Source organism: Malus sylvestris, chromosome 3, assembly GCF_916048215.2.
Source record: "Malus sylvestris chromosome 3, drMalSylv7.2, whole genome shotgun sequence".
Lineage (NCBI taxonomy): Eukaryota > Viridiplantae > Streptophyta > Magnoliopsida > Rosales > Rosaceae > Malus > Malus sylvestris.
This window is the reverse complement of record NC_062262.1, coordinates 29,785,789-29,929,967: the sequence shown is the minus strand read 5'-3', so window position 1 is coordinate 29,929,967 and position 144,179 is coordinate 29,785,789. Positions and strand designations below refer to the sequence as shown.

At 36.8% G+C, this 144,179-nt stretch overlaps 8 protein-coding genes, 2 long non-coding RNA genes and 3 pseudogenes across 17 annotated transcripts; 7 read left to right on the top strand and 6 right to left on the bottom strand.

Annotated features, from left to right (window-relative positions):
• Positions 1–836: 836 nt before the first annotated feature.
• Positions 837–1,505, top strand: LOC126615694 (protein GRIM REAPER). The gene has a single exon (XM_050283566.1). It carries the CDS (start codon positions 883–885, stop codon positions 1,333–1,335), a length of 453 nt encoding a protein of 150 aa, XP_050139523.1. The 5' UTR covers positions 837–882; the 3' UTR covers positions 1,336–1,505.
• A 9,285-nt stretch (positions 1,506–10,790) lies between these two features.
• On the top strand, positions 10,791–12,758 carry LOC126615689 (cytochrome P450 CYP72A219-like; annotated as a pseudogene).
• Positions 12,759–40,123: 27,365 nt separating this feature from the next.
• On the bottom strand, positions 40,124–45,128 carry LOC126615695 (proton pump-interactor 1-like). Its single transcript, XM_050283568.1, has 8 exons — positions 44,894–45,128; positions 43,869–44,272; positions 43,002–43,190; positions 42,721–42,888; positions 42,395–42,589; positions 41,336–41,434; positions 40,712–41,242; positions 40,124–40,637 (listed from the first exon to the last, which is right to left on the bottom strand). Exons 2-8 carry the CDS (start codon positions 44,232–44,234, stop codon positions 40,332–40,334), a joined length of 1,854 nt encoding a protein of 617 aa, XP_050139525.1. The 5' UTR covers positions 44,235–44,272; positions 44,894–45,128; the 3' UTR covers positions 40,124–40,331.
• Positions 45,129–54,669: 9,541 nt separating this feature from the next.
• Positions 54,670–58,170, top strand: LOC126615687 (beta-glucuronosyltransferase GlcAT14B-like). Of its 4 annotated transcripts, none has more exons than XM_050283561.1 (6): positions 54,670–55,040; positions 55,354–55,419; positions 55,704–56,432; positions 56,519–56,594; positions 56,678–56,793; positions 57,389–58,170. In XM_050283561.1, the coding sequence occupies exons 3-6, from the start codon at positions 55,862–55,864 to the stop codon at positions 57,886–57,888; spliced, it is 1,263 nt and encodes a 420-aa protein (XP_050139518.1). In that variant the 5' UTR covers positions 54,670–55,040; positions 55,354–55,419; positions 55,704–55,861; the 3' UTR covers positions 57,889–58,170. The 4 variants fall into 4 exon arrangements, with proteins under 4 accessions (XP_050139518.1, XP_050139517.1, XP_050139520.1 ...); XM_050283562.1 differs by lacking the exon at positions 54,670–55,040 and adding an exon at positions 55,050–55,163; XM_050283560.1 differs by lacking the exon at positions 55,354–55,419.
• Positions 58,171–60,044: 1,874 nt separating this feature from the next.
• On the bottom strand, positions 60,045–65,900 carry LOC126615683 (protein SPA1-RELATED 3-like). Of its 2 annotated transcripts, XM_050283554.1 has the most exons (8): positions 65,592–65,896; positions 64,227–65,285; positions 63,909–64,066; positions 62,290–63,229; positions 62,066–62,212; positions 61,623–61,934; positions 61,023–61,082; positions 60,045–60,556 (listed from the first exon to the last, which is right to left on the bottom strand). In XM_050283554.1, exons 2-8 carry the CDS (start codon positions 65,118–65,120, stop codon positions 60,368–60,370), a joined length of 2,700 nt encoding a protein of 899 aa, XP_050139511.1. In that variant the 5' UTR covers positions 65,121–65,285; positions 65,592–65,896; the 3' UTR covers positions 60,045–60,367. The 2 variants fall into 2 exon arrangements, with proteins under 2 accessions (XP_050139511.1, XP_050139512.1); XM_050283555.1 differs by lacking the exons at positions 60,045–60,556; positions 61,023–61,082 and having other exon boundaries at positions 61,772–61,934; positions 62,020–62,212; positions 65,592–65,900.
• Positions 65,901–74,067: 8,167 nt separating this feature from the next.
• LOC126615693 (L-type lectin-domain containing receptor kinase VII.1-like) lies at positions 74,068–75,239 on the bottom strand. Its single transcript, XM_050283565.1, has one exon. It carries the CDS (start codon positions 75,064–75,066, stop codon positions 74,278–74,280), a length of 789 nt encoding a protein of 262 aa, XP_050139522.1. The 5' UTR covers positions 75,067–75,239; the 3' UTR covers positions 74,068–74,277.
• Positions 75,240–75,700: 461 nt separating this feature from the next.
• LOC126615685 (probable serine/threonine-protein kinase At1g54610) lies at positions 75,701–82,802 on the bottom strand. Its single transcript, XM_050283557.1, has 9 exons — positions 82,499–82,802; positions 81,649–82,119; positions 80,478–80,762; positions 79,937–80,254; positions 79,021–79,248; positions 78,397–78,497; positions 77,593–77,704; positions 76,564–77,019; positions 75,701–76,360 (listed from the first exon to the last, which is right to left on the bottom strand). The coding sequence occupies exons 2-9, from the start codon at positions 82,054–82,056 to the stop codon at positions 76,154–76,156; spliced, it is 2,115 nt and encodes a 704-aa protein (XP_050139514.1). The 5' UTR covers positions 82,057–82,119; positions 82,499–82,802; the 3' UTR covers positions 75,701–76,153.
• Positions 82,803–92,786: 9,984 nt separating this feature from the next.
• LOC126614893 (probable hexosyltransferase MUCI70) lies at positions 92,787–97,937 on the top strand. The gene is made up of 10 exons (XM_050282586.1): positions 92,787–92,940; positions 93,048–93,844; positions 94,273–94,518; positions 94,736–94,949; positions 95,080–95,189; positions 95,281–95,480; positions 96,149–96,252; positions 96,511–96,698; positions 96,841–97,040; positions 97,530–97,937. The coding sequence occupies exons 2-10, from the start codon at positions 93,580–93,582 to the stop codon at positions 97,728–97,730; spliced, it is 1,728 nt and encodes a 575-aa protein (XP_050138543.1). The 5' UTR covers positions 92,787–92,940; positions 93,048–93,579; the 3' UTR covers positions 97,731–97,937.
• A 1,564-nt stretch (positions 97,938–99,501) lies between these two features.
• On the top strand, positions 99,502–100,941 carry LOC126614894 (uncharacterized). The gene has a single exon (XM_050282587.1). It carries the CDS (start codon positions 100,121–100,123, stop codon positions 100,553–100,555), a length of 435 nt encoding a protein of 144 aa, XP_050138544.1. The 5' UTR covers positions 99,502–100,120; the 3' UTR covers positions 100,556–100,941.
• Positions 100,942–103,539: 2,598 nt separating this feature from the next.
• LOC126614895 (metallothionein-like protein 3A) lies at positions 103,540–104,807 on the bottom strand (annotated as a pseudogene).
• Positions 104,808–107,342: 2,535 nt separating this feature from the next.
• On the top strand, positions 107,343–111,717 carry LOC126614899 (uncharacterized). Of its 4 annotated transcripts, none has more exons than XR_007620563.1 (4): positions 107,343–107,477; positions 109,914–110,068; positions 110,532–110,598; positions 111,546–111,717. It is a non-coding gene; the product is annotated as an uncharacterized LOC126614899 (long non-coding RNA). The 4 variants fall into 4 exon arrangements; XR_007620562.1 differs by lacking the exon at positions 107,343–107,477 and adding an exon at positions 108,517–108,651; XR_007620561.1 differs by lacking the exon at positions 107,343–107,477 and adding an exon at positions 109,635–109,831 and having other exon boundaries at positions 110,517–110,598.
• Positions 111,718–119,006: 7,289 nt separating this feature from the next.
• On the top strand, positions 119,007–120,413 carry LOC126614898 (uncharacterized). Its single transcript, XR_007620559.1, has 2 exons — positions 119,007–119,228; positions 119,896–120,413. It is a non-coding gene; the product is annotated as an uncharacterized LOC126614898 (long non-coding RNA).
• A 628-nt stretch (positions 120,414–121,041) lies between these two features.
• On the bottom strand, positions 121,042–127,401 carry LOC126614896 (metallothionein-like protein 3A; annotated as a pseudogene).
• Positions 127,402–144,179: the final 16,778 nt, after the last annotated feature.

Below are 144,179 nucleotides of genomic sequence, written 5' to 3'. Positions count from 1 at the left end.
TGTTATCATCATGTTAGACAATGCAATGAATATAAGAATTTTTTTAGTAACTCTTACAAATATTTTCTTATGTTATTTTTTATAAATGATAATTTTTAGTAACTTTTACAAATATTTTCTTATGTTATTTTTTATAAATGATATAGAAATATTCACAAATATTACATAAAATAAACTCAAAACAAATTACGACACTACAATAAAACAAACCACAATTAACTTATTAGTAAATTCACCACAAATACACACACACACACACACATACATGTATACACACAATCCTCATTCAAACAAGGTGGAGATCACAAGTAGCACTAGACCAAAGACTATTGGTTATACATATTTATTTGTTTATTAAGTGATTCTTATATATGCTCTAATTTCAACTCTTGTTACTTAATTTGAAAATTATTTTTCTGAAAATCCATTATTAAATAAATAAAAGTCTTAGTTGACAACTTAATACATGTACAAAAGTCACACACACAAATGTTTTCTTCTTCTTTTATATGTATAGGTGACTATACTTATGTGAAGGGTTGCCAATGTGACAACGAATCTAAGGCTCTTCCAAGGGCGGAGAATTAGGAAGCCAACTTCTTTGATCTCATGTGCTTTAGCCGAATATAATGCACTAATCAATGAATTAATCTTAACTCATTAGTTGCGCCTAATTGATTTATTCTCCTTGTTTATCAATTGCAAAGTAGACTTTCCTTGAAACTCAACTTTTAAGTTTTTAATAAAATAGAGAGAGAAAATAAAAACTCAACTTTATAAATGTTTAATTTTATATTTAAACAAACAACCTACAGTATAAATATCCACATCCTCCCTTTCTTTACACTCTTGTGGCCAACGAACCCCCTATTTTTTGAGACAATGGCCAACCTCCTCAAGCTCACCACCATTTTCTTCCTCATGTTACATTCATTCCTAGCTCTGCATTTTCAAATGGCCTTCTCATCGTCGGAGCTCGAAGACAATGACGAAGTGTACGTAATCGACTCCCCGAATCCCAACTTCAGATCAAGAAGCAGGTTCTTGGCCAGCATCATCAAAAAAGGTGCACAATGTAACCCAATCAAGAACATTTGCAATGGGATTTCTGCAAACAAAGGGACCGGCATTCTCTATTGCTGCAAGAAACATTGCCGAAATGTTCTTAGCGATAAGAACAATTGTGGAAAATGTGGGAATAAATGCAAGTTTGGAATGCGTTGTTGCAATGGAACTTGCATGAATACTACTTCGGATGCCAACAACTGTGGCAAGTGTGGTAAAAAATGCAAGTATGGGGTTAAATGTGAGTATGGATACTGTGGGTATGCTTAGAAATATATGTTCATTGTTAATAATAAATATGATGTGGTGGACAAGTTGAGTCGAACATTAATTGTGAATGTAGAGAAATACGTGTTCTATCACTGGAGCTAGAAGCCCCAGTTTTGTATTTCATTATTGCGTTTATACGTCACAATGAACGATATAACTACTTTTAATAAGGTGGCTTGGGTGTTCATCTTGTTTTAATTATCATGTTCTTCGCAATTTAGTAGCTAAGCTAGGTTTGTAATCTGTTTAAACAGCTGCTTCTTTTCCAATTTTCTTCAAAAGCAAGTCCTCCTTAATTTTCGCTCAAAGCCTGTAAAGGTTGTTTGTTTTGCTTTCCAAATGCGATTGAGAGTTTGGAAAACTTGCTGAAATATAATTTACAAATTTAAATTACTGAAATGATTATTTTTTGGGATTTGATCTATGTCGTCAATGCATCATTTTCTTTAGGCGAAATTAATGTTAGTGGTTTTATTAGCATTTTAAGAAAAAGGACAACTTCAAATAGGACGTCCTGGGTTAAATTTATGGATCCTCAAACAAAAAACAAGGCCAACTTGCCAATCTAATAGCCACTATATCAGGGAATTTTTGTGTGTGAAAAACATGAGAACACATCCAGCACTCCAAAGCCAAAAGAACTTCAATCCCGGCAACTAAAATTTCAATCATTTCATAATCCACCTCATGGGAGACTCTGCACACAAAATTTCCAACAAAACTAGTAAGAGAACACTCCTTTGCATATATACAAGCAACACTAACTCTAAAGAAAAATGGCAAAAGAAACAAATAGTGATCACGACAATATGGACTATGCACACAGAACCACCAATGATGCTATTGGTTAATCAGGATAAACCGCATCAACGACACCACGAGACATGAACAAAATAGAGCTAAACTTCGATGCAGCGTATGCCTGAACTTTTGAAGAGAACCTCAGGCTTTTAGGCTACAAAAAATGCCAACTCAAGACTCCTTTAGATCCATGAGCAGTTATATAACATGTAACAAGTGCTCGCAACTTTGATAAAACCAATTGGTGTTACATTCGATCAAACCAATTGGTGTCCAGGCATTGCGAATGTTCGGGAGAGCGTCTGCCCTATTGGGCTTAGTTCAGCCCTCTCTGTACCAACATAAATCTTCGATTAAAAAATTAGTAGTAAAGGTGCACACAAATTAATCGAGAATATGTTGAATATATCAATGACATAATGACATTAGAAAAAGAAAAAAAGATATGAGAGATTTGAGTGAGTTTAAATTGGAATTACTGTAATATCGTTAATTTAAAAGTAATTATTAAGACTCTTTATTAAAATAAGGGATGCTGGCTAAAATGATTTAACATCAAATTTCAATTTTTGAATTGAACAAAATTAAATCGACAACATATGGATGAGATGTCAACGATATAGCGAGGAGATATCAACTACATATTTAAACATTTATCATTTGAGCAATCAGAGACTGAAATTAGATCGTCTCAGCCAAAAGCCTTAAAAAAAAATGAAATATAGGAAAAAAATGACATCCTATTATCCTAAATTCCTAATTTGTTTTAACAACCCTAGGAAGGATTTTGGTTTTTTTTTTTTTTGAGCAAAGGATATTCACTAAGGGTGCGTTTGTTGCACCGGACTGTCTCGGACTGGACTAGCTTCAGGGACTAAGCTGGACTAACTTAGTGAAGCATTTGGTGCAGTGTCGGATTAAGAAGCAAAATAATTAACAAACTTTAAAATTATATTATTTAATCCCTATCTTTTTTAATATGTTTTTATAAATTATCAAATTATAATATTATACTATTTAATCTATATGTTTTTTAATACTTTATTTTTTTTTCATTTTTTTTTCTTTTTCTAGAATTCTCTTGTCTCCTTCCCCAAATCTCTCTACTTTCCCGTCCATCTCCCTCTCAATCTCTCTCCCTCTCTCTCTCTCTATTTTCTCCATCATCAACAATTCCATTCTTTTCACACATTCTCAGAAAGTCGGGTGAGGAAGTCGACAAGTATCCGACGAGTGAGGAAGTCGGGTAAAAAACCTACCTCACATTCAATTCGATTACTAATCAGTCGGGTGAGGAAGTCGACAAATATCCGACGAGCAAGAGAGAAGGCAGTTTGGTAATTACTGGACAGCCATGGCGGCAGATCCTGTATCAAACAACAAACCACTGTCATCTTCCAAGGCCCCAGATCCAGCCAACCCAAACTCTTCTCCGAGGTGGAGCCCAGCGATTTGAGACCTGTTGGGAAAGTTGGCGAGCGAAGCAAACGAACGAAGAAGACAAGCAAAGCTGACGAACAAAGCCGGTCTTAGTAGTCCTGTTGTTTTCGGGGGGGGGGGGGGTCTCGGTAAGACCACCTAAGGAGGTTGCTAGTCGAGGCGAGTCCCTCGTAGTACCATTAAAAGTAGTATGTGTTCCAAACAAACACTGGACTATACTCCAATCCAGTCCAGTGAGACTTACAGAAGCCAAACAAACGGGCCCTAAGGGGTTGAGAGCGGGTTAAGCCTCACAATGGGCAACAATAATATTGTTCAAATTCGCATTTGGCGAGAATCGAACCTAAAACCTCTAACGTACAAGTGAAGATGAAGGATTTTGGTTTATTAGTTAGTATCCGTACACGGTTTTTTTTGTTGAAACATACACTTAGCACTCCTATGCTCTCTTTTTTTTTGAGAACCTTGAGGGGGGACATAGGACCAAACCCCTCCAAAATAAAACCTAAAAGGTAAGAACATGCAAGAAAAGCTGCAAAACAAAAAAGATTATCCAAAAGGATTAGGTAAAAAATAAAATGACACATCAACAAGAACAAATAAAATTGTAGGTCCTGCCTATGAAATCTAATTGCAGAAAAGGAAGAATCTCAAGAGGAGGATCGACATGCCAAACAAGAGAAGATGAGAGAAGCTCAAAATTGGATAATTTGTGAGCAACTGCATTCCCCTCTCAAAATGTATGAGCATAACGAAAAACCATATGTTGCAACCAAGAAATACAGTTTCTCCAATGAGTCTAGAGCAACCAAGGAGGAAAAGGAAAACCAGAAGCAAAGTAAGATACTGCACCATGCACGACTTAAAATTTTCTATTCTATTTCCACATTTTATTTGTAAGATGCTTTATATATATAGGGCCAAGTTTTGGGGACACACAATTTGACACATGTTCTTGTAGAACTCACTCCGTAATGTATTTCAACTATTTGAACCATTTATCTTTTAGGTCTTCCCTCAAAGATCATGTCTACCAAAACCCCAATCCAAAACCATATGACCGTTAGGTTAAACTTAGTCTTTGTTTGTAGAATCGTATTTGTTCATTTCTTCACTACAGATGAATGCCTTAATGATTTCAAATTTGTCTAATTTTTTTTAAGGATGATCTATTTAGGATGTTCAGATTGTTGATATACATTACAAAGTGGGTGCTACAAAACGGGTGTCAAAATGTGTGTCAAGGTGTTTTTTGCTGTGCACAACGCTAGTATACCAATCAAATAAAAATGTCTAAATAAAATAAAAATTTGAAAGTCACGCCTAGAGCACATGATTAAAAGCTCTAAGTCATATACGTAGTGTGTCTGAGTGCTTGTGGAGAGATTATTTTTCAGTTTTATAAGAAAAAAAAATTGTGGACTATATGTTGCATTTTCGGATCTAAATCAAGTCTTTGAAAAACAAAAAATTGTGGCTAAAGAAGAAGGACTTGAATACGACAGTTGCATTGTGGCCACGGTTCATCGGAGTGGCACACAATGCACTTGACCCCATCGGTATGAGAGTGATCATTGATCAACCGCACTGCGGTCGCCTCCCGATCATATATTTTTCTCCTTTTTTTCTCTATACCTTTCTATAAAAAAAAATTCCACACATCAACTTCAAGAGTGGTTAGTTGTCTTCCAAAAATGGTCTCTCTACTTCATATATGCTCTTTACTTCTCTTCCAAAAATGGAAGTTGTTCATGTATTTCAAACTCTTATTCATATAGATGCTTTTGCTTGCAAGGTTAAAAAACGTCACCCCGTATGTCTTGATAATCGCTACCACTTGCTAGTTAAGAATAAGATGGGTACAGCGACTAGTGAGTAGTGACTGGATCTCCGAGGATTATTACATACGTACGTACGCCCAATGCGAAAGCAATTTAATGTTAGCGGGATTGTGAAACGAAATGGCAACACATTATATATAAAGAAACATCATCAGGCATAAATGATAATATAGTTCAGGTAATTAAAAAGTTACGTATGAAGAACGGTCATGTAGTTCAAGTGATTAAGAATGTTTCTATGCACGCGTCAAGCTCCCGTGTTTGATTTTCTCTCTTCCCTCACAAAGTTAAACACGAAGGCAGGAGATTCCGACGACAGAAAAAGCACTACTGGATTTGTGTTCTTCATGGGAGACACTGCATTCACATGGATGTCAAAGAAGCAACCGATTGTCACTCTCTCTACCTGCGAAGCTGAATACGTAGCTACTACCTCATGTGTCTGTCATGCAATCTGGCTAAGAAACTTGCTGAAAGAATTAAGCATGCCACAAGAAGACCCAACAGAGATCTATGTCGACAACAAGTCTGCAATAGCTCTAGCAAAGAATCCAATATTCCATGACAGGAGCAAACACATAGATACCCGCTATCATTACATAAGAGAGTGCATTGCAAGAAAGGATGTGCAAGTGGAATATGTGAAGTCTCAAGACCAAGTCGCCGACATATTCACCAAACCACTCAAGCAAGAAGACTTCGTCAGATTGAGGAACACAATTGGCGTCACAAGACAAGACTAAGGGGGGATATTGAAACATAATCTTGTTCTTGGCCCAAGAAGATGATCTAGCCCATAGAAAACTCATGAAATGTGCTAGAAAATTCTAGCAAAAGGTTGTCGGTGCATTAGGCATGCATACTAAAAAAATCTAGAGAGTTCTTGCAATATTTAAGTAGGCTTGCAAGTAGAAATATCTAGAACCACAAAACTTGTGGCTAGAAGGAATTTAGTCTAACTCCGCCGACTTGGTGAGTCGGTTAATCAAGGCTATAAATAGAGATTGTGTTGCTATGTAAGTAGCAAGAAGAAGTGAGAGCAAGTAAGAGAGCAAGAAGTGTGAGAGTGTGAGAGTGTTTGAGTGTTTCCTCTTATACTAAGTTTGTGAGTGAATGAAAATCTTGTGTAATACATTGAGTGTTCTTTCTTTCTCTTGCCTATTAATTCCGCTGCATTACATTCTTCTTTGTGAGATAAACGTCTCCAAAGTAGTGAAGTCTTTTTAAGCCCCAACAAAGTGGTACCAGAGCTATGGCTAGCAACGTTATGGCAGCCTTCCAAGTTCCAGTTCTCGACAACAACAACTTCGATAATTGGAGTATCAAAATGAAAGCCCTTTTGGGAGTACATGATGTATGGGAAGTCGTGGAGAAAGGCTACACTGAGCCAGAAGATGAAGCTACTCTGTCTCAACCCCAGAAGGATGAGTTTGAAAGATTCAAGAAAGAGAGACAAGAAGGCTCTCTACCTCATCTACCAAGCATTAGATGACAATGGCTTTGAGAAGGTCTCGAGTGCAACCTCTGCCAAGCAAGCATGGGAGAAGCTTCAAACCTCTTACAAATGAGCCGAACAAGTGAAAAAGGTTAGTCTTCAAGTACTAAGAGGTGAGTTCGAATCTCTACAAATGAAAGGGTCTGAATCAATCTCTGATTGTTTTTCAAGAGTCTTAGTCATTTCCAATCAATTAAAAAGAAATGGAGAAAAGTTAGAAGATGTTAGAATTATGGAGAAGATACTACGCTCGTTGGACCCTAAGTTCGAGCACATTGTCGTGACGATTGAAGAAACAAAAAACTTGGAAGAAATTAGTATAGAGCAATTAATGGGTTCGCTACAAGCATATGAAGAGAAACATAAGAAAAGGCAAGGGAATGATGAGCAGCTCCTCAAGACGCATGTCCAACCAAAAAAGAAAGAAGAAAGCTTGGACAACGAGAGAAGCCAGTATGAAAGAAGTCGAGGTCGCGGACGTGGACATGGACGTGGATGTGGTTGGAACTTCAACAACCATAGCAACTACGAAAAAGGAGGAATATGAACAAAAGGTCGTGGAAGAGAGCGCTCAAACTTGAGGTATGAAAAATCTCAAGTTCAATGCTACAACTGTCAAAAGTTTGGGCATTATGCTTGGGAATGTAAAGCTCCAAGCAATAGGCCTGATGAGAAGGTCAATTATGTGAAAGAAGAGAAAGAAGATAATGGCATTGTGTTATTAGCATGCAAGAACAATGATGGAGACCAAGACTATACATGGTACCTTGACACCGGCACTAGCAACCACATGTGCGAAAGAAGAAGCATGTTCGTAGAGCTCAATGAATCGGTGAGTGGCAACGTTTCTTTTGGAGACGAATCCAAAATACCCGTCAAAGGAAAAGGTAACATCCTTATTCCCCTAACAAATGGCGGTCACCAATTAATTTCAAATGTCTACTACGTGCCCAATATAAAAAGCAACATTTTGAGCTTGGGACAACTCTTAGAAAAAGGTTATGATATTCACATGAAAAATTATAGCCTTTTTCTTAGAGATGACAAAGGAAGATTAATTGCCAAGGTGAAAATGTCAAAGAATAAGATGTTTCCCATGAACATTCAAAACGATGTTGCAAAGTGTCTCAAGATATGTTACAAAGACACATCTTGGCTTTGGCATCTTCGTTTTGGGCATCTTAACTTTGGGGGACTGGAGTTATTATCCAAGAAGGAGATGGTGAGAGGCTTACTGTGCATCAGTCACCCTGATCAAGCTTGCAAAGGATGTTTACTTAGGAAACAGTTCAGGAAAAGCTTTCCAAATGAGTCGACCACAAGAGCCCAGAAGCCACTTGAGCTCATTCACACCGATGTGTGTGGTCAAATAAAACCAAGGTCTTTGGGTAAAAAATAATTATTTCATTCTCTTCATTGATGAATTTTCAAGAAAAACCTGGGTGTATTTCTTAAAGTAGAAATTAGAGGCATTTGGAGCATTCAAGAAGTTCAAAGCTGCTGTAGAGAAAGACAGTGGTTGCAAGATCAAAGCCATGAGATCTGATCGAGAAGGAGAATTCACTTTAAAGGAATTTCAAGAATTCTGTGAAGCCAATGGAATTCGTCGACCTTTGACAGTTCCAAGATCCCCTCAACAAAATGGTGTGGCAGAAAGAAAAAATCGAACCATCCTCAACATGGCTCGAAGCATGCTAAAAAACAAGAGATTGCCTAAGGAGTTGTGGGCATAAGCGGTAGCATGTGATGTCTACCTATCCAATCGGTCTCCAACAAGAAGTGTGTAGGGAAAGACTCCGCAAGAAGCATGGAGTGGAAGAAAACCAGGTATCTCTCATCTAAGAATTTTTGGAAGCATAGCCCATGTACATGTACCAGACGAGAGGAGAACCAAACTCGACGACAAAAGTGAGAAGTTCATCTTTATCGGCTATGACTCAAATTCAAAAGGCTATAAGCTGTATAATCCAAACAATGGAAAGATGGTGATCAGTCGAGACGTGATGTTCGATGAAGAAGGAGAATAAGATTTTTGCTCTCATGCAGGTGATCTTCACTTCTTTCCTCAGTTTGAAAAAGAGAATGAACAAGGGATGATAGAGCAAGCAAGAGAGGTTCAACAAGAGTCCACTACTCCACCTGCTTCACCAACATCAACCAATCATGGTAATTCACCAGCATCAACATTATCAAGTGGGAGTCTAAATGAAAGAGAAGTACCACGCACAAGAAGTCTATGAGATCTTTATGAGGTAACTGAAAGACTTGATAATCCTACACTTTTCTGTCTTTTTGCTGATTGTGAACCAGTTGACTTCCAAGAAGCAGTGCAAGATACTAAGTGGAGGAAAGCAATGGATGAAGAAATTGAAGCAATCCAAAAGAGCGATATATGGGAACTCGCTATTCTTCCGAAAGGACACAAAGCCATTGGAGTCAAGTGGGTGTATAAGACAAAGAAGAATGCCAACGGAGAGGTTGAAAGATACAAGGCGAGACTAGTGGCGAAGGGCTATAGTCAAAGAGCCGGAATCAACTATGATGAGGTATTTGCACTCGTTGCTCGGTTGGAAACTACACGATTACTAATTTCTTTGGCATCTCAAAACAAATGGAAGATTTAACAAATAGATGTGAAGTCCGCTTTCCTAAATGGAGTCATTGAAGAAGAAATCTACATTCAGCAACCGCGAGGCTATGAAATCAAAGGGCATGAAGACAAAGTTTTGAAGCTGAAGAAAGCCCTTTATGGGTTAAAACAAGCTCCACGAGTATGGAATAGTCGCATTGACAAGTACTTCCAAGAAAACAACTTCACCAAGTGCCCTCATGAACATGCTCTCTACGTCAAAGTCAAAGATGGAGATATTCTAATTGTGTGCTTATATGTGGACGATCTAATCTTCATCGGAAGTAATCCAAGCATGTATGAAGAGTTCAAAAGAGTGATAACCAAAGAATTCGAGATGATCGACATCGGGATGATGGCATACTACCTAGGCATTGAAGTCAAGCAGAACGAAGAAGGCATTTTCATCTCCCAAGAAAGCTACACAAAGGAAATACTGAAAAAGTTCAAAATGGACAACTGTAAGCCCATAAGCACGCCAATGGAGTGTGGAGTCAAACTAACCAAGCATGACGAAAGAGAAAGTGTAGATCCAACATTTTTCAAGAGTTTAGTTGGAAGTTTGCGCTACTTAACTTGCACAAGACCATATATTCTATACCGTCGGATTAGTCAGTCGCTACATGGAGAATCCCACAACTACACATTTGAAAACCGCCAAAAGAATTCTTCGATACCTTAAAGGTACTGTTAACTTTGGCTTGTTCTAGTCAAGTTCTAGTAACTACAAACTTGTTGGATATAACGACAGTGATTAGGCAAGAGATTCCGACGATAGAAAAAGCAGTACTGGATTTGTGTTCTTCATGGGAGACACTGCATTCACATGGATGTCAAAGAAGCAACCGATTGTCACTCTCTCTACCTGCAAAGCTGAATACGTAGCTGCTACCTCATGTGTTTGTCATGCAATCTGGCTAAGAAACTTGCTGAAAGAATTAAGCATGCCACAAGAAGATCCAACAGAGATCTATGTCGACAACAAGTCTGCAATAGCTCTAGCAAAGAATCCAGTATTCCATGACAGGAGCAAACACATAGATACCCGCTATCATTACATAAGATAGTGCATTGCAAGAAAGGATGTGCAAGTGGAATATGTGAAGTCTCAAGACCAAGTCGCCGACATATTCACCAAACCACTCAGGCAAGAAGACTTTGTCAGATTGAGGAACACAATTGGCGTCACAAGACAAGATTAAGGGGGGATGTTGAAACATAATCTTGTTCTTGGCCCAAGAAGGTGATCCAGCCCATAGAAAACTCATGAAATGTGCTAGAAAATTCTAGCAAAAGGTTGTCGGTGCATTAGGCATGCATACTAAAAAAATCTAGAGAGTTCTTGCAATATTTAAGTAGGCTTGCAAGTAGAAATATCTAGAACCACAAAACTTGTGGCTAGAAGGAATTTAGTCCAATTCCGCCGACTTGGTGAGTTGGTTAATCAAGGCTATAAATAGAGATTGTGTTGCTATGTAAGTAGCAAGAAGAAGTGAGAGCAAGTAAGAGAGCAAGAAGTCTGAGAGTGTGAGAGTGTTTGAGTGTTTCCTTTTGTACTAAGTTTGTGAGTGAATAAAAATCTTGTGTAATACATTGAGTGTTCTTTCTTTCTCTTGCCTATTAATTAATTCCGCTGCATTACATTTTTCTTTGTGAGATAAACGTCTCCAAAGTAGTGAAGTCTTTTTAAGCCCCAACACACCGCAGTGTCTGTTACCGACATTTCACCAAAGCTGTAGAGAAATGATTGATACATGGGAAAGTTTGGTGGCCGAAGAGGGTTCATGTGAGTTAGATATGTGTGGTCTTCGCTTGAGAGTTTGACAAGCGATGTGATTTCTCGAGCTGCATTTGGAAGTAGCGATGGGGAGGGAAGGAAAATATTCCAACTTCTAAAAGAGCAAACGAAAATTTTCGCAATAAGTTTAAGAAGTGTTTATATCACAGGATGGAGGTAAAATTTAAATATATATATATATATATATATTTTTTTTTATGGAAAAAGAAGAAAAAAATGTTACAACCATTGAAGAAAGTGCTTCAATTTGTGCAGTTTTCTACCAACCAAGATGAACAAGAGGATGAAGGGCATTAACAAGGAACTAAGACGGTTACTCAAGGGTATCATAAACAAAAGAGAAGAAGCGATTAAGACAGGTGAAGCCTCAAAAGATGATTTATTACGTATACTTTTGGTGTCCAACTCCAAAGAAACCAAGGAACATGGCGGGAACAACAAAAATGCTGGAATGAGTATTGAAGATGTGATCGATGAATGTAAGCTATTTTACTTTGCCGGGCAAGATACCACTTCAGTGTTGCTCGTTTGGACAATGATTTTACTAAGTCAAAACCAGAATTGGCAAGATCGAGCGAGGGGGGAAGTTTTTCAAGTCTTTGGAAGTAACACAACACCAACCTTTGATACCCTAAGTCGCCTACAAGTTGTAAGTATACATTAATACTAATACATTAGCGTGAGGAGATGCGCAAGTATTATCCGTTGCAACATACAATAAAGGAAAGTTTGGGCTTATGATTTTCACGTAACACTTTTCTTCGAGACCTAATGTGGATCTCCTCTCCTCCTAAACTTTAATTTGAATGTCATGAAACACATTTCAGAGTATGAATTTTTATATATGTGTAAATACAATAAACCTTTACTGTAGGTATAAAATTACCCTGCAGGTGACCATGATTTTATAAGAAGTTTTGAGATTATATCCACCAGGCGTTGCGCTGTCTCGAATCACTGACAAGAAAACACAACTTGGGAAGTTATCGTTACCAGCTGGAGTGGAAGTCTCCTTACCCACACTGCTACTTCATCATGACAAAGAATTGTGGGGTGATGATGCCGATGAATTCAAGCCTGAGAGGTTTTCGGAAGGCATTTCTAAGGCAACAAACAACCGATTCACATATTTCCCCTTCGGCGCCGGTCCACGGATTTGCATTGGACAAAACTTTGCTATGATGGAAGCAAAAATGGCCTTATCATTGATTTTACTGCACTTTAACTTTGAGCTTTCTCCATCCTATGTTCATGCTCCTTCTGTAATTATAACCCTTCAACCACAATTTGGTGCTCATATTATATTACGTAAACATTGTTAATTAGTTTGTTTGTAACCATGAATACGCAGTATATGCATTTTTTTCTTATGAAAGTGCAGATGAAATATTATAAGGTAAATAAAGTTTCATTCCGCGACTCTTATTAATTGTGGAAGAAATGTTGTGCCCCTCTAAAGGATGGGAGTCTTGGAGTGAGGAATTTTCAAGCTCTTAATCAGGCATTTGTTTTGAAAATTGTTTGGATTTTTTGACTACTTCTTCAATGGCTGCTAGTTTTTTTGTGCATGACTTTTTACTAGTAGTCGATCCGGTGTGCTCTTATTATAAACAATCTTTTATTCGGCCTGGTTTGGGCCTTTATTTGTAGATATTAGTCAGAACTCCAAATAGTTGGTGGACAATGGTGCTTCTATTAACTTTTGGCATGCAAATTAGATTGGTGATTCAATTGTTAAAATGTTGGGTATTCCGTAATCTCTTGGTAAACTTTTGTTTGCGCCTATTTCAGACTTCATTCATAATGGGAATCGGTTTTGCCCTATTAATATAACTAGTTCCGCCCTTTCTAGTATATGGTCTGAAACTTTGACAATTAAGCATTCCTTGTCGATATTGGAAAATAAACTAATTTGGTTGACTACTTAGATGGTGTACTATCTTTATCTTTGGCTTATGATTTTAAGCGTAGTAAGTAAACAATTGTTTCTTGGAATAGATGGGTTTGGTGTAGATGTTTTCGACCACATAATTCAATTTTATTATTGCGTATACTTCACGGTAAGCTTTTAACTGATGATTTATAGCTTCATCGGGAATTCCCTTTTGCATCGATGTGCTCTTTGTGTTGTAAGGCTACTGAGACTTGTCAACATTTATTTTTCAAGTGCTCATTTGCTTTTGAAATTTAGCGTAGGGTTTTAGCCTTATTTCAGGTTTCTACATTATTCTCCGATATCACATCATTTTTTTCTTATCCTTTGCGGCATAGTTTTGGTACTCAACTTCAATTATTGTGTGAAATCCTGTCTCCATATTTCATTACTTAATTTTTGTATATTGTATTTATGCGAATTTATTTTATTTTCATTAACCTTATAATTTTAGTTGACTAATTACAAAGTTTGATTTGCGATAATTACTCAGTAAAAATTTGTAGGCTTTTTGGGGTCACTATTAATTTTTTCGAATAGAGTTCAATTCAATGAATTATTGGGGTGTGAATTTTATGTTAACCTCAGTTGATGAGCTTTGCATTCTTAGAGTGCTTGGAGTGTATGGAAGGCCATCAAAGGCACCTAGAATTCATGAGGTTATTTGAATTTCTCCTTGTGCTTTTAAAGTTAAAAGTTAAAACTGACGGTGCAGTTCGTGATTCTCCGGGTATGGCTAGTTTTGGTGGTATTTTCCATGATGACTTGGAAATTGTCTTGGATGCTTTGCATGATCTTTTGGTATTGCTACTGCTTTGGAGGCGGAATTTAAAACTATTATTCATGATGTTTAGATGGCTTTGGAGAATGGTTGACATTCTTTTTGGATTGAGAATGATTCTTGTTTAGCAGTGCATTTTCTTTCGAATGGATCTTCTCAAGTGCCTTGGCATTTATTAGTTGATTGGTTAAATTGTTGTACCATCTTTTGTTCCATACATGTTTGGTTTTCTCACATTTATCGCGAAGGAATCAGGTGGTAGATTGTTTGGCAGACCATGGTGTTGATCATGTTGAGGTTCATTGGTGGGGTTCTTGTCTGCGTTTTTTTATAAATGATAGCATTAGTAGGTTAATTTATTCGTTGTTAGAGACGACAAAAATCGGTGGGATCAAGCTCACACCAAAGTGAATAAACATCATTGTTTTGCACCTGATGAGTCAAAATTAGATTATATATTTCATCATATTCTTAGTATAATTTGATAATTATTTTGGTAGAATTTTGATACTTTGCTTTATATTTTCAACATAAGACATTCGACTTCATCTGGAGCAAAACGTGACCAATCAAACGAATTTTGGAGTGATTCAAATTAGAGGACGTTCGTGTGTTCCTTAGCTTGTTTGTGTCAAAATCTCAGCAATTCTACCAAGCAGTTATTTTCTGGAGATTAAATGAAGGATCAGTGCGCGTTGCTGGAAAGTGACGTTTCTGAGCTTAAACTGCATTTTTTGAGCCCAATATGACTTCGGATGGGTTCGTGGCCTTCTGGAGAAGTGTTCAAAATAGTCAAAACTTTAAATCATGCTTTTTGGGCAAGTTTTGGAGCTGATTTGGGTCCAAAACGTGGCTGTGCAGATTTTTGGGCGTATTTACCAAATCAATTTAGAATTATGTTTCCTAATTTATTTCAATTTATTTAGTTTCCTAGTCTTGTTCTAAGACCTTTTATTAGGAGGATTTTATTTAGATGTAGTATAAATAAGCATTTTGGCAGATCTAGGGTTTTTTTAGAGAACGCATGCAATTTTTGGAGAGAAGATTTTGGGCAAAGCTTAGAGATTTGAAGACTTTTACTTTCAAGGTGTTTTCACTCTTTTTCTATTTCAATAAAGACTTTATGATTTTTATTATGAATATGTGTAACTAATTTTCTTGTGCTAAGGTAAGGCCATGATCCTTAGCAAGAATATGTAGTCTCTTTTTAATTTTCTTATGAATTTATGCATGCAAGTTTTGAATTGTTAATCACTGTGCTTTAAACTATCTATTTATTTGAGTGATTCGCAATCATTATGATATTTAGAAAAGTAATTTGATGCAATTTTGAGAGAGGGTTGTCCCTAAAATTGACTAAGGCTTCTTGTGGTTAGTATGTGTAACCTCTTATGATGGACGACACGTTTTAAAGGTTATATAGTTTTTCAAAGGGTTTTCACAAAACTTAATGAGTGTTGCTTATTCACATTTGATCTTGACACCATGGACGGGTTGCATGTTAGATATACGTTCTATGTTGGAGGTTCCAGGTATGATATACTCTAGGAAAACCTAACCTTCAAAATATGCATGTATGGTTCATAAGTAATTAGAAGAGTTACATAGGATTGTTAGGGTGACGGCGGAACCCAAGTACTTTCTCACTTTGAATTCTAAAAATTGTTTATTTCTCCTTCTTTAAAATTGTAGTTTTTAAGTAATCTTTTTAATTAAATTCGTTTTTCTTAATTTAGGTCATTAAATCACCATTTTCCAAAATTTTGTTCTAAATAATTAGTTGAGAATTGATTTGGCGTTAATCTATTTAAATTAATCCTTGTGGAGAATGACCTTGCTTGAGCCAACTATACTACAACAATCTTGTTTCTCTTACAAGTATTTTAGGTGTTTTTAACCCTTTTTGCGCAAGTGGTAAAAATCCCTATCAGCGCCACTAAGCAAAGTGCCATTTGTGTTTTGTCTTCATTATGTCTTTTATATTTTTAATAAAGGATTATTTAAGTGTTGTTCATTTTGCTTTTGTTTTTTTTTCTTGGATTTAATTTGTCAAAAGTTTTGTAAGTGTTGTTTTATATTTATTTTATTTCTCTTATTAATTTGTTTTCTCTTTGTCATAAGTTTGAATATATGCCTGAGTTCTTGGAGTTATTTTCGATGATTGTGTTATTTGGCTTTACAATTGCAAAGGTGATGAAGGCTAATGCAATACAGAATATGATATCGACACACTCCTTTTTATTGCTCATACATTTTTTTAATTTTTGTCTTTCAGATTAGATGAATTAAAGAAGATCAACGGACATAAATTAACAAAGGGTGTGTGAGAAGTAAAAAATGGTATGTAGATAGCACATCCCATACAATATATATGTTGACCTTCAAGCATGTGGCTCTTTCTTTTTCTATCTCGAAGTTTTGTCCTAGGTGCTTTTATTTGGATTTTTTTTTTACTGAGGCCCACATCACCAACGTACTTCTTCCAACTTGCTATTTTCTTTTTGGAAGACGATGTATCTTTATCCTTATTAGAGCATTTCCACCGGAGGTGGAATAGCCCAGCACCCAGTCAAAAAATCAGGCTGGGACTCTATCAATCCCCTCTAGCCCTCAAGCTGGTCTATAGGCCAGCCCAAATTTAACTGACCATGGAACCGGCCTATTTGCCTGAAGCGTGGCTTTCACACGGTCGTGGGCGCGAGTAGCCGACAGCCATTCAGAAGCTGGGCCCACGGCGCAGGCACACCCACATCCCACCTCGTGTAGGCGACTTGGCCCACTGTCTGCCGTTGGATTTCCAACGGTAAAAAAAATTTGAATTTCACTTTTGATCTGGACTGTCTGATTACAGATCAACGGTCCATGTTTTTCCCTAAAATTTTTTTTAAAAAAAAAGGCCCAACGGTCAAAATTATGACCGTTGGCCACGTGGTAGCTTATAGGTTGTTGGATTTGAATATTTTTCAAATCCAATGGTCTAGATTAATTAACTAAATTAAATTATATTAAAAATTATGAAAAAAATACAAAAAAAAATTATTATTTTTTCTATAAGTACCTAACTCTCATCTTCCACCTTACACCACATTTCAATATTTTCTACACTTTCTACATTTCAATATTTTCTACACTTTGAGAGAAAAAAATGTCTTCGTGGAAGCTCATTGAAGATCTTACATTGTGGGAATGTTGGGTTCACACAACTCATGACCCGTTTACGGGTAATGAGATGGATAAGCGAGAAATGTGGAGTAAAATTATGAAAGCGTTTTGCAATGTATATGGAAAAGACGCCAGAAGTAGTCAAGGTCTTCAAGGTCGTTGGAAAAAACTCAACGCATCATTTACTTGTTGGAAAAACGCCATCTCTCATGCTTTCGGTAATGTATGTAATGGGACAAGTTAAGTGGATCGGGTGACAATATTTTTATTTATTTATATGTATTCCACTCGCAACTCCGCCGTGTAAGTTTATCTTACATTGCCGGTCCCAAGCCCGGATAAAGGAGGAGGGGGAGGGCGTCAGGTAGTCGACAGCCGGCACTCCATGATCATGTCGAATCCTTATGAAAATGAATCCAGAACGAAATTGCGCTAAAGCTAGGGCGTCACCCGTAAGTGGCGCGCTGTGTGGCCCGAGCACAGTGATAAGTGAGCAAGGGTCGCTGTATCTCCATCGGCACCCGGATGCAGTGTTAAATGAGCAAGGGGGCTATAGAAACTTCTTTTCGAACGACTCCACTCAAAGTTGTTTGGGAGCATATGCTCCTATCAACTTTACACGGGACACACAAAAGAAGTACTTTGATCCTATTAGACGGGGAAGGGTGAAGAAGCTAGGACAGAAGGGTAAAGTTCAAGAGAGCAAAATGCGTTTAGGAACGTGGAATATAGGAACCTTGACGGGAAAATCTATGGAAGTAGTAGAAGTTATGGTGAGGAGAAGGATAAATATTATGTGCCTACAAGAAACTAAGTGGGTTGGTCGTAAGGCAAAGGATCTAGAAAACTCAGGGTTTAAACTATGGTATTCGGGCACAAATAGAACGAGAAACGGTGTTGGCATCATCGTGGACAAGACCTTGACACAAGATGTTGTAGATGTCAAGAGGGTATGAGATAGAATCATGGCAATCAAGATTGTAATAGGACAAGAACTTATCAATGTGATTAGTGCGTACGCACCTCAAGTAGGGTTGGATACGAGTTCGAAGGAGAAATTTTGGGAAGACCTTGGAGACTTGGTGCAAGGAATTGCTCAGACGGAGAAGTTATTTATAGGATGAGATTTAACTGGACACGTGGGCAGGGAGACAGGCAACTATGGAGGTTTTCATGGTGGCCATGGTTTTGGGGAGAGAAACGAGGATGGGGAAGCTATCTTGGATTTTGCAATGGCATATGATCTCTTCTTAGCCTACACCTTCTTTAAGAAGAGAGAAGAACATGTGATCACCTACAAGAGTGGGTCGTCAAAAACACAAATAGATTTTCTTCTAATGAGGAAAGGGGATCGTATAACTTGTAAGGATTGCAAAGTTATACCAGGAGAGAGCGTGGCTAATCAACATCGCTTGTTGGTGATGGATGTACATATCAAAAGAGTGAGAAAAAAGAACAAGACTTGGAAGTGCCCAAGGACTAGATGGTGGAATCTAAAAGCAGAAAAACAAGCCATTTTCAAAGAGAAAGTAATCACCCAGTGTGTTTGGGATAGAGAGGGGGAAGCTAACCAAATGTGGGATTCCATGGCTAGTTGTATCCGAAAAGTAGCAAAAGAGGTATTAGGAGAGTCCAAGGGCTTTGCCCCACACCAAAAGGAATCTTGGTGGTGGAATGAGGAGGTACAAACAAAGGTGAAGGCTAAGAAGGAATGTTGTAAAGCCTTATACAAGGATAGGACCGATGAAAATGGTGAAAGGTGTAGAAAAGCGAAGCAAGAGGCGAAGAAAGCTGTGAGAGAAGCTAAGTTAGCGGCTTATGACGATATGTATAAGCGACTAGATACCAAAGAAGGAGAGTTGGATATCTATAAACTAGCTAGAGCAAGGGAAAAGAAGACAAGGGACCTAAACCAAGTGAGGTGCATCAAGGATGAGGATGGAAAGGTTCTTGATACAGAGAACGCGGTTAAAGACAGATGGAAAGGTTATTTTCATAATCTTTTCAATGAAGGACATGAAAGGAGTGCTTCTTTAGGGGAGTTGAGTAACTCAGAATAGTGTAGAAACTACTTTTTTTATCGTAGAATCCGGAAGGAAGAAGTGGTTGTAGCTTTGAAGAATATGAAGCATAGAAAAGCAGTAGGCCCAGACGATATACCAATCGAAGTGTGGAAAGTTTTGAGAGAGACAGGTATAACATGGCTCACTGACCTTTTCAATAGGATTTTGAAAACGAAGAAGATGCCAAATGAGTGGCGAATGAGCACTTTGGTGCCTATCTACAAGAATAAGGGCGATGTACAAAATTGCATGAACTATAGGGGTATTAAGCTAATGAGTCATACAATGAAGCTTTGGGAGAGAGTCATTGAGCATAGATTGAGGCAAGAGACACGGGTTTCGGACAACCAATTCGGGTTCATGCCAGGGCGCTCAACCATGGAGGCAATCTATCTCTTACGAAGATTGATGGAAAGATATAGAGATGGGAAAAAGAATTTACACATGGTCTTTATAGATTTGGAAAAAGCGTATGATAGGGTCCCAAGAGACATTCTTTGGAAGATTTTAGAGAAGAAATGAGTACGAGTAGCATATATCCAAGCTATAAAGGATATGTATGAAGGAGCAAAGACTGCCGTAAGAACTCATGAAGGACAAACCGAAAGCTTTCCCATAACTGTAGGATTACATCAAGGCTCATCCTTAAGTCCTTACCTTTTTGTGTTGGTAATGGATGAGTTAACATGACATATTCAAGATGATATTCCTTGGTGTATGCTTTTCGCAGACGATATTGTGTTGATAGATGAAACTCAGGAAGGGGTAAATGCAAAGCTTAACCTTTGGAGAGAAGTGTTGGAATCTAAAGGTCTTCGCCTAAGCCGATCAAAGACAGAATATATAGAGTGCAAGTTCAGTGCAAATGGAGGCCAAAACGAGTTAGGGGTGAGGATCGGAGATCAAGAAATACCAAAGAGCGACCGTTTTCGTTACCTAGGATCTATCTTGCAAAAGAACGGAGAATTAGATGGAGATCTCAACCATAGAATACAAGCTGGATGGATGAAGTGGAAGAGTGCATCCGGCGTGTTGTGTGACCGCCGTATGCCACTGAAGCTCAAGGGAAAATTTTATAGGACGGCAATAAGGCCGGCGATGCTGTATGGCACAGAATGTTGGGCGGTGAAGCATCAACACGTACACAAAATGGGTGTAGCGGAGATGAGGATGCTTCGTTGGATGTGTGGGCACACGAGAAAGGATAAGATTAGGAATGCGGATATCCGGGGTAAAGTAGGAGTAGCCGAAATTGAAGGAAAGATGAGAGAAAATCGGTTACGGTGGTTTGGACATGTGCAAAGAAGACCTACTGACGCTCCGATTAGAAGATGCGACTATAGGACAAAGGTTCAGGGCCGAAGGAGTAGAGGAAGACCTAGGAAAACTTTGGAAGAGACCCTAAGAAAAGACTTAGAGTACTTGGATCTAACGGAGGACATGACACAGGACAGAACACAATGGCGTTCTAAGATTCATATAGCCGATCCCACTCAGTGACTTGGATTTTCCAAGTCTTAAACCGAGAAGTTTTCCTCACTCGGGAAATTAAGGGAACACTACCTCAACCTACATGCTCCACTCACAAAGCTTCAACATACAAGCTTCAACAAAAGAAAATTCAAAGAACTTAGCGAAGAAGGCTTTGGTGTATTTAACACAATACGTTGAAATGAAGGAAAGCTTATTTATTGATATCCCCGATAAGTTACAAATATGTACATATACTTGAGTCAAAATAAACAAACAAGAGGGAGCCTTCACAAAGGTTGCTTAGGAGAAGTCTCAGCAGTCGGTAGAGCCCCAGAAAGAGAAGGCACCGGAGGGGGATCATTCGGAGCCTCAGTACTGGACAAAACCCTAGAAGGAAGAGGCATCAGAGGTTGATCATTTGGAGCTTCATTACGCGGTACAGCCCCAGAAAACGAAGGCAATAAATGCCTTTGGAACAAACCCACAAATCTCTGATGATCAAGTAAAACCTGACCATCAGATTCCTTCATCTGGTCAAGCTTCCTCTTCATGTTTGTAGCATAGTCATGTGCGAGCCGGTGCAACTGTTTATTCTCATGCTTGAGCCCTCTAATCTCCTGTTTGAGACTCATCATTTCAGCCGCCAATGATTCAACTTGGCGGGTTCGAGCAAATGGGCGTTGGGCCATATTAGACACAGAACCTGCACACTGAACACTGAGAGCCAGAGAATCCTTAACAGCCAACTCATCAGACCGTTTGGAAAGTAGTCTGTTATCTCTAGGAGTGAGAAGGTTCCTGGCCACTACCGCAGCGGTCATATCATTCTTCATCACGGAATCCCCAACGGTAAGAGAACCAGCAGGGGAGACGAAGGATGGGCGCCATATGTTGTCTGGAGAAGGCGGGGCTGCCTCTTCAACAAGGTTCAAGTCAAAACGACGGTCGAAGGGGCCAGACATTTTCAAAAGTGTTGAAGAGAGAAGAGGTCGGACAAATCAAGATCTTAGAAGTGCAAGAATGGAGCTTCTACTGGTGGATATTCAAGTGTGCTTTGGAACTTAATGTCAGCCCCTATAAAAATCTGCACTCGACGAAGCTTCAGAAATCGAAGAGGCGTTTGCTTTCTCAAAAGCTGGGCTGCTCAGAGACCACGAGGGTCGATCTCAGAAATAGAAGAGGCGTTTGCTTTCTCAAAAGTTGGGCTGCTCAAAGACCACGAAGGCCGATCTCAGAAATCGAAGAGGTTTGCTTTCTCAAAAGCTGGGCTACTAAGAGACCACGAGGGCCGATCTCAGAAATCGAAGAGGCACCTACTTTTCCAGCCTTGTCAGCACCTGTCACACGCACACTCAGCTTTGCGAAAATTATGGGCATTCTGTCGAAGATTTCTGGCGAAGTAGAAAGCACATGAATCGTACTGTTCAATCACCCACTTCCCACACGCAACAGTAACTCATGGGTACCACAGATAACTTTGCCAAAGTTCTCTGACAAAGTTGAGACACGTGAAGCTTGTAGCTCCCGCTACATCGCTCTGACCAAGAAGGGTAAAAGAATTGCAAAGAAACAACACTAACAAAGTTTAGACACATAAATTTTGAAGGTCTAGCTACCATATTATTACCCACAAGGGTAAAGGAACAGTACCACTGCTGGATAATTGGAATGTCCCGGTGTGTCAACCTCTGTGCTTCGTGGCAAGGTAGACTAGCAAACATGCCCAACATTTACTCACATTCGAGAAAACACTCCCAACAGGATTGCTTGCTCCAAAACCGAAGAGGCACCGCCCTCCGAATCTCGAGAGCCAGACTCCCAACATGATTACTTTCTCAAAAATCGAAGAGAGGGTAAAGGAACAGTACCACTGCTGGATAATTGGAAAGTCCATGTGTGTCAACCTTTGTGCTTCGTGGCAAGGTAGACTAGCAAACATGCCCAACCTTTACTCACATTCGAGAAAACACTCCCAACAAGATTGCTTGCTCCAAAATCGAAGAGGCACCGCCCTCCGAATCTCGAGAGCCAGACTCCCAACATGATTACTTTCTCAAAAATCGAAGAGATGGTAAGGAACAGTACCACTGCTGGATAATTGGAAAGTCCTTGTGTGTCAACCTCTGTGCTTCGTGGCAAGGTAGACTAGCAAACATGCCCAACCTTTACTCACATTCGAGAAAACACTCCCAACAAGATTGCTTGCTCCAAAATCGAAGAGGCACCGCCCTCCAAATCTCCAGAGCCAGACTCCCAACAGGATTACTTTCTCAAAAATTGAAGAGACATCGCTCTCCGAATCTCGAGAGCCAGACCCCCAGCAGGATTGCTTTCTCAAAAATCGAAGAGGCATCGTTCTCTGAATCTCGAGAGCCAAATCCCCGACAGGATTGCTTGTTCGAAAACCGAAGAGGCACCACTTTCCCAACTTCAAGAGCTGGATCTCCTTGGATAAAGCTTGTCTGTAATCTTCACACGCAACATCAGCTTTCCAGATACCACATATCACTTTTTCAAAGTGCTCTGACAGAGTTAAAACATGTGAAGCTGGCAGCTCCCACTACCGTGCTATGACCAAGCAGGGTAAAGGAATAACATTATTACTTGATGTTAGGGAGACTCCTATATATGTCGACCTCCATCCCTAACGGACAGGCAGACCTACAAAAATGCTCAACCCTTTCTCTTATCTGAGAGGGCACTTCCAACGAAGCCTTTCGAAATATTCAGCTTTCTTTCCCCCCGATAATACCTCTGTAAACAAGCTATACTAGAGCAAGAATATCTCATATCATCAGGGTTAAAAGCAAGAGTATCCCATATCATGCTTTTTCCCTGTCTTTTCCTTTGGCCTTGTTCTTACCTGCAAGACAAGGAGAAAGAGAGCAATCAGTCAGCACTTAGAATCAAACTTCCAGCCAGGAACTGATTGCCTGGAACCCCTTACCTGATTAATTACCTGGCATTGCTCTCGAGTACTCATCTTCAACATCTTATGCTTCCAGGGAAGATACCGCATCTGCCTGAGGAACAGATAGGGCAAGTGAGAAGGATACAAGGAAGCATGTGGAGACAAGCGTAACAGCACACGTGCCGATACATCCACTACTCTGTCAAAAGAAAAAGTATCTCATATCAGCAGGGTCGAACGTACTCTAGATTTGATGGACTTGTTTTGACCCTCAAATTCTTCAGTCGGCCTTATACTCTGGAGGAAACCAGAAAACCCTCCAGCCCGGTTCAAGAATAAGCCTGTGGAAAGTTACTTCTTCAAAAGCAAAAGTATCTCATATCATCTCTTCTCATTTTTCTTCTCTTTATCCTTCATGCTGCCTGCAAGATAGGGAGAATGTGAACAATTAGCCGGAGCTCTGATTGTTTACCTTGTCTGTCACCTCTTTCAGCAGATCCCTTAGCCCGGCGACTTAGGGGACTCCTCCTACATGGTTTGTATCGCGCTTGACCAAGCCTGAAACTACAAGTAAGCTTCAAGTGAAATTGATACATTACCTTGTGCATCTCCACCAGTTACAGATACCACCCCTGGATGGAGGAAGAGTACTTCCAGAGAAGATGCCACATCTACCTATGAGACAGATAAGGCAAGTCAAGACGATACCACACTCCGGTACTTAGAAGTTTCGTGGTTACGAGATCATTCTCCCACAATATTTCCTATTGTCATTTGTACTAAATCATTCACTTGTACTCACTAAAGGAGAGCTTGAACCTATGTACTTGTGTAAACCCTTCACAATTAATGAGAACTCCTCTATTCCGTGGACGTAGCCAATCTGGGTGAACCACGTACATCTTGTGTTTGCTTTCCTATCTCTATCCATTTATATACTTATCCACACTAATGACCGGAGCAATCTAGCGAAGATCACAAAAAGTGACCGTTTTCGCTACCTAGGATCTATCTTGCAAGAGAACGGAGAATTAGATGGAGATCTCAACCATAGAATACAAGCTGGATGGATGAAGTGTAAGAGTGCATCCGACGTGTTGTGTGACCGTCGTAGGCCACTGAAGCTCAAGGGAAAATTTTATAGGACGGCAATAAGGCCAGCGATGTTGTATGACACAGAATGTTGGGCGGTGAAGCATCAACACATACACAAAATGGGTGTAGCGGAGATGAGGATGCTTCGTGGGATGTATGGGCACACGATAAAGGATAAGATTGGGAATGAGGATATCCGAGGTAAAGTAGGAGTAGCCAAAATTGAAGGAAATATGAGAGAAAATCAGTTCCGGTGGTTTGGACATGTGCAAAGAAGGCCTACTGACGCTTCGGTTCGAAAATGTGACTACGGGACAGAAGTTCAGGGCCGAAGGGGTAGAGGAAGACCTAGGAAAACTTTGGAAGAGACCCTAAGAAAAGACTTGAGTACTTTGATCTAACGGAGGACATGACACAAAACTGAGCGCAATGGCGTTCTAGGATTCATATAGCCGACCCCACTTAGTGGGAAGAGGCTTTGTTGTTGTTGTTGTTGTATATGTATTCCACTCGCATCAATATTTTAATTTATTTATTTGTGTTACACGCACATTTTTTATAATACTGTCTTATCCCACATTTATAGACACTACAAGCACAAACTTTCTATAATGTGAAGAACCACAACAAATCATTCAACAAATGGGAATGTTGGCAAATTGTCAAAGATTGCCCCAGATACAAAATTATGTCAACCGGTCCAGAAGTTGTCATGCATGGCATGGGTCTACATAGTTCGCCAGAACCAGACACGGCCGAACAAGAAGGCGACACATTTGAAGACAAGGAAGGGACGCCTAAAGAAGTGCCGGAGACCCAATCGACTCGTTAGTCCCTCAGGCCTCAAGGTAAAAAGGCATCAAAGAAAAAGGTAGTTCTTCAAAAAATGACTACACTAAATATATGGAGGAACTTGCTCGCCAAGGTGAACTAAACATAGCGTGGGAAGCGGCTAGAGATGAGGAAAAAGCTGCTGCTATAGGAGCAATAATAGCAGCTACTGAGGCCCGTGACGCAGCGATTGAGAGACAAAGAGAAATAGTTAATCAAGAGAACGAGATGATTAAAGAAGCACATAATCGAGAAAATGAGATGCTTAGAGAAGAAATGATAGCTCAAGCAGATCGTGACATTATGAACAAGTCTCTAGTAGGACTGTTTCCGAATTCAAAATACTTTTGGACATCGGAAAAAAGAGATGTCGTGCGAATGAGGCGTGAAAGAGATGTGGAAACAAGTCAATGGGGTTATAGCTACACAAATCCTAGCAACGAAGATCCTAGCACCACATATCCTAACTCCAGAGACTTTGTATAATTTCGTATTTATTTGTAGTACTTTATTTAATTTCTTGTGTAATTTCTTATTTATTATTAGTACTTTATGTAATTTCTTATTTATTTTTGTTTATAGATGTAATTTCTTATTTATTATTAGTACTTTATGTAATTTCTTATTTATTTTTAGAACTTTATGCAATTTCAAAAAAAAAATTAATTTATTTAAACCCATCAAATAAGATTACATAACATTACCAAATAAACTTAAAAAAAAAAACACACACACCAAATAAAATTACATAAACTAAAAAAAAAAATACTTTATTCTTCAACCACAAACTCATTTTAATTATCTTCACCTTCTTGCAATCCCCATTGGTGCTCAATCAAGTCATTTTGGCGGGTTACGTGCTAGTATGGCTCTTGCACATCAGTGTACCGTTGAATGATCAATTCATTGTAATGTCCATCCCGTTCCAACGGCTCGTGTTACACGGGATCTTCGGTCTGGTCATAAGCACAGTAGATACGTGTTCTTGAGTTGTTCATCAGATCCGGCTCATATTCATCGACGACATCATAATCATACTCATCTTCCACAATCATGTTGTGGAGAATAATACACGTCGTAATGATGGATCGAAGAGCCTCGACATCAAACAGTCTAGCAGAAGACTTGACAATCGCCCAATGAGCTTGCAAGATACCAAAACAACGCTCCACATCCTTCCTACACCCCTCTTGACATTTTACGAAGTGTTTTTCTTTTTCAGTCTATGGATGTGGCACTGTTTTGACAAACGTAGACCATCTTGGGTAAATGCCGTCTGTAAGGTAGTATGGTCCGTCGTATTTAGTGCCATTAACATAATATGTGCATTTCGGTGATTTTCCTTGTAGTAGATCGTCGAACATTAGGATTGAGCAAGGACATTTAGGTCATTTTGAGCTCCTGGAACACCAAAAAAAGTATGCCAAATCCATTTATCAAATGAAGCCATCGCTTCTAAAATGATACTTTTGGCTCATTTTCTGTTGCCATAAGCTCCTTGCCACGTACTTGGACAATTTTTCCAAGTCCAGTGCATGCAGTGGTTGTAGCTTTGAAGAAGATGAAGCATAGAAAAGCAGTAGGCCCAGACGATATACCAATCGAAGTGTGGAAAGTTTGGGAGAGACAGGTATAACATGGCTCACTGACCTTTTCAATAGGATTTTGAAAACAAAGAAGATGTCAAATGAGTGGCGAACGAGCACTTTGGTGCCTATCTACAAGAATAAGGACGACGTATAAAATTGCATGAACTATAGGAGTATTAAGCTAATGAGTCATACAATGAAGCTCTGGGAGAGAGTCATTGAGCATAGATTGAGGCAAGAGACACGAGTTTCGGACAACCAATTCGGGTTCATGCCAGGGCGCTCAACCATGGAGGCAATCTATCTCTTACGAAGATTGATGAAAAGATATAGAGATGGGAAAAAGGATTTACACATGGTCTTTATAGATTCGGAAAAAGCGTATGATAGGGTCCCAAGAGATATTCTTTTGAGGATTTTAGAGAAGAAAAGAGTACGAGTAGCATATATCCAAGCTATAAAGGATATGTATGAAGGAGCAAAGACTGACGTAAGAACTCATGAAGAACAAACCGAAAGCTTTCCCATAACTGTAGGATTACATCAAGGCTCATCCTTAAGTCCTTACCTTTTTGCGTTGGTAATGGATGAGTTAATAGGACATATTCAAGATGATATTCCTTGGTGTATGCTTTTCGCAGACGATATAGTGTTGATAGATGAAACTCAGGAAGGGGTAAATGCAAAGCTTAACCTTTGGAGAGAAGTGTTGGAATCTAAAGGTCTTCACCTAAGCCGATCAAAGACAGAATATATGGAGTGCAAGTTCAATGCAAATGGAGGCCAAAACGAGTTAGGGGTGAGGATCGGAGATCAAGAAATACCAAAGAGCGACCGTTTTCGTTACCTAGGATCTATCTTGCAAAAGAACGGAGAATTAGATGGAAATCTCAACCATAGAATACAAGCTGGATGGATGAAGTAGAATAGTGCATCCGGCGTGTTGTGTGACCGCCGTATGCCACTGAAGCTCAAGGGAAAATTTTATAGGACGACAATAAGGCCTGCGATGCTGTATGGCACAGAATGTTGGGCGGTGAAGCATCAACACGTACACAAAATAGGTGTAGCGGAGATGAGGATGCTTCGTTGGATATGTGGGCACATGAGAAAGGATAAGATTATGAATGAGGATATCCGGGGTAAAGTAGGAGTAGCTGAAATTGAAGGAAAGATGAGAGAAAATCGGTTACGATGGTTTGGACATGTGCAAAGAAGGCCTACTGACGCTCCGATTAGAAGATGTGACTATGGGACAGAGGTTCAGGGCCGAAGGGGTAGAGGAAGACCTAGGAAAACTTTGGAAGAGACCCTAAGAAAAGACTTAGAGTACTTGGATCTAACGGAGGACATGACACAGGACAGAACACAATGGCGTTCTAAGATTCATATAGCCGATCCCACTCAGTGACTTGGATTTTCCAAGTCTTCAACCGAGAAGTTTTCCTCACTCGGGAAATTAAGGGAACACTACCTCAACCTACATGCTCCACTCATAAAGCTTCAATATACAAGCTTCAACAAAAGAAAATTCAAAGAACTTAGCGAAGAATGCTTTGGTGTATTTAACACAATATGTTGAAATGAAGGAAAACTTATTTATTGATAGCCCTGATAAGTTACAAATATGTACATATACATGAGTCAAAATAAACAAACAAGAGGGAGCCTTCACAAAGGTTGTTTAGGAGAAGTCTCAGCAGTCGGTAGAGCCCCAGAAAAAGAAGGCACCGGAGGGGGATCATTCGGAGACTCAGTACAGGACAGAACCCTAGAAGGATGAGACATCAGAGGTTGATCATTTGGAGCTTCATTACGCGGAACAGCCCCAGAAGACGAATGCAATAAATGCCTTTGGAACAAACCCACAAATCTCTGATGATCAAGTAAAACCTGACCATCAGATTCCTTAATCTGGTCAAGCTTCCTCTTCATGTTTGTAGCATAGTCATGTGCGAGCCGATGCAACTGTTTATTCTCATGCTTGAGCCCTCTAATCTCCTGTTTGAGACTCATCACTTCAGCCGCCAATGATTCAACTTGGCGGGTTCGAGCGAATAGGCGTTGGGTCATATTAGACACAGAACCTGCACACTGAACACTGAGAGCCAGAGAATCCTTAACAGCCAACTCATCAGACCGTTTGGAAAATAGTCTGTTATCTTTGGGAGTGAGAAGGTTCCTGGCCACTACCGCAGCGGTCATATCATTCTTCATCACGGATGAGTTTTTGTATATTATGTGGAATGTTTGATGTATAATATTTGTATATTTTGGCACTATATGTCTTGTTAATTTTTTTTATTAACGTTTGTTTTGGCCAAAACTTGAAATTTATTAATTTGGTTATACAATTTTTTTAGTACCAATTAATTGAAAATGATGCATATTTACGTTTTTTAATTAATATTAACAATGGTAGTGTCGGTTAAGACCGTTACTATTTTGAATATTTTATTTATGTAATGGTTTTCTTACGTCGGTTTAGGAATATTTTATTTATTTAATTTTATTACAATGTCGGTTAGAACCGACAGTATGGTTGATATATATTATAATTAAATTGCTAAGTTTGAATATTTTATTTATTTAATTGTTATCTAACGTCGGTTTAGTATATTTTATTTATTTAATTGTATCACAATGTCGGTTAGAACCGACAGTATGGTGGATATATATTATAATTAAATTGCTAAATTTGAATATTTTATTTATTTAATTTTATGGGAATGTCGGTTAGAAGCGACAGTAGGGTGGATATATTATAATTAATGTTCAAATGTACGTCGCTTTAAACTGACGCTAAGGTCAGTGTCGCTTTTAAACGACGTTGTATAGTGGCGGATTAAGCGAACAAACCGACACTGAAGGCCTTTTGTGACGCAAGCATTAGTGTCGCTATTGAAATGCGACATTACATTGTTTTATGTCGGATTTTTGTCAAATTTCCGACAGAAATTGGGTTTCTTGTCGGTTTTTGCTTCGCCGGTGATAGCCTATATTGTAGTAGTGTATGTGGCTCTATGTATTTAAGCCTCCAAAGACACATCTCTTCATCTTCAAGTAATTAACAGTGCAAAAATGTATATAGTGTGAGCTTACATTCATCTGAACTTCATAATTCTCTCTTAAGGAAGGTAATACAAGTTGCGAAGTACCATCTCGAGAACACGCTTTCCTAAATATGAATCAAGAAAGAGTAATCCACATAATAAACAGCATATCATCAGATACAAAAATAAAACAAAAGTAAAAAATAAAAAATTAGTTTGATAATATTTCGTTTTTATTGTTGTCTAGAAATCGAGGGGAAATACATGAGGGAAATGTATAGAGATAGGTGCACATTAAGAACACTTGAAATTGAAACGTAAACTGTTGTAAGTTATTTTCACGTTCAAGATTTTGTTTTAAAGACAGGCCAAAGTTAAGTAACTCTTGACAATGTGACTAAGTCTAGTTTAATACATTTAATACATGAAAAAATGATTAACCCATCACACATTCAATTTATCCAACTTTCTAAGTCTTGTACTGTACTTGCACAGGCCGAGAGGAAGTTTTAAAGACATGATTGAAATCAGATACAATGATAGCGAATATATAATAAGTTTCTACTCACATAGATGCTATAAAAAAAAATTTACTAATCGGCTTTCATATCCGACTTACACCATGGCAAAACTTGAACAATATACAACTATATTGGATATTATTTGGACACACAAAACTGATTCTTTTTAACACTCTTCAATATAGGTGAGACCCATGTACAATGGTAGAGCTTATATGTAATAGAAAGTGTGTCAACAAGTATGTTAATTTTGTATCTAAAGAGTTTTATTGTACTATTATATATTGGAACAATCCTTACATGGTGATGAAAAAAAGAAAGAATAAAAACTGAAAGAGTCATACTATTCGGATACACAAAATCAACCCATCTATTGACACACTCTTTAATACAGGTGAGGTCCACATACAGTTGTAAGACTTACTTCTGTTAGAGAATGTCTCGCCAAGTGTGTTAATTTTGTATATCCAAATAATTTTATTAAAAATAAAAAATATCTAATAAAAAATAGAATCTAGTCCCTAAGCCTTCTTTCATCCTGGCCATGCACAGTGCAATTTACATAGAGAGAATCTTGTACCATATCAAGGAACCGAAAATAAGTGTACCTTAATGTCTTCTTAGAAATAAAGAACCACAAACTCCCCAAAATCCGACAATGAAACCTAGGGCTGCAAAAATATAGAACCAAGGAAGCTCATCGTGTTCATTGTCTGCATCTTGGTCAACGTTGTTCTTATTATCTGTATCAATTTCTCTGCACTCATTTGGAAGTAGAGCATCACAAAGTTTAGGGTTCCCCTCAAATCCAGAAGTGTTGAAGCTCTGGAGTTGCGTGCCCGTCGGTATTTTTCCTTGAAGATTATTGTACAAGACATTAAAATCTTTCAAGAAATTAAGGCTCGTCATTGACCAGGAAATTTTTCCAAACAAATGATTCCTGGAGAGGTCCAAAACCTCTAAATATTTTAGGTTGGGAATGTCGCCCGAGAAGTTATTACTGTTGATTATTGACTCAAACATGTAGTCAAAGTCCAAATCTTTGGGCTACTTTTGTGGTCAAAATTGTTGGATGGCATGCTACATGTGGGAAACCAAAATTGGATGCACTTATGCCTAATTCTTTTTTACTTGATGTTAGGCCTTTGGCCATTGATGTCTTTGAGAAGCTTTTCTTTGGCTATAAAAGGAGAGCAAGGTGCATCTCATAAGTATGGAGAAGTAGAAAAGAACAAGGAAGAGAGAAAAATAGCAAGAAGCCATTTGGCATAGAGAAGAATTTTCTCAAATTGTCTTGCTTTGTATTTTTGGTTTTCTCTTCCTATTGTAAGTGTGAGAGCTTGGGGTTATTTGGATCTTTGGGAAATTGAGTGATAAACACTATTGTATGTTCTCATTGATTATAGTGGAATACTCCGTCGTCTCCAAACTGGATGTAGGCATTGCCGAACCAGTATAAATCTTGGTGTTCTTGTTGGTGTTGGTTTTATTCTATTCTGTTTTACTATTCACTTACAGTCGAACGCCGCTTCCGCACAACAAGTGGTATCAGAGCCGAGTTTCGTGAATAGTGTTGGCGCTACAGTTCAGTGAACAGTGAACTGCTATAATATCTGTGAACAGTATTATACCTGTGAACAGTACCGTATTTGTGAATAGTGCTGAGTAGATGGCTGGAGATAAAGATGAATTTGTAAGGAATGAGTCAGCATCGTCTTCGTCTACATCCAATAGACATCCAACCACTACTACAAGGTTAGAGGTTGATAAATTCAATGGCTCTAATAATTTTGGTATGTGGCAATGTGAAGTTATGGATGTGTTGTATCAACAAGAGTTGGATATGGTTCTGGAAGATAAACCAGAAGATATTGATGACAAGCAGTGGACGCGAATTAATCTTCATGCTTGTGCTGCTATTCGATCATTCCTTGATAAGGAGTTGAAATACCCGTATATGAAGGAAACTTCTGCTAAGGAGTTATGGACGAAATTGGAGGAGAAGTATATGACCAAGAGCGCAGAAAATCGTCTCTTCTTGAAGAAGCGACTCTTCCGATTTCAGTATCGTCCAGGTATCTCTATGCACGAACACCTAAATGATTATAATAAAATACTTGCTGATTTAGCAAACCTTGATGTGAAAATTCCTGACGAGGACAAGGCACTATGTTTGTTAAATTCATTGCCTGATGATTATGATCATTTGACAACTACTCTGTTGTATGGAAAATCCGAGGTGAAACTTGATGAGGTGTCTGCGGTATTGGTGAATCATGAGTGTCGTAAGAAGGAATTGAAGACTCACAATTCACAAACTGAGGCATTTGTTGCAAGGGGTCGAACAGAGGAAAGAAAATCTGGGAAGCGGGGAAAATCTCGTTCAAAGTCACGAGGGAAGTTTCCTGCTAAAGATGAATGTGCTTTTTGTCGCCAAAAGGGGCATTGGAAGAAAGACTGCCCCAAATTGAAGAACAAAGAGAAGGAGAAAGCGGGTTCTGAAGCAAATATTGCAAAATCTGGAGATGATGATGATTTCGAGTTTGCTTTGGCTAGTTCATATGCTGATGGTCACTCAAATGAGTGGATTTTGGATTCAGGTTGCACCTATCATATGTGTCCCATTCGGGAATGGTTTTCTAATTTCGAGGAGCTGGATGGTGGAGTAGTTTTGATGGGTAATAATAATGCCTGCAAAACACAAGGGATAGGCAAAATCTGTTTGAAGATGCATGATGGAACAGTCAGAGAATTAAGTGATGTTCGGTATGTACCGGATATGAAGAAAAATCTTATCTCACTGGGTGCATTGGAATCCAAGGGTCTCAAGATCACCATGGAGGGTGGAGTTCTTAAAGCTGTGTATGGGGCACTGGTGGTGATGAAAGGTACAAGACGAAATAACTTGTATTTCTTGCAGGGGAGTACAGTTATTGGTGGAGCAGCTGTCACCGAAGCTGCTGACGCAGATAGCACAGACACCACGAGGTTATGGCATATGCGTCTTGGGCATGCTGGTGAAAAAGCGTTGCAAGGATTGGTGAAGCAAGGCTTATTGAAAGGTGCAAAGGCATGCAAATTGGAATTCTGTGAGCATTGTGTGTTGGGTAAGCAAACTAGAGTAAAATTTGGCACTGCTATTCACCACACTAAAGGCATTCTTGATTATGTTCACACTGATGTTTGGGGACCTTCCAAGAATGCATCTTGGGGAGGTAGCCATTATTTTGTCTCCTTTGTTGATGACTTCTCTAGAAGAATATGGGTGTACACCATGAAGCGTAAAGATGAAGTCTTGAAGATATTCCTGAAGTGGAAAAAGATTATTGAAACGCAAAGCGGTCGAAAGATCAAGACTCTTAGATCAGACAATGGGGGTGAATATAAGTCTGATCCTTTCTTGAAAGTTTGTCAAGATGAGGGTATTGTGAGGCACTTCACGGTTAGGGAGACACCGCAACAGAATGGGGTGGCGGAGCGCATGAACCGTACTTTGCTTGAGAAAGTTCGGTGTATGTTGTCTAATGCTGGATTAGGCAAGGCATTTTGGGCTGAGGCACTCACTTATGCAAGCCATCTCATTAATCGATTGCCAGCTGCTGCAAACGAGGGCAAAACGCCCATGGAGGTATGGTCTGGTAAACCTTGTACTGATTACAAGTTTTTACACATATTTGGTTGTTCTGCTTACTATTATGTCAGAGAAAGCAAGTTGGATCCAAGAGCAAAGAAAGCTCTATTTATGGGCTTTAGCACTGGCGTGAAGGGATACCGACTCTGGTGTCCAGATGAGAAGAAATTTGTTGTAAGCAGAGATGTGACTTTTGATGAGGCTGCTATGGTTAATCAGAACAAGCATGAAGGTGAAACTAAAGCGACCGAGACCATGAGTAGCTCAAAGCAGGTGGAGTTACTGAAGACTCCAGTTGTTCCAGTAAGGTCTGATGTTTCAAACACTAGTCCTACAGTTAATTCTGATGAAGATGACGAGGATGATGAAGAGGAGGCACCTACCCAAGAGCCTCCACAGCAACAAGACTATATTGCAACCAGAAGATCGAGAAGGGAAATCCGAAAGCCTGCTCGATTTACTGATATTGTGGCATATGCACTTCCTGTTATTGAAGATGATATTCCATCCGCCTACAAAGAAGCTGTCATGAGTTCAGAGTGCGAGTTGTGGAAGAAATCTATGGATGAGGAGATGAAATCTCTTCATAAAAATGAGACTTGGAAGTTGGTTCAGTTACCAAAGGGGAAGAAAGCAATTGGTTGTAAATGGGTGTATGCCAAAAAGATGGAATCTTTGGGAAAAGACAATGTAAGATTCAAAGCCAGATTGGTAACTAAAGGCTACGCTCAGAAGGAAGGCATTGACTACAATGAGGTATTTTCTCCTGTAGTAAAACATTCTTCTATTCGTATTCTGTTGGCTTTGGTTGTGCAGTTTGACCTTGAGTTGGCCCAACTTGATGTCAAGACTGCATTCTTACATGGTGATTTGGAGGAGGAGATTTATATGTCTCAACCAGAAGGTTTTAAGGTTGCTGGAAAGGAAAATTGGGTTTGCAAATTGGAAAAATCATTGTATGGCTTGAAGCAGTCTCCAAGACAATGGTACAAGCGATTTGATGGATTTATGATCGGGCAAAAGTACACAAGAAGTCACTATGACCATTGTGTATACTTTCGCAAACTACAAGATGGAACCTTCATTTATCTGCTTTTATATGTTGATGATATGCTTATAGCATGTAAGAGCAAAGTGGAGATTGAAAGGTTGAAGACTCAACTAAGTAATGAATTTGAGATGAAGGACTTGGGAGAAGCTCGGAAGATACTAGGTATGGAAATTGAAAGAGATAGAGCGAAGGGCAAGATTAGTCTGTGTCAGAAGCAGTATTTGAAGAAGGTACTACAACGTTTCAGGATGAATGAAAATTCAAAACCGGTTAGTACACCTCTTGCCTCTCATTTCAAACTTAGCGCTTCTATGTCTCCTAAAACTGTTGAAGAGAGTCAGTACATGGCTCAAATTCCTTATGCAAATGTTGTTGGTAGTTTGATGTATGCTATGGTGTGTACTAGGCCTGATATTTCACAAGCTGTTAGCATTGTCAGTAGATATATGCATAATCCAGGAAAAGGGCATTGGCAAGCTGTGAAATGGATTCTACGGTATATTCTGGGTACTGTGGATGTTGGTTTATTGTTCCAACAGGATAAAGTTACTGGTAAATGTGTTGTTGGATATGTGGATTCTGATTACGCATGTGATTTGGACAAGCGTAGGTCCACTACTGGTTTTGTATTCTCTATTGCTGGAGGTCCAGTAAGTTGGAGGTCGATTCTGCAATCTACAGTTGCTTTGTCGACTACTGAGGCAGAATACATGGCTGTAACAGAAGCTATAAAGGAAGCCATCTGGCTTCAAGGGTTGCTTGATGACTTAGGGGTTCAACAAGACCATGTGGATGTTCATTGCGACAGTCAGAGTGCTATTCATTTAGCAAAGAATCAAGTTCATCATGCACGTACGAAACACATTGATGTGAGGTTCCATTTTGTTCGTAAGATTATTGACGAGGGAGATATTCTTCTTCAGAAGATTGGGACCGCTGACAATCCTGCTGATATGTTAACAAAGCCAGTTTCGTTGCACAAGTTTAAGCACTGCTTAGACTTGATTGGCATTTGTAAAATTTGTTGATTGCCCCATGGGGGATTGGGAGACGACTATTTGGAGTTCTACTTAGAGGGTTTGAGTCAAGGTGGAGATTGTTGATTATTGACTCAAACATGTAGTCAAAGTCCAAATCTTTGGGCTACTTTTGTGGTCAAAATTGTTGGATGGCATGCTACATGTGGGAAACCAAAATTGGATGCACTTATGCCTAATTCTTTTTTACTTGATGTTAGGCCTTTGGCCATTGATGTCTTTGAGAAGCTTTTCTTTGGCTATAAAAGGAGAGCAAGGTGCATCTCATAAGTATGGAGAAGTAGAAAAGAACAACGAAGAGAGAAAAATAGCAAGAAGCCATTTGGCATAGAGAAGAATTTTCTCAAATTGTCTTGCTTTGTATTTTTGGTTTTCTCTTCCTATTGTAAGTGTGAGAGCTTGGGGTTATTTGGGTCTTTGGGAAATTGAGTGATAAACACTATTGTATGTTCTCATTGATTATAGTGGAATACTCCGTCGTCTCCAAACTGGATGTAGGCATTGCCGAACCAGTATAAATCTTGGTGTTCTTGTTGGTGTTGGTTTTATTCTATTCTGTTTTACTATTCACTTACAGTCGAACGCCGCTTCCGCACAACAATTACCGTCAAGATGCAACTTACGAAGAAGCTGCAATTGGCCGATCTCAGTAGGTATACTACCACTAATATTATTGAAGGCTAGAATTATTGCTCCAGGAATGTTAGACAATGTATGAGAGAAAAGTTTTTTATTTTTTATTGGGCCGCTGAAGAGGGAAGTTCAAATTTATAATCGTCTACTCAAGATTCATTCCCCATTAACATTAGCAATCTACAAAGTTGTTTTGGAAATTCACATGAAATTTGGTTGAATGATAACCTCACAAAAAAGAGTTTTGGAAGAGTATCTAACCAACTTGGAATCGACCCTGTGATTTGATTATCACCCAAATGCAACTTCTTTAGATTCTTTAAGCTTGATAACCATCCAAGTATTTGACCAGTGAGCCTATTGTTGGACAAACTCAAGAAACAAATATTTTAGAATCCATGAAAATCAACCATGTCATCATCAATTGGCATTACCTCGCCGTAAAACTGTCAAGGAGGAGTGTGTGAAGGCTTTTGCAACGCACTAATATCTTCATTGCCCATGTGATATTGGTCAATCGTACATAAGCAAGTGAGAGGAAGGACAAGGATTTCAAGAAAGAATCTCAGGATGTATTTTCCCTTCTAGAAAAGGACTTTACTCAATCAAATTGCATTTAGGGACCTGCATAAGTAAAGGCTTATCGGCAAGATACCAATGAAGTGATTCCCGCCTAGGTCAAGTTTACTAAGGTGGTTGGGTTTGGAGAAATTAGGCTTGGTGAGATTTCATTCCAAGTAGTTTAATCTCAAATATAGTTCTACGAGGTTTGTGCAATTCATCAAAGACGAGGGCAAATTACCTTGTAAGCTGTTGAAATCAAGATTCGTGATTTTCAACTTGAAGAGCTTCCCAACATAATATGCCATTTGGAACACACCCCCCCCCCCTCCCCCCGAGCCCACGAAAAATGTTGCCACTAAATTCATTGGTCCAATACTCTTATGGAAGGAGACGGTTAGAGACAAATAGGTGATGGTATATGCCCAGAGAATGAGTTGTTGCTGACATTGAAACTAATCAAATTCCAAGCTTGTTGGAAGAAAGAAGATGGAATTGCACCATGAAAGTGATTGCTTGACAAATATATATACTGAATATTTTTGGGTGGTAAAGAAAACGGTATCTCTCCAGAAAGAATGTTATAACTCAAATCAAGAATCTCAAGGCAATTCAAGGACAAGAAGAATTTTTTTCAAGTGCCCCATAAAGTGAATTGTGGGAAAAGTTCAAGTGGGTGAGACGTGTGAAATTTAGAAGTGACGAGACAAATATACCTCCTTTGAGCCCTTTGGAGGGTAAGAGCAAATGGATGACCCAACCCTCTTGATTACAAATGATGCCATTCCAACGGTAAAAATCATCAGAACTATTCCAATTTACGAGAAAAGAAGATAGACTGCAAAAGAAGAGGAGGAGAGAGATGTGTTCAGTTTGGTTGCATGCATAAATATTTGTTGTAGATATAATGCAAGAAAATAAGAAGAGGAGGAGGAAATCATGAGCCATTTTTTAATTTAGATATTGCTTACAATATATATATATATATATATTTATTGGGAGAAACCAAAGGATTTGCATGGTATGAAAAAAAAAAAAAAAGCAAAAAGCAAAGACCTAAGTAGCTCACATGACTCATTTTCGCAGTTCCACTACTGGAAGCAAAATGAAAAAAGACCTTGTTTTTAGAGTAAACAACACTTTGACTAATTTCCATTGCAAATGGCAAATGCCACTATAACGCCATGTTTCCCTACATTTCATCCAAAGGTTGTTTTGGGCATTCTATCAAGCAGTGACATGTATGAAGGCAACTTCAACCCTTAAAAGGAGCAGCATCCAAGCCATCCAAGGACCAACCAGAATTATTTTGTTCAAATTCGTCTTTGGTGAGAAGTGAATTTAAAACCTCTTACTTATAAGTAAAAATAAATACCAATATCTAGTATTAAAGGCCCATTTGGTATTGCATTTTTCACCACATGTTTTAACAACATCATTACTAGCCTATTGTGAGACTAAGCCCACCATCTTCCTTTTATTGTGAATAATATCATTTATTCAAAAATAAAAATTTAATGACCTCTAGAAGGCAACTTTTAAGACCAATTAGGTGACCCAACCCTCTTAATTATATGTGATGACATTCCAACAACAATAAATAGAACTACTCTAATTTACAGAGGAGAAGATAGAATGAGGGCGAAGGCCAGGAGACCATCCTGCTTGGTTGCATGCATGAATATTTCTTGTAGATATAATGCCAGGAACAAGAAGACAAGGGGAAGCTATGAACCATTTTTCAACTTAGATATTGCTTGTAGGTCTGGATATCTAATATATCTGTATATGTATAGATTCTTCAAGCAAAGAGAATTTTATTTTTTTCTTAATAGGGATTAGTTGTGAGACTCTTCATATCAAACTTCAACAATCAGAATTGTGTATTTTATAAGTCTCCGTTCATAGATTGGTCGTACCCAGTGCACAAGGCTCCCGCTTTACGCAGGGTCTGGGAGAGGTGAATGTCGGCTAGCCTTACCCCCATTTATGGAGAGGCTGCTTCCAAGTCTCGAACCCGAGACCTACCGCTCATGGGCGAAGACACTTGCCATCGCACCAAGTGCGACCTCTTCTCCGTTCATAGATTATTTTTATAAAAATTCAATTCAGTTAATTCTTTTCTAACAGCAACTCATTTCTTCCATTCCAAACTTCCCCACCAGCCAGAGAAAAACAATAGTATACAGGAGGTAAAACAGCAACGGTTATTAAACAAAAAATGATTTTCCATTAGGGTTCAAAACAGAGGAACGCAAGAGGTAAAACAGGGAGTGTAAAAATCAATCACTCTGCTAAACGAAATGGTTATCCAACGGTCCCAAAGGATTACAGATGACATTCAAACTCAGGAATCGGATTGCTGGAAATTTAACAGAACCAAGATATTCTCTATTCTAATAAGATAACATCCATATCAAAAGGGGACAAAGTTCGAAATTTGAAATGACAAAGAAAAGTAAATGTGTGTTTCTTCTTCTCCATTGAAAGATAGTTTTGTCTACCACCAACATTATGAGTTTTGAGTCCACCCCGAAAAAGGATGTAAAGAACAGAAATAACTTAGTTTAACTAAACAGATAGACCTAGTCAGTATCGCACGCTTATCAAGCAGAAAATTGTAGTTCTCCACTCTTCTCTACCTCGGGATGTTCCAGCTTACCTTCCTCAAAGAAGATAGTAGTAGCCAAGTGCGAGAAACAACACAACTAACAAAGCAGCAGGAGCGGCCCATAGCCAATAGTTAGTACTCGACTTCTTCCTCTTCATGATGGCTTTTGGTAGTGCATCTGAACCTCTTGCTCGACCTCTGTTCCTCAGACTGTTATCCTTTTGCACCTTCGCCTTTGCCGGGACAGGAACTTCAACCTTTTCAATTAACTTTTCTGGTTCTGCAACCTCGGCAACAGGTTCTATCGGTTCCTCAGGATTGTTCTCAGGTGCAGAGGATTTCTTCTTTGACTTCTTTTCACGCTCCTGAAGCAAGTCAAATTGATAACTTCTGTCAGTTTCTAATTCCAACAAGATTAAATCGAGCAAACTACTACAAAAAAATAAATAAATAAATAGATAATTTCCTTCAGCTTCTTCTCGGCTTCCTTCTGAGCTCTAATAGCTGCTTTAGCTGCATCTTTCTCTGCCTTCTTCTTCTTCCTCTCCAAGGCCAGCTTATTTTTTTCAATCTCCTCTACTCTTTTCATCTCCTTCAACTTGGCAGGATCAATTTTATTTTCTTTTAGGGTTTCCTTTTCAGAAACAAATATTTCCTCGTCTGCCACGTCAATATCCTCTGAAGTAGATTTTGGAGCAGTTGCTTTATTTTTGGCTTCTTTCTGAACCTTCCGCACAGGCGAAGTATCTGATGGAGCAGATCTGGTATCTTCCTTAACTTGTTTTGCATTAGCTTTTGGTGCTGTCTCTACTACAGGTGCTTCCACAACCACCAACGGCTTCTCATCTGGGTTTCTTATACGTCCATCCCTACTCATGTTCCGACTGTCGAGAGATGGCAAAATTTTTTTCTCATAATCATCCCTAAAATCCTTGTTAGTGTTCCAGAGGGACATAAATTTCTCGACCTAAAGAAAAAATACCAATATTTAGAATGCAGTTTTTATACTTTATATGGAGGAGTTAACTTTTTATAAACAATGCAAAGTCATATAACAAACCTCTTCATGTGAAAGTGCTTCAAGTGCTTTAACATCGTTCTTAGCAGCAAGATTTCTCGCTTTGGTCATGACACCACGGCTATGGTAAAAGCCAGCATTCTGAAAATCAGAACAATGTAATAAAGGGGTGATAATATCACACATACAATACAACCATTACATGCACTCCTTCATGTCAGAAGGATAACTGTTAATCTTGAGGGCTCGTTACAATAATTAGACGACAGCAACCCCAATCACCCCCCCCCCCAAAAAAAAAAAAAAATATATATATATATATATATATAACACCTATTTGCACGATTTACAGTTTCGTATTGCAAAATGGTCCAAATAAGAGGCTACATACCAACCGAAATTACTCAACTCTAATAAAGCAAAAAAATTAGAACTGAACTAAATTTCACACCTTGTTTCCAATATATTTCTTCAAAATGTGCCTTTTCATCTTTTTAAGATCACTCGATTTTTAAAAAGGAAAAGGACTGATGGAAAAGTGTTGCCGAAAGTTAATGAACAAAGAGAACACTTAATATAAGAAACAATAAACAATGTCCAAATGAAAAAATAAACAGAAAGCTAAGGTAATTCTAGTTACAACTACTTATATATACTCAACCCTTCACCAAATATACTGGTTTCCCTGCTAAAAATATCATCCTTCAGCATAACAGACTGACAATGTTTGTTTAATTAAACTGCATCTCAAGAAAGAGATACGGTTTCATCCTGATTGTTAAAAGTCAGATACAACAGCACCTACAGCTATTCTGAAAATAAATTTTTGCAGAGCAGATTCAACCCAATAATTCATCTAGTACAAATATGCCCACATATTTACAGTGAAAACACCAGGATCCCTGGCTTGCTAAATTGATGGAATTAAAATCACAGTCAACACTTTGAGATTTTGAGTACCCCAAATTAAATAATTGATACAGAAGCATAAAAAGAGAGGAGGGAAGGAAAAGAAAAGAGGGGGGGGGGGGGGGGGGAGAGAGAGAGAGAGAGAGAAAGAGAGAGTAACTGAAAATGTTGCCAAAACAATTCAAGACTTACCGCCTGATCAATCTGTAACCTAAGTTGACGAATATTTTCGAATGCTTTATCCCTCTTCTCAGTTGCAATGTTCAGCTCTTCCTGCAATGATGCAATTGCCTTGTCAATCACCTTCACTGCATCATCAAGGTGCTTAATTTTGGACCTAACACCATCTTGCTCCTTTTTTACTTCCTTTAAGTCACCATCCATAAGCTACATTAACAAGATTTTGCAAATGATTAGTACACATTAGAAAATGATGCAAATCTGCAACACAAAATTTCAGGAATTCAATGAAGCATTAAAGACCCAAAGAGATACAAGTACAAACAGAATCCCCTTACTTTAACTTGGTCCTTGAGGGCCTCTTTAGGAAGCAGTTTAGCTAGCTCAGCCTCACGTGCAATAACTTGTCCCCTTGTGTTCTCAAGAGCTTTCATCTCTTTAAGTATTTTCTTTTCCTCGGACAATGGAATGCTCTCATGCTGTATATAATACTGCAACCCTTGGATCTGTTTCCAACAATATGTAATGAGTGAAAAAACCAATAGGTCATAGGAGTAGGAAAAGATAGGGGAAAAAATGATGAATTTGGAGATGCACAAAGTTTGGAAAAGAAACATACACGACTGTTAAGCTCTTCCTCGGATGAACATAAACCACCATTGCGACTAGCAGTGTCTGCACTGCGCAGCTCTCCAAGAGCATGTCGCAGAGGCTGTAAATCCTTAAACTTCTCATCCACAATTGACCTAATTTGCCTGTTGTCATTCCTCAGAGCCTTAATCTTCTCAATCAATTCTGATCTTTCAATCTGCATAAATAAAAAGAGGAGCCAATAACATATTCAAATCAGTCATTTTTCTAAAATCGAAAATAAACAGAAGTACATTGATCCACAAATTTCCAATTTGCATTCAGAAAGATACTAATTAGATCCTTTTAAAAAAAAATAGATAAAGCAGAATTTTAATAGCACAACTTAAACAAGTACGACCCCCTTGAATGTATAAGATATTTTCACATGTAAAACTTTCATATACTTCCTTAAAATCAGAATGTAATTTTCTTTTTCTATCATCATATAATACAAACCAACTGGAAATAATATCTTGCACATACCGGTAGAACTGGTTTTGGCGGGAGGATGGGGGATCAGTTCCCACTAAGACACCAACTAACATAATTAATAACCTTGAAATAAACATGTGAGCTATACCCATCCCCCGCCCAAACCACATTGTCTCCAACAGGACGTCGCAGCCTAATTTCTCCAGTTGGCCACACAAAAGAGGGTCCATTCTAGTTCTTGCAAAATAACAACTTAGGCAATCGTGGATGTCTATTAGCATCTATTCTATTGTCATATATCGTAAACAATTGCTACAACAAGGAATCAACAATCTAAACAAACATATAAACAATTACGTTATGTTTACAGCAACGCTCAAACAAATGAGAATCACTAATAAGGTCAGAAGATTTGACTAACCCTTTTTGCTCTTAGTTCTTCAATGATGTCTTGACGGGCTTTATTCCTCTCATTCACCTCTTTAGAAGCATGATCAATCCTGGCTTTTATTTTTGGATCGTCAATTGTTCTGTGCCTCACAAAATAGAAATAATGGATCTGCTTGGGGGCAGGCCACTCATCAACTGCATCCTTTGGGAAGTTTGAAACCGAAACCTCATTCACTTCCTTTTTGTCTGATTCATCACCATGAGATCCAAACTGTATGGGCTCATTCCCGCCCGGACCTTGATCCAATTTTCCATTTTCCTTGGCAGAATTCCCTCCTTCGGTGACATCCCCCACTGGTCCTTGAATCGGCTCAAATCCCACAACTTCAACACCCATGCTTTCAACCAAACAAGAGCCTTACAAAACTGAAATTCCTGATGTAGAAGGCAAATATCATGTTACATCACGAAAATAACGAAAGCAAATCCAAAACTAGATTCTTTTTACCAGGGTTCAAGTTAAATCACAGGGTTAACCAACACATTCTTCAAGAAATCACATTTGAGTCAATCATAGGAATACCTAACTGATCACAAAATAAAATCTGAAAAATTACAGATTTAAAAACACACCCTTGAATTCAAATCGTCAAAAGAAACAAATCTTAAAAAATTGGATCGAAACCCAGCTGAAATATGCAGTGCATGGCCATCTAAACGCTTCACAGATCATTCAAACACCAAAAGAAGATAAACCCATATCATAGAATTAACGATACAAAATTATCCGACAACCAAAATCACAAGACGAATATAGCCATTAGACGTACACAATTAACGACTTGAAAGAAAAACGCATCGAATTACGGAATCAATTCATGCAAAAAAGATTGGGACTTTACATCGAACAAGCAACAAAATCCAATCAAATCAACCCAACATACACGATCCAAATACAATTCTTTGACAAGAATAATCGAGACCAATCGGATCGAACCCATTAACCAGAATTTACCCAGAAACAAAAAATTGAAAAAAAAAAGGGGAGATTCTTACCAGGAACAGAAACAAACGGAAGCAGTAAAAGAGAGAGAAAGACAAGGAATATCCTTTTGGGAAAAGAAAAAGGGCCCCAAAGCCAAGTATAGGAAAAACCCAGAAAACGGAAAAAATGGAAAATGGTCAAGATCTCCTCCAATTTCTCTCTCTTTCTAAATCCTATTTCCAAGAGAGAGAGAGAGAGGTGAAAAGGAGAATTACAAGGAGAAGGCGGTGTTTATTTGTAGAGAAACGTTTCTGGTGAGGCAACACCATTTGGGGTGTCTTTTGTTTTTACTTCTGCATCCAGTAATTGTTGGACTTAGGGGTGGTTTGCGACAGAGGACTTAAAAAAAAAAACATCCATGAAAAAAAACTGTGAGGATTTTAGGTGTTTGGTAAATTGAAAAAAAAAAAAACTTATTTTGGAAGCTACTATAAGAATAAGCTGAAATCAAAGAAAAAAGCTGAAGCTGCTATTTGCAGCTTTGGAAAACTGGCTTTTTTTCAAAGCACACAGAGCTAGAGTGCTCCTTTAATGAAAAGATCCACTATCAGACTGTTTTTTTTTTTTCCAAAAGCACTTTTACAAAAAGGTTTACCAAACACTCTGCTGATTTATTTCACAGCCGCTTATTCTCACAGAACAGCTGCTTATTCTCACAGCAACTTTTTTTCAAAGCACTGCAATATCAAACCAGCGCTTAATAGAGAAGCGTTTTTCCTCTCCCACCCCCTTCAAATATAAATTCAATTGGGCCCCTATTTTTTCGGTTTCTCATTGGTAAGAAAAGTGAATACCAAGAGGAGGAGGATTCACTCCCCACTCCTTTTTTCTCATGATCCAGGAAATTATTTCTCAAAGTATGGACTCACTAAACTTCGGAAAGTCAACACTTTTTCATTTCTAAGCTCTCTTTCTTGCATACCAAAATTTGGCCTAAGGACGAGGAAGAATATCAAAATATTTTTTTTTAATAGAGCCGGATTCATTGTACCCTTTTTTACGTAACTTTTACGTACTTTTACGTAGAATTTATGCCATAATATACTTCAACGTCTATCTTATCTCTATTAATTATTAAAACATTCATTCTTAACGAAAATCGTATGAAATTACCAATTTAACTCTCTAATTAAAATAAGAAATATAAGGTAAAAATGTAATTTCACACAACCAAATTTTACTTTTTTTTTTCAAAACCTCACATACATGTAATCCTAATACATCCCTAATTAAAAAAAATTAAAAAACTTCTCACTCTCACATTCTCTATCACTTTCTTCCTCTTTCTTTCTATTTCAAAAACAAAAATAAAAAAATTTTCTCACGTACTTTGTGTGTACTCATATGCTACATAATTAATAAACCAAAGAAAAAAATCGAAATTACGGAAGTACCAATAAAACTCGTTAGATCTCCCGAACCGACGCGGATTTGGAAAGGGACTTGACGTCATCGATGGTAAGTACATACACGTGTCGTTCGCACGCGCTTGGCTACGCCACTTTTGGCAGCGCGTCAAGGGGAAGCGCATAGAAAAATCAGATTATACATGGACGAAAATACCCATCTTGAATGGTCTACCAAAAGGGTACTTTGTACACGTGTAGTATTAAAAGTCAAACTATATTGGGTGGTTGGTTTAGAATCTTGATTCTTGATGATGATTCGCTATTTATGGTATTCGTGGATTTATTGCTTTTTTAGGGACTAATTTGCATTAGGTTTTATTTAATTTTTATCTTTGGTTGAGTGGACTTACGAACCAAAAAAAAAAATATTACGGTCGTTTGCAAGTTGTATATAAGTAAAATTTAGTCAATACATATTGTTTTATATCAAGTGCACTCTATTTCTATTAGAATAAACCAAAAGTATTCCTTATATAAATAGAACACTACTTCACAGCCACTGCTGAAAGAATAGCAATTGTTGTTGCTGAACTCCCGATCATATATGGACATGTGTCCAATCATAGTTTTCAGTTTCAATTATTTGGATTCATCTGTGATTAGTTTTCAGTAGCAGCTACTGTTATTCTTTTAGCAGGGTGTTCATGTAATATATCAAATAAAATCATACATATTCTCACTAATTCGTGAATAAAATTAAGTTAAAAATCAAACTTTGCAAAACGAAAAATTGAACGAGTTTATCAAATTTGCATGTTTTTGGAACACCCAAGTTGCAATTGGGCCTTATTATCGCGTATAAAGCTGCACAAGAAACGGGCCGTGACCAAAAAAATAGACGGTCCATGCTCTACACTTTATATCTAGGTCAGGTTGGGCAGCACTCACTAGTGGACCAATATGCACCAAATTCAAAATATATATTTCAGAATTTGGAAGTATAATTTGATTTGCTAAAGTTGGAAATTTTGAATTGGAGTCGGAATTTCCAATCCAACTTGTATCTCTAATGTTAAAGGTGTTGCATATTAAAACTTAGTATTTTCGTGCAAGGGGTTTGTAACCTTGATCGTTTTTGGAAGCAGTGTTCTTGTACTTTGATGAAGGAAATTAGTTTTTGTGCACTCTCTTCGTAGTTGTCTTTCGAGGTGGTTGTCAATGAGTGACAAGAGGTACACCACTAATATCTACCACCCGACATTCTCTATCGACCTCACATAGAGTGACAAAAGCCTTGATCTCTGCGTGCAAGATGTCGCCGGGCAACACCGAAGTGTTGGTCGCACATGAATTGTGAGGCCGGATCTCCGCCACACTTGAATCTTCTAGTCCCTTTGGTGAAGCCTTTGGCTTAGACCATCCTTCTAACCTTCCTTGGCCAACCCAATGTGATTTTGGCATCAACACTTCTCTCTTTCAATATCGCTAACCATGTTCACGTATACAACACATATAGTATATACCAAATGTATTACTTAGGTTAGTGGTGGTAATATGTGGATTATCTCCCCTAATTTTCGGATAGACAAATCATCAAAAAATGGAAAATCAATTGGAAATTTTGTTTCTTGTAAGTATTAAACACAATCTATATTGGGTTAGCTGATATAATTTATATGCATATATGTCAATACTCGAATGAAATATTTGCGTGACACTACTTTTATGCTGTTTAAGTAGTACTGAGTATATGGTATATAACTGAAAATTTTAATATTTAAACATAATCAAGATAAATAGTTTTTTATTTGAAGGAAATGTAGATATGATATTATTGAAGAAAATTTATCAATCCAATGAAAAGAAGAAACCTTGAAGCAAACAGCAACTGGTAAGATATGAAGGATTGGGTGGGCGTAACTACATATAAAACTTGGCCATCGGACTCTCATCCCACACCAAGCACAAATGTATTGTACTTGTAAGTTTCACACTAATAGAATATTTGACAGAAGTTAAATCGTATGACGACATCGATGTCCTTAATCAAATTCAAGGGCGACGTGTTATCAATTGTTTCACAGACCAAAATGAACATTTGTGACAAAAATTTTAAAAAAAAATGAATAAAAGAATTTCAGAACAAACATAAAGTTGTCACACTAATAATTGTAAAAGAGAATAATTTTGCTCATTACCCTATAGGAAATTTTATGAGGTGTGATATCCACACACCCCATTTTACTTCTCACACACCTTTTTAATTTTCGGCTTTCGGATCGGATGAATTAAAGAAAATCAACAGACATAAATTATCAAGGGGTGTGTGAGGAGTAAAATGGGGTGTATGAATAGCACACCCCAATTTTATTTGAACCCAAATATTATCTCACAACACCCAACTTAAAAGTTTTGTCTCATGAACTTCCTATTTTACCCTAAAAAGTAACTTCAAATATATAGACAAAGAAACTCACTGAGCACGTTAGCAGCAACTGCCGTTGACGGTGAATTTGGGTTTGATGATGAAGGAGAGTGGAAAAATAGAAAATTTGGGTGGGGGTGGCAACGGTGAATTTGAGTATGCACCGTACCTTTTTCTATTAGGGTTTATGGTTACAACGAGAGACCAAAATTGAGAGAGAGAGTGGTGACCCTCTACTCGACGACAGCTAACGAGGAGGAGGTGGAGCCTGTTGTTGTCTGCAACATCATAACTGCTCTCTTTTCTCTTACAAATCTAATCAAACTCTGGCAACATTCCTCCTATTCCAGCAACCAAACTGCACGATCCCTCTTGATTTCCGGCGACCCACCCATTTGCCGGTTGTTAATTCAATCATTTTTTCTCTACACCCATTTTTTATTTAGGGCAAAATTGGAATATAATTTTTTTCAAAAAAACAATGGGTGTAGAAATAAGATTGCAGGGTTCAAATAAAATTTCTCTTACCCTATTTATAACTGTATAAACACAACCTTCAAAATTTAACACATTCAACAGTAATAAATAAGATGACGGATGTTTGTACTATACTTAGAGCCTCCGTATTTAGACTTCGTATAAATATTCGAGGGACTCAAATGTAATTATGTAATAAATGGAGGGGCAAATATGTAATAAGTGAGGAGCCCTTATTCTATAAAAGGATCTCTCACCCTCACAATTAAGAGAGGCCAACTCTTAGGCCTGAAGCCCCCTCACCCTCTCACATCCCCTCTCACATTACAGAGGTTCTCTCCCTTACAATCCTCTCAGAGAAATACAATATCAGTGTGGACGTAGCCCAAACATTGGGGTGAACCACGATACATCTTGTGTTATTTACTTTATTACAGATTCACGGTCGGATTTACGTTGTTTCAAGATCTCACCGATTTATGCATCAACAACGAACAATACCACCAGTGGAAGGTTTGAGCAAAATGCACTCACCAGAAGATGTAAGATTTCAACTTGAGGCCTATTTAAATTCCATACCAACGCTCATTTTCTTACTTGGTATTAAATATTTCTATTGAATTTTCCAACATGTTATTATAGTTTATCTTCCAGAAGAACATCAAAAAAATGTTTAAAATACTTTTCCTTCCTCATTTGGTCCGCTGATCGAACGGCCAGAAAGTTTTGTGCCGTTCTGGCGCAAACGTAATGATTGGATAGTTGATTAACGTGACAACCACGTGGAATCTTTTGGCCATTCACTGCAAAGAATGTTCATTGCGTTAAACGCGGTCCATGTTTACACGCAATAACATATTTTTTTCCCACGGCTTGAAATGTTTTATTTTTGCCAATTTACTCGAGTACTTGCTTCTGTAACAAATTAAGTTAAAAAAAATGTTATATTACTACATACAATTCTAATATCTTTTTAATAGAGATGAAACACACATAGGTTGGTGGGTCCAAGTTTTATTAAAGAGATAATACAAATATGACACGTAGTCATATAGTCTCTTTAACATTTTTCAAAAAAACATAAAAGACTAGTGTGTGTGCATTTGCAAAATTAGGACTGAAACAATAACGTACCATGTACTTGGTGTTTTTATGTCTTCCGCTTCAGTACTTTGTCTCTCTATGTCGGTTTTGTTTTTGTTTTTCGTTTTATGTTAACGAATAGAGGTATGGAGAAGAGACAGATAGAGAAAGGTGAACGATGGTCATGCACCTAAAATTTTAGGTTCGATTTCTCCTTCAAGGTTGTCGTTTGTATCGAAAACAAAAATTCAACAATAGTCCACAAAGTTTGTTACTGCATTAAATTCAATGCGTTGCACTTGACGTTGAATCTAATCAGAATTGGAACAGCCTCCACTATAAACGCAAGTAATTGAGAGCATACGTTTTCGATCTCTCTATATATAGACCACCATAAAAGCTCTTTAAGAAGGTTTGGTTCTTGTTAAACCATCATAATTGATGTCCATGAGAGGACAATGCATGTGTAACATATTAGTTGATGGAGTTCAGATGAAATGTTGTCGGGTCCACGGTGAATCCTTGTAATTAAATATAAATTCGGGCCTTTTGGCGATTCTTCCACTTTGAGCTCCAAATTTTTTAGAGTCTATTGTTGGTTTTATATATAGATAACGAGCGATATAAAGTTAAAAGAGGAAAGAAATATTTTGAATTCAGGACGTGGTGAATTATAGAAAAATATTTTATAATTAGGATAATTTACCATTTACATAAACGTCTTTAAATATTTAAGGGAGTTGTTATTGTCATTAAAAAAAATCTCATGTTGCACTCTTAATTTTTTTATAATTAAAAAGAAAAATACACTTGTGAGAAGTGTATAATGAGATTTTTGGAGCGCTCATAACACTTCTCTATTTTGAATGTAATTAATAAGGACAATAATGATGTCAGTTGTAAACGATGACACGCAAGAATAAAACAATTTAGCCACTTTTTGTTTTTTGGGTGAAAAAGGAGACGATAACATTACTTGCAAGAGGACATCCAAGATAACATCAGAAGGAGCCTCTTTCCACAATGTTACCAATTGAAAGTGCCCACTTGGCTAGCCGATGACATTACTCATCTTCTTTTAAAATGTCTGATTGAGGGCATTTTGGTCAAATTAGAGGTGTCATCAAAATGATGTGGCAACTTTTGAAATGAATAATATTATCCACATTAAGGGTGGAATAGTGGGTTAAGCTTCATAATGGGTTAACAATAATATGGTTCAAATTCACTTTTGACGAGAACCGAACTTAAGATCTCTCATTTACTAATAAAGATGAATATCACTAGACTGTAGTATTAAGTGGCAAAATAAGTTCATGTTAAACAGACTTTAAAATGTTTAAGAACAAACTTGGAACGAAAAATAGTGGAAGGACCGAAGTGAAAAAGTCTAAAACTTAGGGGACAAATTCGCATATAGGTCAAGCATTATGGTAGGTATTGATTCAAAAAAGTTGCGGTCCTACTTTTATATGTCATATTTGAGGCAAAAAAAAAAAAAAGAAAAGAAAAAGAAAAGAAATTCATAAATCAAATAAGTAGAAAGTCAATGAAGAGTTAGCAATATCCCACTGCCTGATTAGTTGTCTTGTTCATTTTCTTAAAAATAAAATTTCATTGGTTATTTGATTTATTTGTCAAATTTTAGAGTTTAATCCTTCATAATATTATTAGCAGCATACTTTTCCACTCCAAAATCTGACTTTATATGTAACATCCCACATCGCTCAAGAAAGCGATCCTTAAATGTATATTCACATCCCTACCTAACACGAGGCATTTTGGGAGCTCACTGGCTTCGGGTTTCGTCGGAACTCCGAAGTTAAGCGAGAAGGTGGTCAGAGTACTCCCATGATGGGTGACCCACTAGGAAGTTGCTCGTGAGTTCCCAGAAACAAAACCGTGAGGGCATGGTCGGGGCCCAAAACGGACAATATCGTGCTACGGTGGTGGAGCGGGCTCAGGAAATGGTCCGCCCCGGGCCGGGATGTGACAAATGGTATCAGAGCCAATCCCTAGCCGGAAGTGTGCCGACGAGGACGTCGAGCCCCTAAGGGAGGTGGATTGTAACATCCCACATCGCCCAGAGGAGTGATCCTTAAATGTATATTCTCATCCCTACCTAGCACAAGACTCTTTGGGAGCTCACTAGCTTTGGGTTCCGTCGAAACTCTGAAGTTAAGCGAGAAGGTGGCCAGAACACTCCCATGATGGGTGACCCACTGGGAAGTTACTCGTGAGTTCCCAGAAACAAAACCGTGAGGGCGTGGTCAGGGCCCAAAATGAACAATATCGTGCTACGATGGTGGAGCGGGCCTGAAAAGTGGTCCACCTCGAACCGGGATGTGACATTATATGCAATTTTACCAAACTTCATAAATCATTGCATAAACTTTGCTCCTAGTGGCAGATATTGGAAAACCACCAAACAAAATATTTCTATCATTTTCTCTTTTTTTTTCTGAACAAATATTTCTATCATTGGATATAAACAAATAGGTAAACTAATTTGGGTTTAAAATGGCTCAAAACAATCAATAGTATGAACACTATCTATTTCTATACAAAGTATATATCGTTAACAACTTATCCTAATTTTTTCCAGCATAATATAGAAGAGCTTAGAGTCACATAAAGAATTAAATATGACATTGCATTTAATTCTGTGAATCATATTTGACCCTGAGTTATATATGACTACAAATGTTCTGATGCATTGCAGAGAAGTTGAGTTAAATTTGAAGTCAAAAGTTATATTGACTCTTTAACTTTAGAGATACCCCAATATTTCTTCATTAAATCCCTTAGATTGAAGCCAAACCTTCTAAATGCACCCTGGTACCTTCAGGACTAGAGGTTTTATATGTCAACCAAAAAAAATTTTTTTTTTTCCAGAAGTGCTTGAATTTCTAGTTAAATTTCGTCATGTTTATAGTAAAAACACTTATAAATTTTTGTTCACCCCTCATTGATTGCCATTAGATTAATATAATGTGGGTGCAAATTTCTTCCTCCTTACTCTTGGACAAAATTGCACCTACAAAACAAATAACACCTTAGGTCAAGGTCATGAGCCTCACTCACCCACGATGAATCTTTGGCCAAAAAACCTCCGATGTCAAAGTTAGAATTTTGAGGGGAAATGTTTGGAGAATTTAGAGAGTTTAGCAAGAGAATTGAAATTGAGTTTTGGAGAAAATGAGGGTGTTTATATAGGGGTGTGGCCGGCCCCTTTGAGAGGAGATGGACCGGCCACTTGAATGGTTTTTTGGGTGAGATTCATGATTTGTAGCTAATAAATCAATTAATTAGCTAATTAATATAATTTGAAAGGAAAGATTTGGGGATTTCCTTGTGGAGAAGATATGATGAGGATGGATGAAATAAGTTTTAAATAAATATCTATTTTGGGCACTTTTGACTTGATTGAGAGATGATTGTCCACTGCTCGCGCGTAGGAGTTCCAGTGTTCCTCGAGGGTAATTTTGTCATTTTAACCCAAAAATCCACGAGTCGCCTCCATATTTTTCTTGATTATTTTTTGCTCCACATATAAATCTCAAAATTCGTGTCTTAAATTAATTAACCAAACTAATCTAATGGTAACCAAGAGGAAAGGTCAGCAAAGATGCACTCGCTACAAATGTAGCGCAAACAGGTTAATAGGAGATTAAAGATTTTAGTTTGATCGAACAAATTAGAGTATTTCCAAATGAGACGTTGAAGTGTCCAAATCAGCAGTAATAGTAAAAACAAGGCAACAACAATATTTTTCAATAGAAACGCCAAATCGGATGTGGCTTGATATGGATTGGTAACTCTCACCATTGCTATCAAAATTGACATCAGCTTCAATTTTTTTAAATTGGTTATTAAATACATTTTTATTGGTTATTATTATTTTTTTGTTTTAAAACATTAATTAGAATAGTTTAATGTAATAAAATAATAATTTAATATAACATATCAAATGAATATCAAAACTTTAAAAGATATCAAAATATTATATAGACGGTCAACTCTAAATTTTATATTTAAATTTTAACATCTCCATTAAAGATGCTTGTACCTTGAATTCTCCTTAAATGGGTCATTATTTGTAACTGCCTTCTTTCATCATTAATGATATTGGTTTGACCAAATAAACAATCATTTATCCTCCTTAATTCTACCATATGAAAGATAGATGAAATTTATGGCAAATATAACAAATTAAATCCAACACTCAATTCATGACAAACGACAGCCCTTGATCAGCATTACTTTCCCCCACATGGAATCACCACACTAATTAGCAATTACAACTTAAAATTACAAATTGATGAGAAAAATATTGAAACAAAAAACTGATTTTCGTTGGTTTGATGAACCTCCCGATATTATATGTGACGTTATTCACAAAGATTGTAGTTGTTCTTAGCAATCTAATAAAAACGCTACCGTTTCTCCAAAAAAAAAAAAAAAAACAGCAAAACAGCAAAGGGAGAGCAGAATGAAACCGCAGAGATTGTAACTGAGAAACAAAAACAACAGCAGATAAAATAAGAGATGGAAAGCAGTTGAAATCAGTTGCCGTGTTGGTGAATCCCAGATACAGGAGACCCAGCAAAACCGAAGCCCCTGAGTCTCCGAGCCCAGGGGAGAGAGAAAGACATTCATTCCCTATAAAATACAATCAATCTCCCCACTTCCCCACTCTCTCTCTCCTCTCGCATGATTTTGTCTCTCTCTCTCTCTCCAAATCTTGTTTTTGTTTTTCCATTTATTTATTCCTCAACGTGCACGGACGCTCTTCATCTTCTCCACCAGAAAAAGAATCAACAGGTTCCACTCCTTCTCTCACATCCCTCTCTCTCACTAAAGTTTACATCTTTGTATCGAAACGCATACCAACTTTTCTGGGTTTTATTTATTTTCTATTTTTGAGCTCACGATTCAGCTGCCCTGGTATGTGACATCTGATTCTCTGTTTTGGTTGGATTACACAGAACTGCAATATTCTGATCTGGGGTTTCTTTGTTTTGCATGACTGAATCAATAGGGTTGTGTTTTTCTTTGACTCTCCGCCGATATTGCATTCTGTTATTTGGGATACAAAATTAGGAATTTTCTTCTGATTAGACACAGTTTTTTGCAGCTGATTGTGTCATTGTCAACGCACATATCTGATGGTTTTTTTTGGTATTGACTCATTGGAAACAAGGTTACAAGCAATTCTTTAATTATATATTTCTGATTTTGTTTGCTTGAATCCTCTGTTGTTCCTTTGCCGATTTTCTTATGCTTCAATTGTGTCTCTTCTGCTATTGCTTTTTGCTTGCTTGATTATAATTTTATAAAATAAGTGTTGTTTTGGCAGTTTTTAGCACTAATTCTTCTGCTAAATTGATACGGCAAAGCTCCAATATTCTTTGTTTTACCAGAGTTATAAGCTACAACTTATGAATCAAATGCATACGTTTTAATATTTGGTGTTTGATTCAACAGCCGTTTCAAAAGTCTGGATTTTGGAATATTATTGAGAAAGGAGTCTCAATCTGCATCTCATCGGCGTTGTTTAAATCCGCGAGCGTGCTTGGTCAGTTGAGCAAAATGATTATGTAGCAATAGTTTTTGATTGGAACAACCCATCTTAAGGTCTGCTAATGGGGTCCGCAATGGAGAAGAAATGGCTATTCCCTCTTCTCATAAGTTCTGTCATATGCATATTCCTTCTAGCCACCTCCATGAACTTGGGTCTCGTATCTTCACGACAAGCAATCAATTCGATCTTTTCCTTTTTACCATCTAGGGTGGTAACAAACCAATCTAGTCCAGCTTTTGCTGAGACTATAGTTTCACAAGGTCCACCCCCTCCTCCAGTGCCATCGATTCCCCGCTTTGCTTATCTAATTTCCGGGTCAAAGGGGGATTTGGAAAAGCTTTGGAGAACTCTCAAAGCGCTTTACCATCCATTGAATCAATATGTTCTTCATTTAGACCTTGAGTCGCCGTTAGCAGAAAGATTGGAGCTTGCTTCGCGAGTGGACAACGAGACTCTCTTTAATACAGTTGGGAATGTTTTCATGATCAAGAAAGCTAATATGGTAACTTACAGAGGACCAACAATGGTTGCTAATACTCTTCATGCCTGCGCAATTCTTCTCAGGAGGAGTAAGGATTGGGATTGGTTTATCAATCTCAGCGCCTCAGATTATCCGCTTGTTACTCAAGATGGTAAGTCCATATCAATTACAGTTGTAAACTTTTCTTAAAATGTGAGCTTTTGTGCTAAAAGAAACTGTTTGATTTGTTTTTTGCAGATCTTATTAACACTTTTTCAACTTTAAACCGAAATCTGAATTTCATTGAGCACACAAGCCAACTTGGCTGGAAGGAGTGAGTTCTCTCTCTGTGGACATATACAGAATGTTTACATATTTATTACTATCACTAATGCTATTTTAACTTTTGTCTTCCAGGGATAAACGAGCAATGCCTTTGATTTTAGACCCTGGTCTCTACTCATCGAAAAAACAAGATGTATTTTGGGTTACACCGCGGCGAACATTGCCCACTTCGTTTAAATTGTTTACTGGTGAGTATTTTAATTAGTTTTCTGGTCACTCACAAAATTTTTAACCTGGCAAATTCAAAATCTTCATGTAGAGAAGCCTTAACTGATGAATCTGAACATGGGAAATTCAGTGAACTGTATGTTTTGATTAATGATATTGTATGTTGTTGCCTAGTTTGTTCTTTCTTCTGCTGAGAAGAAATAGCCTGGTTGCTGGAATACTTAGTGAACCGTTTGGGGGATTTACGTAAGCATGCAACTTGCTGCAATAATCTCATTGTTTGTAACCTTTTTTGTAACTTGTAACTGCGTTTGTCCAAGGCAAAGGTTTACTGGAAAGCCTAGGGGTTATTTTCAGGGGATGAAATTTTGTAATTTTGATATTTCACATTGGATCAGCGAACCAATTTGAAAACTAGATATTTTTACTTCGAACAATTTTAGTGAGCAGACTAAATTAGCTGATCCGTAGCTCTCCTATTGATATAGAGTTGTTTGTTTTCTCTCCGGATAAAACCGATAGTGTTGGCTGTAACTTCGGATATATTATTTCATCCTGCATTGCCAGTTTTGGTCTTTGTTTTGGACAATCAATTAACATGCACCTCTGTTGCAGGTTCGGCATGGATGGTCTTATCACGCTGGTTCGTTGAGTACTGCGTTTGGGGTTGGGACAATCTTCCGAGGACCCTTCTCATGTACTACACAAACTTTGTTTCTTCGCCAGAAGGCTACTTTCACACTGTTTTATGCAATGAGCCGGAGTTTGCTAAAACTGCCGTCAACCATGATTTGCACTACATTTCTTGGGACATTCCTCCCAAGCAGCATCCTCATACCCTCAACATTAATGACACAAACAAGATGATTGCAAGTGGTGCTGCCTTTGCTCGAAAATTCAGGCACGACGACCCCGTCCTGGACAGGATCGACAAGGAATTACTTCACCGAAGAAAAGAGAGCTTCACTCCCGGCGGTTGGTGTGCTGGCAAACCGAAATGCTCCAGGGTTGGTAACCCGAACAAGATCAAACCAAGTCCAGGCGCCGACAGGCTTCGCCACCTCGTGGGTAGGCTTACCTTGACAGCCAAGTTTGGTCAAAACCAGTGTAAATAGATTGTGTTGACATTCTTGGAAATTGAATTAGTGAACGAAAAAGAAGAGAGTCATACTTGTATCAACAGTATAAGACAGCAGTTGGGAATTTAAAGCGATCGTCCATTTTTTATGCTTAAGTTTGATGGAATTAAGGTTGATGAGGAAGATTAAGATTAGTGTCCCCTTGAGCGTATCCATAGGTTGCCGCATTGTTGAAAGCAAACAGGTGTTTGGTCGTTGTCATTGTTTCTGTAGGTTGATCTATATCTGCAACTTTACAATCATACATTATTATATGTTCTCCACAACTTTGATGTTCTTTGTGGTGATTACCTCCTCCGTCGTTATTTTTTTTACTCCCTTGTGTTGCTCGAACACCTGTCGAGTGGTTCAAATTCTCGAAGTTTTAGGTAAGTCGTTTTGAATATAGGAGGTGTATGTCACCACATATAAATGACATATTAATTTCTTTCGTCATGCAACTTCAGTAACGCGTGAGGTAATATCGTCTTTCGGTCTCCTAGTTAAACACTACCCCAAAGCAGACTCAAAAAGTAATAAATGACATACGAATTCCAAACTTTTACTCGCTTTCACAAGACCGACTCCTTCTGCTTGACCTAAAATGTCATTGACGTATCTGAAATTTACCTAACTTTTGTTGGGCAATGAAAATGAGAAATTGACAAAAGCAATTTAAGCATTAGTAGTGAATAGTGATGAATGATAGTGACATAGTGACATAGTGCTGACTAGACTCTAAGGTAGGTGAGGATAATCTTCTATTGTTAACCAAATCTTAAAATAATTATTATACCTTTAATTGTGGTGTTTACATCAAATTGGGTGGCAGAAGATATCGACGGTTTTGACCGACCCTTCCAGAATCCAGATTAAAAGAAATCAAGAACAAATCAGTTTTAATTAAGAAATGGGTGGCCGGACTTCCATCATTGAGCCTCCATTTTAAAAATGTAAATGTTGTAGTGAATTAGGTTTGTTAATCGATCTATTGCGTTCAAATTTGATTTTTCTCTTTCCCTAGTTTGGAGGTGTTTTTAAAATGACTAAAAACGTTTTTGGTGAAATACTTTTGAAACCAATTCTCAGTAAAAATTGAAGAGGATCCTGAGAAAGTATTTTAAAGTGTTTCATGCTTTATGCTTCTTTCAAAAAACACTTAAAATGTTTTCAGAACCCAAAATCAATTTCACAAAAAGCAATTTTAATCATTTTAAAAGCATGTCCAAACAAAACAATAATCTCGTAAGAAAAGAGAAATGATTTTTATACACTTCTGTTCTTCTTATGCACACTTATGTTTGTTCTTTGTTCCCCAGTTGATTTATTAAATTTAATAACCAAGAATAAACATAGATATGTAAAAAAAAATTATAAATCATAAAAAATAAAACTTTCATTTGAATAATTTTTTACTAAATTTAAAACAAAATCAAATTTTAAAAGGACAGAACTGGTAATAAAAACATGAATATGCATGACCAAAACCTCATTAACCGAAATGAAAAAGAATTGGTCCATTTGGGAGAATCTTTTTCTTTCTGTTTTTTTCTGAACAAATGGAGAGTAAATTGCTTACTGCTTTAAATTGGTCTAAATACATAATTATTATTACACTAAAGGTAGGTAATTTGCATTAATTCACACAATAAGTTAACTATGATACAAGAATTTTGTTGAACTGCATAATTTAAGAATTTTTTTTTGGGGGGGGGGGGTTGGACTTAAGTCACACAACATAATTTACTTCGAATTTGCCATTACCGAACATTAAACCTATGAAAGTAAAGTGGTATACCACTAAATTGTATAACTAGTATAAGAGAAAACTTCTTGTTTATTTGTATTGAATATTTTAATTTTTGGTATAAGAGAAAGAAGTATGAACATAAACATAAAAATTGTATTGCCGATCATTTTTTTAATAACATGATTTGTATTGGATGCTGTCATTTTTTGTTAGGGTTTGATTATTGGGTGTGGATTTATTGATAAACCTTATTTTTATTGTTAATTGTATCTTGTACTTGTTGGTTATCATGCAATATAATTATATAAACATAGAGGTTATATAAGTTCAAATAAATTCGCTTACAAATACCAAATGGTGCCTTTGATCACCATTTTAGAAGACAAACAACGAAAGAGAAGAATTCGAAAACTCTTATAGTATATAAATTGATTTGAATTGTGTTACGAATTATACAGAAATACCAATTTTTGTACCTTCCTACTTCCCTTAAATTTCTATCTACACATTGCATTTCAACAAGAACATTCTCACATTTCACATTAACCACTTATCCCGCCATCATCTAATACCAAAATTTGCAATCTTGCTTGCAAACATTGAATTCCTATCACCTTCTAAAGCCCCTATGAGCTAACAAGCTTCTCTGGCATAACATTCTTTTACCTCATTTTCTTCTCAACACCCCATATATCCTGCCAGATTCAAGAATTTCCTTGGAGACCATCAAACCATCTCCAAAATTTTGATATTCCCGGTCGAATTTGCAGCAATTAAAGTGGAGGTTTGGCCTCGCCAACAAACGGAAGAGATAAACTGTGCAGCGTCATCTGTGTCCTGGCCGGAAAGTGGGTCTGTGTTCTGAAACTTGTACGACAATGCTGGCATTGGAAAAGCCTTGTGGTAGATGAAAACCTGATGAATCAAAGCACATAATCATTGTTCATTAAATATGAATAAAAACAGATTGCATTGTCTGTTCAAAATTCGTATGACAGTTTTTGTACGAGACATTTGATTACTAAACGGATAGGTAAGATCCTTCTTAGGCTTGCATAGGTAACTTCTGCAATTTACCTTATCTTTTCAACCACCACATCACATTCTTTTTAAACGAGTCACTACTCACTAGAACAGTGACACCAAAGAAAACTACGTAGCTAGCTGATTTGCTATTCTCAAAGCATGTTTCTTCCTAATTTTTACAACTATAAGAGGTCATTTTTCTTAAATTTTTAGAACAAAGCTTTGGAAACCTCTAACAATACATTTTTCGGTGAATGTAAGAAATTGAAATTTGGGTTCACTGGTCGTAGCATGATAGAAGCAAGATGTGAACAACCTGCGCATGGGGTAAAGTAAAGATGTTTGTCTAAATTACCTCATTAGTCTCTGAGCCTGTAGCAATATAACCATCAGAAACTGACAACCCCACAAAGTTCTGCATCAAGGAAAACACATCTAAGCTATAAATCATAGACCACTACGGCCATATTAAACTTGCATCTAATAGACAAAAATAATGCATCAGGGCTAAAAATAACATTGTGTAGATGCAAATGACTAACTTCGAAAAACTGTATAAAAGAATTTACTCGTTTACAGACGATGCTCTTTAGCCGTTTTCCTTCATAAATATCCATAACAATGAAGATTGGAATTGAATGAGAAGCTTATGCAGTTAAAGAACTCGTGGCGGAAAACTTTGGTCATCCGAAAGGGTCCAAAAGTTTTAAATTAGTATATTGGTCAATGGAGAACAATATATCATTGTTCACCACACGGGTTATGTTATAGAATCAGCCTATCTTGGAGGGTTTGAAACATTGACACGAAAACATTTGATGCAAATGTTATCATGTATTTAAGCTTCTGAAATATTTTGCATATAGTAGAACACAAAATTATCATATACTAATCTCACATCAATCTCATAAAGTATGCCTAGAATTGCTATGATATAATAAATGAGTGGCAGTACCTTCACATTCGTGTGGCCGGTGAATGATAGAACTGGAGTGTCAATGACCCGAGATGAGGACATTGACAAATCCCAAAGCTTCAAAGTATTGTCAGTGGATGCAGAAACGAGATTTGTCCCATCTACAAACTTGACATAACTCACGGTTTTATTATGTCCGGTCAATGTGCACAGAGGAACCATTGAGTTACGAAGATCATAGTAGTAAATTTTATGATCCGCTGAACCAAAGGCAAGGGAACGACTAGAGTCCAATGGAAACTGTACACAGCAGACATTCGCCTTTGTTTTAATTGTACCAATACTTACTCCCTGCAGAAGCAACCCACAAAAAGAATCAGCTAATCAGACATCCAGAATTAGACATACACATCATGCATATAGATCAATGCAGTACGTTTAGTTTCAAAGCTGACATCCACCAAGTGCAAAAGTAGAATTGCCTGATTGATACTCCATAGCTTTACAGAACCATCATCGCTCCCGCTGGCCAACATTGTTGGGTCTGCTGATGAAAAGTCAATGGACCATACACGCCTTTCATGTTCTCTCATCTCCGTAAGAACTTGACTTCTCGTAACATCCCATACCTGAACATGTTAAGCAATTTAGTTAAAACAAGCTAATAAAAGGTCGTAACTTGAATCACAAGTAAGGCTTAACTTACCTGCACCACACCTTCAAAGTTACTTGAAGCAATCTGGCTTTTAATATAACTATTCCAACATATACTGCTTAGCTTTGACCTGCTAGCCATTTCAACCACGGGATAGTGGATATCACGATCCTCATTTATTATTGTGTCACATTCAAATACTTTAATTTTCTTATTAACACCGGCTGTAGCAAAAAATTCTCCATCACGATCAAAACTAAGTGAGCATACTAGATTTGAAGCATTTAAAAGATCCCCTTGCTTCAAATCTGCCTTGACTTTTAATTTAGAGAAAGACAGATACTTGCACAACCCCTCAAGAAATGGATCTATCCAACCACTTCGTCTACCCTCACTATGTTCTTTTGATTGCAAATTATTGACCGAACTTCTTTCAGTTACAACAGAACTGCTTATTGGTGAATGTCTAGCCGGTTTGGCTGACTGCTTTACGGGCCTCCATCTCGTTAAAAAATATGCCGCCTCGAGCTTTTTAAAGTTCTTCATCAATCTAGAACTTCTCAAGAGAACACCTTCTTTATTTTCAGTATCTGTCTTCTGACCTTCCAAATTATCATCGCTTTCATCTACGTTGTGAATCCGGGTGCCTGGTCTGGACCTTTTTCTGGACCCACTAGCAGAATCATCATCGTCAAAAATATTCATAGATGGGAAACTTGATGTCGAATCATCTTCCTTCACCAGTTGTGGGATTGAACTGCCCTTTTTCTTAGAAGTTATTTGGTGCTTCATAACTTCGTCAATATCACAACACAGAAACGAAAGAGTATTTTGCAACTTATCTGCAACTTCCTGTTTCCTTTGTTGTATAAGCAACAAGAATTCCAGTAATAATTCCTGCTCCTCTATTTTCTCTCTAAGCTCTATTGCTGCTTCGCGTTCTTCTAAATCATCTCGTGGTTCATTCAGAAGTTCACTTTGTTGCAACTCACTGAAACAAATGACAAAGTAGATTTAGAAATTGTGACCTCGCTGGAGGTATAGTGCATAACACGAAAGAAACAGGTGAGAGTTATTTTACAAGTCAATAGAAGAGGAAAAGATGCAGAACAAAGCGAAAGATACAAGGGGATATATGAACTACAAGTCCAAATTATAAAAAGTGGCATAAATGGAGTATATCATGACGTAATGAATTGCAGAAACATGTTATGGAGTTTAAATATACAGCAACTACTGCATGAAACTCGTGGGACAGAATTCCTATTGCACCATACAAGATAAACCTGCATATGTAAGGAGTTGCTAACTAGATATCCTACGTTGCGAGAAAATTTGAAGCATCAAGTTAACCAACCAACTTCTCAGTGAAGTTGAAAAATGTACATCCAGTTATATAGACACACTAATCTAGTGGCTTCTTCTCATAATGCTTCTAATCCTTTATTTGCCAACACCAATCGAATATGTCAATTTCACTCGTTGGAAAATCTCCGGAAACCTTCCTACTGACCTAACCTAAGTTTGACATGCACGGGCTTCTTTGGGCATGGAATTCCACTCTCAAGATATATTGGCACTTATGCACAGTATTTTTAGGCTGAATATATAACTTTTGAAAAGAAAAATCAAAGTCTGAGATAGAAGCCCATTTTGTAAGAAGTATTCACCCCATTTTTAGGCGGCTATTTGGCTCCGGGTGCAGTAGACATAAACAAAACGAAGCCACTTTCGGCCATTTCAGCAGCAATTGAGGAGGAAGAACTCGATGTCTAAGACTAGACATTGTCCTGCTTTTTTCTTCTCTTGAGCTGAAAGGACAGAATAACTGGTCACAAGCACAACCACGTTAGTCCACAAAAACAAAAACAAAACAACTCCGAACAAAATCATCTTTTACCATTTATATAAAACGATAATTGAATGCATCTGAAGATCTTATTTAACTTATACTACAGATAAACAATTGAAAGCTTTTATTTACGAACCTCAAAAAGAAGAACCCCTAATCGGTAAATGTCTGAAGCACATGAACTTGATCCACCAGAAACCTCTTCGGGACTATTATACCAACTGGTCTCCATAAGCAATATCTGTTTCATTGGAAATGGTTGTCTCGTATCTTCTAGTTCAACATTTCGGTCTCTGATTCTATTTTCACTCTCTTGTACCAACGATTCGCGTGCTGCATAGATTGAACTTGACTGCATGCAACTCGTTTCCGACAAGGCATTTGGAGTTGTCATAGACTGAAAATTTTCTCTTCCTAAGTTCCGTCTTTGCTGATGCAAATTACGACGCAAGAAAGAGGGAAAATCCTTAATTTCTTCAGTTGGGCTGTTTACCCCATCCTCGGGAGAATCAGTGCCAGAATCCGAACAAGAGGCAGACTCGATAAAGGAGACGTGGTTGAAAGATGACATAACGTAACATGAAGGTCGCACATTATGAACAACAATCCCTTGGGAATGTGCTGCATTAACAATTTCCACTATTTGCCTAAATATATGCACGCATTCAAATACATCAACAGATCGATCCGGTTTATCCAACCACTGCCTCAAGCTAACATCGCCCCATTCACTAGCTCCGACAAAACGGTCAACCGCCACCTCATCCTCACAAACCCCTGATAACCCACCCTGGTTTGTAAGGTCATCATTGTGTGCCACCACAACTCTATCTCTATCCTTTCGTAAGTCCAAATCCTGAGATGCCTCACCCGACAAGCCAAACCTTCCAGCACGATGAAGCCTTGGATTCCGGTTTGAAACTCCGGAAGTATTCAATCCTCTAGAACTATCAGAATTCTGCCAAGCAGACTCAGATGAGCCTTCCATTGTTATCCTCCTATAGCAGCATGAAAGCCAAAACACACACATCCAATAAACGGAGGAGTTCTCCGACTTGTATTGCACTCTCTCACTTCCACCATTACCATCTTGAATCAGAAGCTCATTTCCGCAGCGCAAACAGATAAGCGAAAATCGAGTCTCTCATCAGGCACAGCAAGTTCTTAACTTCACAAACAAATGATAGATTCCCAGCTGCCCACAATTACGAAACTAATTAATTACCTTAACTATGCAAATTTGAACACAGAAAACATGAAAAGGTTTTCCACCACCAACACAATAACAACGATCTGACAAAAAGTAAGAACAGTTTTACAAAACCTAATTCATAATCATATACACAGTCACATACATGAAATTTCTCCGAACAAACAATCTCAAACCACCATCACCAACAAAAACCCACAAAGAAAAAACTCTTACCCAACACTCAAAACACAGAGACAATTCAATATATTGCATGAGAGAGAAAGAGAGAGGAGAGAGAGAGAGAGTTACCATCACAATGAAAACGGAGTTCCGTGTTCTGCTAGGTTATTAACCTGAAGAGAAACAGAACTTTTAGCAGCAGCACTGCTCAAACGAAACGTCCACAGCCTTATAAATTCCCCAATAATTCTCAACAAGAAAACATACAAAATCTCCCCAGAAAAAACACAGACCGTTTGAAAATTAGAAACCCAGAAAAATAAATAAAAAAAAGATTATATATTTCTATAATTTTTGTCCAAGTTCCCTATTACATTACTTTTTTGTGCGTGCTGAGAGCTATAAGAGAGGCCACTCTTTCAACTTTCTGCATTACCATCTTTATCTTCCCGCTTTATTCCAAACTACCAACGTGGCTCAACAAAGACCTCTTCCTATCAGAGATCAGAACAGTAATATATATAGGGGTGTGATATCCACACACCTCATTTTACTTCTCACACATCTTTTTAATTTTCAACTGTCGGATCAGATGAATTAAAGAAGATCAACAAACATAAATTATCAAGAAGTGTGTGAGAAGTAAAATATAATGTGTGGATAGCACATCCTGTAAACCTTTGCGGGCCATGATGGAATTATATAACAACTTATAAACTTGGAAACAGAAGAAAAATATTATATTATCTTTTTAGTGCATTTTTGTTGAATCCGGATCCTCGCCGAATCCTCTTTGTGAGAATTCTGAAGATCCGTGAATCATATTCGTTCATCGTACATCGTGCAGTCAGAAATTATTTTTAATATTTTATTTAAAATTAAATATAAACATTATTTACAAAAACTGATCACACAATATACAATTTACAGATTCCAAAACTCTGACCAAAAATATCCGGAGAGGATCCTGTTGGATTTTTGTTCAACACGCTTGGTGATATTTTTCACCGCCCTAGTCCCTAGGTATCCAACGGTTATAAATAGTAATGAGTATTACCGAGTTTTGTTTAAATTATTTATTGAATGGGGAAGAAAAATTAAAAACGGTTGCTACTCACTCCGTCATCGGTGGAGGATACTTTATCATAAACTGCAATCATCTACCTAAAACTATGCTGCAAACTCAGTACTTGTCTTTACTAATTAATCAAATTCCCTTTGTCAATAAAAAATAGTGAAAAAAAAAATTAGTATTCATCATACAAAAAATAATAATGAGCAAAAAAAAATAATAATAATGAGCAATAATGTAATTTTACAGGTCCAAATTTTACAATTTTTAATGAAGCCTCACGTAATATTAAAATACCTCCAATATTTATAATAAAAAAAAGAAAAAAAAACTAAAAACAAAAACCACTTACTCCCTCTCTCCCTCTTTCCCTCTCTCCTACTCATTTTCTAGAACACGTGTTCATACACACAAAATGTGTAAGTAAATGCTAGTTACATATTGATATAACCCTGATTATCAACTAAAATTTCATAAAATTATCATTCTAACCCTCTAATCAAAACTTAATAAAAATCAATATTATGGGTTGTTTTTTACATGAACCGGTATAGTTGGGGGCGATGAGAAGAGAAGTGGGGATGATCAGTTTGTGCACTGCCTTTTTTTTTTTTTTTCTCTCTCTCTTTTTTTGTTTTTTTTGTTTTTTGTTTTTTTTCAATTGTCATCCCTCCTACTCATGATAAGTTGCAGTAAAATAAAAAACATACTTAGTTGCACATGCAGAAATAGTGTGCTGATTGCCAGTATCTTCTAATGAGGTCAGAGTACGGAATATCCAGTATAATTATATCTTGCACGTCTAAATATTTTAAAAAATAAGCGAATTCGTTCATTTTGAATTCTTTAATTAGGAATTAATTAAATCTCTCCAAATAGAATCTGAAGTTAGAACATACAGCATAAAAATATTTGGAATTTATTGGTGATCCCGATAAATTTCACTTATGTATGTGAGATCTACTTGTATTCAAGAGGTGATCGTAAAAAATAGCAGTAAGTAGAGTCCAAATAATAGCACCCTATGAGTACGTGTTTCTCATATTTTACATGATAAAATAATGATCTTGTTTGGGAGTGTTTTTTAAATGATTGAAAGCGTATTCTTAAATGAAATGCTTCAAGTACTTTTGAATTTTTGATACCAAAGAGTTTTTTTTTTAAAAGCGATTTCAGTCATTTTAAAAAACCTTTTAAACGAATCCAATGTTTGAAATTCACTCAAATTATCTCATTATCTTTTGAATAAACGTTATTATCTATACTAAGAGGATGGGTGGAGTGGGCTAAGCCTCACAATAGGCTAACAATAATGTGGTTCAAATTCACCTTGGCCAGAATCGAGCCTAAAACCTCTCACTTACAAGTAAGGAGGAATACCACTAGACCATACTCCTAAATAGGCACAAAGCGATCCTTAACGGTCAAAAGAAGCCTTGTTCGGTCGTTCAGAGATATAGGGGTTGCCGGTCCTTAGTTCATCTCTCGGTAGAACGGCAATGATCTCGTTATCATTTCTTGTAAAAAAAAACTCAAATGATCAGAATTCGTAATATTGGTCACAATAATTTTTAATTGCTTTCATTAATAGAGTTAATTTTGATTAATTTACCAAGAAACGGCTAATCGTTGGCCCAAAATCGAAAAACGAACGTTTTCTTTCCCAAAGGAGAAAGTTGTAAGCAAAGCAATAAACAATGGGTTTATAAACTAATAAACAAATGAAAGAAAGTGACAAGACTAATAAACAAATGAAAGAAAGGGACAAGATTAAGTAGTTTATAAATAAACAAATGATTACTTAGATCTCACTATAAAAACTCAACACAATTTTTTTTTTTTTAACCAAAGGCAGAAAACTCAACACAATTGATCTAATCTAATTGGAAAAGCCACATTTTATATAGGAGTAGTTGGCCTGTCAATCAATCTTATGGAGTGTGTTTTATGAGGATGCCATCTGTATACCTAACCCTAATCTTCCCCGTAAACCCTAATAATTTAAAGATTAAAGTAGAAAAAATCAATCTTATGGACCATGTTTTATGAACTAGGAATCTTTTTTCTTCTCTTTCTATCTCCTTCTATCCCCTCATTTTACATTTTTTATTTTGTCTTTCTCTTTTTATAAAAAATTATAATAGATATGGATTAACTATGACCGTTCAAATATGAGGAGAAGATATAAAGGAAGAAAAAAAAGATACGAGAGAATCATACTCCTTGTTTAATGAGGGTGCCATCTGCGTACCTAACCCTAATCTGCCCCATAAACCCTAATAATTTAAAGATTAAAGTAGAAACTATAACACAATCCCTAACCTCAAATCAAAAGGGACATATCTCCCAAAAGCTACACACCATCCCACCACCCAAAATCCCAGAAAACCCTAACCCTTCCGTTCTCACTTATCCATGCTCGAATTGTAAATATAATAATAAATCAACACACCTAACTCTTAGATATTAGACCATCTCTCCAACCGAATGGGCCAAAGAGGCAGATGGTCGAAAATAGTCCAAAAATCGTCTCCAACTGAGGGCTATGCCAGGGGGCTGTGGAATCTTAGAGGGCCCCACAGAATCGAAGAGGGCTGGACGGCTGGCCAGAAAAATCATCTTTCCTGTCGGTTATAACCGACAAGAATGCTTAAGAAAAAAATTCAAATGCAACGGCTAGCTGACATCAGCTAGCCGTTGCATTTGATTTTTTTTTTTACAGTTTTATTATTATTTTTTATTTACAAAATTTTTCCTATAACTTCTATTTTTCATATTTTTTTTAAATTCTATTTTTTTCCTAAAACTTTTATTTTACAAAATTTGTTTCATATTTTTTTTAAATTCCATTTTTTCCTATAACTTCTATTTCACAAAATTTGTTTTATTTTATTTTAAATTCTATTTTTTTCTATAACTTCTATTTCACAAAATTTGTTTCATATTTTTTTAAATTATATTTTTTTTCCTATAACTTCTATTTTACAAAATTTGTTTCATATTGTTTTTAAATTATATTTTTTTCCTATAACTTCCTAATCCATTATACAACATTAAATTAAATTAAGTAACATGAAACAACATTAAACAATATGAAACAACATTAAATAACATTAACCAACATACAAATTATAGAACATAAAAAAACATTTAACAATATAAAACTTAAACACCTACTCCATGCTTCTTTTGGCACAAAGATATGCAACAAGATCCTGTTGTAGGTACTTGTTTATGGCACGAGAACGTATCATTCTATAGCGCTTCATGTACTCATTTATAGAGATACTACCAGTTCTTGGATTGAAAGACAAATTAGGCACATCATATATTTTTGCACGAGCCCTTCTTGACTTATTTGGATCTTCTTGGTCATCATCGGACTCTTCATCAATACACTCATCTCGCTCATCCTTCACTATCATATTGTGTAATATGATGCAAGACATCATGATGGAGTCCAAATTTTCTCGACTCCACCCTCTTGCCGGTTCGCTGATGATCTTCCACTGTGCTTGTAGAATACCGAAAGCTCTCTCAACATCTTTCCGGTATGCCTCTTGGTGTAAGGTAAACAACTTTTCTACGTCATTCCTAGGGTTTGGAATTGCTTGGACAAGTGTTGCCCACCATGATGCCACTTAGCCGTTGGATTTGAATTTAAGTTTTTGTAGTTTTTAAATTCAAGTTAATGTTGTTTTTAAATTTTATTTGTAGTTTTTAAATTTAATTTGTAGTTTTTAAATTTAATTTGTCGTTTTTTAATTTAAGTTGTAGTTTTTAAATATAAGTTGTAGTTTTTGAATTTAAGTTGTTGTAGTTTTTAAATTTAAATAATAAATTATGTTTGGCCCTTTGGCCTTCGGTTGGAGACGATTTTTTGTGACAAAGCTAAAACGAGCCATATGGCCCTTTGGCCCTCAGTTGGAGACAAAGGCAAATATGGCCATGTACTGTTCATTAAAATATTAATATCTTGGAGGGCCAGAGGGCGAAAACGAGCCCTCTGGCCAATCCTCAGTTGGAGATGGCCTTACTATTCCTAAAGACCATAACCACCACAAAACTCAACATGTTCACAACTAATACAACTAAATATAAGATTGGGACGTCCACACATGCATGAGTTAATTTTGACTGTTGATGCATTTAAGGTTCATAATGCATTTTGGACCCCCCTGACGGAAATGTTGAGTATTGTTAGCATTCTTCAATGAATATCTAATACATGTTTCAAATCTGTATACTTGATTAATACTTTCGTTTGTTCTTCACTCTAGATATTTATGCTTGCATTTGTAGAAGTTGAATTTGAAGTTATGGGCTTTATTTTTGGTAATGAAGATATAAATTGTGTGGTGGAATCAAAGTAGCAAGTTTTTTATCATCACTGAAGTTTTCTGTGCTGTGTTACTTGTCATTAATTGAAGCCTCTCTTCATATATGTGAGATATTATCTTAAAGTACATGCTTTTTGGAGAAAGTTATGCTGTGACAAATTGTAAAAGCACTTGAATGAGAAATACTTGTTTCTTTTAAGTTGGCTGAGACTGAGAGTTGTGGCCCTTTTTGCATCGGTAGTAATTGCATATTGTCATCTTCCCATATTCATGCATATATCAAACATTGCAGATTCCTTGGTTTTAGTAGGAAATTCATGATATATTGTCATTACCATATTTTCGTACTTGTAGTCTCAACCCTTTATGATAATTAGCTTAGACTATGGCTTGAGCTACTCTTTCTTTAATGATGACGTGACATCATTTTATCGTATAAACGTTATAATTAAAATTGTTCATTATCTTTATTAGCATATCATCTTTAGAAGATTCATTCAATTTAGAGACCATGTAGTCATCCATGTGTCCAACAAATCGACGATTATGTTAACAAGTAACATTCTCAAGATGAACCGTCACTTGTGATATATTGAAATTTGATTATAATGTTTGTACGATGAAAGAATGTCACACCGTCATTAAAAGAGAAATGACCAAACGATGTCCATATTTAATCACTCTCACTTTTGGAATGAAAATGTTAATTATAAGCATATAAGTGGGAGATCTTAAACTCTACTTTTAGGAATGACGAGTTTAAACCAAATTATTATAGATAGTCATTCTGTATTTTCATACTCTTACTCCTTAATATAAAGATACACATAATTATTGTATTAAAAAATTATAAAGCATATGTGTGTCCATATTTTATTTAAGCACTCTTACACTATGCAAACCGCAACGGAAATATCACGATTATAAAAGCATGCATGTGTGTGATTTATCTTTAGGAAAAATTATACCTTAATGAAACCATTTCGTTTTCAATTTTTACATTTAAAAAAATAAAAAACCGAAATATTATTTTAATAGCTACTTTTGGTTATTAAAAATAAAAAAATAAAAATAAAAAAACTAAAAACTACTCTCTTGGATTTTCAAAATTTGTACTTGAGTTTTCAAGAGTTGGTTTTCAATTTTTTTTTAAAGCTAAAAATAATTATCAAATGAGATTTCATAAATAATTTACAAAAATATAAAAACTGAAAAAACATTTTGTCCCACCACAGAGCCTCTCTTCAAAGGTACCCAACATTTAACAGGTTTGGCACATGTACATGTCCTCAAATTCTAGATACCTACTAGAACGGATAATGTAGATAATTTGATTAGATTTAGAGCTCAGTAGTCAGTAATCCATCCATTTAACTGTTTGTTGTTTAAGCATCAAATTTGAACTTCCAACCTAAAAAAAATAAATCATATTCTAACTCAGGTCTCATAGAGATTATTAAAGTTACCCAAATTTGGGATTATTAAAGGAAGAAGTGTATCGAAAAAAGATATGCTAGCAATTTTTTCACTCGAACATTCTCATTGTATGTTTTCGACTTTCTTTTTATCTTGCAATGCTATTGATGATTAAAACTCTTTAATTTCTAGATCACCCTATAATTTCGTTAGCAAAAAAAAGGGCAAAGAAAACACAAGAGAAGTTTTTCATTGAAATACAAGGAAATAAGGTCGGTTATGTGGGAACTGAAGCATACAAGTCAACATATAACCCTCGCGGTCGGTCAAATGCATCTCAAACGAGTCTCCTCTAGCATTGAAGCCTAACCCTTTAAGAATTAACTTTGCAAAAAATAATAATAATAAAACCTAATTAGAAATCATTTAACTGTTTGAACAATGTTTTCAATATTTAAGTGATAAATGGATCGTCTATTTATTGGGATAACTGCTAAGTGAGTAAACAATTTTGGTTTCAATTAAGTTTTGAAGAGATGATGTTTAAAGAGGTGACCAAGAAAATGAACAGTTCGAATCATCGTATATCATTGCATGTTGAGAAGATAGAATGAGAAGTTTGATTGCATTCTACGATAAAAAAATGTTTAACCCGTAAACCTATAAGGGTAATGCTAGGGAGACCAAAGTTTTATACCAAATTTTGTAAACCAAATGATGTGATTGTTGATGATTAGATTATTATTTAAGTGTTGATTAACGTGCTTATTTCTTATTAGTGACACATTATTTGGTTTGTAAATTTGGTTTAAAAATTTGGTCTACCTAACATTATCCAACCTATAATAATGTTTGGGATATAAGCATAAAATTAGCACCAAAAGGAATTTGTTAATGATCCTATCCCATATAATAATATTCTCTAATCATATCGTGTGACATGTTATGTGATCGATTGTTGATTTAAGATCAACCGTGACAACATTATTTCATTTAATCAGTCAAATTTAATGCAAAAATATTAGTATGTAGATCAAAAATAGGATTTAAGGTTGGGACTTTGGTCTTACAGTTAGGTCTTTTTTCAGTTCATTTTAGGTCTTTTTATTTCTCCTATTTATTTATTTTGAATGAAAGGTCTTTTGGTAGGGACTTCTGTGTGTGTACATTATTGATCAAATTGATGAACAAAATTGTAGGTGGGTGGTGGACATACATGTTTGCCCTACTACACACGTTTGAATTATATGTGGTGGACATGTATGCCCTAGTTGGACACATAAACATTCAAATCTTCTGTTTTGTGGCCTTTGGGCCATATGCAACAAATGCTTCTTTGGAATATGGCAGACATAACAAATCTGAATTTGTACAGTTTGACTAACGTAGTGCGATCACATCTTCTTGCACCGAATTTTATTTTTTTTTTTTTTTTTTTTTTTTTTTTTTTTTTGTAAATGGGAACGGTTATTAGCACTCTAAAAATTTCATTTTACACTCTTTATAAGTGTATTTTTCTTTATAATTATAAAAAGTATGGACTACCAAATGAGATTTTTGGAATGCTAATAACAATTCGCTAATAAATTAGAATAATTTATAATAGTATATAGTCTTTAATAAGAAAATGTCAAATATAAAGTCACAAAATCATTCACAAAAGGAACTGAGAAATATAATCGTCTTACAATACCATCAACTTTACTTAATCAAAATCAAAACAAGAAACAAATATTTCTTGCCTCCATTAAGCCAACTTGATGAGGCATGTCATGAACCTTATTTATGAAGGTACAAATCTTCCAACCCACAAATTCATGATAAACATTGATTGTAACGGTAGGAAATACAACAGCAGAGAGATAATTGGCTATTTTTGTTATAGTTCGAGTCGCAATTATTCTTAAAAACAGTCAAGGGGAAAATCGAAAGTGACCAACAAGTTCAGGGAGTATATCGACGAACTACTCTCAAAATTATACTAGCTTCAATTATTGAAGTTCCAGCTCAAAATTTTATGATCTTCAATGAGTTGGCCAGTTGATGCAGTGAAACCAACATACATTTCATCAAGATAAACTTCAGAGAGATCAAGAGGAGCCCTAATCAAAGGTTGCTCAGGCTTCTTCACATTTTCAGGAGCCAATGTTATTCTGAGCTCGTAATTCCAGTACTCAATCCAAGCTTGATAGTTGTCTCCACTATTCAGCTTTATTTCCTTGAAAGACAAGTTAGTGTCGTTACTGCCCTCACCAAGCCAGTATCCAGCTTTGTAAGAAGCCAGAGAAGTTAGAGAATTGACGTTAACGCCTACGTGATTATCATTGATATCACCGAATTCTTCGTTTTGGAACACATCAAATTCGACGCCAAAAGCATGGTTGTTGGGGTTACCGTCATTGGCTTTATTCAAGAAGCCGAGATGTTGGGATGGAGAGGCGGATTGGATGCCGGGAGAGGGAACGAAAACAAGGACGAACCCATGGCCGGGGAGAGAGTCCTTGTATGGGGTTATGGAAAAGGTGAAGGAGGTTGTGAAAGGCAGAAGGTTTAAGGAGTTTGGATACCTTGTGGGGACTTTGGCGTTGTAGAGAGCTCTGCCAATGGAAAATGTGGTGTTGGTTGTGAGAGAAAGAACACCAGAATCTGTTGTTGCATTTCCAAAGAGCAAGATATCAGATGAGTTGAAACCAGTGAAGGAGAAATCAACTGCAAAACTCGATTGGAGAAGAAAGAGGTTCGTTAGGAATAGTACAAGTAATTGAAGGGACTCCATTGAATTCTATGGCACCTGCACCAAGCTTTGAGTTTTCTGCATCATCCTGCAGTCAATATTTACAACTTGCCTTGCCTTCCAAAAGCAACAAAATTAAATTAAACCCAACTTGTTCAAGTCAACATTTGTGTGGTAAAACACGGGAGTGAACAAACATAGAGACTTAGAGAATTGATTTCCGCACATTTCTTTACACACTCCAATTCATTTATGATCTTTAGATTAAAAAATCGAAGGAGAATCAAGGTACAAAAAATGTTGTGCGGAAATCATTTCCTTATAAAGTTTAGTCTTTCAATGTCTACAATAAGAGTAGACCTGAACGTAACCAAGTTGGCTAGAGTAATATGCTTCTCATTTCCCACTGAAGTTCAAAATTTTCCCTTCCCGTACTTTAGATTAGATTAGAATAACGTTTAAAGGAAAATGCAAACGCCTAGTCAAACACAACCAGATAAATTTTCAACCTTAAAGTGCCAATCTCCCCAACAATTTAGGCAACTCTTAGTCTTGACGTACTCATCAGGGTAGTCTCAAGATCAAATATTATTTAAAATCAAAGGAGGACTAGGAAATTCTGCAGCAACTGTTATTGATGCATATAGCACTCAAGTCAAGCCGTACGAAATGGGAGTAATCATAATTACATGTGGAAGTGACAAATCTGAACTCAAAAGAGTAAACAGATTCATCCTTTCCCCTCTTTTTTTCTTCAAAAAAGTAAACAAATAAAGGGAAAGGTGTTTTAACAGTACAAGGAAAATTACGCTTTTACATCACAAAACACAATTTTCATATTTCCCACATACTCTACAGCTTATGGCTTATAACAAGCTCTGCATGAATGGGCTATGTTTTTCAGTAGCAAGGGGGGGACAATGATAACGATACAGGTGAGAGAGTAAGCGAGCGTGTGTTCTAAGCTATAAACTTAGTTAAAAATGGGCACCAGCTATTCTTCCATGGGTGCCCCTCCTATACAGAAAAAGAAAAGCACCCCCACCTTTGTATGACTCATATTTCACAAGAGAAAACCAGCAATTTTATCTGCTGCTGATGCTCTGCTTTCAGTTCTACTTATGCCACCTCAACGACCAGAAACAAATAATGAATTGGTGGATATTTGGTTCGCCTCAGCGTGGAATTTTCTGACCTTTGCCTTGTCTAGGCGTGCTCGTCTAACAGCTTCTTGGACCTGGAGATCGTGGTCCTTCAGCATCTGATCCGTGTTGCCAGAGGGTACTAGCAACGGACCTGAGTAGTGCATTTTGTGACCCTTAGATCCGTAACCAACCTAAAATAACCAGAAATAAGGAATGCTGTATTAGGCAATAAGAGTAAACAAAAATAAAAAAGAAACATAAACCAAAAAGAATAGCTTCTGAACCACAAATCACAATCAAAACAGTAGGCACACCCTTAAGGTTATTTGTAGAAAATTATAAATCAATGAGGAATCCCCATCATAGGGGAAAAGGCATGAGTTCAACTACTCACAATAATTGGATCTTTGTTGCTTCTAATATCTTCTTTTTGACGAGAACCTGCATTGGCCTGCTTTTGATTGTGTTGTAAGGGATCTGATGCCTCCTTGAAGGAGCCTGGAAACCTGCCTATTGCTTTTGGAACTTCCATTTGAGAAGAACTAGACCTTTTTCTGCGTTCCTCAGATAACATACTCCTCCTTGCGACCACTAAACCTGACATTGCTGACAAGTCAACCCCAGTTGAAACCTTTGGAGGATCATCTGGGTTCTTAGTAGACTTGGCCCATGTAGCCCGGTGAGCCAATGGCCCTGAATGAGAAGCTCGATTATGATTATGTCCATGATGTGCTACACTTGCGTCTACGGCTTGTGATGGCCTAGGTGGATCAATTGGAAAGCCAGAAGCAACTTCTTCTGGATGAGGGTTAAACTTCTCACTCCGGCTCTTAGAACTGTCTTGTCTTTTCTGTAACATGCAACGTAGACCACGCAAGATTATAAGTGAAAGAAATTATTTCACAGCTGACTGGAAAAATACATTATTCCATAGTTGAAGAAAAGCAAGTCTGTAATTAACAAGACCATCAATGTTATGTGGAGTTATTGTATTGGTAGAAAACACAAGCCTTGGGTATATATAACTCAAGGGAAAATTTGGGTGGACCGTAAAAGCCCCTTTTCATAGTAAAAGACAAGAAAAAAAAAAACCTTGATTTTTAAAGAAGAAATCGAAGAGGAAAGGAGAGGATAATTTCCAACAGATTCCTTGCAATAACAGTGCATTGAATATGTCATTTTAATACCGCAAGTTCATGCAAAAAGCAAAAGGGCAACGCATAAATATCATCATGCTAAACGCATATACACCCTGGTGCTGGTTTGACCCCCACCGATCCCCCTCCCTCCTAATATTTAACAATTTAACCCACTAACGCTATTGTTTGTCAAAAAAAAAAATCGTCATGCTTAACGATTAGAACATAAATCAATGATGGATGGAGTTAAGTGAGTGTTTTTAGTTAAAATAACCTCAGGTTACCTTCATTGACATGACTAATTCGGCATTGGCATCAGGTGCTGGTACAGCTCGATACTCTCTTGTTCCTCTCCTTTCGTGGTCAAGCCTTTGGCCCTTCCCTGCTGCTCCTTGTCTACCAATGTGTGGAAAAAGATTATTACTATATACATCACCCACACTTTCAGTGGTAAAAATAAAAGAGGAAAAAACTACACATACAGGACCAAAATTGATATCAGATTCACAATACTCAAATTAAATCTTAAGAAAATGAGAAGACAGAATTCAACAAATAATCATCAGTGTACGAACATGTACTCAGAAATAATTAATGGTTTTACACCAATGCACTTCAGAAATGAGACTATCATAACCATATATAACCCCAACCAGAAAAATATGTACAAACTCAGTTGCTTTAGGCAAACTCCAGGGTCCAGACTCTTATGATCTCACTTATTAATTACCAAGCTTAAACCATGCCATGATGTGTGCTAAGCACAAACAGCTGATAAGTTTTTTAGTTTCCCTTTATTTGATGTCAAGGCCCAACAACCCCTTGTCAGAAGCTCATAGCTAAATCACAGAAGCACAGCTTCACTCAAAGGAATCATGCATCAAATGTGCCTGACTTGTTCAATTTTCATAGTGCATGTATCATTAGGCATATATTTTTGTGTCTTTTGGGAACTTGAACCATTCATGCTGCAAATATAAGTAGTTTAAATGGTACATATAAGTAAATGTAAATTGGTGCAAGTGCCTTCCAACTATAAATTGAGAAAGAGTAAATAAGTAGGTACTATTTTGTGTAACAATATTCACCTTCTAGCTTCCTCATCACGCGCTTTAGCATCAAACTCTTTGCTTGGAGGATACTTTGGCAAACTTGACGGATCACAAGGAAGAGGTTTAGTTGTAAAGAACTGTGAAAAACAAAGGATCAAAATGATAACACATGAGAAAACACCAAAGCAAAGTTTTGGTAAAAAAAGTCATAATGAAAACATGATCATTCTCAATCTAAATAGTTGCTAACACTGAAGAGAGTTAACAAATGTTCCTGCCAATTGAAATAATCAATGTGGGCTATAACAATTTTCAAATTATAGTCAAGTCAAGAATAAGAAAACCAAAAGAAACTTGCTGCAATCTGGTGGTTTGGTTGACATGATTCTCAGAGCTAGTAATTAGCTACCATCGTTAATGGCAGAAAAAGAGAAGAGATTCTATAAGAGAACATTATGAAAAGGACTCAACTAGTTAAGTTGAAGTTTCCAAAGCAACATAGGCAACAGAATAAAAGCACAAAAAAAAGATCTACTGCACATGTAAGCATGCACTGGCACACACACAGATCTAGAATGGTGTTAAATGAAAAACTAAAAGACTGCAGCAAAATAATGACAGCATAACGAAATGATATAGGAATTAATTTAAGATCCAAACCTCACTCTTGAGAGCAGAAGCTGCAGATCCACGATCTGCAGGGTCTATAGAAAGAAGGGTCTCCATAAGTGCTAAAGCTGGTGCAGGGAAGTCCTTAAAAGTTTCTGCAACACAGCGTCTGTAAGGCTGTTGAGGCTTGAATATGGTTGCATGAGGCAACTTTGATTTTCTCCAATACTCTTCAGAAGGTGAGCCACAAAGCTTGAAAATCTTATGCAACTGCTCCACCTACAAGGAAAAAATCCACAAACTCCGGTTATTCAGTTGCACAACACTTTAAATCGGAGAGAAGCAAAAGAGAATCTGAATGTAAAATCAGAAAGGGGACACCCTAATAATTACAAAGTCGGCACAACTATAGGGAACAGAGAAATTAAGCAATTTGAATGGAATTAGAAACAGTTCGTAAACTATCCCTAACCTACCAGCTAATAACCACAAATCTTTCATGGCTGCATGGCCCAATGAGGTTACTTACAAAGCCACCTCTAAAGAGCCATCTCACATCTAACAAACCATTTCTAAGAAAGGGCAAGAATAACTGAAATTTTACACTCAAACTACTTCATAGTGTATAACGAATCTAAAAGGAACAATAATTTAGAGAGCCACAAGACAGACATGCAACATGCATCCCCTAGGGTTATGTTGTAAAATCACAGCAGACCAGGTTAGGAGTACGGATGGGAACAAGTGTATGGGACATATTTATGAAGATGATTCATTATGGTGAGTTCCACTAAATAAAAAAGTTTCCTAGCTGATTTCTTATTCTTCCACCAACTTGAAAGTATTCAATTTAAATGCAGAAATATGTGTGTGTGTGTGTGTGTTTTTGCCACCAAATAGTTGGAAGATAAAAATTAGTGAAGAGCATCAACTCTACATGCCCACAAGGAAAAAAAACTCTAAATACCTCGGTTCTTCCAGGCATAATAGGCTTTCCGGAATACAATTCAGCAACTATGCAACCTGTACTCCACAAATCCACAGCTGTCCCATAGTAAGTAGCACCAAGCAAAAGCTCAGGTGGACGATACCATAGAGTTACAACACGACTTGTCAGAGGCTGATTTTGACAAGGATCAAAAGAACTTGCCAGACCAAAGTCAGCGATTTTCAGCATGCCATTGTTGTCAATTAAAAGGTTGGAACCTTTAATGTCACGATGCAGAACACCACGACTATGACAATGATTAAGTCCACATAACAGTTGCTGCATGTAACATTTAACCTGCCAATAAATCAACTGAATCTCAATCCTCCATCCAACTGAACAATCTCTATATTGCCTATATATATAATTAAACAAAATACACGAGCAGCATAATGGGTGCTGATGAGAGAAAGTTCATAATAGGAACATCATGAACTGCAGATACAGGAAGCAAGAACTGACGAAAACCCCCAGTAACTTGTTATGTTTAGTCTAAGAGGCAAAACCGACCACTAAATACCTGTGCTTCTGTAAACTTCAGACCAGGGTGTGAAGCAAGCCCTGCCAAATCATGCTCCATGTACTCAAAAACAAGGTACAAGCTGCAAGACATCCTTGAAGTAACTAGACCTTCTAGTTTTATCACATTTGGATGATCAAGCCTTCGTAAAATGTGAATTTCCCTTGCCATAAAGCGAACACTCTCAGGCTCTAGGTTATCAAACCTCACTTTCTTCAAAGCAACAATTTTCTTTTGATCAAGATCACGGGCCCTATAAACATTACTGTAAGTACCCTGACCAATCTGCAAAATATAAATATAAGGACACAACCAAGGCCAGCCAACAGTTATGGAAATCGAAAGAGGATAGTGCTAAGGAAAAATAAACAAAAACACCAGAAATATCGTATCACCAGATGGAAGAACACGATAGAACGATATAGTCTTTATTGAATGCCACAAACCTATTGCTTTTCTCAGTGTTATCGTCAAAACCAGTTGGGTATATAAGCATAGTAACCAACAAGCAAAAAACAGATAAGAGGAAGATGATTCTAGGTAGCATCCAATAGAGCACCCAAAACATAAAACTGGAAGAGTTTAAAAAAACAAGAAACGCAAATCTGCTTAAATGCAAATCAACAAAATCCTCTAAGTTTTGATAATCCAGTTCATAACTTGCACACCCAACTACTCCACCAACATAAAGTCTAGACTCCCAATGTAAAACCGTTATGCTTAAACTACTTATCCATGTCAACTGATTTAATTGCATGCCCGTAAAGAAGAGGAGCAAATGTAACACCTATTCTTGTCTCAAAGTCTAGTGAATGTGGTTTCTTATGCTTTCACAGGAAAGTAAAGAGCGAATTTTGCCCCACAAGAATTCCATGTGCCTATTCATAAGTATACCTTGACACAACATTCTTAAACTCCAAAATAACTATAAAGTAATAACAGTAAAACTGTCCTGTTACCCCAAACTACTAAGTAAAAAATTGTTCCTCAATAAGTTATGATGCGTAAGGAAACAGGTTTCAATAGAATATAAAATACCAAATTCAATCTCAATAATAAAAAATAGGATAACCCAAAATCAAAGATTAAATAACAACAAAGACAAGGAAAGAATGAAGATTTGATTTGCACCATAAAGGTACTTGAGAACTAAACAAGAAAAGAAGCATACTTTATCTAGCTTCTCAAATGAATCTGCACGTCGCGGAACCCATCCTTTGATGGCCTCTCCAGCCACTGCAGCTAGCCAGGAGGGCCACCCTGCTGCAACCTGTTCCCCTTCTGCAGCTTTCGGAATGATACCAATCCCAGGATGTTGAGCAACAACATATTCCATCTTCTCCCTCTTCCTTTCAAAATTCTCCCCGTGCAATCGAACAGGCCCATTCACTTGCTTATCAATCAACATTGCTCTCCCATCATTGCCATCATATCGATCTTTCGCTCGATAAGATTCCTCCCTCCTGGATGAAGCAACCCTTGTCGTCCGCGAGTCTGATGCCCCCTTGTTTGACAATCTCTCTCTGGGGCTCTCCTTGCTATCCTCAATTGCAGAAGGCTTACAGAAAATGCAACCCATTATGCACCAAAACCACCCCCAACAATCCCCTCCTTTCGAACCAATGCCCACACCCTCAGAAATCTTGCATTTTTACAATACAATCCTCATCACCAAAACCCAGATACAAAAAGTTCAAAACTTCAAAATATAAATACTCAAAACAAAAACCCAGAATTCAACTCATCAAATATATATAATCCAACAAGCACCAAATGTATGAATCCAACCCCTTCACAAACCCACCAAAGTCATACATTTTGCCAGAAGCAAAAACCCGCAATTTCAGAAACCCAAACCCTAGAAATCTTGAAAATCTTCAAGCTTTCACCAGAGTAAGTTCAAATTCAGCACATAAAATCTTCAAAAATGCCAGTTCTTCAATATAGAATGCAAATTCTCAATGACAACAATACCCACAAATTCAAAACAAACAAAACCCCAATTTCCAAAAAGTCCAAACCTTTTTGCAGAATCTGCAGAATGTTGAGAACCTTGAAGACAAAGCACCTCTTTTACTGAAACCCTAGAAAATTATTTAGGGCTTTTGGAGAAGAAGGACATGGATCAAAGGGCTCTCAGGGGATGCAGAGAGACACGTAAAGTTGGAGAGTTTCAGAGAATTAAAAAAATTAAACAAAAATTAACATCAAATCTCTGGAATAATATAATAAAATTGAGCAAAAAAAAACAAAAGAAAAAACTGGTAGAGTGAGAAGGGGGGAGTGTCCCCTCGCAGTAGCAGCAGCTTTCAGTGAAAGAGAAAAGACTGACTGTGTAGTTTGTAGAGTCCCAACACATAAAAAATGACATTCTCTTTCACCATCTTTTACACGCGCCGTCTACCTTAAACAAATTAAGTAATTATTCTTATCATTTTAAGAAAGATTATTTATTTTCTATTAGATTATCTCTAATCCTTGGCATAGTCCAGAAAATTTAGATTTTAACACAAAAATAGTTTTTCTGCTCTAAACCTTATGTATGGCCTAAATTTTTTAGCCCGAGATTATTAAAAAATAAATTTAGGCTAATTGTTTCTTTTAAGTAATTTTTTTAAAAACAAATTATGTACACTATCCTAATTTAATTTTATGAACATTTTAACTTAAAAATATTCAAATTTCGATAAATATTGAAAAATCACTAAATTTTGGTGAATTTTGAGTTAAATAATTTTTTAAATTAATTTAGCCGTTGGATTTAAATTTGGATCGTTAGATCTTTTTTGTCACCGTTATATTTGATTATATTCGATCGCGGATTATGTGCACTATCCTAATTTAATTTTATGAACATTAACTTAAAAATATTTAGATTCCGATAAATATTGAAAAATCATTAAATTTTGATGAATTTTGAGTTAAATAAAATTTTAATTATTTTAGCGGTTGGATTTAAATTTGGGCCTTTAGATCTTTTTTTACAGATTTGATTATATTCGATCTCAGTCGTTGGATTCAATCAATCATGGGGGACATGCCCATGTGGATGAGGTCCCGCTGGTGGTGCCCATACCATTTTTGGGCTAAATCCTGAGCTATTTTTGGCTTTGTTTTAGGTTTTAGGTCCAAGGGGGGAGGGAAATAGAAACAAAAAAATAGGTTATAGGCCAGAGTTAAAAATGGTCTTAGGAGTGGAGGATTCAAATTAGAGATATGTTTTTGCCAAAGTGGGGGAAACTATTTCAAAAACTTGCAAGATAGCGCTTTACTATTTCAAAAACTATTTCAAAAAATAATAATACATATGCATTATAGTGCAGATTTGATTCTTACCAATATATTATAGTGAGAGTTTGATTCTTACGTTATTATAAAAAAGAAAGTTTTATTAATCTTTTTATGTAATGAAACAACGTCCAAGTTCAGACCATGTTAACTTAAATTAAGGAATAATTAAGAAACAAAAATAAGCATGAATAAATTATTTCCTTTGGGGTGCGTGATGGCAGAGCAGCACTTTTCAGAAGACGCGAGTGCATCTCACATGCTTTCCAGGAGAGTGAAACTGTTGCAAATACACTTGGTCTGTGTCTACTGTCAACGTAGTCCGTAGAGAAAACATCTGGGTTGCGCGATGTTAACGTTTTTCGCCGTTTCAAGAATTCTCGTTGGCCTTTCCACTGCTTTCTCAGCTTCGTCAATTCCGTCAGTTAAACAGTTTTTTTTTTTTTTTTTTTTTTTTTCAAAAAAAAAAAACCGTTTAACTGACGGAATTACTGTCCGACTCGCCGCTCACACCGTAAAACTCCATACAACCAAATAACTCCTCTCACTCGCCTAATAAAATCACTCCTCACTTAATCGCATAAAAAATGTAATTAGCATGTTTATTTAGGAATGTAATTGTGTAAATTTTATTGAATTCCAATAGGATTTGGAGACCAAATTTTTATATGTTTTGTATTAATTGTAAGATAAAAAAACCGATCATGATTAATATAAATAAATGAACTAATACATCATCAATAAACCTTCTCTATTTCACCTACTCTCAAAGTTAGTTTTACGATACGTTATCGTATATATCTGAGAAGGAGAGGATTCCGAAGGGAACCCCACGAGAGCTTTTTGCCATCTTAAAATTCAAATAATCCTAAACCCTAATATATTTGGTTCCAATTTAATATATGACATGCTATAATTATTGTTCTACGAGGTGGTGTGCAACTGCCAGTGTACAACACCACCACTTTTTTGTTCGTAACGAGGGAGAGATAGAATGCAGTTCTTCACAAAGTTCGAGACCATGATAAAACAATACTCTCGTGATTAGGCCATGTCCCTGTATATGCATGTTATTGATGAATATGTGTGGGCATATCAAAATAGGAAAAAACCGAAGGATTCCAAAACCTTGAATCACATGAGCCGCTGAGTCGTCACCTAGCCCAGGTCATGAACGACATGTCAATTGTCATGTCCCCTACCTTAAAACCTGCTACCGTTGAAAATGAATCTCATGTTGATTGGAGAAAAGAAGTTATATGGGTTGATAAAAAAAGTTACATTATTTCTCATATTGTTAATTGATTTTTTAGTAGCATCTCAGTTTCTTCATGGTATCAGAGCAGATTATCTCACATGTGAAGCAAATGACCGCACGTGCTCTACGTCACCTCGTTTGTTTTATCCAAGTTTTGATGAGACATTTACACTGGGCAGGTCATAACCTTGTGTGTGTTAATAATCATTCTAAAAATGTGAAACATTGGTAGCCTGCATTAACTCACTTTTCTCCGTAGACTATGAGTTTGTCCTGCTGGTTTAATTACCATAGCTAGCTTTTGTGAAATTTTCTTTTGATACGCTCCCCCTCCTAAGAGACTCGTGTTAGTAACTATTGTAACTACCAAGAACTGGTGACAACAACCATCATCTCTTAATCATGAAAACCTAATGGGATTACTTCTTAAGTTGTACACACTCAAGGAGAGTATTGTAATTAGTGTGTTTTTATTTATGAATGTGATTGTGTAAATTTAAAGTACAATCTCAATAGGATTTGAAATCAAATCCTCATAAGCTTTGTATTACCCATAAGGCAAGAAAACTCATTATAATTAGTATAATGAAGGTACAAGGCCGATGGTGATATACATATGAGCCATTCTCTCTCTCTCCTGACCCTCTCTCTCTCTCACCCAATTTCAAGATTAGTTTTTCTTTTTCTCAATTTATGCACTTCTGTTTATTATTGTTTTTTGTTTGATTCGAGCCAATTTCAAAATATACAATAGTGTAATAGTGTATGAAAAACAATGAATGTTGAAATCATTTTCAAAAAGAAGTGCAACGAAAACATGGTAATTTGGATTCATATTTTTTAGTGAGGCTACAATAGTGTGTGATAAAATACTACCCTAGTGATTAGACCATGTCCATGTATATGCATGTTATTGATGAATATGTACAGGCATATCAAAAAGGAAGTTTTAACGAAAAGCCCGCGGTACTGTTCACTTTAACGAAAAACCATATTTTTATCCTAAAAATTCAATCCTGGTAGTATTCACTTTACCCTTTATTTTGTTCTTATCGTTAAAACTCAAAGTTTTCAAACCCTTTTCATTAGTTTTCCTTATCAAAAAAGGATAAAAATGAAGGATTCCAAACCTTGAATCACATGAGCCACTGAGTCATCACCTAGCCCAGGTCATGAACGACATGTCAGTTGTCATGTCCCCTACCTTCTAATCTGCTACGGTTGAGAATGAATTCCATGTTGATTGGAGAAAGGAACTTGCATGGACTAATAAAAAAGTTGCACTACTTCTCATATTGTCAATTGGTTTCTTAGTGGCATCTCAATTTCTTCATGGTATCAAAGCAGATTGTCTCACATGTGAAGCAAATGGCCACACGCGCTCTACGTCATCTCGTTTGTGTTATCCAGGTGTTTGACTTGAAAATTCGTCATACGTGAATTGGTGTGTTGATAATGAATCTTACATTGATGAAATGAGGGACCTTACATAGGCTTATAAATAAGTATCCTTACAATTAGGAGCACTTTTTCCCATTGAGTTTTTGCTAGCCTGAGGAGGTTTTGATGAGACACCTACTCTGGGCTGGTCATAACCTTGTGTGTGTTAATAATCATTTTGAAAATGTGAAACATTGGTAGCCTGCATTAACTCACTTTTCTCCTTTGATTATGAGTTTGTCTCGCTGGTTTAATTACCATAGCTAGATTTTGTGAAATTTTCTTTTGATACGCGCCCCTACTAAGAGACTTGTGTTAGTAACTATTGTAACTACCGAGAACTAGTGACAACAACCGCCATCTCTTAATCATGAAAACCTAATGGGACTACTTCTTAATTTGTACACACTCAAGGAGAGTATTGTAATTAGTATGTTTTATTTAGGAATGTGATTGTGTAAATTTAAAGTATAATCTTAATAGGATTTGAAATCAATTTTCAAATCCTAATAAGCTTTGTATTATGTGTAAGGCAAGAAAACTCATTATGATTAATATAACGAAGGTACAAGGCCGAGGGTGATATACACCTAAGCCCTTCTCTCTCTCTTTCTCTCTCTCTCTCTCTCTCTCTCTCTCTCTCTCTCTCATCCAGTTTTAAGATTAGTTTTTCTTTTTCTCATTTTATGCACTTCTGTTTATTACTATTTTTTGTTTGATTCGACCCAATTTCAAAATATACAATAGTGTGTGAAAAACAACGAATGTCGAAATCATTTTTCAAAAGAAGGGCAACGAAAACATGGTAATTTGGATTCATATTTTTGAGTGAGGTAGATCCAATTTTTACAACCGTTAGATTGGATTGTAGGCCTATAAGTGACGAATTATTCAATACTCATACGTATTGTAAATTTTCACATAGTTCTATGAACCTTATTACGTTGGTATAGATATTACTTGCATCCACATGAAAGATTGCGCATATCTCATATCTTAAAAATACACTGTATAAATTTTAAATCAAATCTGCTCAATTTATTATCCCTCCCTAGAAAAATAATTGAATCAAAGATCATTTTGCATCTAAATGTATGGGCTAAATCGGTGTGAGTACCAAATAACATATTTACGATGCACGGTCTATTTATTTGATACATTTGAATAACTAAACAATCTTATGTTCAAATGAATACTTTAGATATGGTCTTCAAATGAAAATAAAAAATTTGAACAAATTCGATTATAAAATTTATACACTAAAGTACGTTAACGACAATTTTATTTTCAAATTAAGCATGTTCATGATTTCGGCCATCAATCATTGACAAACCAATCTGATGCCACTTAAGAATTGGAGAGGTAAGATTTCTTGAAAAAAAAAGGTTTGGAATTGATGATTTTAGACCAGGTTTTGAGACGATTTTTGGCAATACATATCATGTATGTTACAGTCATTCATATACAAATTTTAAACATAAGAATGTAAATACATTACAAATTCATTCAAATCATAATATTTATGCCGCGGTCATATGTGCAAATTTTAAATCTGATAATGTGAATATATCATTCTATAACGAATTCATAAAATAAAGTACACACGTAACGTTGTGTTACCGGCACGTACATTAATTCCACGTCCATGCGTTTAGATCTACGATTATATGTGTCGCGCGCTATGAAGTGATTCTATGTGTGAAATTTTGGGTTCATAATAATTGGACCCATTTGATGTGATACGAGACATAAAAAAGCTAGTGCGAGGAGACATGTAAATAAGTTAATAATATGGATGCTAATAATCATTAATGGGTGGTGGGTCCACCAATGGCGCATTAGATTACAAAACCCATGAATGATCCAACGACAGCTGGCTCCTGTCTTATTTAATATACCAACAGTTTGCCACGTCATCTGCATCCATGAAATTTATGGCCGTCTCTCCTCCTGCTCGGACAAATAAACTTGTCCGTGGCAGTCAATCGAACGGATTGAGATTTAGAGACGGCCATAAATATTTGGAATCTAAGGATCAAGTAATTTGGTTTAAATTTTGTAGTCCCAATTGTCTATTTTACCACCAATTATATGAACAACTTTTCTTTCAAACCCTTAAATTTTTCTCTTACTTGAACGTTTTAAATTAGGGAACTTTAACGAAAAGTACCTGGTACTGTTCACTTTAACGAAAAACCACATTTTTATACTAAAAAGTCAATCATGGTACTATTCACTTTACCCTTTATTTTGTCCTTATCATTAAAACTCAAAATTTTCAAGCTCTTTTCATTAGTTTTTCTTTTAAATTATCTGGCAAAGCGTGAGATTCGGAGAGAATCTCAACCCCACCCGACACCCCTCAAGTTTTAGACTTCTAGCTTGGGGCCCCACGCTCTTGGGCTCTGTATTTTGATTTGTCTCCATGCAGGCGACTCTTACATGTATTAGGCAAAAGGCAAAGCTACTCACCAATTCTTTGCCTTTTTTTTTTTTTTTTTCAAAAAATCTTATTTACATTAAGATGAGGGGGTAGGTTGAGCCTTACAATAGATTAGTATTTTGAAAGAGAGTGGGCTGAGCCTCAATTTTTTGCTTTGTTCATAAACAAAATTTTGTGGTTAATTAATTTGATAATTTGTGGTCTTAGGAAACTTTAACGAAAAGATCTATGTACTGTTCATTTTAACGAAAAACCATATTTTTACCCTGAAAAGTCAATCTTGATACTATTCACTTTATCATTTATTTTATCTTTATCGTTAAAACTCAAAGTTTTCAAGTCATTTTCATTAGTTTTCATTTTTATTTTTGACAAAGGTAAAATTCATTACTAACAAACCAAATATACACAAACATAGGCCCAATTATAAATAAAACATAAGACTAAAAGATAGACCCACAAAGCAAAAAAAACCCAACCCAATGGTTGAGCCCAAATCACAAGAAGTAATCCAATGGTAAGGGCACAGACTGCGGCTCTTCAATAAAATAAAAAATGATGGGAGATCTTGGCTTTGATGCTTCGAGCTAGTGAGTCTGCTTGACTGTGGCCACGGACATGATGAAAATTTCTATAGCTTCCCAAAGTTAGGGTTCGAAAGGGATGGATAACAGTTGCTTATCACTAGTTGTGCTCCCTTTTAAAAAAGAAAAAAAAATGATTGAGCCCACAACAAACACACAGAAAGCAAAAATCCTTGCAGCTTTGTTGGTGCCACAACTGAAATTGATTGAGGCCCCCCACAAGCACCAGAGATCACGCCAGCAAGAGCCCCATAATTGAGAAAGAAAAAGGCCGCATCATCCTCAAAGGACCACCACAACGACCACCGCCACAAAACCAAGAAAGCAAGCGAGAAGAAAGATTCCACGAGCAACATCGCTGACAAGGGCAAACACCAGGAAGGACCAACAAGGGCCAACAAAAGTGGTGATGCGAACATCCGAACCAAAACTCTACTCCCTCTTCCATAGATCCGTGACAAATCGCAATGAACACCAACGGTTTAGTCATGCATATATATAAGCTTTTAACGTAGAATATGGTTTGCCTCTTGAAAGTTATATTCAACTATTCAAAGCACTGCAACTTTCAATTGTTGTTTGGCTTCCAACTTCATACATGAAGGGCTCGAACCAGACTTGGATTATACCTTGAACCCGCGGACATCGTAGGCCTCTTCTGCTTCTATAAATAGAATAGTCTACTGTAAAATTTATTTGTTATGTCAGTGAGTTTCTGCACATTCCGGTTCAAAGGAGCCTTGTGAAATTGCAATGCTTCGTATTATGGGAGATGAGTGTCAATAACTATTAACACTAGTGTGATGCGTAATTCTTTTCAAAGTCAAAGTGTCGATCACTTTCCTCAACTCGAGTTTAAGTTCATCTAGTTTGTTTGACTATAATACTTACATGTATTAAGCCTTTGTTTGATACTGAGGTGATTATGAAAAAAGTGGCTATAAAAAAAAACTCCCAACTTTTTTATGTTTGGTAAACATTCAACTTCAGCTTTTTTTTCACAGTTTTGGGTGAAAAAAAGCCAAAAACACAAAGTTGCAAAACCCAGCTTTGAAAAACCAGCTTTTTTTTCACATTTGTTTTACATAAAAGTTTATCAAATACTATAATACAACTTTTTTTTTTCAAAAGCACTTTTACAAAAAAGTTTACCAAATACTCTGCTGCTTTATTTCATAGCTATTTATTCTCACAGCACAGCAGAAACTGTTTTTTTTCAAAGCATAGCAATACGAAACCAGCCCTAAATACAATCACCATTTGACAGTCATATATATAACTTATGTGATGTGAATACATGTATTTAGGGCTGATTTGGTATTGCTGTGCTTTGAAAAAAAATTGTTTTTGCTGTGCTGTGAGAATAAGCTCATTTTTGCTGCTTCATATTTTCAGCTCTTTTAACCAAAAACTGTGAAAATAAGCTGAAGTGTTTACCAAACACTTTTTTGAGCTCAGCTTTTTTAGATACCCACTTTTTATAAAAGCACCTCAGTACCAAACCAGTACTTAGTATAATCACCACCTGAACGTCGAGATGATAATTATATTAATTACATGTAAGAATTGTAGCCAAATCCCTAACTTGTATTGATGATCGTTTTATAATAAATAATTTGTATGATTATTTATAATTTTCCCATGTAATTTTTAACACTTAAGTTAGAAAAGCAGCCATACCATTTATTGAGTCAAATAAATCATTTATTTTATTAAATTTTTTGATGAGAAAATGAAAAATTAATAAGAAATTGTAGCGAGTCCCAAACAATACCATAACAGAGTTTTATTGGTTAGATCATATATGTTATGACCTATGAATTTTAAGAAGCTTAAGGTATGAAACGAAGTTTCATTGGTTAGAGCATATATGTTATGACCTATGAATTTTCAGAAGTTAAAGGTATGTCAAAACTTTAATTGAATCATGCAAAAAATGAATAAATAAATAAATTTGTCATATTTTAAAGTGTTCAAATGTTGTATGATTTGGTTAGATCACCATTGGGGATTTTCTTCAAGTTGATGGTAGTGACAAGTACCAACAACTACAAGTCTACAGGGTGGATAAGTCAGTTTCCAATGAGGAACCTATAAAGTCGATTCACCATCAAGTTGATGGCAATGGCACCAAAAAAATGGTGGACGACTGAAAGTGAGTTTTTAATGACTTACAGAATTAATTTTGATTAGTCAAGGGACTTCTAATTTTTCTTTGACTTTTTCTCTTAAAGTTGTAGGGGCGTTCAAACTGGCGTACAAGTGGAAATGCACACTACATTGAGTAGCTAGTTTAACCCGTAATTGTTTTCATTACTTTATTTATCATTTTTTTTTGCAAAAGGAGCATGTTTAATCATTTTCTCTATTTTTTAGTTAAATTTTAGCCAAAACGGCTAAGAAGCTATTTTAGGAGCTCTAAACAATTTCTATTCCAATCATACTCTCTAATTTAGGGAGTCGTAATACATGTGACTTGTAGTTCAGTAATACAAGTGTTTTCAAGATAGCTCATAGCTTGGTGCCAACTCTCAAGTTTACTTCAAATTGTCCAATCTTACCCTCTAAATTTCTTTTGCCCTAACATATTTCTCTCACAAAAATCATATTTCTATTACATTAGAAATGATTGAACTCTTTAATTATTTTTCCTAAATATATTTTTGTAATCTCTTTTACTAACTCAGTTAACTCTCGTATGACTTATTATTTAAAAATCAATTATATTTGCGTTCATCTTAGTAGTATTTCTCCTCTCATGGTTAACTTCCGAGCTCAAACTCATCAAAGAAAATATATTATTTTTATTATCCATTTAACAAACAAAAGAAAAGTGTGAGAAAGGAAAATTAACCTAGAACCTCGAATATAGAGATAAAAATTCTAAATTTTGTTGACCTATAAACCTTTTGCGACCTGAGTTCATTTAAAATTTTATTTTTTGTCTGGAAACAATTTTTTTGCCAAAATCTGAAGTACCCCACAACTCCAAATATATGACTAATTTCGAACTCGAAAAAGTTAAAGATATTTCAGCTCATTTTTAACCTTTTTATTTGTTGGGTAACATTTTAAAAGTTGGAAATTTGATTAGTGCTTTACCAATTGACCATAATGGTTGTTCAAGAACATTATAATGTTTCCAAAAAGCAATGAAGTGATGGTTGGAAATTGGAATCTTAATAACTTCCATGTTAGAAAATAAGAGGATTTAATATTAATGGGTTATAATTTGGGTCCAAATTCCATAATTACACACAAAAATAAATGTTTCTAATAAATAATAAGAGTAATAAAAGAAAATATTAATGAGACAACAGCGGTACAGCGCGGATGGTAATCCCCAAAATATTCGCCACCGAAACCCTAGAGACAGAGACATCTTGATGTGGATAACCCCTACAAACCTTTTTAATTGAGTTCGAATTTGGAGCGCTTTTTCCGATAGAGGTACGTAATTGGAAGCTTTTTGTAATTAAAACTCTACTCGGAATTCAATTTTGTGCTGGCATTGATCCAGGTCAGTTTTTGGTTTTGGGTTTGTTTGCAATTTGCAGTGGTAATTTGATTTGGGGGTTTCTGGTTGGATTGGGGATTGGACTGCATGTTTGGTTGATTGGAAGGAAAAGTGCTTTTAGGAAGTGGGTTTTGCATAGAATGTGGTTTGTGTGCTTTTGGTTCAGTGTATTCGAGCGCATTGGTGTTTCAGATCGTAGGCAATTAATTATATTTGGAGTTGTTTAAGTGCGTGTTGATTTTCGGGATCCTTTCGGTTCTTTGTGTTTTGGAGATTCAGTTGGAGATTTTCAATGCATATTTGGATTTGCAGCTTCGAAGTGTAATTCATTGAGGATTTTCTGGTGATTTGAAGTATGATTTCGAGGTGGGGGCGGTGTTTTCGATGATATCTTTGCAAAAGAATTGTGGGTTTGTTGATGTGAATTTGGAAGTGTAAGAAGTTAAGTCTGTTTCTGCATAGCGTTTTTCAAGTTTCGGACTTTGGAAAAAGAATCTGGGTTTCCTGAATGAGAGGCTCTAGTCGAAGGAGAAGGAAATAATACTTAAAGAATTTGTGGATTTGAAGGTACAATGACTGGAGGGTCATTCGGTCTACGTACAGGGAGTTATGGATCACTACTACAACAACAACCGATACAGAATGGTCTTTCACATAATCAGCCAACACCTATTCTTACCCGCAAGTCTTCAAAGTTGCTTCTTTCCGGTTCAAGGGAGAAGGAAAGAGTTTTGCCCTTTGTCTGTAGATTCTTGGGTCGAAAGCGAGTCACAATGCTTCTTTTGGTTGTCCTTGCTCTTTTGGTTTTCGTATTCAATTCCTTCACTGTAAATAGAGGTTTGTTTTCTTTATCCCTGCTGCTTTTAAATCCACAGTAATGTATTCATTTTTAAAACAGGAATTCGTAAGAGTACATGCATGAGTTTATACCAGTTGAAACTTTACAAGTAACCGATTGTCTGAGCTTAGTATTATTTTGCATAATCAGAAGCTGTCTTGATATTGGCTGTGATTGAAAGTATGGAACAAACATGATTATTGTTTACACCTTGATATATTGTAAGAAATATCACTCAATTGAGTTTACCTAGCTGTATCTATTTCTTCATAATTGGAGCTAGTATGTTTGAGCCTTGCTTGTTGATGTCGGAACGAATTCTGATTTTGTAGAATGTTTTCCCATTTTCTGTACAAATTCATTTATTGTTCTCTACAATTCTTTTAAGTAAGATAATGCATTTTTTTTTTTTATGATGATGGACCAGAAAGCACTAATGTCATTATGACTCAACATAGTGAAAACGTAATACCTTATCGCGAGGAGATGTCAAGTAGTTCCGTAACTTTTGAAGACGTGGAAGACAGACATGACATTAAACTTCCTTCTCCCCATTCCCTTACTCAACCATTTGCTGTTCGTGGAAATGCCCCTCTATTGCCTCACCACTGTGAAAATTTTGCATTTCCCCCGCCTCCTCCTCCAACTGATCGAAAACGCTATGGACCACGCCGTAAGTTTTTGTATTTTTCTTTATTCTTTCAGTGTTTTTTTTTATGGGTTACACATTCTTTCAGTGATTTTTTCGGTCGCCTATTCTTTCAGTAATATACCATGATATTCAATATGGTTTAACATCTTTACATGAACTTGAGAAGTTATCACAAACGTTCTGAGGTGATGCATATCCTGTTGCTGAACCATTGAATTTATTGTTCAATTTCTTTCAGCATGCCCAGTATGCTATCTACCTGTGGAGCAGGCTATAGCTAGTATGCCAAGCTACCCCTCAGAATCACCTGTCCTACATAATTTGACATATGTTTATGATGAAAATCCTACTAGAGTTGAACCACATAGGGGTTCTGAATTTGGTGGATTTCCAACTCTAAAGCAGAGAAATGACTCTTATGATATAAAAGAATCCATGATGGTCCACTGTGGGTATGTTTACTCTCATCATTTGTTTTGCCTTGTTGCTTTTTATTAATTAATGATTTTGTGATCCTTTTCAGTTTGTTCTTCTATCGATGATTGCATTGACCCTTACTTGTGTTCTCTTGGTGCTTTTCAGATTTGTGAACGCAAGCAAACCTGGTCACCGGTCTGGATTTGATGTTGATGAAGCTGACCTTATGGAGTTGGAGATGTACCATGATGTCATTGTTGCATCAGCTGTCTTTGGTAAATCTGAGCTTAAGAAATCGTGGGATGTTTGCTTAACCGTATGCATATGGTTTACTTTTTCTCATGGTTGCATCTGTATCCTTGACAGGAAACTATGACATAATACAACAGCCAAAGAACATCAGTGAGTTTTCAAGGAAAAATGTTCCATTCTACTTGTTTATTGATGAAGAGACAGAAGCTTATATGAAGAATTATAGTGTCCTGGGAGACAGTAAGAGGATAGGGTTGTGGAGAATTATTGTTGTCCGCAACGTTCCTTACAGTGATGCAAGGCGTAATGGAAAGGTCAGTTTGTTTTGATTGATTTGGTTCATCCTTTTGGCCACATCCCACAATGTAGCTTGGATCAGTTGTTATTTAAAATTTATTTTTGGTTTCAAGGATTTACTGGTGCTTTTAAATGTTTTGTTTCTTCCATGCTGCATTTATAGATAGGAGATTTGGTATTTTTAAGATTAGTTTATATGATTCATGGGAATTGATAGAAGCATTGCAAAGAAACACACATAGACAAGCATGTATGAGGATGCTGATATCATACAGAGATTGGTATAATTTGAGCATAATTCCTATACCAAACCGGCCTGGCCCTTTTAAAAGAAAAATATTTTTGACCGATCTGGCTGCAGCATCCAGCTCACATTCAACTTCTGGTCTTGGTTATGTTCCAAGTGCTGCTTGCCAAGTTGTAGTTGAACCTTTAACCTGTAGATGTTGGGCTTTGCAACTGGAGTTTGGTCTGTTGTCAAATTGGCACTCCTAACCTTGGTTTTGGTGTTCCCTTTATGCAGTGTATGGATTTTAGGAAAAGTTATTGTCAATCTATTATATCAGGTGGTGCTTTTAATTTAAATTAATAAATAGTGGCGTGCTATCCAGAATTTACTCCATCTGGATTAAAAGGGGTTGGGGAAGTTTTTAGATGTTATTGACACTTAATGTTTTTGTGGCAGATTCCGAAGCTTCTATTGCATAGGATTTTCCCCAATGTCAGATATTCTATATGGATTGATGGAAAGCTTCGGCTCGTGGTGGATCCTTTTCAAGTCCTTGAGAGGTACACTTCTTTTCTGACTAATGCCATGTGCACGCCTGTAGTAGTATAGTTGAGAATCTGAAATTACTACCCTGCCTCATACAACAACCGGGTGTTTGCTTAATTATCAGTAATTTTAACTGTGATTCTTTAATCCAGCATGCACTTTATGTAACAATGTGATATTGCAACCAGTTCTTATGCTGCTGTGCAAATTCATTCGTTTTTGAGTTTTACATAAATAAACCTTGATTTTTGAGTACTTAAATAATGTTACAGGTTCTTGTGGCGTCAGAATGCAAACTTTGCAATTTCAAGGCACTATAAACGGTATGATGTGTTTGTAGAAGCTGAAGCTAACAAAGCTGCTGGAAAGTATGATAATTCCACCATTAATGAGCAGATTGACTTCTATATTAAGGAGGGTTTGCAACCTTATTCAGAGGCTAAGTTTCCAATAACCAGTGGTAGGTCATTTATTCACGTGCTGTCATATGTAAGCTTATGCATACATATGGCAGTGTATGTTTTTCTGCTTCGGTTTGCATGTAGTAGCATTATCTTTCTCTTTGATCTGGAATGGGTGCTTTGTTCTGTGACTTTCTGCAGATGTTCCTGAAGGTTGTGTTATAATAAAGGAACACATTCCCATCACAAATTTATTTACCTGCAATTGGTTCAACGAAGTTGATCGATTTACCTCCAGGGATCAGTTAAGCTTCTCCACAGTGAGGGATAGAATCATGAGAAAAGTTGATTGGAGCATTAATATGTTTTTGGATTGTGAAAGGCGGAATTTTGTAATTCAGGTAATATCTGTGGTTTGAAAAATTACTGTATTTCATTCAACATGTTTTGTTTATTTGGAATATTTTAGGTTTGTCAGGATGTTGTAGAGTCGCAGGGTTCTGTTGAGCGATTAGGTCTTTTTATTTAGTTCCACCAACGCTTGCATCTGTGTTTTGCAATCTTGGAGATTTAGATGCATTGTTGTGCTAACGGTGCTCTGTTTAGAGTCCGGGAATGACTTGGAAAATGGCTCATTTTTCCCAAATAGAAATTGTGTGCTGTTTGAACGGTTCTTTTCATCTTCATAGCATATGAAGGTAAAAGCTTATCCTCAGCACGAAGGTACTAGTCAAAGTAGATTAACTAATGGTAACTGGTAAAGTTTACTAGGATAGGATGTCAATGTGCCGAACTATGCTATAAGGTCCTCCTGTCTCTTTTTCGTTCTCTTCCTTTGAATGCATAAGCTTTACATGTTATTATATGTTCATAGTGATTGCAATGTACAGGCATACCACAGAGAGTTACTGGAGCACATGCCTCCTCCCCCACCTCCTAGGGTTATTGTTCGTCGTCCGCCATCTTTGTCTCATGGTACCACATCTGTAAAGACTCCAATCGGGAAGAAGATTTCTCAAAAGCGTGTTCGAGGAGATAAGAAGCGCCATCGTAAGGTTGCTGGTGGTAGTAGAGACAGCAAGACATTCTAATTTTTCTTTTTCTTGTTTTCCCCTTGAGAAATCTTTGAATATAGGAAAAATGTAATCTTCCTCCCCCCTTGTCACAAATTATATGTCGCGGGGTAGGAAGATTTGGTTAGATATGTGCAGGATAGGAAAGGACAGATAAAAGAAACTCAAATTTTTGTGTTGGAATTGTTGATATCATTCAAGTTTTTGTTCCTTTTTCTCCATAAATAGGGGTAAGGCTAGCCGACATTCACCTCTCCCAGACCCTGCGTAAAGCGGGAGCCTTGTGCACTGGGTACGACCTTTTAGCTGTGTATAATCTTTTGCCATGTTCCTCGTGCTTCCTCCAGAAAACTAGTGACAGATAAATATTGTTTGACGTCCCATTTCAGAATCCTTTTTCAACGTGTTACGGTTTGTCTTACCAACGTTGATTTTGTTCATTTTTTCGTATTGACACAAAACGATCAATCGTTCATCGTTTGAGCTCTTAATGTGAAGGGCTGGGAAAGCTAAAACATACAAGGAAAGCAAATTGTGCAGAGAAAATGGAGGTTGTTGATGCACATGCCATTGAAGGTGGGAGACGAGATGCGAGGAGGTTTGCTTTTGCAAGATGGAAGGAGAGGAGCTGTAATCAAGGTGGGAGATGAGTTTGAGGGATTGAGCAACACACCAAGAGTGGCGATTTCCGGACATGACGTGTTACACGATTTGCAATTCGCATGAATATAAAAGTATAAAACACGTGAATAGGATTAAACATAAAATTTCTCAAATTTTTTTTGAAAGTATGAGATATTGTATTATTAAATTATTGCTTTTATATATTTTGTTTACTAATCAACCTGTGGATTGACACGAACACGACATAAATATAAATAAGTTAACTCGATGCATTCAATGATTCAATCCCTAATAATAAGCAAATGTCCAAAGATAAGCCTTTTGAATAAAAAAGAAGGCCACTTCGACTTCCACTTCCAGTTCCACTTCCACAGCTGTAGCCTGCAAGTGAGGTGGTGGTCTCATTTGATGGTGATTTCTTCTATGTTATGTAAATCTCAATGCATTAAGATATAGTAAAGTTGCTGTCATTGGGCTGGTATAGGAGAGAACAAAGCAGGACAGCTTGCTTGTACATGGATTTACAACCATCCATCTAAAAGCCTTTGCCTTTTGGTGCAGAAGATTTGTAGTTGTTTTTTGGTTTTATGTGCAGATGCAGAAGATCCTGTCAGCACCAGCTCACAGTGTGAAGCGGGTTTCCTAATTCCATGTGGAAAAGTTTGAAAGATTCACAACTTGAAGTGGAAGTCCCTTCAAAGTCCTACTTCTTATACAGATTTTGCTGAGTAAGTAACTATTCTTTTCTTCAGACGATTTTAAATTTGACGAATCATAATTTAAAAAAGGACGTGAGAAAATATTTTCTTGAATATAGTATTTTTTTTGTCCATGTAATAAATTTAGCCTAAAGTAAATTAGAAAAATAATGTAGACCCCCAATGGTTCCATGACTCCACAAATGTTTCAATTGCTTTGCAGAACAGGGAATCAAAAGCAATGTTTAAAACGAAAACTAATGAAAATGTTTTAAAAGCTTTGAGTTTTAACGATAAGAACAAAATAAAGAGTAAAATAAATAATAACATGATTGCGTTTTTAGTATAAAAAAAATGTAGTTTTCCGTTATGTTTAAATGTATAGTCTTTTCCATTTAAAGCATCTTTAAATATCTACAGCTAATCAAATCAATTAATATAAAATAAAAATTCACCACAAATAGAAAAATCCCTCCACTGACAATCAGCTGTTCGGCATGTTGTAGTTGCTGAAATATCTCAATCGAGATTCATTCCTCTTTCCTCTCTCCCCTTTGTCAAAACTGCAAAACCCCCTTTTTTCCAATTTCATTTCCTATCAGAGCCACAAGGATTTGATTCATGTGAAAAACATTGATAAATAAGGTTTGGGGTTTTGTTGGGGTTTTCCTTGTTTGAGGTTTGATTCTTTATTTCAAACCTTAAAATCTTGAAATCTTGGTCTGTTGGTCTATCTGTCATCTGGGTTTCTCGAGTTTTAGAGTGGAAGCTAATTAAGGTTGGCTTCTGATTAGTTTACTTGCTCTGGTTTCTGGGATTTGTAAAGTGAGACTTCAGGGTTTAGGGTTTTTGATATATATGTGATCTTTTCGGAGATTTTTATTGAGCAAACTGTGGATGGTTGAATAAAATGGAATTTCGTTTTGTTCTATGATACAAGCGATATTCTAAACTACGGATAAGGGGATTCAAACTTGGTACATAGGAGAGCACATCTTCTTTTGCTAATGTGACTACGCCCACGTCTCGAAGTTTATCCGTACATGTAGAGAAGAAAGACTAGGGTTTTACTTGAGATTTTGAGCTATGGGGTTATCTGGGTTTTTCCTAATATGTATGCTCCACTCTGTTGTTGCTTTGATTTGTGGAGCTTTGATGATGTTTTACTCTTATGAATTCTCTGTGTTCATCCATGGCCATGATACAGCAAGCAAGCTCCAAGGATCAACACCTCACGACCGGCTTTTGATCCGAACCGCAGATTCCTTCTCCGGTCTGCTCCTATTTGCCATTGGATTCCTTCTATTCATGGTTGCTTTTGTCAAGGACAACAAGTTCCAGAGCTTCTTTGCCAAGGGTTGTGTGTTGCTTCACATTTCTATGGCCATTTGGAGAGTTTACTTTGAAAGGGACCTTCAAGACCTAGCCGGAGACTGGCCAAAACAGGTCGCCGGCGACATCACATTGGCGCTTTCGTGGGCATTACTTCTTGTGTACTCATGGAGGGAGAAGTATGATTAGCAAAGAACTGCAGTTGCCTTGCTTGAAATTCCATGGTGCTCCGAAGTTTCTTATATTTCAGGGTTGCACATTTTTCATTTGTTGGAAATGGAATTGTGGTTTTCGTTCCTCAGCTTCTTGGTCATATGATGTTGGAAATGGGAATCATCATGTCTAACAAAACAAATGATGTTGAATTCTGGTAACTCCAAGAATTGCAAATAAAGAAAAACAAAGATTAGATTTCACACTTGTGGTTAGTTTATAGGTTGTTTGGATCTTGTTAATCTTGAACATGTTCTACAAACTCCCTTGTTCATTTGCAATTTTGCACATTCAGTTGTGCCCCTCTTGTAAATTTCCTCACACTATAGATCGAATAAAATGACGGGAAATGCATTTACTTATATCTTTCACTTGGTTTTACGACTTATGTCTTTCACTTGGTTGGACAACAATGTGTGACAAATTAATGTAATTCACGTTTATATTTTTCAGAATTCGTAAAAAGAGTACAACGTACAGTTAGAAGGCCATTCTTAACATGGTTTTGGCAGTTTGTGCTACAATTTTATATTGACGTTAGGTTAATTTGTTTGATAAGAAAAAAAAAGAAGAAAAGAAAGAGTCAATTTGATAAAAGCTATAAAAAAATAAATAAAAAAAGAAAAGAAAAAGAAATGAAAGTTTTCAGCATATATTTTGTAGGCCCACTAAGCCCAACACAAGAGTTGACCCTCCGACACAATGCGTGCGTGATCAATTAAGTTAATTCACGTTTGTATTTTTTAGAGTTTGTAAAGAAGGTACAACATATAGTTAGAAGACCATTCGTAACATGGTTTTGGCAGTCTGTGCTACAATTTTATATTGACGTTAGGTTAATTTGTCTGATAAAAAAAAGAAAAAAAAGAAAGAGTTAATTTGATAAAAGCCATAAAAAAAATTAAAAAGAAAAAGAAATGAAAGTTTTCAGCATATTTTTTGTAGGCCCACAGAGCCCAAGACAGGGGTTGACCCTTCGACTCATACGCGGCCCAGTTTTAGCCTCGAAATTTTGAGCGGCCACTTTCGTCTTCAGAGAACAAATACCTTTTCTCTGCTCCCACTTTCTGCCTTCCAGAAAACGCAAAGCTTCTTCCTTTCAGCTTCTCCTCCTCCTTCCTTTTCAGCGGTAAGTAATTCCTTCCTTCTCTCATACATTTCTGTTACCAATTTCGTTACCCTTCTGAGACATATTTACTTGTCCATCCAATAAATTATGTATGTAAAGTTCCAAAATCTCTGTGGTTATGGCTGTGTTGTTGTTTGATTAGATGGGTTGCTTTACTTTTCATCTGGGTTTTCTGCTTTGCCTTTGTATTTAATATTTATAGTTTCTGCTGCTTTTGGTGAATATGTAGTATTTATGCGGGAGTTTGCTTGTGGTAACAAAGTGCCCACCGTATGTTTGAAGAAATGCCCGAGTGGGTGTTGGATAAAGGACGTGTCTTGAATCTTGATTGAAATCCGGAACTATGGTGAAAATTTTTATTTCTTCATCTGGGTTTTTTGTTTTGGGATCCTGTGGATTTGTGCTCGTTTGGAGAAGTAGGGTTTAGGGTTTTTGCTTTTCGGTTGATTTCCTCACTTTTACACGAGCTAGTGTCTAGTGATTAGGCTAATCCGTGATTAACGTATTGTAGGGGGTGTTTTTCTATAAATTACGACGCCATATCTCTCTCTTCCATTCAATCTGTTTAGGTATGATATGGTGCATACCATCCTTCATGAATACATGTTGATCATTGAGGCTGCTCTGAGTGAAGCTGATGTTCTTTGTTTTCTTTCTTGTTTTTTAGTAGCATATTTCTGTTAGGTCTTGAAGAACTTTGAGAAATGGGTGGACTGCCGGCAGAAAATACTTCCTCTGCCTTGGTTTTGCAAAGGTCACAGCCTAATCAAGGATCAGCAGTCACTACTCCTGCTCTGGACACAAAGCCAAAGAAGAAGATCTGCTGTGCTTGCCCGGATACTAAGAAGCTGCGAGATGAATGCATTGTAGAACATGGTCAAGATGCTTGCACAAAATGGATCGATGCTCATCTCAAGTGCCTTCGTGCAGAGGGCTTCAGTGTTTGAAATATCCGGATGGTTAAGATAATAAATTGAAGGCTATGTTCAACAGTTTTGAAGGGAAACCATTTACTTTAGGTTTAGACATACAACATGGTAATATTTGAACGTTGGTGAATAATACAAGGAAGAAGAGCTTCTGTAGTTCTGTCTACTGTTAGATGCAACCATATTTGACTTGTATATACTTAAATATTACTGAGACTTACACCTTCAAACGTTATAGAGTTACAACATGTGATCTTAATATATGCTATTGTCTTGGCTAATTGTAAGGCTCTCTCGAATTAGTTTATCATTCAACTATTCGTAAATTCCTTGATGAACTAATGCCTTGCTAACCTCTTATTCACGAGGATTAACATAAATAAACATACACGCCTAGTTGGTGTTGTCTCAAACGAATCATGCGATGTTATGTGGCTATGCGTTTCATTTCATGTAAATCCCTTTCCCTAGTCACACCACCCATACAGTGAAATGGGATTTCTATTTCCGCGTTTTGTGCCATTCGTTTTGGTGGCTCAAGGAGCAAAAGGAATCAAAACATCTTCAAATGCTAAATAAAATGATTGAGCATTCTAATCTTCTCCCATTTAATACCAATCCCAAGATCCAAAAGGGTTTCCAATAAGAACATATTGGACATATCCATCATATTTTATTTCATTTTTATATAACGGTGATAACGGAGGGATAATCGAACATCAAACCTCAGATGAAAGGGTAAATTAAACTACTTGAGCTATAAGTCCATTATCCACAATATTGTATGCAAGAATACATCTATTACATTCCTATCTGCAATTCCTTGATTAATTGCAGCTATGATGTGAAGCAAAATTATGGTTAGGGAGAAAATAAAATGGAATTAAGAGAGCCAAAGCATGTATTCTAATAATATCATTTCATAACATCACAAGGCCACGAACATGGCGATTACATGACACAATCACAGAGACAGTGACAGGTTTTCACAGACACTACATGTCACTCAACAGACACAAATACTATAAACAAACCAAAGACAAAGCCACAACGTTGTTTTCCCACAAACACTTTATTCGTTTACATCTTTAATTTGGTTGTATGGGTTTAGTGACCACAGGTGCAGCTCACACATGAGCAGCCTGTGCCGCACTTGCACTTTCCGTCGTGCTCGGCGGCAGGAGCATCCACGAAGACGGTGTCCATGGAGCTGCAAAATTAATCAAAACTCTCCACAGTTAGTCTGAAGGAAACAAAGAGAAGAAAAGTTAATTCTTAAAATGTATTGAAGTTTATGACAAAAGTACCGGTTCTCAGTCTCAACGATCACCAAGTCGTAGCTGTTTCCCTTCTTCCTGCGATTTAAAAAATTGGCATTTTAAAGCTTTGAAGGCATATATGCACCAATTAGATCGAAAAAAATGAATCCGAAACAGCAGATCTTCAACGTCAAGAAGAGAAATACCACATACTAGAGCTAAATCATTTCAGTTAAGCCCTCCATCAGTTATTAAGCAAGTAAATACCCTATATAATCTTGTTATTAAGCGAGTAAACTACTAGTTGGTAACCCTAGTCGAACCCTTTCTATTCGAGAAAGATTTAGGTGTCACCGAGGATATATCACCATATTCCTATAGCACTTATCACGTATCTTGATTTGATTAGCACTATAGCTAGGGTTTAGTCTTCAGCGATACATCCATGGTGTCATACCTACGAGGATATCCAAGACCTTCCCATCTGTATAGTCTATATACAGAAGAAAGACTTTCATAACACAAATACACTATCATTGTAATAAAAACTATTTCGGCTGTGTTGTGAGAATAAACTTATTTTTGCTGCTTCACGTTTTCAATTTTTTTTTTTCACCCAAAACCGTAAAAATAAGTTATTTTTAATTATTTACCAAACACCTTTTTAAGCTCAGTACCAAACCAGTATTTAGCCATGCAAGATTTACAGATCCATAACTAAACTGATAAAGAAGCATTACTTACACGCACTGGGTGCTGTCAGCGCAGTCGCAGTTGTCGCACTTCCCCGACATGTTGCAGATGAACTTAGAACTTGGAACTGAAGTGTGTTTTAGGGTTTAGCTCGAAGGGTATTTTGCTTGCTGTATCTCCAATCTGCACCATCGTCCTGAATTTATAGATGCACGGAGAGGGAAGAAGCAAGGGTGATAGTTGCTGGGAGGTGGGGCCTACAGTAGATAGTAAGGTGTAGTTGGGGGCCTCGAGGCATGTGGGAAGCACATGTCTCCCGAGAAACGTCCGAAGGAATCTTGATAATGGAGGGCTTGGTTTGCTATCCTCCTCTCGTGTCAACTTCAGTTCTCTTGTTTACAAGATGACCAAATCACTTCGTGCACGCATATTGAGATATGAGTTGATATGTATCTCTCTCTCACTCTCAAGTTCTTAACTCATGAATTGGGAAAAGATTATAGATTAATTGTTATCCCTAAAGCTCTTAGTTTGTAGTATAATTAATGGAGATAAGCATGCACTTTGGCCCTTATAAAAGACATATGGGAGAAACTTGAGTGTAATCGACAATATCTCTCATTCTAAATCTCTCATAAAGTGATCAAGAATATCTCCAAAGACTCGGTTTGTTAAACTATTTTTGAAAGAGTTAAAACTTTTTTAACGTGATCAAATATCGTGGAAGAACACATGCATGCTTCTTCAGGAAATATTTTCAAGTGCTTCATGCATAAGTACTTAATTAGTCGCAAATGTTCAGTTTATTGGAGATAATAACTGGCAAGGCGAGGTCGGATTATCCGACTCGGATACGCCCTCCTGCAGTCCTCACTCCCAAAATAACCCCATCCCCCCATCCTCCCCACTCCATCCCCATTCGGCATGGGTTTGGGAAATTGAATCATCTGTATTTTATTGACAGAGATTATATGCAGCAAATTGAAACCGCTTTAGGAGCACCAAAAACTTACTAGTGGATTGTGATTTTTTTTTTTCCAGCCTTAATGTTCATTGTGATTACTAATTAGATATAGTATAAAAATTACAGGAATATTAAAACTTGAGTAATGCTATTTATACCATGTTTTTGTACCACATTTTCATAGTGGCATCTGATGTGGACATCCATATCATTTGAAAAATTTACAAAACCTAAGGAAAGGAAGGAGAAAGACTCCTCGTATACCACAATCATGATTTAATTAATTAATTTTTCTTAATTATTAGTTTATTAAATAATGAACTAAATTTAAAAATTTGATTAATTCAAATGATGTGACTGTTCACATCAAATGCCATCTAAAGTGGTATGAAAATATGATACAAAAACATGGTATGAATAACATTACTCTTAAAACTTAAAAGGTTGTACTACCTTATAGGCTTATACGCATGTAAAAGCACAAATTCCCACGAAGTTTTCACCATCCAAGTGTCCAGAGAACTTGCCAAATTTGGCATCGAATTTAAGAGACGAGAACATATCTGCTTAACTTGGAACAAACCAACAAATGCTGGCCTAAAGAGAAAATAGTTGGTAATTTGCTCCTCACTTATTCGCATTGATTCTTTCTCTTGAGACCATTCTTTAAACAAAAATGCTATATATTTTTGCCCCAATTTAAATCTCATATTTGTATCATATTAATAAGAGAGTTTTAACGAAAAGCTCACGATATTGTTCACTTTATCGAAAAACCACATTTGTACACTAAAAAGTCAAACCTGCTACTATTCACTTTACCTTTTATTTTGTCCTTATCATTAAAACTCAAAGTTTTCAAGCCATTTTCATTAGTTTTTCTTATTAATAAAGATAGACCCACATATATTGATGTGCAACTTCGAATTGAATAGCTTTGCATTTTGGATTCTTGTAAATTTCTTATAATCTAAGGGCTTTTATGTAGGCCAAAATTTTGCTACAAGCCATTTGTTTTTCTTCAAATTAAGGAACTTGGAGCACAAAATAACAAGTTAGTTATGTGATGGTGTTCTAGTACCACAAAATAATTTTTTTTACATAAGAAAGAGATCAATCATAGAAATGGTACTCGATATCACAAAGTTTTTGAAATTAAACAACTTAAATCTTGAATAACTTAAAATTAGACAATCAAATATATACCAACTTTGTTGTGTTTAATAGTTCTTTTAAGGTGATTTTACATTAATGAAGAAAATAAAAAAGTTCTTGGTGACTTTCAAAGCAATTGCTTCTCCGAGTAGCCAGCGTTGCTTTCAAACATTTTTCAGAGGAAGTATAGCCTTACATTCCCATGTACATTATTTTTCCATCTTTTTATCTACGAGTAGGGAAGAAAGATATACATATATATATATATATATGTGAATTGTTATTAGCATTCTAAAAATTTCATTTTATACTTCAAACTTTCTATATTAGGAAAAAAATATACACTTATGAGGAGTGTAGAATGAGATTTTTGAAGTACCAATAATACTTCATATATGTCACAGCCCGTCCCGGAAAATTATTCTCATGGATGGGAAATGTCGAGAATACCCTTAAATGTTTCATGGGATTTAATATTAGGGTTTATTTGGTTGCCCTAGCTTAATTTTGGATAATTTGGGACTTAGACTTTTTGTTTGGTTGTAGATGTGGGTTTGGTGATGTGTCAGTGTGAGGACCACACACACACACCCAAAACTTCCTCTCTCTCTCACCCTTCCGTACTCTCTCGGACACACACTCTCTCTCTCTCTCTTCTTCTCTCTTGTACGGACTACACCCAAAACCCATCGAAAGTGTGAAGATCGAGGGTATGAAGCACACCATTGTGTTCGTGAGAACCATACGAGTTGAATGGTACCATTTTCAGGTAAGAACTCCATTGGTTTATCGAAAAACCACATTTGTACACTAAAAAGTCAAACCTGCTACTATTCACTTTACCTTTTATTTTGTCCTTATCATTAAAACTCAAAGTTTTCAAGCCATTTTCATTAGTTTTTCTTATTAATAAAGATAGACCCACATATATTGATGTGCAACTTCGAATTGAATAGCTTTGCATTTTGGATTCTTGTAAGTTTCTTATAATCTAAGGGCTTTTATGTAGGCCAAAATTTTGCTACAAGCCATTTGTTTTTCTTCAAATTAAGGAACTTGGAGCACAAAATAACAAGTTAGTTATGTGATGGTGTTCTAGTACCACAAAATAATTTTTTTTACATAAGAAAGAGATCAATCATAGAAATGGTACTCGATATCACAAAGTTTTTGAAATTAAACAACTTAAATCTTGAATAACTTAAAATTAGACAATCAAATATATACCAACTTTGTTGTGTTTAATAGTTCTTTTAAGGTGATTTTACATTAATGAAGAAAATAAAAAAGTTCTTGGTGATTTTCAAAGCAATTGCTTCTCCGAGTAGCCAGCGTTGCTTTCAAACATTTTTCAGAGGAAGTATAGCCTTACATTCCCATGTACATTATTTTTCCATCTTTTTATCTACGAGTAGGGAAGAAAGATATACATATATATATATATATGTGAATTGTTATTAGCATTCTAAAAATTTCATTTTATACTTCAAACTTTCTATATTAGGAAAAAAATATACACTTATGAGGAGTGTAGAATGAGATTTTTGAAGTACCAATAATACTTCATATATGTCACAGCCCGTCCCGGAAAATTATTCTCATGGATGGGAAATGTCGAGAATACCCTTAAATGTTTCATGGGATTTAATATTAGGGTTTATTTGGTTGCCCTAGCTTAATTTTGGATAATTTGGGACTTAGACTTTTTGTTTGGTTGTAGATGTGGGTTTGGTGATGTGTCAGTGTGAGGACCACACACACACACCCAAAACTTCCTCTCTCTCTCACCCTTCCGTACTCTCTCGGACACACACTCTCTCTCTCTCTCTTCTTCTCTCTTGTACGGACTACACCCAAAACCCATCGAAAGTGTGAAGATCGAGGGTATGAAGCACACCATTGTGTTCGTGAGAACCATACGAGTTGAATGGTACCATTTTCAGGTAAGAACTCCATTGGTTTATCGAAAAACCACATTTGTACACTAAAAAGTCAAACCTGCTACTATTCACTTTACCTTTTATTTTGTCCTTATCATTAAAACTCAAAGTTTTCAAGCCATTTTCATTAGTTTTTCTTATTAATAAAGATAGACCCACATATATTGATGTGCAACTTCGAATTGAATAGCTTTGCATTTTGGATTCTTGTAAGTTTCTTATAATCTAAGGGCTTTTATGTAGGCCAAAATTTTGCTACAAGCCATTTGTTTTTCTTCAAATTAAGGAACTTGGAGCACAAAATAACAAGTTAGTTATGTGATGGTGTTCTAGTACCACAAAATAATTTTTTTTACATAAGAAAGAGATCAATCATAGAAATGGTACTCGATATCACAAAGTTTTTGAAATTAAACAACTTAAATCTTGAATAACTTAAAATTAGACAATCAAATATATACCAACTTTGTTGTGTTTAATAGTTCTTTTAAGGTGATTTTACATTAATGAAGAAAATAAAAAAGTTCTTGGTGACTTTCAAAGCAATTGCTTCTCCGAGTAGCCAGCGTTGCTTTCAAACATTTTTAAGAGGAAGTATAGCCTTACATTCCCATGTACATTATTTTTCCATCTTTTTATCTACGAGTAGGGAAGAAAGATATACATATATATATATATATATATGTGAATTGTTATTAGCATTCTAAAAATTTCATTTTATACTTCAAACTTTCTATATTAGGAAAAAAATATACACTTATGAGGAGTGTAGAATGAGATTTTTGAAGTACCAATAATACTTCATATATGTCACAGCCCGTCCCGGAAAATTATTCTCATGGATGGGAAATGTCCAGAATACCCTTAAATGTTTCATGGGATTTAATATTAGGGTTTATTTGGTTGCCCTAGCTTAATTTTGGATAATTTGGGACTTAGACTTTTTGTTTGGTTGTAGATGTGGGTTTGGTGATGTGTCAGTGTGAGGACCACACACACACACCCAAAACTTCCTCTCTCTCTCACCCTTCCGTACTCTCTCGGACACACACTCTCTCTCTCTCTCTCTTCTTCTCTCTTGTACGGACTACACCCAAAACCCATCGAAAGTGTGAAGATCGAGGGTATGAAGCACACCATTGTGTTCGTGAGAACCATACGAGTTGAATGGTACCATTTTCAGGTAAGAACTCCATTGAAAACTCGTGAAATCCGAACCCCGATTTGAGGTACTATTCATGCTCACGTAAAATGTTGATTTTTAGGGAATTTTAAGGACATATGAAGCTTTAGGAGGTCCTAAGGAGGCTCGGAATGGTTCATTGGGTGAAATTGGACGTCTGGATCGGGAGTTTCAAGCTTGGCCGGATTTTGTGGAATTTCTCCGGCGAGATTCCGTGACTTTTGGAGCTTCAAATTGGTAAGGAAATGTTCTTCAAGTTGTAAGCTTCATTTTGGTGCAAATTTCGTAGGAAATGGATGAAAAATGAGTGAGATATAACGATTTGAAAAATTCCCAGTTTTCCGGCGACAACGACGGTCGCCGGAGTCTAAGGTTGAAGACGACGGAATATTCCGTCAATTCTGACGGAATATTCTGACGTCGTCAGTTAATTTTAACGAAATCTGTTAGGATTTAGCGGAATATTCCCTAACTGTCGTTACTGTTTCCTGCGTGTGGCCGCGCATCTTGTTGTGCACTCGCCGGCGCGTGGTCGCCCGTGGGTGGATGAAAAATTATTTTAAAAATTTGGGGACGATCCTGAGATTGTATAGGTCACTATGGTATATTCATATACCCAATTTGAGCTATGTATGAGAAGTTATTAGCTAGTTTTGCCTATGTGCTTTAAATAACGTTTTTATAGTTAATTCGCATATAGGTGAGACTTATCCCGAGGACGAGCGGGTTCAAGGGTGACTTGGGGGCTACAACCCTTCAACATACCCGTGAGTGGGCTTTTGGTTTTCAGTATATATGTATATACTTGATATTTTCCAAGAAATATGTGTTTAAATGAAAGTATGCCTTACATGCCATGCATATGAAATTATATTTCATATATGAATTGGTATATGATCCATTATATATATAATTGTGGTGTTGTGGACGCTCAGGTAAGCTCAGGTGAGTTATGTTTGGTTATGTGAATTATCAATGATGTGATATGTGATTGAATAACGTTGAGCTCATCAAACTGCACCTAGGATGATTGTGATTTTAGCCAGAGATATGGCACATGCCTATTTATTATGTCACCTCCCGCACTATATGCTCATATTGGATCCAATTTAGGTGCACAGTCCTGTCGCATAGACCATCTTAGGTGGTTCCGACTCGTAGGTGACTAGCGATTTATCGTCCAACTATTATGTGTGAGTAGTATTGAGCATGATTATATTACACCCATTATTGTCGTACAGACCTTTTCATTTGGTTCCGACACTTGTGCAATATTATGTGTGAGTAGTATTGAGCATGATTATATTACACCCATTATTGTCGTACAGACCTTTTCATTTGGTTCCGACACTTGTGCAATATAGTGCCGTATAGGTCATTATAGTGACTTTGGCTAGATTGACTTTTGAGCTATGAATTCAGCCGTACAGACTACCACAGGGGTTCCGGCTAACATGTTATATTTATATGAAATTATTCTTACCTGAATTGCTTACTTTGTTATATCTTGGCATGGCATACATATGAATATGATTATGTGAAGCATGATTTGAATTGATATAATTACATAAATATTTATGTATATGCATATATCTTGATTCTGGGAAAAATTATACATGTTTTACAGCGAGGGGTTATATATGTTGATAAATGAAATGGTTTTGTAAAACATTTGTTTTTGCCCACTCACGTTTCCTGTTTTGCGCTCCTCCAGGTTTTAAGTAAGCTTGCTGTCGGTGGCCTTAAGGATTTCGACAGTTCTGACATATTTAAACAATAGTAGGACATCCTTGATACTGTATAACTAGTACTTGTCCTACTGGACTGCACCTAGACTTATTATGCTCTGATTATGAGTATTTACTTTCGTAATTGACTCCTAACACTTCTCGCTTTCTAGTGCACTCTAGTAGTTTTAGTTTTTAATTATTTGTATATTTCTTATCTTAATTGCTTCCGCATTGTGCACATGGCTACGTCACCCTCATGTGATGGCCATCATGCCTTGATCTCGATCGGGGTGTGTCACTATATATATATATATATATATATATATCATTGCACCTGTCCTCCTCATACTCTACTTTCTGTTTAACAGTCTTGCTCTTCTAAGGTCATCATTTTGAAAATCTATGAGGATCAAATGCATATTGGCCACAAAATCATATTAGTTTATGTCCAAATGCTTAAAATATTTGACAACTTAATAAACTAATATTTTAAGTTGGTTTTGCTTTATTAAATTATCAAATAATTTAAGTCTTTGGATGTAAACTAGTATAATCTTATAGCTAATATGCATTTGGTTCCGCCTAAGCCTTAAAAATGAGGACTTTAGACCATCTCAAACCGAACAAGGGCCAGAGGGTTCGTTTTAGCCCTTTGGCCTTCTAAGATATTAATATTTTAATGAACAGTATATGGTCATATTTGCCTCCATCTCCAACCGAGGGCCAAAGCGTCATAGGACTCTTTTTAGCCCTGTCACAAAAAATCGTCTCCAACTGATGGCTAAACATAAATTATTATTTAAATTTAAAAACAACAACAACTTATATTTAAAAACTAAAAATTAAATTTAAAAACAACATTAACTTAAATTTAAAACTACAAGAACTTAAATTTAATATCCATAATCAACATCATCTTCATCATCTGCCATTGTAGGAGTATAGTCAGAGGTAAACAACCGTCGCCGGGTCATAATATCTTTTTTTTTTTTTATCAAAATAGGCCTTACTCATTGGAGTGTAATTCGAAGTGTTCATTTCCATATTCTTATCATCCATCTCTTCTTATATTTGTTTGGCCTGTTCTTCATGCCTACGGTTCCTTTCTTCCACGGCAATGGCATTTTGCTCCGCCATTAATCGCAATGAGGCTGCCACTTCCTATTGAGCGGCGTAATCATCATTTGCCTTACCCTTTTCCTTCAACCTTCGAGCTTTGTTTCGTCCCATAGCCCTAGGTATGGAACCTTCACCCGAAGACGAATTTTCTACCCTAATGGCAGGAGATCCATCTTCATCCATATCTGCAGCTGAGGATGTAGTTCCGAACATTGGTGTAGGAGCTACTCTATGTTGAGGTGGATCTTCAAATAACACCCAATCTTTACAAATTTCCCAACAACTGTGAAACTGAAAGGGTTTCAAGCTGCCCTCCATATGCAATTCCTCCGCTTGGCGTACCTAGAAAATATAATTACAAAAATTAAAGGAAATTAATTTATGAAATTAAATGTAATATAATTAAATATATTTACAAAAACTAAGGGAAAGTAATTCATGAAATTAAATGTAATATAATTAAATATTTAAAATAAATTGTGAAAACACTTACTTCGTCGTAGTAGTTAGCGCCGCTTATATGTTTACTTGCGGCTGCTAACAGTGCTTGATGCCATCTGTTCAAACTTGGGTGAAGATGTTTTTTTCATCTTGAAGAACAACTCTCATGGTTTCGGATATTTAGTGGAACGGTGCCTTCGTAGAAATCTAAGTATTTTTTGGACACACGAGTCCAAACACTTTCACTTGTTTGAGAACTCTCCCTCACACTATCTTCCGACACACATCTATAAGCCTTGCAAAGAGCTTCATCTTCTTTTCGGGTCCAAGCCCTACCTTTCATTGCAGACGAGGCCATTTGAAAATTATTGAAAGAATTGAAGGAACTATTTTTGAAAGAGGTAAGAAAATATGAGAATTGAAATGGTGAAAAATTTGTGTGGAATGGTGAATGAATGGTTTAGGTATTCATAGGAAAAAAATGAGAATTTTAAGAATTAAAAAAAATATATTTGGCCCAAAAAAAAAAATCAACAGTAACTAACGTCAGCTAGCCGTTGCATTTGAAATTTGGCTTAGAATTCCTATCGGATATAACCGATAGGATTGATGAGATTTCTAGCCAGCCCTTTGGCCCTTTCAGATTTTGTGGGGCCCACGAGCCCTCTGGCCTAACCCTCGGTTGGAGATGATTTTTGGGCCTTTTTTGGCCCTCTGGACTCTTCGGTTGGAGATGATCTTAGGTGAGCAAGACTCTTCTGTTAAACCATGTCCAAATCAAAGTTTGTAGGTGTAGTTAGTGAATTTAAAGGGACCAAAATAGAAATAAACGTTCACCAAAAAATAAAGAAATAAACAAAAAAGGCTTAAAATTCTTAAGGTTAACATTTTATTATGGTTAAAATTTCCGACATGATTTTTATCAAAGCCCACTAAATATCTTATCATCTTCATACGAATTATTGATACATATAATCAATAAATATCGTACTTTAAAAAAAAGAAAAATAAAAGTGATTCATTGTTAATAGAAGGAACAAATAAATTTGACCACAGGAGAAAGAGTGGGGGTTTGAGCGTAGCGGAGCAAGCTATATATGAAATCGGATTTTGGATTTTTCAATGTCATTGGTTGTAGTAAATGGAAAACTGGAAACTGACATGAGCAACTAAACCCACTCATTCTCAAATGAGATTGAGTCCATTCATCCCCTGACTTCATCAATGGTTCATAAATAATGTATTTTTGCCTGGTTGGTCTTTAGGATTGGATTATAAATTATAATGAATAACCTCCTATATGTTTTGAGTGCACTGAAACGAGAATCTTTTTATTTATTATTTATTTTTATAAGTTCATAAGACACCTATCCTCCCGTAAAAGTGAGAACCCACAATGACCAAATGATCAAAGAAACCGACAACAAGGACAAAATGAAATGTCACGAGCATGAGCAGAGGCAACAAAATTTGGAATCGTAGACCACTAGTGATAAGCATACCTATCTGTTCTAAATGAAGCTAAAGATCGCAACCTAATTTCCTTCTTGATAAATATGTGTACATATAAACCACATTTGACAAGGTTGTCATAAACAATTCTTCCAATCCACCATAAGGAACCAAGGGATTGCATTAGGAGCCTTGAAAAGATAATGCGGGTTCTTACATGTAAGAAACAATTCCATATTGTAGAAATACAATTTGATGTCCCTTTAGGAACACAATATGGGTGGAAAATAATAAGTTGATACGTGTGGAAAATCTTTTTGGCTTAAATGTTAAAATGGTCCCTGTGTTATAGCTATTTGGCAAATTTAGTTTTCGTGTTTTCAATTTGGGCAATTTAGTCCTCATGTTTATCTCCGTTAACCAAATAAAGATGTTCCATTAAATCTTTATTAGAAAATTGGCTTAAAATTCACAATGGTCATTGTGTTTTAATCATTGGCTCAATTGGTCTCCGTGTTTTAAATTTGGCCAATTCGGTCTTTGTATTTATCTCTGTTAGCCAATTAAGGACATTCCATCTCTGTTAAAAAATTCATAGATTATTATACTTATTTATAAAATTATCTATTTGATTTAAAATAATTAAAAATGAAATAAAATAAAAAAGTTAAGAGAAAACTTATTCTCCTCCCAACTCCCCGACCTCCTCCCCAACATTCTTTCTTCTCCCAATTTTCTTGCAACGCCCCCCCTCCCTAATTTTCTATGTCACAACCTTAATAATTTTCAGATTGGAAGTTTTATCTCTTATATGTGTCATTTCTCATTGATTTTCATTTTTCTCTTCTGTAAATTTAAATTTAAATAAAGAGAGAGGGTAATATATGGCTCTCTCAATTGCAGTTTGTTTCTCTATTATATAGTTGGAGACAAGGTTGTCGGAATTAATTTCTTGAGACTATGATGGTGGAACTTACGCTGTAACATGTGAGGTTGGGGTGGATCTAGGGACATATTCGTCGGGTTGCATGCATGTGTGGCTAGGGTTGGGTAGAATAGGTTCTAATACATATTTTTTTAATTTTGAAATCATATTTCTTTCTATTTTACTTGAAAATATTTTTTCTGTAATAGGTTATAATATTTTTATAAATTTACTCTTCTTGAAGTATTGTGGCCAATTCACATTAATAGATTATTTACAAGAAAATTAGGGGCTGATTGTAACAGATGGTGGATGAGGGCTTGCGATGATGGCGGAGGAGGGATCAACCGAAGCGACGACCGAGGGATCAACATAATCGACGGTTGATGGTGACGAAGATGTGGCCATTTTGGCATGTCTCTTGCGAGGTTGAAAATATTTTGATATTTTGGGGAAATAATGTGATTTCGATAGTCATTGATATGGATGTGTTGCAACGATTTAGAGCTATAGTATATCCTTCCATTGGGCCATGCGCTTGAAGTGAGTCGCATTGAAGTTGAAGGGTTCTCTTTACAAAGGCAGATTCTCTGCCCTCCCATTTCCCGTACCCTTCTGTTTGTGTGGTCACAGTTAAGCCACGTCAACATTTTATATTACTATTCATTTTTATCTTATTATCTCTATAAAAAAAATAATATAAAATGTTGACGTGGCTTAACCGTGACCACACAAAACAGGAGGGCACAGAAAGTGAGAGAGGAGAGAATCTGCCTCCTCTCTTTACACCCAAAACTCCTCTTCAGACACCTAGCCCATACCTTATCCGAATTTTCTACTTTTTAATCTACAATTTAAAACATTTTCTTTTTCTTCAAAGAAATGATAGCATCTACACTAAGGAGATGGGAGAGTGGGCTAAACTTCACAATGAGTTAGCAATAATATGGTTCAAATTCGCATTTGACGAGAAACGAACCTAAGACATTTCACTTACAAGTGAATATGAATACCATTAGACCGTAGTATTAAGTGACAATCTATAATTTAAAACCTTAGACCAAAAAATAGAATAAGCTATCAACCTTCCTTATTTGTATCTATTTTTGTTCTGAACAACTCTCCATATCAAGGCGCCAACGCAAGGAGGAGAAGGAACTAGAGTTTGAATCATTAACCATTTTCCCCAAATAAGCAAAACTCTATCCTCCTGCTCCTTTTGATTCCCAAACATCCTTATCTCATTTCCATCGAACTTAAATTATAAAACTCGATTCTTGTTGTTGGTGAAACATATGATGGGTGGACATGGAAGGTTGAAATACCTTAAATTATAATATGTGCATCATTTTTTTTTTCCAAGAAAACATATTAACCTTAGCAGCTATTCATCTTGTAGTGTGTGTAATAGTAACAGGTATGGTGATACTTTTGCAGTAGCCAAAAAAAAATTAGGAAGTGATTTTCTCACTCAATTTTTTTCTTCTACATATGTTTTTCGCAGCGAAGATTCAATTACTCGAAACAAAATTAATGGACAAAAATATTAAAAAAAAAAGTGAAAATAGAAAACCGAGAGTTTAAGAATCGCTACAGTAATAATTTCTCACTTTGTTACTTTATCAATTCCTACCTTTGTGCTTATCAGCAGAAAAAGCATACCTTTTTCATTTTGTAAATCAGCAAAAAATGCCTACCCTTTTCTTTTTGCTAATCAGTAGGTAATATTTTCTTTTTATTTAAAAAAGCTCTTTTTCAGCTTCAATCCCAAGAGTGGTTGGGATCCTCTACACTCATCCTACACTTGAGCCTCACAGTTCTTTCCCTTAAAAGCCGCCACGTCAACACCATGACCCACCCTCACTCAAATGTCAAATTCCCATTGGCAGTTAGAAGAAATGTGCAGCCTAAGGGAACCGGATCCCTTCCGGACCCAAAGGAACTGAGCCTAAGAATCAAATGATCCAGATCATTGAAATTTGATCCAACAGTTACAATTATTATAATTTTTAAAAGGTCATGTTTGTAGTTGAAATTCACCACAAATAGAAAAATCCCTCCACTGACAATCAGCTATTCAGCATGTTGTAGTTGCTGAAATATCTCAATCGAGATCCATTCCTCCACTGACAATAAGTAAGGTTGGCTTCTGATTAGTTTGCTCTGCTTTCTGGGATTTGTAAAGTGAGACTTTAGGGTTTAGGGTTTTTGATATATATGTGATCTTTTCATAGTATTTTATTGAGCAAATTGTGGTTGAATATAATGGAATTTTGTTTTGTTCTATGATACAAGCGATATTCTAAACTGCGAACAAGAGGATTTAAACTCGGTACATAAGAGAGCACATCTTATCTTGCTAATGTGACTACGCTCACGTCTTGAAGTTTATGTGTGTAGAGAAGAAAGACTAGGGTTTTACTTGGGGTTTTAAGCTATGGGGTTATCTGGGTTTTTCCTAATATGTATGCTCCACTCTGTTGTTGCTTTGATTTGTGGAGACTTGATGATGTTTTACTCTTATGAATGAATTCTCTGTGTTCATCCATGGCCATGATATAGCAAGCAAGCTCCAAGGATCAACGCCTCACGACTGGCTTTTGATCCGAACTGCGGATTCCTTATCCGGTCTGCTTCTATTTGCTATTAGATTTTTTAGAATGATGGGAAATGCATTTACTTATGTCCTTAACTTGGTTTTACGATTTATGTCTTTCATTTGGTTTTACGACAACGTGTGACAAATTAATGTAATTCACATCTATATTTTTTAGAATTTGTAAATAGAGTACAACATACAATTAGAAGGCCATTTTTAACATTGTTTTGGCAGTTTGTGCTACAATTTTATATTGACGTTAGATTAATTTGTTTGATAAGATAAAAAAAAAAAAAAGAGTCAATTTGATAAAAGCTATAAAAAAATATTTAAAATTAAAAAGAAATGAAGAGCATGTTTGGTACTTTACTTGAATGCAACTTTTTAAACTAAAAAACAATTTTTATGTTTTAGGCCTTAAAAACTTGTTTGGTAGAACTATTTTTAAAAACTTAACTCAAGACTAACTAAAAAAATGTAGTCTATTATCTAAAAAAGTGAGTTTTTAGAATTTTTAAATTTAAACTCAATCATTTCTTTTCTCTCCCTTCTACCCCCTCACTCCAAATCTATCTTTCCATTTTCTTCTTTCTCTCTCCACTTTCTCTTATTATTATTATTTTTTATTTTTACCTTTTTCGTCTCTCCTCTAATCCACTCTCTCCATTTTCCTGATTCTTTCTCTCTATCTCCACCGATCCTCTCACTTCTTTCTCTTTCCTCCAATCATCTCTTACTTTCTTTCCTCCTCTTTCCTCTTTCTCTCTCAACCCCTTCTTTTTGATCTCTTTGTCCTGTTTAAGTTGTAAGATTTAAATTTTAACTCGCATACCAAACAAGTTTTTGAGTTTTAAAGAAAATTATTTTCAAGAAAAATTTGAGAAATTATAAAAAATTTCAAATAAAATACCAAACAAGCCCGAAAGTTTTCAGCATATTTTTTGTAGGCCTGCAGAGCCCAAGACAAGGGTTGACCCTTCGACTCATACGCGGCCCAGTTTTAGCCTTGAAATTTTGAGCGGCCAATTTCGTCTACAGAGAACAAACACCTTTTCTCTGCTCCCACTTTCTGCCTTCAAGAAAACGCAAAGCTTCTTCCTTTCAGCTTCTCCTCCTCCTTCCTTTTCCGCGGTAAGTAATTCCTTCCTTGTCTCATACATTTCTGTTACCAATTTCGTTACTCTTCTGAGACATATTTACTTGTCCATCCAATAAATTATGTATGTAAAGTTCCAAAATCTCTGTGGTTATGGCTGTGTTGTTGTTTGATTAGATGGGTTGCTTTACTTTTCATCTGGGTTTTCTGCTTTGCCTTTGTATTTAATATTTATAGTTTCTGCCGCTTTTGGTGAATATGTAGTATTTATGCGGGAGTTTGCTTGTAGTAACAAAGTGCCCACCGTATGTTTGAAGAAATGCCCGAGTGGGTGTTGGATAAAGGACGTGTCTTGAATCTTGATTGAAATCCGGAACCTTGGTGAAAAAGTTTATTTCTTCATCTGGGTTTTTTGTTTTGGGATCCTGTGGATTTGTGCTCGTTTGGAGAAGTAGGGTTTAGGGTTTTTGCTTTTCGGTTGATTTCCTCACTTTTACATGAGCTAGTGTCTAGTGATTAGGGTAATCCGTGATTAACGTATTTTACGGGGTGTTTTTCTATAAGTTACGACGCCATATCTCTCTCTTCCATTCAATCTGTTTAGGTATGATATGGTGCATACCATCCTTAATGAATACATGTTGATCATTGAGGCTGCTCTGAGTGAAGCTGATGTTCTTTGTTTTCTTTCTTGTTTTTTAGTAGCATATTTCTGTTAGGTCTTGAAGAACTTTGAGAAATGGGTGGACTGCCGGCAGAAAATACTTCCTCTGCCTTGGTTTTGCAAAGGTCACAGCCTAATCAAGGATCAGCAGTCACTACTCCTGCCCTGGACACAAAGCCGAAGAAGAAGATCTGCTGTGCTTGCCCGGATACTAAGAAGCTGCGAGATGAATGCATTGTAGAACATGGTCAAGATGCTTGCACAAAATGGATCGATGCTCATCTCAAGTGCCTTCGTGCAGAGGGCTTCAATGTTTGAAATTTCCGGATGGTTAAGATAATAAATTGAAGGCTACGCTCAACAGTTTTGAAAGGAAACCATTTACTTTAGGTTTAGACATACAACATGGTAATATTTGAACGTTGGTGAATAATACAAGAAAGAAGAGCTTCTGTAGTTCTGTCTGCAACCATATTTGACTTGTATTTACTTAAATTTTACTGAGACTTACACCCTTACAACATGTGAGCTTAATATATGCTATTGTCTTGGCTAATTGTAAGGCTCGCTCGAATTAGTTTATCATTCAAATATTCGTAAATTCCTTGATGAACTAATGCCTTGCTAACCTCTTATTCACGAGGACTAACATAAATAAACATACACGCCTAGTTGGTGTTGTCTTAAACGAATCAAGCGATGTCATGCGGCTATGCGTTTCATTTCATGTAAATCCCTTTGCCTAGTCACACCACCCATACAGTGAAATGGGATTTCTATTTCTGCGTTTTGTGCCATTCGTTTTGGTGGCTCAAAGGAAGAGCAAAAGGAATCAAAACATCTTCAAATGCGAAATAAAATGATTGAGCATTCTAATCGTCTCCCATTTAATACCAATCCCAAGATCCAAAAGGGTTTCAAATAAGAACATATTGGACATATCCGTCATATTTTATTTCATTTTTATGTAACGGTGATAACGGAGGGATAATCGAACATCAAACCTCAGATCAAAGGGTAAATTAAGCTACTTGAGCTATAAGTCCATTGTTATCCACAATATTGTATGCAAGAATACATCTATTACTTTCCTATCTGCAATTCCTTGATTAATTGCAGCTATGATGTGAAGCAAAATTATGGTTAGGGAGAAAATAAAATGGAATTAAGAGAGCCAAAGCATGTATTCTAATAATATCATTTCATAACATCACAAGGCCACGAACATGGCGATTACATGACACAATCACAGAGACAGTGACAGGTTTTCACAGACACTACATGTCACTCAACAGACACAAATACTATAAACAAACCAAAGACAAAGCCACAACGTTGTTTTCCCACAAACACTTTATTCGTTTACATCTTTAATTTGGTTGTATGGGTTTAGTGACCACAGGTGCAGCTCACACATGAGCAGCCTGTGCCACACTTGCACTTTCCGTCGTGCTCGGCGGCAGGAGCATCCACGAAGACGGTGTCCATGGAGCTGCAAAATTAATCAAAACTCTCCACAATTAGTCTTAAGGAAACAAAGAGAAGAAAAGTTAATTCTTAAAATGTATTGAAGTTTATGACAAAAGTACCGGTTCTCAGTCTCAACGATCACCAAGTCGTAGCTGTTTCCCTTCTTCCTGCGATTTAAAAAATTGGCATTTTAAAGCTTTGAAGGCATGTATGCACCAATTAGATCGAAAAAAATGAATCCGAAACAGCAGATCTTCAACGTCAAGAGGAGAAATACTGTTGAATTATAAGTCTCTAGCTGATTGAGTATTAGAAATAAGATGAGTTTAATGTGTGTATTCATTTGAGCATATCTGCCAAGTGTAGAGTTAAAATGATGTAAGGCCATGAGTGCCATGTGGTGTTTGATCCATGTAATTAGGTTGATGAGTGACTAAGATTAAAAGTAGTGTTTTGTGTGGTCCTAAAGCTAAGGCTACCAGTTAAATGTAAAGCAGTGTTAGTGCGCATTTTTCAGAGTAGTACAAATTATTCCTCTGCAAGATTTTTGCATGTGTGAACAAGAAAAAAAAAAAAAAAACTTTTCGGTTCAACTTCTTCTATCTTTGTTTTGCTTCTGTTCAGCATTTTCAGAGAAAAACATCCAGCTAAATCAAGGAACACTAACATGGCCTCAGAGCTTGGTTTCGATTAAGATCTGGGCGTGTTTCTGTGAGCTCAAACATCACCGTTTCTGGTTTCGGTGAAGTTTGCCGGAGTTTGTCTGTGACCTAAAGAACTACGTGTTTCTGGATTCACACAAGCTCACGATGGCTGGATCTGGGAGTGCTGAAGTGAGGACCCCGATCTTCTCCGGTGAGAACTACGAGTTCTGGAGAATCAAAATGGTTACCATTTTCAAGTCATATGGACTGTGGAATCTGGTGGAAAAAGGGATTTTGGTTTCCGATTCGAAGAAGAAGAAAGCTAAGACTGATGAAGATACAGATGTTGATGCTGACGATGATGAGAAAATGACTGCAATCTTCATGAAAGATGCAAAAGCTCTCGGAATCATTCAAAACGCAGTCTCCGATCAGATTTTCCCTCGAATCGCAAACGCAGACTCGGCAAAAATGGCATGGGATCTGTTATATGGCGAATATCACGGTGGGGATCAGGTAAGATCTGTGAAACTCCAGAATCTTAGAAGAGAATTTGAATATACTAGAATGCGTGATGATGAATCCTTGACTGGGTATCTTACTCGTTTAAATGATCTGATTAATCAAATGAAAACGTTTGGTGAAACTCTGTCAAATGAGAGATTATTACAGAAGGTATTAATCAGTCTCACTAAGATATATGATCCTATATGCTTAGTGATAGAATACCAAATGTTTAGAATCTGTTGAACTACAAGAGGTACTAGCCATATTGAAGAGTCAAGAGCAGAGGTTTGATTTGCATTCTTCAGATGCAACTGAGAGAGCATTTTCTTCTCTTACTGTTAGTTCAAAAGGGCAGAATCGAAGTTATGCTCAGTCTAGTACTTTTAAACCACAGAGAAATTGGAATCAAAAGGTTAAGAAATGGGATTCAAAACCAAAGTTTCAGCAAAAATCATACACAAATATTGCACAATATAGTACTTCCTCACAAGTTATGGGTCAAGAAAGTGTAAAACCTCAATGTAAAGTGTGTTCAAAGTTTCATTATGGTGAATGTAGATATAAGGGGAAATCCAAGTGCCATAACTGTGATAGATTTGGTCATTGGCCCAGAGAGTGTACTGTTGGAAAGTCTATTCAAAAGGCAAACTGTGCAAGTCAAATGGAAGTGACAGGAAACTTATTTGATGCAAATTGTGCAGTTGCTGAGACTAAGGTTAATGGAGATTGGTACATAGATAGTGGCTGCAGTAATCATATGACAGGAAATGTTGATCTTCTTGTTGATGTGAATACAAATGTTGCAGAGAAAGTTCAAATGCCAACAGGAGTGTTAGTTAATGTGGCAGGAATGGGATCATTGGAAATTGAGACTAACAGAGGAAGAAAATACATTCGAGAAGTCATGTATCTACCTGGTTTGAAAGAGAATCTATTTAGTGTAGGACAAATGGATGAGCACGGATATTATCTTGTGTTTGGTGGACATATGTGCACTGTTTTTGATGGTCCTTCTCTGAAATGTCAAATTATCCGTGTAAAAATGAAAGAAAACAGGTGCTATCCTCTATCTCTACGGCCTGAGAAACAACTTGTGTTGAAAACCAGTTTTGCTCATTGTTCTCTGACTTGGCACAGAAGATTAGGCCACCTACACTTTGGTGGAATCAAGAAATTGAAGGATAATGACATGGTTCATGGATTACCATATCTAGATGAGTATGACAAAGTGTGTGAAGGTTGTCAATATGGTAAGCAACACAGAGAAAGGTTTCCTAGTGGTCAAGCACAAAGAGCTGGTGCTCCACTTGAATTGGTTCATGTTGATCTGTGTGGACCGATGAGAATCGAGTCTACTGGAGGAAACAAGTACTTCATGTTGCTTGTAGATGATGCAACCAGGATGATATGGGTGTATTTCCCTAGATTCAAATATGAAGCTTTTACTTGTTTTCAGAAATTCAAGGCCATGACTGAGTTGCAAAGTGGAATGAAGGTAAAATGTGTAAGGAGTGATAGAGGAGGGGAGTTCTTATCAAATGAATTCAAGCAATACTGTGACACAGAGGGAATCCAAAGGCAACTGTCTCTATCTTACACTCCACAGCAAAATGGAGTGGTTGAAAGGAAAAACAGAACTGTGATTGAAATGGCCAAGTCTATGCTTCATGACAAAGGAATGCCTTACTATATGTGGGTAGAAGCTGTGCATACTGCTGTCTATCTGTTAAACAGATGTCCTACCAAATCACTGGATAGTATAACACCTTTTGAAGCTTACAGCAAAAGGAAACCATGTATTGCTCATTTGAAGGTTTTTGGCTCAGTCTGTTATGTCCATACTCCATCCGAGCTAAGACACAAGCTAGAACCTAAGAGTATAAAAGGAGTCTTTGTTGGATATGCAAAATGTGAGAAAGGCTATAGAGTATTTGATCCAATCTCTAAGAGACTGATTCTGTCAAGAGATGTTGTGTTCGATGAAAACTCAGCTTGGGATTGGGAAAGAAGCACAGAAAGATATATGTCACTGCTTACTTATGAGTTTGACACTGTGGATACATCAAGAAGTGAGAATAATGAAAATGACCCTCAAGTTTCAAGTGGTTCATCATCTGGCATATTGGAAGAAGTTGCAAGTGATATTGATGATACATAGATCAATTCTCAGTCAAGTGCAGGTGTGAGTGACACCCAGGCATTTGATCATACTCCATTAAAATGGAGAAAGCTGGATGATGTACTTGCTAAATGTAATCTGTGCATTATAGAACCAGAGAATTTTGAAGATGCAGCTAAGGATGAATCTTGGATGAATGCTATGAAGGATGAGCTCTCCATGATTGAAAAGAATGCAACCTGGGAGTTAGTGGACATGCCAAGTAACAAGCCTATAATTGGAGTAAAATGGGTGTTTAAAACCAAACTCAACCTGGATGGAACTGTGCAAAAGAACAAGGCAAGGCTTGTTGCAAAGGGATATGCCCAGAAACCAGGAATAGACTACAATGAGACCTTTGCTCCTGTTGCCCGGTTAGATACAATCAGAACCCTTATAGCATTGGCTGCACAAAAGAGTTGGAAACTCTATCAACTTGATGTCAAATCGGCTTTTTTAAATGGTGTTCTAGAGGAGGAGGTGTATGTCGAGCAGCCTGATGGTTTTGTAGCTAAAAGGGAGGAAGACATGGTATATAAACTTCACAAAGCCTTGTATGGTCTAAAACAGGCACCACGGGCATGATATGGAGAGATCGATACATATTTCTCACAATGTGGTTTCACAAGAAGTTTAAGTGAACCAACACTGTATATCAAGGCAGAAGAGAAAGGCATTTTGATTGTGTCGATCTATGTGGATGACATAATCTATACTGGGAGCAACAAACAAATGCTTGAAGAATTCAAGGAAGACATGAAACGAAAATATGAGATGACTGATTTGGGCCTTCTCCATCATTTTCTTGGAATGGGAATAATTCAAACCACTGCAAGCATTTTCATCCACCAAAAGAAATATGCAAGCTCTCTGTTAGACAAATTTGGTCTAAAAGAGTGCAAACCTGTGCTTACTCCATTAGTTGCAACTGAGAAGTTAACCACGGATGATGGAAGTGATGCTGCAAGTGAAGAGTTATACAGAAGTTTGGTGGGAAGTCTCTTATATCTCATTGCAACTAGGCCTGATATAATGTATGCATCCAGTCTATGAGCCAGATTTATGCACTGCCCTACCAGTAAGCATATTGGAACTGCTAAAAGAGTGCTAAGATACATTAAGGGCACACTTGATTATGGTCTGGAATATGTGAAGGGTAAGAACTCAATGTTAATTGGGTTCTGTGACAGTGACTGGAGTGGATCAATTGAGGACAGTAAGAGTACTTCTGGTTATGCTTTCTCCTTTGGCAGTGGAGTATTCTCATGGGCATCTGTGAAGCAGAATTGTGTAGCTCTTTCCACTGCAGAAGCAGAGTACATCAGTGCTTCAGAAGCAACTACTCAAGCCATTTGGTTGAGATTTGTTCTTGAAGATTTTGGTGAATTTCAAACCGAAGCCACTCCAGTGCACTGTGACAACACCTCAGCAATTGCAATCACCAAGAACTCTGTGTTCCATCAAAAGACCAAACACATTAACAGAAGATACCATTTCATCAAGGACGCACTGAAGGATGGGATCATTGATCTGGTGTACTGTCCAACTAATGAGCAACTAGCTGATATTTTCACAAAACCTCTGCCTAAAGATCGGTTTAATTATCTCAGGAGCATGCTTGGAGTGAAATCAGCTCAAGACTTAAAGGGGAGTGTTGAATTATAAGTCTCTAGCTGATTGAGTATTAGAAATAAGATGAGTTTAATGTGTGTATTCATTTGAGCATATCTGCCAAGTGTAGAGTTAAAATGATGTAAGGCCATGAGTGCCATGTGGTGTTTGATCCATGTAATTAGGTTGATGAGTGACTAAGATTAAAAGTAGTGTTTTGTGTGGTCCTAAAGCTAAGGCTACCAGTTAAATGTAAAGCAGTGTTAGTGCGCATTTTTCAGAGTAGTACAAATTATTCCTCTGCAAGATTTTTGCATGTGTGAACAAGAAAAAAAAAAAAAAAAACTTTTCGGTTCAACTTCTTCTATCTTTGTTTTGCTTCTGTTCAGCATTTTCAGAGAAAAACATCCAGCTAAATCAAGGAACACTAACAAATACCACATACTAGAGCTAAATCATTTCAGTTAAGCCCTCCATCAGTTATTTAATTCGCATTAAGCAATTAAATACCCTATATAATCTTGTTATTAAACGAGTAAACTACTAGTTGGTAACCCTAGTCGAAAACAATTATCAAACCCTTTCTATTAGAGAAAGATTTAGGTGTCACCGAGGATATATCACCATATTCCTATAGCACTTATCACGTATCTTGATTTGATTAGCACTATAGCTAGGGTTTAGTCTTCAGCGATACATCCATGGTGTCATACCTACGAGGATATCCAAGGCCTTCCCATCTGTAGTCTATATACAGAAGAAAGACTTTCATAACACAAATACACTATCATTGTAATAAAAACTGTTTGGGCTGTGTTGTGAGAATAAATTTATTTTTGCTGCTTCACGTTTTTAGTTTTTTTTTCACCCAAAACCGTGAAAATAAGTTGTTTTTAATTATTTACCAAACACCTTTTTGAGTTCAGTACCAAACCAGTATTTAGCCATGCAAGATTTACAGATCCATAACTAAACTGATAAAGAAGCATTACTTACACGCACTGGGTGCTGTCAGCGCAGTTGCAGTTGTCGCACTTCCCCGACATGTTGCAGATGAACTTAGAACTTGGAACTGAAGTGTGTTTTAGGGTTTAGCTCGAAGGGTATTTTGCTTGCTGTATCTCCAATCTGCACCATCGTCCTGAATTTATAGATGCACGGAGAGGGAAGGAGCAAGGGTGATAGTTGCTGGGAGGTGGGGCCTACAGTAGATAGTAAGGTGTAGTTGGGGGCCTCGAGGCATGTGGGAAGCACATGTCTCCCGAGAAACGTCCGAAGGAATCTTGATAATGGAGGGTTTGGTCTGCTATCCTCCTCTCGTGTCAACTTCAGTTCTCTTGTTTACAAGATGACCAAATCACTTCGTGCACGCATATTGAGATATGAATTGAGATATGTATCTCTCTCTCACTCTCAAGTTCTTAACTCATGAATTGGGAAAAGATTATAGATGAATTGTTATCCCTAAAGCTCTTAGTTTGTAGTATAATTAATGGAGATAAGCATGCACTTTGGCCCTTATAAAAGACATATGGGAGAAACTTGAGTGTAATCGACAATATCTCTCATTCTAAATCTCTCATAAAGTGATCAAGAATATCTCCAAAGACTCGGTTTTGTTAAACTATTTTTGAAAGAGTTAAAACTTTTTTAACATGATCAAATATCGTGGAAGCACACATGCATGCTTCTTCAGGAAATATTTTCAAGTGCTTCATGCATAAGTACTTAATTAGTCGCAAATGTTCAGTTTATTGGAGATAATAACTGGCAAGGCGAGGTCGGATATACCCTCCTGCAGTCCTCACTCCCAAAATAACCCCATCCCCCCATCCTCCCCACTCCATCCCCATTCGGCATGGGTTTGGGAAATTGAATCATCTGTATTTTATTGACAGAGATTATATGCAGCAAATTGAAACCGCTTTAGGAGCACCAAAAACTTACTAGTTGATTGTGCTTTATTTTTTATTTTTATCAGCCTTAATGTTCATTGTGATTACTAATTAGATATAGTATAAAAATTACAGGAATATTAAAACTTGAGTAATGCTATTTATACCATGTTTTTGTACTATATTTTCATACCATCTTAGGTGGCATCTGATGTGGACAGCCACATCATTTGAAAAATTTACAAAACCTAAAGAAAGGAAGGAGAAAGACTCCTTGTATACCACAATCATGATTTAATTAATTAGTTTTTCTTAATTATTAGTTTATTAAATAATGAACTAAATTTAAAAATCTGATTAATTCAAATGATGTGTCTATTCACATCAAATGCCATGTAAAGTGGTATGAAAATATGGTACAAAAACATGGTATGAATAACATTACTCTTAAAATTTAAAAGGTTGTACTACCTTATGGGCTTATACGCATGTAAAAGCACAAATTCCCACGAAGTTTTCACCATCCAAGTGTCCAGAGAACTTGCCAAATTTGGCATCGAATTTAAGAGACGAGAACATATCTGCTTAACTTGGAACAAACCAACAAAAGCTGGCCTAAGCAGAAAATAGTTGGTAATTTGCTCCTCACTTATTCGCATTGATTCTTTCTCTTGAGACCATTCTTTAAACAAAAATGCTATATATTTTTGCCCCAGTTTAAATCTCATATTTGTATCATATTATTAAGGGAGTTTTAACGAAAAGCCCACGGTACTGTTTACTTTAACAAAAAACCACATTTTTACACTAAAAAGTCAAACATGCTACTATTCACTTTATCCTTTATTTTGTCATTATCATTAAAACTCAAAGTTTTCAAGCTATTTTCATTAGTTTTCCTTATTAATAAAGATAGACCCACATATATTGATGCGCAGCTTCGAATTGAATAGCTTTGCATTTTGGATTCTTGTATGTTTCTTATAATAAAAGGGCTTTGATGTAGGCCAAAATTTTGCTACAAGCCATTTGTTTTTCTTCAAATTAAGGAACTTGGAGCACAAAATAACAAGTTAGTTATGTGATGGTGTTCTAGTACTACAAAATAATTTTTTTTTACATAAGAAAGAGATCAATCATAGAAATGGTACTCGATATCACAAAGTTTTTGAAATTAAACAACTTAAATCTTGAATAACTTAAAACTAGACAATCAAATATATACCAACTTTGTTGTGTTTAATATTTCTTTTAAGGTGATTTTACATTAATGAAGAAAATAAAAAAGTTCTTGGTAACTTTCAAAGCAATTGCTTCTCCGAGTAGCCAGCGTTGCTTTCAAACATTTTTCAGAGGAAGTATAGCCTTACATTCCCATGTACATTATTTTTCCATCTTTTTATCTACGAGTAGGGAAGAAAGATATACATACATACTTATATATACATACATATATATATAGGAATTGTTATTAGCACTCTAAAAATCTCATTCTACACTTCAAACTTTCTATATTAGGAAAGAAATATACACTTGTAAGGAGTGTAGAATGAGATTTTTGGAGTGCCAATAATACTTCCTATATGTCACAGCCTGTCCCGGAAAATTATTCTCATGGATGGGAAATGTCGAGAATACCCTTAAACGTTTCATGGGATTTAATATTAGGGTTTATTTGGTTGCCCTAGCTTAATTTTGGATAATTTGGGACTTAGACTGTTCGTTTGGTTGTAGATGTGGGTTTGGTGATGTGTTAGTGTGAGGACCACACACACACACCCAAAACTTTCTCTCTCTCACCCTCTCGTACTCACTCTCTCTCGGACGCACTCTTTTTTTTTTTTTTTTTTCTTCTCTCTTGTACAGACTACACCCAAAACCCATAGAAAGTGTGAAGATCGAGGGTGTGAAGCACACCATTGTGTTCGTGAGAACCATACGAGTTGAATGGTACCATTTTCAGGTAAGAACTCCTTTGAAAACTCGTGAAATCTGAACCCCGATTTCATGCTCACGTAAAATGTTTATTTTTAGGGAATTTTAAGGGCATAGGAAGCTTTAGGAGGTCCTAAGGAAGCTCGGAGTGGTTCGTTTGGTGAAATTGGAGTCGGGATTGTGAGTTTCAAGCTTGGCCGGATTTTGTGGAATTTCTCCAACGAGATTTCGTGACTTTTAGAGCTTCAAATTGGTAAAGAAATGTTCTTCACGTTGTAATCTTCATTTTGGTGCAAATTTCGTAGGAAATTGATGACAAATGAGTGAGATATAGCGATTTGAAAATTCTAGTTTTCCGGCGACGGCGACGGTCGCCGGAGTTTGAGGTTGAAGACGACGGAATATTCTGTCAATTCTGATGGAATATTCTGACGCCGTCATTTAAGTTTAACAGAATTTGTTAGGATTTAGCGGAATATTCCCTAATTGCCGTTAATGTTTCCATTAGGGTTTCCTGCATGTGGTTGCGCGTCTTGCCATGCACTCGCCGGCGCGTGGCCGTGCGTGGGTGGATGAAAAATTATTTTAAAAATTTGGGGACGATCCTGAGATTATATAGGTCACCGTGGTATATTCATATACCTAATTTGAGCTATGTATGAGAACTTGAGAAGTTATTAGCTAGTTTTGCCTATGTGCTTTAAATAACGTTTTTATAGTTAATTCGCATATACGTGAGACTTATCCCGAGGACGAGTGCGTTCAAGGGCGATTCGAAGGCTACGACCCTTCGACATACCAGTGAGTGGGCTTTTGGTTTTCAGTATATATGTATATACTTGATATTTTCCCAGAAATATGTGTTTAAAAAGTATGCCTTCAATGCCATGCATATGAAATTATATTTCGTATATGAATTGGTATATGATGCATTATATATATAATTGTGGGGCTGTGGATGCTCAGGTAAGCTCAGGTGAGTTATGTTTTGGATATGTGAATTATTAATGATGTGATATGTGATTGAATAACGTTGAGCTCATCAAACTGCATCTAGGGTGATTGTGATTTTAGCCAGAGATATGACACAAGCCTGTTTATTATGTCACCTCCCGCACTATATGCTCATATTGGATCCAATTTAGGTGCACAGTCTTGTCGCATAGACCATCTTAGGTGGTTCCGACTCGTAGGTGACTAGCGATTTATCGCCCAGCTATTATGTGTGAGTAGTATTGAGCATGATTATATTACACCCATTATTGTCGTACATACCTTTTCATTTGGTTCTGACTCTTGTGCAGTATAGTGTCGTATAGGTCATTGTAGTGACTCCGGCTATATTGACTTTTTTGAGCTATGAATTCAGCCGTACAGACTACCATAGGGGTTTCGGCTAACATGTTATATTTATATGAAATTATTCTTACCTGAATTGCTTACTCTGTTATATCTTGGCATGACATACATATGAATATGATTATGTGAAGCATGATTTGAATTGATATAATTACATAAATATTTATGTATATGCATATACCCTGATTCTGGGAAAAATTATACATGTTTTACAGCGAGGGGTTAAATATGTTGATAAATGAAATGGTTTTGTAAAACATTTGTTTTTGCCCACTCACGTTTCCTGTTTTGCGCCATTCCAGGTTTTAGGTAAGCTTGTTGTCGGTAGCCTTGAGGATTTTGACGGTTCTGACATATCTAAATAATAGTAGGACATTCCTGGTACTGTATAACCAGTACTTGTCCTACTGGACTGCACCTAGATTTATTATGCTCTGATTAGGAGTATTTACTTTTGTAATTGACTCCTAACACTTCTCGCTTTCTAGTGCACTCTAGTAGTTCCGGTTTTTAATTATTCGTATATTTCTTATCAATTCATGTCTACTTGCGGCTGCTAACAGTGCTTGATGCCATTTGTTCAAACTTGGGTGAAGATGTTTTTTCCATCTTGAAGAACAACTCTCGTGGTTTCGGATATTTAGTGGAGCAGTGCCTTCGTAGAAATCTAAGTATTTTTTGGACACACGAGTCCAAACACTTTCACTTGTTTGAGAAATAACTCCCCCTCACACTATCTTCCGACACCCATCTATAAGTCCTGCAAAGAACTTCATCTTCTTTTCGGGTCCAAGCCCTACCTTTCATTGCAGACGAGGCCATTTGAAAATTATTGAAAGAATTGAAGGAAATATTTTTGAAAGAGGTAAGAAAATATGAGAATTGAAATGGTGAAAAATTTGTGAGGAATGGTGAATGAATGGTTTAGGTATTCATAGGAAAAAAATGAGAATTTTTAAGAATTAAAAAAAAAAAATTGGCCCAAAAAAAAAAAAAAAATCAACAGTAACTAACGTTAGCTAGCTGTTGCATTTGAAATTTGGCTTAGAATTCCTATCGGATATAACCGACAGGATTGATGAGATTTTTAGCCAGCCCTTTGGCCCTTTCAGATTTCATGGGGCCCACGAGTCCTCTGGCCTAACCCTCGGTTGGAGACGATTTTTGGGCGTTTTTCGGTCTTCTGGCCCTCTGGACCCTTTGGTTGGAAATGGTCTTACGTGAGCAAGACTCTTCTGTTTAAACCATGTCCAAATCAAAGTTTATAGGTGTAGTTTGTGAATTTAAAGGGACAAAAAAAATAGAAGTAAACGTTCACCAAAAAATAAAGAAATAAACAAAAAAGGCTTAAAATTCTTAAGGTTAACATTTTATTATGGTTAAAATTTCCGACATGATTTTTATCAAAGCCCACTAAATATCTTATCATCTTCATATGAATTATTGATACATATAATCAATAAATATCGTACTTTAAAAAAAAGAAAAAGAAAAGTGATTCATTGTTAATAGAAGGAACAAATAAATTTGACCACAGGAGAAAGAGTGGGGGTTTGAGCGTGGCGGAGAAAGCTATATATGAAATCGGATTTTGGATTTTTCAATGTCATTGGTTGTAGTAAATGGAAAACTGGAAACTGACATGAGCAACTAAACCCACTCATTCTCAAATGAGATTGAGGCCTTTCATCCCTTGACTTCATCAATGGTTCATAAATAATGTATTTTTGCCTAGTTGGTCTTTAGGATTGGATTATAAATTATAATGAATAACCTCCTATATGTTTTGAGTGCACTGAAACGAGAATCTTTTTTTTTTTTTATTTATTTTTATAAGTTCATAAGACACCTATCCTCCCGTAAAAGTGAGAACCCACAATGACCAAATGATCAAAGAAATTGATAACAAGGACAAAATGAAATGTCACGAGCATGAGCAGATGCAACAAAATTTGGAACCGTAGACCACTAGTGATAAGCATACCTATCTGTTCTAAATGAAGCTAAAGATCTGCAACCTAATTTCCTTCTTGATAAATATGTGTACATATAAACCACATTTGAAAAGGTCGCCATGAACAATTCTTCCAATCCACCATAAGGAACCAAGGGATTGCATTAGGAGCCTTGAAAAGATAATGTGGGTTCTTACTTGTAAGAAACAATTCCATATTGTAGAAATACAGTTTGATGTCCCTTTAGGAACACAATATGGGTGGAAAATAAGAAGTTGATACGTGTGGAAAATCTTTTTGGCTTAAATGTTAAAATGGTGCCTGTGTTATAGCTATGTGGCAAATTTAGTTTTCGTGTTATCAATTTGGGCAATTTAGTCCTCATGTTTATCTCCGTTAACCAAATAAGGATGTTCCATTAAATCTTTATTATAAAATTGGCTTAAATGTCATAGTGGTCACTGTGTTTTAATCATTGGGTCAATTGGTTTCCGTGTTTTCAATTTGGTCAATTTGGTCTTTGTATTTATCTCTGTTAACCAATTAAGGACATTCCATCTTTGTTAAAAAATTCATAGATTATTATACTTATTTATAAAATTATCTATTTGATTTAAAATAGTTAAAAATGAAATAAAATTAAAAAGCTAAAAGAAAAATTATTCTCCCCCCAACTCCTTGACCTCCTCCCCAACATTCTCTCTTCTCCCAATTTTCTTGCAACGCCCCCCCTAATTTTCTATGTCACAACCTTAATAATTTTCAGATTGGAAGTTTTATCTCTTATATGTGTTATTTCTCGTTGATTTTCATTTTTTCTGTAAATTTAAATTTAAATAAAGAAAAAGGGTAATATATGGCTCTCTCAATTGCATTTTGTTTTTCTATTATACAGTCGGAGACAAGGTGGTTGAAATTAATTTCTTGAGACTATGACGGTGGAACTTGGGCCGTAACATGTGGGGTCGGGGTGGATCTAGGGACATGTTCGTCGGGTTGCATGCATGTGTGGCTAGGGTTTGGTAGAATAGGTTCTAATATTTTTTTTTTCATTTTGAAATCATATTTCTTTCTATTTTAATTGAAAATATTTTTTCTGTAATAGGTTATAATATTTTTATAAATTTACTCTCTTAGAAGTATTGTGGTCAATTTCACATTAGTAGATTATTTACAAGAAAATTAGGGCGTGGGTTGTAACAGATGGCGGATGAGGGCTAGTGATGATGGCGGAGGAGGGATCAACCGAAGCGATGGCCGAGGGATCAACATAATCGACGGTTGATGGTGACGAAGATGTGGCCATTTTGGGATGTCTCTTGGGAGGTTGAAGATATTTTGATATTTTGGGGAAATAATGTGATTTCAATAGTCATTGATATGGATGTGTTGCAACGATTTAGAGCAGTTCCATCGTGGTGTATTACCCGGTGGACTGGGGATGGAACAGAGCCAAATAGGTTGGGGGATAAGGTCCAACGTATGCCAGCCCGAGGGATGGGCCAGGCTCAAGTGATAGGCCTGAGTGATAGGCCCGGCAGGGATTGCTAGCCCAAGAGCTCGAAGGCCATGTGATGTGGGCGGGCGACGTCAACCATAATATAAAATTAATAAAAATAAAAAATATTAATAAATTAATAAAAATTTAAAAAAAATGTAAAACTCTAGCTTTGAACTCAACGGCTCTCGTTGGAGTTTGACGCCGAGACTTATGATACACCCACAGATAAATGGAAGGGTTCCAGTCCCTTCACTGCCGCAGTTGCCGTCGCACCCCACACCGCCTTCGCCTCCACGCACTCGCGATCCCCCTCTTTCCACTCGCGTGCCCAGATCGTACGATTTGGGATTTGTTTTTGGGAGAGAGAGAGAGAGAGAAAGAGAGAGAGAGAGAGAGAAGATGACTGAGCTTGAAAAAGATGACTGGGATTTGTTTTCGCGCCCCTTCATCGACTATTGATGTTGTTAGAATCTGAGGCCCTGCCTCCGGAGCTCAAAGTGAGAGAGAGCTACTAAGCTTGAAAAAGAAAGAACAAAAAACACACAATGGTGCGTTGGCACCATGTGAAAAGAAGAAAAAAAAAAAAAGGTTTTGGAATGGTGTGTTGCACCATGTGAAAAGGAAAAAAAATTTAATAGAAAGTGGTACAATGAGACTGATTAAAAATCCTACCCGAAATTACAAATAAAATTATTTTGTATTATTTAAAAAAAATACTAATATATTTTTTACCTATTGCCAGGGCTATTCAATGTAGGGGTGGAGATGCAAAAGATAGTTACTGTTCATTAAGGGTAGTTACTGTTCACTAGGTGGATTAAATAGTGAGTAGCCTGCCGGGGGGGGGGGGGCTTAGCAACGACGGAACTGCTCTTGGAGCTATTGTATATCCCAAGTTCTATTGGGCCATGTGTTTGAAGTGAGTCGCATTGAAGTTGAAGGGTTCTCTTTACACCTAAAGCTCCTCTTTAGACACATAGCCCATACCTTATCCAAATTTTCTACTTTTTAATCAACAATTAAAAACTTTTTTTTCGAAGAAACGATAGCATCTACACTAAGGAGGTGGGAGAGTTGGCTAAGCCTCACAATAAGCTAGCAATAATATGGTTCAAATTCACCTTTGGTGAGAAACGAATCTAAGACCTCTCACTTACAAGTGAAGAGGAATACCACTAAATTGTAGTACTAAGTGGCAATTTATAATTTAAAACCTTAGACCAAAAAATAGAATAAGCAATCATTTAGCTTTAACCTTCCTTATTTGTATCTATTTTTGTTCTGTACAACTCTCCATATCAAGGCGCCAACGCAAGGAGGAGAAGGAAATAGAGTTTGAATCATTAACCATTTTCCCCAAATAAGCAAAACTCTATACTCCTATGGTCGTGGGTTTGTTGTCCTGAATAATGTGTCTCCTCTATGTCTCTTACTTAATCCTGTGACACGTGTCCTCCACTTAACATTAAAATGTAACACTGTTACTTTCCATAAAATTTAATTAAAAATTTAAAAACTCAAAAAAACCCGAAAGGACACTGTTGAAATTCATCATCTCCAATCTCCCTGCAATCCTTCCTCAATCTCCTGCAATCCCTCAAAAGAATCCCTTAACCCAGTGGAAACTCATCTTCCTTATCATCCTTATCAACCCAATGAATCCAATCACATTCCTCAATCTCCCAACCCGTAGAAGAACCCATAATCCTAAGACGTCCCCCCAAATCGTCTCTGCTGCTACTTCAACCCAAACAAACCTAGAACCCACAATCGTCTCTATCGCCAATTCAACACAAACAAACCCAGAAGCAAGCAGGATGTTGAGGAGGATGAGGTTGACGACGAAGACAACGACCCAGAACCGGTGGGCTATGGAAGCCTAAACTGGGTTTCATTAATTTGGCCCAGAAAAAGAAGATGACGATGATGGGTTAGTGAATAAAGAGACCGGCGATCGGGAGCGAAACGATCTACGATTAGGGCGACGGGTGGCTGTCGAGGTGATTTGTTTGGTGGGTGATGGGGTGATTGAGTTCTTGTGGGTTTATTTGTATTTCTTTAATTTTTTTTATTAATTTTATTAAAAAAAGTTGACATCTTTTATGTAGAGTTAAGGTGAATGCCACATGTCAAAAAATTACCCAAGGAGACACAAAGGAGACATGGAAATAAGGGGCAGCATACCCACTGCCATCCTCCTACACCTAATGATTCCTAAACATCCTTATCTTATTTCCATCCAACTTAAATTATAAAACTCGATTCTTGTTGCTGGTGAAACATATGATGGGTGGACATAGGAAGTAGGGATGACAATAGATTGGTTTGGGGACGGAAATGCTATATCCATCTCCATAACCATGAAAATTAACCATATCCATAATTGCAAATTAACCATCGGGTAATATCCATAACCATACCCACCGGATAATGGATTTCCCATCGGTTAACGGTTATATCCATCTTCATTAATACAAAAAATATATTCGCCTAATTGATGCATGATAATTTAGTAAATATTAATTTCGTCATTAAATATTCGATCTATAAAATGATTTAATTAATGGATCTTGTGGTACATAAAAATTAAAGCTAAACATTGATAATGTTGGTTGATCTTTGATATCTCGCATAAATACTATTAAATTCTCATAGATTTTGATTCATATCAAAACTTTTGAACTTTGCCACAAAATAAAACTCACACAATGCAATTTTTGTATTCTCAAGGTAATGGATTTGTTGAATAATGAAATACATATATATACATATAATTATATTATATATTATTCGGTTCGGATTTGGGTACGGATATGGATTGGGGACTCCTATAACCATATCCAAAACCATAACCGAATAATATTCACGGTTTTTCCCCATACCCAAACTATACCCGAATTTTCATACCCAAATCCAATCCATTCTGGCGGTTATCGGGTTTAACGGTTAGAATTGCCATCCCTAATAGGAAGGTTGAAATGCCTTTATGAGTTTTTTCGGCTCCCAAAAGGATGAATTGCCATGATTTGGCCACCAATTGGACACTTTTATTAAAAAAAAAAAACCTTAAATTATAATATGTGCATCATTTTTTTCCAAGTAAACATATTAACCTTAGCAGCTATTCATCTTGCAGTGTGTGTAATAGTAACAGGTATGGTGATACTTTTGCAGTAGCAAAAAAAAAATTAGGAAGTGATTTTCTCACTCAATTTTTTTCTTCTACCTATTTTTTTCTCGTAGCGAAGATTGAATTGCTCAAAAACAAAATTAATGGACAAAAATATATATAAAAAAAAGTGAAAATAGAAAACCGAGAGTTTAATAATGGCTACAGTAAAAATCTCTCACTATGTTACTTTATCAATTCCTTCCTTTGTGCTTATCAGCTAAAAAAAGCCTACCTTTCTCCTTTTGTAAATCAGCAAAAAATGAACCAAATTTCAATGGTCCGCATCTTTTGATGAGTAGGCTCATTTTCTTTGGGTCTGGAGGGAATTCGGTTCTACAGCCTAAGTTTATTTTTTTTTTCACAGCAGGTGGGACCCACCAAGAAGAAGAAGAACATAAAGGGCATAATACAACCCAACCCGGTTTTCCTATGTACCTTGTACACTGGTGTGTTCGTGTTTTTACGTCCTCTGATTTGCAAATAAAGAGAAACACTATTAGACTGAAAAATTAAGTGATAAATTAGGTCAACAACTTAAATAAACAGTATTTGCCATCTAATGCACAAGGCAATGTTATGTGTTAATCTCACTTCACGTGATATTATATTATTAAAGAGAAAATCATTTAAGTTCTCCAAAGACAACCCAAAGGTTGTGTTTTGTGTAGGGCTAGAAAAAATACATAAAAAATTTGAATCCAACCCAAAATAATTGAACACGATAACTCCAAACCATTTGGTAACCGAAATTGAAAATTTTGGTATGGTATTTGGTTTCCATGATGAGTTTGTTCATGTGGAGCAAAAAATAATAAAAAAAAAAATGAAAGCGACATGTGAACTTTTGGGTGAAAAAGATAAAATTACCCTTAAGGCACACCGGGACTCCCATGCGCATGCAACGGACAATAATGGCTCAATCGATGTCAAAGGTGATCAAAATGGTATTCTTTTAAACCCTCTCATCACTCCTCATCAAATTCTCACCCACAAGGTAACTCCTAATTATCATTTTCAAATTGGGATTAATTACCAAAATTAATTGATTAATTTCCTAATTGATTGCAAGATATTATTTGACATAATATCTTGCAATTAGAGCCAAGAAACCACCATAAGTAGCTGGTCCCCATTTCTCCAAATAGGGCCAGCCACACCCCTAAATATAGCCCCTCATTTCTCCAAAAACCTAAGTCCAATTCAATTCTAAAATTCTCTAAACACTTTCTTTCTCAAATTCTAACTTTGGCATTGGAGATCCTTCGGCCAAAGCCCTCCCATTCACCGTGGGCACGTGAGACTTTTGGCCTTGATCTTAGGTGTTAATTGTTTTGCAGGTGCATTTTCGTTCAAGAAGAAGAAGGCATAATTTGCATCCACAAATTGGTGCTTTCATTAAAAGTCTTGATTCACATGCTCGTAGAAGACTCTCGCATTCAAGGTTTCTAATTTTTTGTACGTTCTTATTTCTAAAATTTTTTTATACAAAAATTCTTTGAATAAACGTAAAAGAAAAATACGATGGTGATGTGAAAATTAACTTGACACACAAATTAAACCCTATTGATGACAATTGTAGCAAAGATGTAAATAGGGATCGTTCTAGATTGGGAATTAACTGGGGATGCTAATCTACACAAATAAGACTCAAAAACACTAAACTAGACTCTATAGACTCAAAACTGACTTAAAACACTCAAAACAGCAACAAACAATCAAAAGACTCAATTCAGACCTAACAAGTGTTTTGGACGAAAATAAAACTTAACTTAACTCAAAAGACTAAAAGAAAACATATTATGACTCAACTAACTAGACTTAATGAATGGGGGATTGTTTTTGACGAATTTAAAACTTAAAACAGAAACTTTGCATAAAACACTTTAAGATAACGAATTTGGTGAATTTAAAAAGGTGAAATGCTAGTTAGAGGGTCATTTTCCACACATGACATATGCAAACAAATCAATTTCCAGTTATTATTCCTTTAAACCATGAATGACAACACCCCAAGTTAACCGTGACAGCACAAATTAACCATTAGATTTTCCTTATTTCATTGAATTGGACTGGATACGCATCACAACCAAATTATCCTTCTTAAGTCCCCTAACTATGAAAAGCATGATAGAAAACATATCAAAGGTCATTAAGTTCTTTGAAAATCATAAGCATTGGCGAGACATTCGTAACTATGAAAAGCATGATACTCCTGCCAAGGATTTACTTAACACGATCGTGACTAGCAACCTCCACTACTTGTGAATATAAGTTCATAACGATTAGGTGAAACTCCCTTATACTCTAGCATCAAATTCATGCATGCAAATTAATTGTCGACCTTTAATTGACACACATAAACAAGTTTTAATAACTTAGATAAGCAAATCACATTCAAGACTCAAGAAACAATAACTGGATGTAATCAATTCATATAAAGCATATAATCATGACTTCGAATTCACTTCTAACTATAAAGAAATTAGTTCCACATGTCTTTAAAAACTGAAGATAACATTAAATTAGACATTGAAAGTAAAAGATAGAAAACACTTAAGAATGCTCCAGCAATCCAATGTGAATGACAAGGCACGGCAAAGGGCTCCTCTCTCCTATCTCCTTGCAAAGCTACGGCACAATGAGGTGTGTTGGTGAATGATGTAGAAAAATATGGTAGAGAGTGGTGAATCTGAAATAGGCGCATAATGATGTATTTATAGGGCTAGGTGTGGCACAATCCCTAAGGATTAGGATAGGTTTCTGAAATCAAAGTGGGACAAGGTTTGTGTAACCAAAACCTAAGTGGAATGGGTTAAAACAATCAGAAACCAAAAGGGATTAGGTTAGAAAGGTGCATCACTAATTCCTGCAAGGAAAGGGATAAATTTGGCCTAATTCAAGAGGGAAAAGGATTAGGGTTTCAAGTTCTAGAGCTTCTAGAAGAGGGGGAGGCGCTAGATTTGTAGGGACGTCTAGAAAGGATGTTTCAGCACCAATTTAAGGGTTCTAAAAGGATAAAGGTGAGGCATAAATGTAGGGAAAGGATAGGCCTTCTAGAAATCAGATATTTAGGTCCTCTTGTAGCTAGATTTAAGGTAGGATAAGATTAGGGTAGGATAAGATAAGGTTGGATAAGGTTTTGGATAATGTTCATTTTTTGAGCTAATTCCTTATCTTCTTTGTCTTGGATTTATTTTCTTCATCTTTTCAGCACATTCCTAACCTCTTGAACTTCAAATTTGTCCATCCATCTTGCTCCATTCATAAGCTATCCATTTGATGCCCAAAACTGCCTCAAAATGCTCCAAATCGCACTTTCTTGCCAACTTTGTCAATTGGACCTACAAACACACGAAAATAGCTTAAATCACTATAATAAACACAAACTAACTACGAAAATGCAAGAAAACAAGCTAACTAAGTCGCATAAATATACTCCTATCAGATGGCAAGAGATTCGGAAACCACGACGAATGAAAATTCTAACGTTCAAGAATTAGGACCACGACGATCCACAAGGCTTAACGCGACAACAAGTGGAGCGACGCCACCCACACGGGGCACCACCGTGGCAACCACCACGGTAGCCACCATCGTGGTAACTTTTGGCAAGCCCATAGCTCATGGTGAGTAGCAAGCCCAGGCCCAGAGAGTAGCCCAAGCTGTTGCCCTTGCAGCGCAAACCCAAGCTCAGCGCACGACCCAGGACATGCAGGCCCAAGTTGCGTCGAATGCAACCTAGCGACCTTTGCCACTTCAAACCACATGGGCCCATGCCCAAAGAAAGCTGACCCGAGCCACGACCTGGCACTAGCCTAGTGTGTACCTGAGCCGAGTCTAAGCCTCACACCCACATGCGTCATATGCAACCCTGCCCACTCTCGTGGCCCAACCCACTCCTATGATGTCCTAAGCAGCCCAAACTAGTATAGGAACGGTTAAATCGTCATGGCTCCAAATTTCTAGGCAAACAGTTGAACCGAGGGCATTTTCACCACATTTCTCCATGGATTTGACATTTCCCAACTCAAATCTTACGCCTAGAGTCTACCACACTTCCACTACTCAAGGAGACGCATTTCATCCAAGCTCTTCCAACCCAAATGGTGAACAACACTTCTCTTGACAAGTTATAGAGTTGATGAGTGCACTTGCACAACAGATGACCTTGGTGAATCAGCTCTTGTAGCGCACCAAGATGCAACGTGCCCTTGACGAGGTGTCCCAATGTAAGACAAGGGCAGACGAAGAACCTCTCCAGCAACGTCCCGGTAATCAGCCATTCGACCAGCCACGAACCGAGCGTTCCAGCAGTGTACACTCTCGACTAGGCCCCCGAGATAGCGTATACTCTTGTCGTAGTGCACGGAAGAACGTGTAGTTTCGGTTAGGTTCACGGATATGCATACACTCAAGGTTGGGACCACACTTTGATAGTTAACATGAGCAATCTTCTAGGCAAAATGTTCATTAGCAGCTAGGCTTGCAAAGAGCATCTTCCCCTCACATCGGAGTAAACAGCATGACGGACGGAGAGAAGCGGTCATTCAATCCAGCTTAAGTTCAATTGGCAATCTATGAGAAATTCGTTCGCCCACTAAGAACATACCACACGTACCGTAGCCGCGACATAGACAAGCTGAACACATAGAAAAGTAGCCTAGGCCAGCAGGTTAAGACCGAAGTCAGTCGAGAGCTCCGGTACCCTAACAAAGGAAAATTCAGGAAGAAGTAAAGAGACTCATGATTGAGCGATTGCATGATTTTCAATGCAATGAGGTCACTGATGAAGATGGAGATCCGAAGAGACACTTGAAGCACTACCGAAGCACAATGGTCCTTTATTGGAATAACAATGCCCTTATATACAGGATAGTCGCCACCACTTTACAAGGTGAGGCGCAAGATTGGTTCCACACCTTACCGCCATGGTTCATCCGAAGTTTCGATGATTTTTATTTTGTTTTCACTAAAGAATATTCGTCATACCGCTCGATTAAGAAGAAGTCCGATCATTTGTTCAATGTGAAGAAGAATCTAAAAGAGTCGCTATGCGACTACGTGAAAAGATTCAAAACAGATAAGGTGAAGATAATCAGATGTGACGACTTGATAGCAAGTGCAGCCTTCCAAAAATGACTTCTAACAGACCACTCGTTGTTTGGAGAATTGATCACGAAAGAAAATCTAAATTTGGCAGACTCTTTCACTCTAGCAGATAAGCATTCACTTTGGGACGAGGCTCGGTGAGCAAACAAGGCACTCAAGCAGCCTTGAAAAGAATCGGCAGTGGCTTAAAAGAAGGAGGACAGAAAACAATATAGCAATAAAAACAGGCAGATAGTCAAACGTATGGACTGATCCTCAACTAAAGGAGGCCTGACGCCCAAGAACTACTATAAGTTCTCGATCCCAATTCACTAAATCCTTTAATACATCAAGAGTGAACCATGGTTCGAGCTGCCAAAACAATCAAATGGAGATATTTCCAAGTTGGACCACACTAAGTACTGTGCATTCCACCGAGGTCCTGTTCACACAACTGACGACTGCTATACTTAGAAGAATTACCTAGATAAGCTTATGAAGGAAGGCAAGGTCGACAGATACTTGGACAAGCCAGCTGTCCATCCTAGAAGGAACACAGACGCTAACGAAGAGCCGCAAACTAAGACGATTTGAATTAATGACATCTTTTGTTCACACAACTGACGAATGTTATACTTGGAAGAATTACCTAGATAAGCTTGTGAAGGAAGGCAAGGTCAACATATACTTGGACAAGCCAGTTGCGCAGTCTAGAAGGAACACAGACGCTAACGAAGAGCTGCAAACTAAGACAATTCAAATTAATTACATCTTCGTCGAATCTGAGCATTTGGGGGCCACCAACAATTCTATGAAGATGAAGATTCATCAGGCTCTACTAGTCTCACAAGTCTAGGCAATCAACACCCAACCTGGACCTATCGTTGGCTTTACCGAGCAAGATGCCGAGGGCAACGACTTCCTACATGATGACGTATTGGTGGTATTTGTCCAACTAGCCCACGATATAGTCGACAGAATGATGGTTGTTAACTGAAGTGCAGTCAACTTACTTCAGCTCTCAATA

Excerpts from the sequence above, each read along its gene's own strand:
- LOC126615685 (XM_050283557.1), bottom strand. The coding sequence starts at position 82,056 with ATGGGTTGCATTTTCTGTAAGCCTTCTGCAATTGAGGATAGCAAGGAG. Across the intron at positions 80,763-81,648 it reads CATTTGAGAAGCTAGATAAA|ATTGGTCAGGGTACTTACAG; the intron begins GTATGCTTCTTT and ends TATATTTTGCAG. Across the intron at positions 79,249-79,936 it reads TTATGCCTGGAAGAACCGAG|GTGGAGCAGTTGCATAAGAT; the intron begins GTATTTAGAGTT and ends TTTTCCTTGTAG.
- LOC126615683 (XM_050283554.1), bottom strand. The coding sequence starts at position 65,120 with ATGTGTGTGTTTTGGCTTTCATGCTGCTATAGGAGGATAACAATGGAA. Across the intron at positions 61,935-62,065 it reads AGCTATGGAGTATCAATCAG|GGAGTAAGTATTGGTACAAT; the intron begins GCAATTCTACTT and ends TTGCTTCTGCAG. Across the intron at positions 61,083-61,622 it reads CCGGCCACACGAATGTGAAG|AACTTTGTGGGGTTGTCAGT; the intron begins GTACTGCCACTC and ends TCCTTGATGCAG.
- LOC126615687 (XM_050283560.1), top strand. The coding sequence starts at position 55,862 with ATGGGGTCCGCAATGGAGAAGAAATGGCTATTCCCTCTTCTCATAAGT. Across the intron at positions 56,595-56,677 it reads AGCCAACTTGGCTGGAAGGA|GGATAAACGAGCAATGCCTT; the intron begins GTGAGTTCTCTC and ends TTTGTCTTCCAG. Across the intron at positions 56,794-57,388 it reads TTCGTTTAAATTGTTTACTG|GTTCGGCATGGATGGTCTTA; the intron begins GTGAGTATTTTA and ends CCTCTGTTGCAG.
- LOC126614893 (XM_050282586.1), top strand. The coding sequence starts at position 93,580 with ATGACTGGAGGGTCATTCGGTCTACGTACAGGGAGTTATGGATCACTA. Across the intron at positions 94,519-94,735 it reads AAAACGCTATGGACCACGCC|CATGCCCAGTATGCTATCTA; the intron begins GTAAGTTTTTGT and ends AATTTCTTTCAG. Across the intron at positions 95,481-96,148 it reads ATGCAAGGCGTAATGGAAAG|ATTCCGAAGCTTCTATTGCA; the intron begins GTCAGTTTGTTT and ends TTTTTGTGGCAG.
- LOC126615694 (XM_050283566.1), top strand. The coding sequence starts at position 883 with ATGGCCAACCTCCTCAAGCTCACCACCATTTTCTTCCTCATGTTACAT.
- LOC126614894 (XM_050282587.1), top strand. The coding sequence starts at position 100,121 with ATGGGGTTATCTGGGTTTTTCCTAATATGTATGCTCCACTCTGTTGTT.
- LOC126615695 (XM_050283568.1), bottom strand. The coding sequence starts at position 44,234 with ATGGGTGTTGAAGTTGTGGGATTTGAGCCGATTCAAGGACCAGTGGGG. Across the intron at positions 43,191-43,868 it reads AAGAACTAAGAGCAAAAAGG|ATTGAAAGATCAGAATTGAT; the intron begins GTTAGTCAAATC and ends TTATTTATGCAG. Across the intron at positions 41,435-42,394 it reads GGTTACAGATTGATCAGGCG|AATGCTGGCTTTTACCATAG; the intron begins GTAAGTCTTGAA and ends TCTGATTTTCAG.
- LOC126615693 (XM_050283565.1), bottom strand. The coding sequence starts at position 75,066 with ATGGAGTCCCTTCAATTACTTGTACTATTCCTAACGAACCTCTTTCTT.